The sequence below is a fragment of the Oenanthe melanoleuca genome, chromosome 1 (assembly GCF_029582105.1).
Source record: "Oenanthe melanoleuca isolate GR-GAL-2019-014 chromosome 1, OMel1.0, whole genome shotgun sequence".
Taxonomy (NCBI): Eukaryota; Metazoa; Chordata; class Aves; order Passeriformes; family Muscicapidae; genus Oenanthe; species Oenanthe melanoleuca.
In genome coordinates, this window is record NC_079333.1 from 50,823,132 (window position 1) to 50,945,460 (window position 122,329).

The window sequence follows — 122,329 nt, forward strand, 5'->3', positions numbered from 1 at the left end:
GAGCCAGCTGCAACTGAAGAGGCAGGAGAACAGACCTGGCAGCAGTACTAGGAGGAGGGCAACAGCACAAGCAGCCCCAGCTTTCAGTCCTGCTTCACAAGCAAGACCAAGCTTCTTGTATGGCACCCAGCCTGAGCAAAGCACTTTCCATAGGGCTCCAAGAAATTCCACACAGATTAGGAGTAGCCAAGAAGACTCATTGTTAACACCAAAAAGCTCATGATATAACAGCCTTTTCCTCTCTCTTGCCTGTTCTGGTGGAAGTCCTCTTCTTACCCTCCTTCAAAACCCAGCTCCCCAAGCCAACACGCCCAGCCCCCAAATGTAGTAAGATTTCTGATTCACTTATTTCCCAAACCCCATACTGCTTCACACACACCCTCAGTGCACAAATTTCTGCTTTGCTCTTCCTACAAATACTTCACAGATGAAGCATTCACTGCTGACCTCTTTCACAGCCCCCTTCCCTTACTTCCTGAGCCCATCTCTCTCCACATCTTCATCTGAAAACATTGACTCCAACATTCTCTAAATTCCCCACTGAAGTGTTCCAGGCATGGCCATAGAACAGATATCAGAGCCAAACTCACCATGTTACACATGACCACATGTGAGTTGATCCTTGCTCAGCCATAACAGCTCCTTTGCTCACCCACATCACTCCTGCACAAGAATTTCTTCTCTATCACTGCCTTAGTGTTCCTTAAGTCCATGCAGTCCTAAGAGACTAGGCAGGAGCAGCTGATATCTCCCAGCCACCTCACAACTAACATATGGAGAGAATTGCTGATGAATTTTGAGATGTATTATGTGACAGGTGCTTTTGGCTCTGGTTATCTGAAATGAGGGGGAAGAGGTGGAAAGGGTCTCAGATGGAGAGTTTTCTAGTGGAGGTTTAAATACGCCTAGCCATGAATCATTCTTGTCTCTGCTGACCACAGAGCATCACATCTGTTGTTTTTATGGTCAAGAAAAATAAAAAAAGAAAATGACTAATACATCCTTATATAGACAAGCCACTTGAGTCAAGCCTAAAGCAGAGTCTGCTAATTGGACAAAACCATGGCTCATAATAGCATTTTAACATTTGTCCTGCTCACTGTTTGTCTTTCGGTTAGTTACTGAAGGGTGTTAACCTAGAAGTGGTCACCATGAGGGTTTGAAGTTACAGTAACACCCCATTAAGCAGTACATGGCAAATTTACTTCACACCTGGCTTGTCAGTGGTAGCATTTCACACTCTGAAGGCTGCCAGCCAAGCCAAACAGCAGCACAGGCATCCACGTGGTGACTGGTAGTTTTACATCCAGGAAAGCAGGCAGCATTGTTCCATCTCTCAAAAAAACATAGGGGGTTTCAGGCACAGACTGTGAATCAATCACATCCCTATCTGCAGCTCAGCTATGTCTTCTCTGTCAGCACTCATTGTACAGAAATATGTACACATGTGCTCCACAGTGGGCAAAACTACCCAGTGCATGTGGCAGGAACAGCATCTGGATACACAGTCTGAAGCTAGCACATAGAATCATATCCCAACAGGGATAAAAACATGATAGAAGCACACAAAACACTGGAGCCATGGAATTGGATCAAGTATTGCCTTGTACAAGTAAACCTCACCTTCCTTTGCTGTCACTAAGCTGGAGCCTATGGGGTTTCAGTTGTGCTCTGGGTAACACTTCTGTGCACTCCAGAGCAATCCTCATGGCTGGGCCTGTAGCTTTCAGTCCTCTTGGCCCCTATTCCCTACTGATACACTTAACAGATTACACCACTGTGGCCTCAAATCTCCTCTGCTACCATTAGACCAGTAAAAATACAACAAGGGGAAAAAAAATATTTCTGTATTCCTGGAGTTCCTCAGTCTCAGATGTTCCCAAACATCTTCTGAAATCATGCCAGCTACTTTACATAGGTGCTATTCATGTTTTTATTTATGTATGAAAATGTATTTAACCTACAGGGTGGGGTTTGCTTCTTGTCCACCAAACAGTGCTGTCTTCAAACATGCAAATTTGATCTGTTTGCAGCAACCAAAATAGAAACATTGCGCTAACAGTAATTAGATCAGAGTTTAAAAGGATCAGATCCTCATTAAGGCTTTTCCTCAAAGACTTTACAAGCTTAGAGCTTGAATCTAATCTTCAGTGTCAGCTGAAAGGGAAGCCAGGGGGGTTGATAGAAGGGAACAACAACCAAATCTGGCATCGGTTGCTGTTGATGAAAAGAAACAAGGGGTTAGTGCTGCAAAAAGTTAAACCCATCAAATATTTGAGGGACAGTCACATCCTGGAGGCTCTCCTAAAAATCTCTGCTTTCAACAAGACTTTGGTGTATTGTAAAGAAAAAAGCTGAAGTGTTGAGTGCCCTGACTTTCTCACCCTTCCTTTCCCTCCAAAGCAGATGTCACTGCAGGCAGCCACATTGAATATGTGGAACATCTCTGGAGAAAAAATTAAAAATGAGGGTATCAAACCAGCCAGAGTTACTCTGGCCTGTCTAAATTCAGTCTTCCCAAGGCTTCATTCTCTCTTTTTTTTTCTCTCTGTTTAATCTTGGTTGTTTCTTCTCTTCTTCCTGGTGCCCCTTCTTCCACACCCTGTTTCTAAATGACACAAATGAGTCACAAAAAAAAACTTGGTGAATTTGCAATGGTTTTATCATCCTTGTTTTACAGATGGAAAAATGAGGGACAGAAATATTAGGTACCTGACCATATCTGTTCACAGACTCAAGCTACAAAACCACCTTTGCTGTCTCTATCAATTCATTCACACACAACACTCACACAGTTTGTTTCTTTCTTACTGTCGTTGCAACCAGCTTTCTTTTCTTGCCTCCTGTTGAAATATTCAGTTTCATTACCCCTCTGCTCCTTAATATTCTTATTTATTTCTTGATCTTTTGCTACTGTCCTCACATCCATAGGTCTTTATTGGCACCCCAAAACATCCCCTTTAGCAGGGTTCAGTGGATTGTGTCAAAGCTTTGCACACCCCAGGAAAGCTTTACATTTAAAGAGTATGAAAGGCAGCAAGAACTTAATGGATAATGGCAGATTAATTTCAAACTATAGGGATGGGTTTAAGATACAACTGGTTCTTAGAGCCTGAGATTTAATATGGCAGATGAGATGGAAGAAGCAATCCAATTGATCTAAGTCTTAAATATGGCCCAGGTCTGCTTGTAAATTAAAAGCAATAATTATGCATTACCTGTAAAAGCATTTGATTTCATTTTAATGGCCTTTGCAAATTGCATTACTAGATCATTTGTTTACAAAAGTAACAGACTAAAAAAATCTATTACCTCTTATCCTTCTTATCACATTGATTGCAACAAGTTGTACAGGACATAAAACTGAGTGGAAATACATCCACATGTTTGACAATGATGAACTTCAAATTTCTGTTACAAAGGAAGAATACATTTTCTCTTTTAAAACCCAAGATCTTTCTGGTCTAAATCTCATAGTTTTAAAAATTGTATTTGTACCAGATGAATGATGTAAAAATGCTGGTACACAAATGAATGGATTATAAAGATTCATGAGGCAAACTGCAGTCTATAGCCAGAGGAAGCTAGTCTACTGTGAAGCCAGGACCAGAACACTGTGCTCATAAACCACTGAGTGTGTGTGATATTACCCATTGTCCTACCTCTTGACACTCCTCAAATAAAAAGGAAGAATCTAAAATATTTTTTCAGTGTTGCAACAGTGCTTCTTCTGCATTTCATTTCACTTCTATTTATTAAGATGGATTATCCACTTCATGCTAAACCCTGACATCCTTTTAGTCACTAATTAGCTAAATTCCCATCAGACCTGCTGCTACACAGTTCTGAGATTTGTGTAATCAGTTAGGCCCGGCCTAATCAGAGTGGTTTCATTGTACAATCAGACCTCAGAGGTATAAAAGTACATGAAAGGATAAGGAAGAAAAAAACAGTGTTACCTCATATTGATTTCAGTGAGTCAATGGGAGGTCTGAATAAAGACTGGGCAAGAGCCAAGGAAAGAACTTGATAAAATATTTCTCTAAAGTGTTGGTGGCCCTCTTTTTATTTACTGGAATAGCATTGCTATGAGCTGACAATGCCATCTGCATTGTGCTAATTTCAGTGCCTCCAACTTGAAGAGAAGCAACAAATAAAAAGATTAAGTATTCTGTACAGAAGACCAAGGATCTTAGATGTCAAAGTAATAAAAACACAGTGAGGAATTTATCTTGTTCAGTGGTCTTCATAATGGAAAAGGAGGGGGAAAAGAGCAAATTATCAAGACTTCATCCCCCACCCCTTTTTCCCTCTCTCTAACAGCCCCCTGAGGATCAGTCACAGAATATTATGGGCTGGAAGGGACCCACAAGGATCATTGAAGTCTGTCTCCTGGTTCTGCACAGGACCACCCCATGTGCCTGAGAGCATTGTCCAAATTCTTCCTGAACTCTGTCAGGCTGGTGCTGTGACCACTGTGACCACCCTGGGGAGTCTCAGTGTCTGACGACTCTCTGTGTGAAAAACCTTTTCCTGATAACGCTGACACAACTTCAGGCCATTCCCTCAGTCCTGTCACTGGTCACCAGAGAGCAGAGATCAGTGCCTGCCCCTCCTCTTCTCCACATGAGGAAGTTGCAGACTGCAATGAGCAGTCTCCCCTTCTCCAGGCTGAACAGACCAAGTGCCCTCAGCTGCTTCTTACACAGCTTCCCCTCAAGGCCCTTCACCACCCTTGTAACCTTCCTTTGAACACTCTCTAATAGTTTAATGTCTTGTTTATATTGTGGCACCCAAACTGCCCCAGCACTGGAGGTGAGGCTGCCCCAGCTCAGAGCAGAGCAGGACAATCCCCTCCCTTGCCTGGCTGTGATGCTGTGCCTGATCCCCCAGGACAGGCTGGCCCTCCTGGCTGCCAGGGCACTGCTGGCTCATGTTCACCTTGTCACTGACCAGGACCCCCAGGTCCCTTTCCTCAGTGCTGCTCTCCAGCCTCTCATCCCCAGTCTGTCCACACATCCAGGGTTGCCCCGTCCTGGGTGCAGACTCCAGCACTTGTCCTGTTAAAATTGATATGGCTGGTGATTGCCCAGCCCTTAAATTGTCAGGGTCTCTCTGCAGGGCTTTTCTGCCTTTGAGGGAGTCAACAGCTCCTCCCAGTTCATTGCCATTAGGATTAGCTGAGCCTTGGGGAGCCAGACATAGCACTCTGTGGATGCTGCATCCAGACCATGTAGAAGAGCAATCTCCACCCTTCTGTGGGATCTGGGGCCAGGCCCACACAGGGATTTTCCATGATCACTGCAGCAGGAGAATGCAGTGTGTACTGACACTCCTAACTGCTGTACCCAGAGAAAGGTGGAAAGTTTGGAGGAAAGGAAAGTGAGGTGGAGCGGAGGTTATGTCTCTGGGAAGATGGGGTCTGGAGGTGGGTAAGAGAAAGGAAGACAATTTATTGAAATGGAATTAATGATCCAATTAAACTATCAATGAATTTAAATAAATCTGGATTTGTTTCTTTTTAACGCTGAAAGTTATGGAGAGGAAAAAGGAAAACCTGACTGAGAATTGCTGTCCTGCTTTACAGATGTGCCATTATACCTGCTGAGCTAAACCAAAAGTAATAGGACCACCACTTTATTCAAGACTAAAAATTCACCTGCTAAGTAAAACAGATGTCCTGTTCACCCAGACCAGCCAGGACTCTGGGCCCAGATCCAACCAATAACAGAAATAATAACTTCATTTTTGCTTCTACTTCTTATTTCACTTTTAAATTATCAACAAAAATTTATACCGTTAGTTTGGTCATTAATCTGACCCCTTCAAATTAGGCCTTTTAGATTTAAAAAAAAAACAAATCTGATATTTATACCAAAAAAAAAAGAAAGAAGTGATATGAAAAAGAATAAAGAATCTAGGCAGTGAGACACTGTAATCTGAAAAATTCTAAAAGAGACATTTTTGTCCATGATGATGAGACCATGTTCCTATCTGAACTAGGATCAGGTACTTTGTTCAAATCATTTCTGCTTGTCGAAAAAAAAAAAAAAAAAGAAAAGAAACGTCAACAGCAGTAAGGATGAAAGAGGTAGAGAAGTCTCATCGGCCAAAATCTGCTTTCTAAAATAATCAATGGTTCATCTGGACTTCCACAAGACTCCTAAGGAATGTCTTAGCTCAGGCTGTGGCTGCAAATGGGCAGACACTGTACCCAACATAAATCCATCACACAGTCAGAATGAGAAAGAAACCTTTCTGTATGTCAAAACATATTTAGTAACTAAACAGAAACATACAGATATCATGGACTACCTTGCACTAACCATGCAGATCCCACAGTGAGCATGTGAACATATTTGAAAGAAATCAGATTTTGCCTTTCTCTCCTTATGAAGTTTTGCCATCTTATTCCTCCAGCCACAGACACTGAATTTCATCCCTATTCTGGTTTACTTGGCTGCAGCCACCTGTCACCCATACACCTGTTCAGCATCCTATTGCTGTGGCCTTCATACAAAACAAGCAACAGCAGCAGCCACCTAAAATTAAAAACTGAACAAAATCTCCTCCTGAACTGTGAAGATACATGTATTAGCACAAACTGTGGTGTTTACTAAATGACTGTCCTTCACTTTGTCTTGTCTTTATGTTATTTACACCCATATATCCCCACCCTGATGCCAGATTACTTCAACTGCCACATAAACACTCTCTGCTGTATTATTTCAAGATCACACTTTGGTGCCCTTAAGTTGTCAGAGCCTGCTGGAATGTGATAAAATGGTTTTTTTCTTTCACATATTTTGAATAAGGGGTTCCTATATAGGAAGCTGTGAGATAAATTTCTGTCTCCATCATTCTCTGTCTTAAATTATGGGTGTAAGGCTCTGCAGCACAAAGCTCTCTATATCTGTAAGGTCTGGGTAAGAGGTGAAGGGCAGGTATCCCTGTGTAACTTAAATATACTTCAACACACTATCTCAAAACACATTCTCCAATTACATATTTCTCACTTAAGCCCTAAAAATTAAATCTCTAGACAGTAACTGGGCTTTCTCTAGCTGGTTTTTCTGATGCTTTTTCTGGAATGAGGATGTTCCACATTCACATCTAACTTCCTAGGTCTGTATCTTTGTAGATGTCTCTCTAATTATTCAGATCTTCTTTTAATGAAGCATCTTACACAAAGTGTGCTTTTTTATTATATTTGTTCTTTTAATCCTTACACAAACAAAATATTGGTTCCAATTCCCTGGTTGTAATTTCTTGTTGATTGATTCATTGTTCAGCTATAAGCTCAGTGATCAAAATATTTAGAAGGCTTTCAGGAGGTCATCTGGTACTGCCCAAAGGCAGAATTGACTATACATCAACTGTTCTTGGCAGCTGCTTGTCTAACCGGTTCTTAAAAACCTCCAGTGATGGAGATTTCATCATTTCCCTAGGCAACCTGTGCCAGACCATAACTACCCTTATCATTAGAAAGTTTTTCTTCCCAGAAAGTAGGATCATCTACTGGAAGACATATCAGTCACTGAGAAATGCTTTGAGATAACACTGTGCTGTCATCCAAATCCACCAGGTACTTACTCAGGCTTAGCATTTGGTAAGGAATATGCCATCCTTGAAAGACACAGAAATGTTTTTGAGCCACTCCCAAGACAATAACTGATAGCAACTGATTCAGATTCAATTAGCCATTGGCTCCTTAGTGGCAATAAATATCTCAGTGGCTGCTCCTGGATATCTTCCACACAATGGAACTACACTTCCCAAAAATATGTAATTCTGAAAGAAAAGGCATTAAGGGGAGAAAAAATTTGCCTGGATCAAATACTGAAAGCATCCAGCCTGTGATAAGATCCAGATGGCGTTGTGAAAGATCAGATTAGGCTGGATTAGGCCAAATGTATATTCCAAATTGTTTTGCCAATGAGCAAAAAGAAGAAGCTTCCAAGAAGGCCTAGTGAGTTTGCAATTTAAACTGGCACTCCCTGCAACATAATTTAGTGACAGGCAGCCTCGTGAATGTGTGCTTATTTCATGCATGGCTGTTCTAAAGCAAAAGAAAGAGAGCAGTTGTTTAATGACACAAGAGAAAGGGCATTTTCTATTATGTTCTGGCTAACAGCTCTTATTTGCTCTCCACATTTCAAGAAGGAAAATGGAGGCCAGGAGAAACCAATCCATTTTGGCTAGTTCAATTTTCCATGCCTGAGATTCTTGACTGTAAAAAGAAAGAAACAGAGATGAATCTTATTTCTTCATTAAATTTCTTAAGAAAAATATTGAAGCTGTTCTCCTGCTCTATCGAAAAAGCTTTCCATGGTAACCAGATAATGAGAGTCAAAAAAGAAAAAGAAATACAGAAAAAGCCAAGCAGAAACTCCAAGTTGCAATCACAAACCCTCCATTAAAATTTTATTCTATTCAGTTCCTATCATTCACTTGGTCTCTATCCAAATGATGGCTGAGACACCTCCTTTTTCACTTCCATTATCTGGCAAGAATATCTGCAAGCCCTGTGCTTGTGTGGAGGCTCAAACACGTGCAGAGGCTATGATGTAAAAGAAAATCCTACAACCCCCAGAACGATCCAGATGGCACAAGGGGCACTACAGATGTGAGAGCAGATGAACACTGGAGTGGTTTTCAGTGGTCCCATTCTGGACTTCCAGGGGCTTGAGTATGAGCTCACCCCCTCTGACTCAGGCACTCAATTGAAGAGCCTCTTCACCCTTGGTCACCTCATTAGTCAGTGGAAAGAGTCAAATATTTCCATTCCACTCAGGTTCTGTGCTGCTCTCAGAGATCTCATTCTTCTACCATTGCTGATGAAAGAAATTTGGAGCATCCGGATTCCTCTATTGGATATTTCCTTTAAGAGGCAAAAATTAGGTAAGAATCTAAGCAGAGTTTACAGTTTGGTGAAATGCCAACAGGGCATCTTACCCAGGCAGCCTCATGCCTTGTGCAGTGTGTATGGGCACCTCAGGGACATGGGAACCTACGAAAGAGCAGGGGGGCCTGTAAGTTTTTCTAAGAAATAACCTCTGAGAAAGTTTAGAGCTTAACCCCAGAGTGCAAAAAGAGCCTAAAAGGCTGAAATCAAGACTGTCCCAAAATAATGCATCCCAGGTTTTAAATCAAATCTCTCATTTTCTGGCAGTAGGAACTTAGTATATTGTTAGTATTCACACATTGCAGACATGATCATTTAAAAAGGCTCAGGGTTGTCTGCAGCCCAGACTCCCTGTCAGACCCCTCATTTTGCAGCACTGAGGCTGTGTCCTGGAAAGGCTGTGGCAGCACCCCTAATCCTTTAACCTCAACCCTTCCAGACTACCAGCAACAAGCAGAGTCAATTATGGCTCAGCCTGAGGTTCTTCAGCTGCATGTTAGGCTACCTCCTTTTCACTGTCCCCAGCCTGAGGCTGGTGTTTTCAGCTGCAGATCTGTGGTGTTTGGCTCACGGAGGGGCTGCCAGCAGTGCTGCTCCCCCTGCCCTGGGGCACTGTGGACTGGGAGGAGGAAGGAGATCCACCCACTCTGCAGCCCTGAAGGAGCTGCCCCTGCCTGCCTGGGGAGCAAGCACCTGACTGAGCCAAAGGGCTTTCCCTGCTCAGGGAAAGCTTTCCCTGCTTTTTCCCTTTTCCTAGATCTGGGAGCACCTTACCTGTCATCTCCAGCCTCTATCCCACAGCTGCCACCTCTCCAAAGCATAAAAAGGAGTAGAAACAAGGGAAAGCAGAGTGTTCTCACCCTCTCCACAGATATATTTGCCCAAACTATACAGTCTGTAAGAAGAAAAAAAAAATATATAAGAATTCTTTAATCTTGGTTTGGGCATGACTAGTAATTAAGCTAAGTGTTGTGTTTCCAATGGGTATGGTGTCATGAGATTCAGTTTCTCAGTGATGAACAGAACCAGAAATTATGCTTTGACAGATATACTTTATTTTATTGATTAAAAATCTAGCTAAATATAATATAACTAATATACAGCTATCAATTGGTCTGTTTTCCATGTAACAGCAAAAATTGCCCTGGTAGTGCCTGGCAAAAGAAGAAAAAGGAATTACTTAAGTTGTCCTGTCTCTCTTTTCCCTTCCCATCATGAGGTCATGCAGAGCCATGCATTATCCTAATATGGACTAGTTAATAACTCAATTTAGAAAGAATAAGTATGCACACTTTCATGTTGTGCCATGATTACTTGCTAATGATAAAAATGAATCTGATCAGGCAGGAACTTTGGAGGGTTCAAAGTGGCCAAAAAAAGTCAATAATTTCCCAAAAGGGTATGTTGAACAATTAGCATTAAGTTATTTTCCTAAATTCTTGGTGAAAACCAGCCCAGCTGCAGGTCTAACACTGTGAGGTAGGTTAGAGCTCTATGGTCCCTTATGGGTTAAGATATTTGCAAATTATAAAAGGTGCATCCAAAGGGAAGCCAGACAAGTGGGAACTCAAAGATTAATTCATGGGTCTGGTAACTCTCAGTCTCCAGATTCCTCTCCTGCAGATACTAAATCTGTACAAAGCATAAATCCATTCTTCCTTTGCTTCTCAATGAAGACAGGTCAGATAAGTTTGTTCCATGTGAGACTGCTTTGCTGTTTGATGTAAGGGCTTATTTTGGTGCCCTGAATCAGGCATTCATAGTAAGCATTCATTGTTTCTGCAATCTTGACTCAACCAAAACAGCAGGGGTAGTTAATCTTTACCATTACAGTTACAAATAGAAGTGGCTTTATCTTTCTGAAAATGATCTATCAGCAATGAAATACAAAAAAATCTAAACCTTTGATGTGTCAGGATCTTCCACCATTCCCTGCTGAGAAGTTTGAAAGGACAGTAGGTTCCTGACAAAACTTGATACTCAAGCTAAGACTGACTTTCAGGTAATACAAAAATTTTTATTCCTCAGTGATCAAACTGTTGTTGTGATTGGCTGGAATCTGTGTGTTTCCAAAATAAATGACTGACTGCAGGGGATGGTCTAATGGGTGGAGACTGGTATCCAGTCACAAAGGAGTATCCATTTTTAAATTAAATTATATACTTGTAATTGCACTTTGGCTCTTATTCACAATGGACCAAACCACAATAATTCTCAGTAAGACAGTCAGCCACCAACTACTGAGCCCCAAACAACTCAGACTGAGTTCGCCCTGAAGGATTAAGGTCAGGAAATCGCTTCTGCAAAGATGGGATGTTATGAAAATGTTTCAAAATACGAGCACTGGGACATAAGGTCAGCTTTGGGGCAACCTGCCAAGCAGGCTCTGCTTTCAGAGCCTCCCTTCCCACTCACCAAGCCAGGGAGGGTCTGATTTGGTGTAGATGTCACAGTTTATGCAATATCACCCAGCAGAAAACCAAAATGCATGGGTCCCACACTGACTCAGCAGAACAGGACTATGGGCATGTGGTCTGATGAGGAGGGATCACGAAAAGCTCAGGTCACTGGTTCCGCTTCCATGGCCTTTCTCCTCCTAGGCACACAAACAGTCCTCAAGTTGGCAGCCCCTCAGGATGTTCTGCAGCCCACAGACAGGGCAGAGCAGCAGATTTGGGAGCACCCACTCACTACTGACCCCAAAGTGCACCTGTGGATATGGCACCAACAGCCCAGATACCAGAGACCTCTTTGTGAGCACAAATGTGCTGCTGCATGGGAATCATATCATCCTCCTTCCCCCTTTCTGGGTAATTTCTTCCCTCCCCCAAACCCACTGTCTCTCTGCCTTTCCCCCGTACCCTGCTCCCACCAGACCCACATCACGAGAGGCATTTCTTAATCCTTTCTCATAGCCCCACCTCCTGCACCTCCCAGCTATGAGATGCAATGTGTGAATGCCAACTTTGACATTTCTGGCTTGTTATGAATTCATGCTCCTCTCTTCTTGAACCTGAGCTCAAGATTCAGCTGGTGGGAACAGCTGTCCTCTCTTCTTCTTTTCAGTTACTTGCTGAGGGACTGCCCTTCACATCTAATTCACCCCCTCACTGGCAGACCCAGAAGTTAGGTTCCTTGTCATCCTGCTTTGAGGTTTTCTGCTTTGATACTGCAAAAAATGAAAAAGAACAGGCAGAGGGGAGAAGCCCCTCTTGTTGCAACACTGGTCACGATCTGTTTGCATGAATAAAAATTGCACTCCTCTTTCTCTTCAGTTGAAGGTGATCAGGACTATTTCCCTGCAACCAGCAAAATAAGCTTCCAGCCAGACTGAGTGGAGAATGAGGAGCTGCAGTTTGACATACAAGCTGCTATTGGCTTCAGCAGCTCTGCCTGTACACTGCAGGTGGGGGATGTACCGACCAGCCCACAATCACAACACTTTGGGATTATCCCTCAATGGCAGAGTGGTTCTGTTTATACAGCACATGGCCCTGACCCTCTTCCACTGTGGTCCCTACAATGGTATCAGACTCAGAATCACAGAGTATTTCGACTTGGAAAGGACCCATAAGGATCCAAGCCCTTGATCGTCACAGGACTACCTAAAACTAAACCATAAGACTAAAAGCATTTTCTGGATGGTCCTTGAACTCTTGACAGGCTTGGTGCCATGATGACTTCCCTGGGGAGCCTGCTCCAGTGACTATTATTAATTTTCATGCATTTCTTAAATGAAAGTTTCTGAAGTAATGAGGATTTGGCTCGAACCCAAGGTATGGTGCCATGGCAGTATGAGAGGGCCCATGTTGCACACTCCTGGGGGAACAAGAGAGGTGTGTGGGCACGGCTGAGGGCACACAGCCCTCTGAGAGCAGAGGGTGACTCTGCAGGGCAAAGGCATGCACACCCTCTGGGGGACAACAGGAGCTGCTCCCAGGACTCTGCTGGGACTGCATCTTGCACTCAGCTCACCAACTGATTTCAAAAGAGAGCCAGGGATTGAACCAAGCTGAAGAGTCAGTCATAGCTCCAGTACCCATAGCTCTCTCCTGGCCTTTTCTCTTTAGCACTATGGACATACCCTGTGGGGCGAGGGCATGGAGTGCCATGTGGACACACAGCCTTCCTGGAATGTCCACAGTGGCCTGCCTGCAAGGCTTTTGTCACTGGGCAACAGGAGCCAGCAAGGATGCAGGATCCATTAAAACCAGTTGAGCTGATCCATGGCAGCTATGTATGAGTCTGTTTTCTGACTGTAGCAAATGCAAAGAGGGTCTGTCTATACCACACTATCAGGGGGCTAAGCTGTTCAGATTTCCTCCCATGTGCTAAAGGGTAGGAGCATGCACTCAGCCACTGTGCCCCAGCTGATACTCAATATATTTATTGTGCTACAATATGCTGATCATATGTCTGAGCCTCGAGAAATGATTAACATTTCTGGTTTGATTAAGTGAAGGTCCCTTTTGAAGCTGCAAATGATGCCGCTACAATCTATCAAGCAAATATGTATTTATGAATATTTTAAAATGCTAGTTATGCAAATGTGCACTTAGGGAATTTAAAAATACATGTAATTAATCTCTTTGGGGTTGCTGTGATCTGTTGAGTGAATACATATCCAAGGAGAATAATCAAGTCAATAAGCCAACAATGACTATTGCAGAAGGATACTCAGTTGTATCTCTCTTCTCCACAGATGATGGTAACACACAGTGGTTCTAGAGTAGACTGTCATCCTATCCTTCAGTCATTTCTCTCTTAGGTTGCCACAGCCACACTTAATCAAGGTGTTAAGACTCACAACAAAATCATTGCAGCAAAAAAAGAAAGAGTATGCAGCATCTTTTCTAGATTAAATGTTTGTGTTTACATCCTTCATTCCACCATTCACTTCAGACAAAGTCCTCGAAGATACTCAATTCTTATTTTTGTAATGTCTGACCCCACAGCACTCCACTCCATGGTGGAATCCTCATCCCCAAGTGCATGCAATTCCCAGAAAACATAGACTAACTAACAAAAGAGACCCTGAAAACCAGCCAGGCTGGGATTCACTTAAGCTAGCAAAGACACAAAGGAAAGAGATGGTGCTTAAAGTATATAAGGGTTGTTTTCATTATCTAATAGCTCTGCTTCCATGCTTACACTGCATCTTGGTCCTCTTGCATCCACACTGCATTTATATTTCTCCACATCCGGGATCTCTTTTGTAGAATTCAACAAGATAAAACATCAACACAATAACAGCAGGACAGACATAGCCTAAAAGGCTGGATGGACCAGCACCATGTGTCTTCTGGCCACTTAGCACTCCCACACTCTAGCTGCCCACTTGCTCTCTCGTGACTTCCACTAAGCCTGTCAGTCTGTCCTTGGGGAGCAAACAAATGGCTCTAGGAGCCACACATTGTTTCCAGGCTATACAGTGCAAAGGACCATCGGAGAAATCTGGCATCTTTGAGATTGCTTTCCATTTTCTTAATTTGATTGAAATTAGATAAAGGATTTAAAATTTATTGGGGGCTTGAGTGGGGAAAAAGACAGCAAAAACGTGCAGAATATATTCTCATCAGACTTTTGTATAATTTTCTCAGAAGACAATATTTTAGAAACTATATTTGCACATAAATCTCTGTGGTTACTTATCTGGTGACTAAGTAAGAATCTGGAGGCTGTTCTACCTAATTTTCAGATATTCTGGGGTGTGCTTCTGGCAAGAGCTATTACAATTCTTCCCTTATCCATGTCAACTGGTAATTGGCTTCATAATCTGTTCAACAGGGTTTTCATCCGAGGTACAAGAGACTGAGGATCAGATCCTCCTCACAACTCATTTGTACAGCATTCAAAATCCAAGATTAAGGAAGCCTCACACCATAATTCTCCACAGGTAACAGCTCACCTGGCTACCAAGGAGAGGAATTGAACCTGATGGAGGAAGATTCAGTCTGCAGCAGACCCCTATCTCTGGGGTCACTGGCATCTACTGCTGGCCTGTCCATGAAGCCATCAGCCTCTACTGCTCCAGCACCTAGGCTCCAAAAAAGGTACCCAAGAAACTACAATTATTTAGTCCTTATACTCAGAGGATAACGTTGAGCTCATTGAGCTCAATGTCATTTGTACTCAATGACAACATTGAGTACAAATACTGTACACTGACAGCTCTGTATGAGCAGAATAGCTAATTTTTTATTTATTTTGCATATCAGCTAAGACAAGCAGTCAATTTCCATCTCCAGACTTGCCAGAGTAAAACAGAAAGCATTAAAAAAATTAAATTTTCAGTGACAAAAGTGAGAATGCAGTACAGGTATTTAAAAATAATTGTTGCAAAATCATGGGAGCTGAGTCCATTGTTTCTAGAAGTGAAAATTATATCAGGATCCTCCAGAAGCCATTCAACAGGCTACAGAGCTGGGATAGAGAGTAAGGGCAATGTTGACTCTCTGGAGATGTCTACAGTAAATTTGGGCTGCATTGAAGCTCACACTCCACACAGACCTGAGTATTCTCCATCACACACATGGTAACACAAGCACTCTGCACTTAGGGCAGCCACCCCACCAGGAGCAGGGCTGGTCCCAGAAATGTAAGGGCAGCTGGGTACCAGTGCAGTGCAGCAGGTGAGAGTGGGGATGGTTGCATTCACTCAGCAATTCCTTTCCAAAAGTATGTAAACACAGCACAGGATTTCACAAAACAAACAGTGAAATCTAGACCTAGAGCCAGGCTTGTGCAAAGAGGTGAAGCTCAGCCTTTAGGGAACAGTGTTAGCTTCACAGACAGCTTTAGCAGTTAGATCTGAATCCATCACTACCACACTTGTGACTGCAGGAGCAGCACGGGTACCTCTAAATCTGCCTGGGAATCTGATCCGTGTGAGCAGGACCAGTGAACTGCAGCACAGCTCAGCAGAACAGACTGAAGTTTAGGAAATGAGAGCCTGTTACTCATTTCAGATGTCTGTGAGAAAAGGCAAAATCAAGACCTTTGTATTCAGCAGTGCACTGACTGATATTTTCTTATGCTAAGTTTCAGTAACAAAACCACATCTCTTGTGGAAATATTGACACAAATATGAACAGTGGCACTGAATACTTTTAGAAAAGTATTTTTTTCTGAGCTTAGGACTTACTGTTTCAAGCGGCCACAACTAGTAGTTCTCATAAGCAAATTAGGTCCAATTATCTGATGTCTAAATTAGAATCCTCTCCCTCCTCAGCTCCATTTGCAGCAATTTTTAGCACAAGAGCAATAACAGTTAAACACACTTACCTAATTATAGATAATGATCTTTATAAAGAGCTGCTAGAATATGCTAAGCATCTTAGCATAAACATACTCATTCATTCCTACAGCAGGATTATGGTAAAGCCTAGTGATCCTGGCAAATAGTACCCCTGTGGAAGCAACCTGCTCAGAACTAGACACCATGTTAGTCAAATGACCTACCTCCTCCCTTTCTTCCATCCCATCAGCTGCAGGTGCTCATTTCCAGCTCAGAGAGAAGTTCTCAGCCCATCCCTCACATCAGCAGCTTTGTGGAAAGCATCCTTTATGGCCTCTGATTTATGACACTGTCTCTTACTGCTGCCATGGGGCAGGTCAGCTTGAAGTCTCATTTTGTCCCAGACCTATAGTGATTACACACTGTTAGATAAAAATTAATGACCAAATTCTTCTGCCAGGACAGATTAAAGTCACCACTTGTCAAAAATGGGCCAGATTTCCTCAGTATGACTGGGACAGTCAACATAATAGAACTCCAGTTCTGTCCATTCCTCCTCCTTCCCTTCCTAACATTGCACCCTAGGAGCTAAGGAGCAAATGCTGTTGGCTCCCAAAAAGGACACTTTCTACCCTTCCCTGCTTGGCAAGACCAGTTTCATCTCACAGAGGGAAGCCACTGGAAAGACAAGCTCTCCTCCTGTGACCATGAACTCCCATTGGCATGTCTCTGACAAACACCTGTGCTGCTAAGGGAGAACTATGGGAAGCTGAAACACAGCCCCTGCACAGCAGAAGCAGCTGCCAAGGCCCCGGGGTGATCCTTTGGCCAGTTTGGAGTACCCAGATCCCAATGTGCTGTCTGGAGCACACACAGTCTCTTATGTCTGAGGACCAGGTCTGCAAGCTCTGGGGAAGCAGCAAGCAGAGCAGCAAGAGCATTTCCTCCCTTGCTGCCAGCAAACCTGAAAAACCACAAACTGTGGGGCTGGGAGGGACTGTGGGAGCAACCTCTGCACTGCAGACTACTCTGGCACCTGCACCTGACACGAGAGCCTCCTGAGAGGGATGGTGCTATCCAAAAAGTTTCCTCCAGAGTGGTCTGTGCTCTTGCAGCTTTGATAGCACTGGGCTCACTCCCCTGAGATTTTATTCCTGCTTTGCATCCCTGCAAAATAACAAGAGAGGAAGCCTAGTGCAGACCCTGGGCTGCAGTTCTGTGTTCCTGCCCACCAAATTGCCAGCAGCCTCCTCACCATTTTAGGCAATGGCAGTGGCCTGCTGCAGCAAATTTTGCTATCCTGCTCAGAGCAGAAACAGTAATTCCTGCACAGAGCACTGTGAGAAGCATCATATGGGACACTTAAAAGATGTATTGCCATGAGTTGTTGAGGGTCTGTATCTCTCGAGACTACAAACAAGCCACTTCTGTTGGGGGAAATGCACGAGGGAAGCACCTTTGCTGTGGCAGGAACAAAAGAAGATGCAGCAAAAAGAGAAAATTAGAAAATGGCCTCATTAGGCTATCAGCTGTTTGATGCTGCTAAATTACAAGGTCTAGTCAGAGAACAGCATGGTACTGAAACCAAACTGCTTAGAGAGGCCAAACCCATGCTTGGGAAAAGCAGTAGAGATGAGCTGGTTACAAAAGAAGCACGTCTGGTGAAGGACCTGCTTTTACATGTGGTGTACTATCTGTGTGAATATCTGCACATCTGATGCCAGCTCCTATGGCAAGTTACTGTGCAAAACCTTTCATAAGCTAGAGGTGAGGTTGCAAGAGTGCTAAGAACCCCATCACAAACCTCAGCACTGCAGAACTTATCTCATGGCTGCTGCTTGCAGCCTACAGCCAGACCCTCCCCATGTCTCTGCACTAAACCACCATAAAAATGGTTTTGGGAAACTCATACTAATAGTGCAGAGGAGATGAGTGTGTAGCTGGTGTGCTGGGCTCTGAAGACTTCCTGCCTCTCACTCAGGAAGGGCAGGGTCTGCAGGTGTCATCTGAGGTGAAAAATAAAGTGCAGCACCCAATGACTTATTCTTAGTTACTGTTCTGGCTTTCAAGGTCTGTGTTAGTGAGATAAATTGAACTGTATTTATATGGAAATACAAATGTCTAGAGAACACCTGATAGTAGAAAAAAACTACCATATTATTTTGGGCAGGCAGAGTGCAATTACAGCTGCATGCACACAAAACCTCACTCTTTGCAGTGATAGAAGAATGGACAGGCCTGTTTCCAACACCTGAAGATGTGTCTGCAATGCCTTTGCATGGCTGATCAGAAAGCAGAGACCCCAGGGTTGAGAGAGATTTTCCACCTCAGCCATCTGCCTGCCATAGAAGCTCTGTGAGAATCACCCAAGAATGGCCTGGGTGCCTTTAACTGACACCAAAACAGGCATTTCCTTATGAGCAACAGCACTGACTCTTTCCTGCACAGAAATTCATCTGTCCCATTTTACATTTAAGAAACAAAGAAACAGAAAGGGTCTGGTTCACCTGACCTGGAGTCAGGCCTAGGACCCACCCAAACTGAAGAGCTTGAACCATCTGTTCCTGTGATCCAAGGCTTTCTCTTCAGGGGAGCACATCAGAAGAATCAATATTAATAGCATCAGCCAGGAGTTATCCTCTTTCAGTAACCTGCAACTGCAGATTTTCTGCCAAATGAGCTCTGAAAAGTGATCTGAAATACTCCATCAAGTACAATCTTGAATAGATGAACTTCTCCAGGAAATACTGCCTCTGCATAGCTAGGAAATGTGAAGGGTATGCTCTCTTCTGCATACACAGGCCTCTTGCTGCATAGGTCCAACAGGATAACAATCCTAGTGCTGACAACTACCTGCCAGAGACCTCATCTGGAACAGTAATGAGGAGAGGAGAGGAGAGGAGAGGAGAGGAGAGGAGAGGAGAGGAGAGGAGAGGAGGAGCTGGGACAGCCCTTAAGAACACCTTAACCAGGGCAGTTCATGTGTGGCCATTGTTTCTGTGATTATAGCTCAAGCATGTTGAGAGACTACAGCTGGTCCTCAAGTTCTCAATTTACTTCCTAATTGTCTTGATGTGTAAACCTTATGTATTACCTTACACGTAAGATTTAGTTTTGTACCTGCTTGCAAAGCTTGTTTCCATTAGATGTTGCTTCCCTCTGAGATGCTGAGCTTTATCCACTTTAATCCACTTAGGAGTTGAGCTGCAATTCACAATGAGCTGGAGGTGATGGTAACTGCATAAACATCAGGAAGAGTGTGTTTTCTTTCCAGCACAAATCACTTCACTTGGCTGGGTCTCTGTCAGCCTCATTTACAGAGGTGAAAATATTTAGCCTCTTTGGAAATCTACAAACACAAAAGCATGAGATAAGTGCTAAGTATTAGCTGAGGGATTGTAACACTTCAAAGAGAAATTGCCACCATGATGGAATTTCCTTAGCAATGAGGAAAAGACATTGCTTAGAGTAGAGGAAGAAAATATAATTCCTTCTTGTTCACTCACTGAAAGCATAATTGTAAATCAGCCTTGACCAGATGGCATGAGAGGAAGAAATGCTGTTTTCAAAGTTGTAGAAAACAGTATAGATATATATATATATAACTAGCACTGACTGCCCCAAACAGTTGTTTTTAAACTGGGGACAGTAAAATTACATGTCATGTAATGTCATGCACACCAGCAGTGTCATGCACACCAGCAGTGACAGATAATGTAACTAAACAGCTTCTATTCTGCAAATTAAATGCAAAATTAAATGCAAGTGCTCTCAAAGGGATGGGTTTATATTCATTCAGTGAGCAGCCACAGGCAATTGATTGCTGAGTGTATACATCAGAAGAATTCCCTTTCTCTGCAAGCAGGTGGTTTCAACTACAGACCCTGTACTGCTACTAGAAGGTGCACATCCTAAGACCTGTGGTGCTCTGTCCATTTTTGCCAATGGGAAGTCTATCCAATTATAATCAATGTGCTTGTCATTGTTTGAGCCTCTGTAAAACACAAACACACACACACATACCATGGGCTGGAGGAAATTACGAGCGAGCCATTACAATGATTAAGTAACCGAGCAACCTCTTGATAAGTTCCAAGTAATTTAGTTTCCCCTGGAGCCACACTGTTGAGTCCATAGAGAGAGCAGTGCCAGCAAGACTGAGGGTCTGGCTGGGAGGGAAGCCATCCAGCAACTCTGCTCGTGCATGCAAACAGAGTTTCTGGAACATTCACCTCCTCAATCACGCGTCCACTGAGCTCCCTTTTTAAAGCTACAATTATGTTACACGTTCCTGCCAAAAAAGCAGCTGACACATGATGAAATTTTAAAGAATTCTATTTCCTCTCTGACTCCAGCACTTGTCCTGCCCCACATTATTTTTCTTGATAACTTCATAGAAAGGCATTCATTTCCTATAAATAAAGATTTGGGGAGTGAGCACCTGGATGGCAGATTCCAGGTCTGCCAACTTTTTTCTTTTAGAACACTGATTTTCAAGGAATAGGGAACACTCTTACGAGACAGAGTTGTTGACAGACTTCTTCATATTAAAAGTACTTCTTAGTCCAGTCCTGGTGATTAAGAAACCAAGTCTTAAAGATGTATTGCAATTTAGCTAGGAGCAACCCTGAAGGTGAGGAACATGGATATGAGCTTCCAGAAAAACCTGGCTTAGCATCTGGAAGTATCTACAGTGCTGTGGTTCCTCTGACACAAACCCATAAAGTAGCAGTGCCCAAGTAGCACTACTCCATATGACAAAAATAAATGCACAGGACCTACACACAGAGCTCTTAGGCAACTTCAAATGTCTGTCACCACACAAAGAAATACTCAAAATGTTGGAAGGAAGGAAATGGGTATCAAAGCACAGGAGGGGCTCCCTGCTCAGTGAAATCAGGTCCTTGGAACCATCATTCCCAGTATTCAAGTGCACCTTCAGGTGCCAGATACCTCTGCAACCCTAAACAAACTTCAGCTGCTGGGGAATGACACATCTTCACAAGTGTTGTCCTCATCTTCGACTGCAAAATAATCAGAATCTGGTCACCCTTTTTTTGAGGGTCAGATGTTCTGCTTATAGATATCTCTTAACTTACAGGACTATAGTAGCATCCCTGGAACTTACTTCACGTTATATGGAACCGTAGGATTGGGAGACCAAAACCTTCTGGTTTTAACCACAGCCCATTAGTTAATGTTACATAGGCAAACATAGTTCAGAGGCAAATGAAGTTTCAATCAAAGGTGATGAGTGTCACTTTTCTAAATGGGAGAGAAGCAAACACCAAAATCCTAATCTAATGCAATACTCCATGTTTTCCATGAAATAAAACAAATATTTGGCTGTAAAAGCGGATCTACTCTTTCAAAAAAATACGTGAGTGGCATTTTTTGTGATATTATGCTGCCCTCACCACCATCACTGAAGTCAAAGATACAGGGAAATTTCAGTAGAGCAAGGTTAAACCTGTGCTGCCTGCCTTTAAAGACCCAGACCCTGCCCCAAGGGTCCTCTATGTGCATAGGCTTGGCAAAATCAGGGCCCAAATAGCAGAACTTCAAGCAGGAAGGAAGTAGGTGAAAGAGACTGCAGTGAGTTTTGATGAAAGGGGAACTATCAATCTGTGGAGAAGCTACTAATAGAAATACTCAGGGAGCAGCCCAGGGTCTGCCTTCTTTAATGTTTTTGCAAGTGACCTTGATATGCAAAGTGTGCTGCTGGTATTTGTTCACAGCATTTTGTTCACAGCATAAAGGAGACAGGCCCCCATTTTTGTAGGAGAGGCTTGCAAAGCCAAGAGCTGGAGGAGAAGGTGACAGGAGACACTAAAACAGGATGAAATTCAAAGCTACTCAACACAAGATCATATATTTGGGGAGTAATAGTGGGAACTGCCACCATAAGCTGAGAGCTCATTAACTGGAGATGACTGAGGAGAAGCAGCAGAGAGCATTAGTTAATTATAGGATGACTTAAGCTACCAGGTGATGCAACGATGAGAAAAAGCAAATGTGATCCTAGGATATGTCAGCCAAGATATTTCCAGAGAAGACAGGTACTGGTTGTCATGACATAAAGCAGTGGTGCAACAAGGAATGGTAATAACATCAAAATGGCTCTACTAGCTCAGGCCAAAGCTTCTCCTAGCCCATTACCCTTTCTTCAACTGTGGCCAGAGTAAGAACAGGAAGAATAAGAATAGGACAAGCACATCTAAGACTTCCTTCTGATACTCTCACAGCCTTGAAACATTTTCAGCTAAGGGGATTTCCTTCATTAATTGTCATTTGACTGTTAAGCAACCCACAATGGACTTTTCTTCTAAATGATTTTCAATCTACTCATGAGCCCACGTAAATTTCTTGAATCCACTTTGTCCTTCTGCAAGGACTTCCTTACCTTTACTGCTTATTACCTTAACAATCAATCCCTTTTTTTAATGTTTTCAGCCTATTTTCAAATAATTTCATAATGCTTCCCCTAATTCTTCTGCAGGATCTAACACAGAGTAGCCAATCCCCATCAACCTTTTCCCAAATTTTGTAATCTTCTGTCATAAATTCCCAATAGACCTCTTTTCAGACCAAACAAGTCCCATGCCTTCAGCCAGTTTGTACTCCTGGTCGTTCCTGCTGCCCTGCTTTCAGATTAAATAGACCCTTTCTAAGCTAAGGAGAGCAGGACAGCTTTCAAGGTTGGTTAATGAAGATGTGCCCTCTTTCTGCTCCTAATAGTTCCTATATTTGATGTGGATAGGGATTTTTATTTTGCTTTCTGATGGGTATAAATCTAGTGTTTGTATGTCTAATCCAGTCATCCACACCCAAGAAATATTAGCATCACCTTGAAGAGGAACTGAAGTACAAAATCAAACTAAGACAATGGGTGACATGAAGAGTCTGTCATATAGACTGAATTTAAAAGAAAATTATTCTTCTCTGTACAAAGTACTGAAAGCACCAGGAAAAGAGCAGAGTTATTGAGAATGAAAGGCAGTGTTGGGACAAAGATGTAAATTTGGTTTGGATGTAAATGAGGCTTGGATATTAATCAGACTGTTGATTAGAACAAAGCCTGGAGACTCTGAAACAGCCTCTCACCAGAAAAGAGGGTAAAAATGAGACTAGTTTCAGGATGTGCCAGAGTCAGTGTGTGAAATGTTGGTTACCTGCAGTACTGGGAGATTCACAACACAGGAAGGCCCCACCTAGGTATGCATTTAATAACAAATGAGGTGCTTCACACCAGCTCCCTCTGTGCTGTACTGAGGCCTTCCCAAGGGCGATGCTGCTTGCTTTCCCTTTAGGGCAGAGTACAGTTCTTTGCACAGAGGCAGCCAGAGATCTACCAAAAGCATGCACAGAGAAGTAAAGGCAGAGAAAGCAAGAAAGTCTGCAAAGCTTGCTGCTGGTTAGGGTTACAAGCCATTTTGAGATGAAGAATTAACTTGAGCAGATACATGGGAGTAAGAAACCCTACTGCAGAGCAATGTGGTGGGAGGATCAGGCTACATAATCCCTAATCATTTAAATAATTCTATACTTATTAAATAGTTAAAGCAGTTAAGCAATTATTTATGGATTGACTAATCCCCTCGTTCATTGTTCCTTGTGTAGGCAATTTTGGAGTAACCATTAATGCAAATACTGGAGCTTATAATAGGTCAGATAACAGAAGTGTGTACTATGTACTCAACAGACAAAAAAAACCAAACTGATCTGGTTTGGTTTGCAATAAGGGGCTTTTTGGTAGATTTTTGGCTTTTTTTCTCACCAGTCTCAGCATTTATAAAGCCTCAGACTGCCACCACACTAAAGAGAGGGGGAAAAAAAGAAAGAAAAAAAGAAGGCAGAGCTGCCAGAAGTCTTCAGGATCACTGTCTTACTATCACTGGATTTATGACTAAAACACTAGAGGATACATGCTGGAAAGCTAACTAGCCAAAGGTATTATTGTATATTCTGGCATAACACAGACACATTTCAGTGAAGTGTAAAGCAACTTTAGGCATTGCTCTTAGGAAGCCAGAAAACTGGGATGATCATTTCCATCTGCTCAAAGAAGTCCTGTCTCACAGGTAGGGAAAATAAAATCTTCTTTACTAAATTGCCAGCAGAGGTGGCAACTCTAATTCAAAAGAGTAAAACTAGTGCAGCTAAACTCTCTTTACCTCAGCTGCCAAACAGCTGCCAGGCTCTTTGACATTGCTTGCAATGCTGTGTTTTAGTGCCAAAGTCACCCAGGCAAAACTTACTGTCCAGAAGGACAAAGATTAGAAGCTGACTACAGGTAGATCTTGTTAAATAGTCTTACAATATGAAAATGTGAAATATGAAAAAATAATGCAAATTTTCTATAAGGTGCATTGAAAAACACATGTAAAGGTGGTTTTAAAATTATTTTTACTTTGGTGTATGTTGGTAATGCACAAATCGTTCTTTTCTTGACAAAAATATATTTTTCCCATCACAGAAGCACGCACACAAATGTGGGTCTGATAATCACTCTGTTATTTTTCTTTCAAGGCTAGAGGAGGGGTGTATCACAAAGGCAGCTGCAGAGTTGCAGAGGTAAAGATTCACACCACCCATCTGTAAACACTTCCCAAATGTACACACATGTTGATCAGGAGAGAACAATGCAACCTCTCTAAAACACAGCCCCAGTAAATCAAAATTCTTGAAATCTTGTTTGAAAAAAAACAAACAACAACAAAAAACCCCTCACAATTTCTGTTCTATTCCCACTGGGGTTGTGTCATCTCATCATCAAGAATAACAATAAAATCAATTCATTATGTTCCATTGAAGGCAGCCTCAGGAGAGAGATCAAAGAATAAGAGGAAATGAAAGCTGACCGACTTTATCACCTTTGGAGTCAGTCCCAAAGATCTCAAATTAATTTAGATTGGTGGGGCAGTGCATAAAAGCTGGCAAGGTCTTTTGCCAGTGCACAGCCTCTATACAAACCAGTGAAGTGCTGCTGTCTCTGGGGCTTTTCAGTAAGCCAAACGTTTTTGTGAGTGCTAAGTACTTTTTCCTTTGGCCATTTCAAGTTTATTATCGTCTACGGGAGGAATATTTTCATGTTCTCCTCTCGAATTCTGCAGGGAGCCATCTGTCTCTCCTGAAAGACCCAGCTGTGACATTTCTGCATGTAAACTCTTCCCCATGGGAGGCTGCTGGCGGTCAGCCCTCTCTGCTCCCAGGTCATCCAACCTGGAACACCATCCCACGGAGAGAACAGGAGCTGGGAGCTGCCTGCAGCAAACCTTTCTCTCTGCTCCAGACAGCAAAGCAATTCCCCAAAGCTGCAAGTCACAGGGAGCTTGCCACTGCTGCAGCACAGAAGCTCTCTGGAAAGGGGCTGTGACCAGAGGGGCTGCTCACATGGGGATCCCCCATCCACTGATTACAGTGGGCAGCACAAAACCTGGCTCCAGCCTCCCTTGCCTCACCCACAACAGGTCCCAGAGATCCCACCCCCTAACATTTATTTTTGTCTCTTTCCTATGAATTTGATTTCAGATGCTTGAGAACAGCCCTCTGAGCACTGGTTTTCCCTTTGGATTTTCCTTGCCATGCCTTATTGTATTTAATTTTCAAACCAGATCACTATTTCCTTTTCAGCTTTTGTTTTAACACCCAGGCCCTAGACAACCAGACATGAGACTGGCTCTATGCAACTTCTGTCTTATCTCAGGCCAAATTTCACAGCATCTGTGGCACCACATGCCAGAGAGAGAGAGAGAGACATTCTGATAGACACCTTCCCTTCCGTCACTTCCTTGGCAAATAGCTGCCTCTTGGAAACACCCAGTTAGTCAGTGGATCCCATTAGCCCCAGTGATTCAAAGCTGTGTAATCTGCAGCTGCAGACAGGCACTGCCTTTTTCCTTTCCACTGTGTGCAACTCTCCAAATGGCATGAAGGTATTTAGCATCTCTGACCTGATTTCTTAGCAGCCAGCAGTGTGGAGCCTGAGACTACAAAAAGAGATGTGCTTGATACCTCAACACCTCCTGCATGAGCTGTAGGCTGCTTTGAACTGTGTGTTTTAGAGAGCCCTCCAGCTACCTAAGCATTCCTCACTGTGTGATCAAGCCCCACCACCAAAACCAGGGTCCTATGAAAGGACTCTCTTTTCAGCTACTCACCAAACATCAAAAAAAAATTAATTCCTTCATTCAGCCTCAGTTCTATATTCAGTAGGAGGTAAAATCTCATTAAAAATGTATTTTATAGAATAGTTCCTGATATTCCAATTTTACTTCTTAACTTACCACCTGAGGACTCCCACAAGGGAGTCCCAGAGTACAAAGTTTACATATCCTACTATATAAGCCAATTTGGAAAGCTCAGCCATGAAAGAAAGCTGCTCTAAAGAGCAGCTCTAAATTTACCTGCCATCAGAAATCTATACTCCTCACAACCAGTTTGACAACCAACACTTTCTTTTGCTAGCCCCCCACTGGAGAGCAGCTAATATTTTTGGAGGTTGTCCTTGCCTGTTACTTAGCATGGTAGAAATACATCATGAATAAGCTTCAGCACGAACTCTGTGCTCCAAAAAGTGAAACTCTGTCCTAAATCCATCTATTCATCCACAAGCATTCAAACTTGTACACAAATAAAAAATAAAAAAAGTTGGGAATTTTTTAAACTGTCTGACCAGCTGTTCCTGGACTGGCGAGGAGTCATTTGTCCCAGTGCAGCTCCTGATGGATAGATCCACATGATCAAAACCACTTTCAAAAGCAAAGTGTCAGGCTGCTGGCAAGCTTAGAGGACAGAATGAAGGAGACACAGAAGGACTTTTCAGCTGCTTTTCCTGGTGGTCAGTTCAGCTGAGTGTCAAAGTACAGCAATAGTCTCAAGCAGAGATGCTGTCACAGGCCCATGCCAGCCTTGCCTGTAAATAAATAAAAGGCATCATTTTCCTCTGCTATGAACCTGGCACTTCTCACCAACACTAAATTGATTTAAAATCTTCCAGAGGAAAAGCCTCAATGTTTAATTTCTCTGGCTAGCCTTAGATTCTTGGCCCTACTTTTATTTTCCATAACATCCAGTTTATTTCTTTTGACGTTTGTTATCCTTCAAAAATGCTATTGTAATTAGATCATGACACTCTACAACTATCTCCAAACTTAAATATTCCCTTTCATTTAGGAGACTTTATGTGTAAATTTCATGAGGTTTTGAACAATGTTATCTTGAAAGTACACTGTGTTCAGAGCCAGGGTGAAAGGAAAATAAACCCATAGAAAATAAAAAGCAATTCAAACTTCTACCCCAAACTCAAATTAAACTCTTTTGATCCTCAAGAATAACTTACTTGATTTTATTTATTTTCCCATTCTTCTTTGCTTCCTCTGTTCAGACTGGGAGGGAAAGACTGAAATACTGCATGAAAAAAACTCCTTTTTACTGTATTTTCAGCTCAGCAAGGACTGGAAAAATAAAGAGAAAGCAGTGTGGTCTGAAAGTAATCTCTGTTCATTCACCTCAGGAAAGTTGTCTGACTAAGGGCTGTTATGTAATAAATTGTCTGAAATATGGATCTGTCTGTTTCAAACTGGTGTGATCCCACAGACTCAACCTAAGGTCACTAGTACTGCCAAACTCATTGCTCCCCAAATTACTCTGAGTACAGCCTCACATAGGTCACCATCAAGTAGTTCTCTCTTCTCCTTTTCCAGAGTGGCTGTGGCCTAAACCAGAAGACTGTTTTCTTTTCCCAATGAAACTCATCTGCTGAGGAAACCTTTCCAAAAAGCAAGCAGACTAAATAGCAGTTGGCTTTTAAACATGAAAGGTTCATGCTCAGCCCTTGCCTGTCCCCAAGTGCATGTGACTGCTTCAGAGTTAGGCTGGAACCTCTCTGCAACTGCTGGCTGCCAGCTTTGAGGGCTCCTTTCCACATGAATCCAGGGATTCCTCCATAGATATCTCCCCAAGTTTATGTATGGGCCAGAAGCAGGTGCAGGCTTTGACTTGGCCAAGGTTCATGACCAACCACATAAACACCTCCAAGATGCTGAACACAAGAGCAAATGAATGCCAGGGGAGGAATCTCTGAGCTGCTCTCAAACAAGCCCAAAGAAAGAAGAGGCAGGGGGAAAAGGCATGCAAGAAAAAATATCAGAGCTGGATCCAATAATGTTCACACTGCCTTTGTATACTGATGGCACAAAATTTCTGCAAACCAAAACAGGGTAGTGTTATACACAGAGCCCAAACAGCAAGACAAGCAACTGAATCCCAGAGGTGGTTCCTTTTACCATAGACACATTGTGGGGTCCAACCACAACCACCCACCTGATCCTGCTGCTGCACAATAGCCCACTGTGCTGGGTATGACTCCAATTTTGTGTTCATACTATGGGAATATAATCTCCACCTAATCTGCTCAAAGTGGCATCTGAATCATGCTTGCCTTGTTGGCTTTATTTCCTCAAAGTTTCAGACTACACTCAGGCTACCAACTCTCTCATCCCCATCTCAACCACCCCATCTAATAACAAAGCATCAAAAGTCAGCATTTCTAGATGCTAAAAGGACACCAAGCACGTTTCTTACATGTTGAGGGGAAAAAAACCCTTTTTCTGCTGTTGTTGTACTCAACATTTAGGAGCCAAAACCAAGCTCCTGGGACTTTAAAAACTACAGAGGATTTAAGGCACTTGGCTTTGGATCAATTGCCAGACATCTATTAATTTGGCAAATTTTTTCATGCTGGTTGGTAGATTCCAAAGCAAATGAAAGTAACACACCCTTTTGGCACATTTTTTAGGTGAGAAGCATCTTTTCTTGGGCCTGCCTGTGAATTTGCCCTTCACATTTCAAAGCCTTTGACATCCAGTCACTGGGGCTCCTTGCCCAAACCATCAGCTGTCCCTCTGATGTTGCTTCTTCAGCCTGGGCTCTGCATTCCCCCAGTCCCACAGGCACGTTCTGGAGAGTAGCCCTGCAAGGAGGAGTTAATGAAAGCCCTGGAGGGCTCACAGGATCCTCATGAATGCACCCAGTCTCCCCACAGTGAAACACCCCCAGAGTCCCAGTGCTCCATACAGTGATCTCCAGCAGCTCTCACACACCCTTGTTTTTAGATACACTGCCCAGTGCTTATGCTCATGTGTCTTAAACACATGGGAAATGTTGATTCAGCCTGTACTTAATGTAAAACTTCTTGGAGTATTAAAAAAAAAAAAAAAATCCTCAAGCATGTCATCTAATCCTTAAGAAAACTATTTCAGGCAGTTTTGGGGTCCTTTTCCTTGAGATTCAGGTTGCCCCACGGAGCCAACTGGCTTCAGAAATGAAGGATCAATTCAGGATCTTTAGGATAAGAGCTGTAACTGAAATCCACAGGCATTTTTTTCTGAAGGGTCAAAAGGAGTGACCATTTTAAGGCTCTTCTGAAGGTCTCCCCTTTAAAACCTCCTTTTCTTAATCCAGTCTAGTCTCTAGAAGCAAACACATGGAAATATCATTAATAGCCTTTTCTGCCAAACAGGTTTGTTTCCTTCCTCTGCTGATATGCAGTACAGCTCACAGCACCGATTCACCACTAGAAGGAAAGTCAGTGAATGAGCAGGAGCTCCAGAGGTTTCAGCTCTTCTCACCTTTAGGGCACTGGAGTAATCCTCCAAACCTGGCTCCACACCTCTCAGTTTGAGTGCCCATTAGAGGGAATCTGACCTCCTCTTGTACTTTTCCTCTTCTGAAAAAAAAGCAGTTCATACTGGGAGGAAATTAATCCAGGCTTAATTCCCCCAGTATAAAATTCGACGACATTTTGGGTGTTCTATGAGCAGATCAGAGGGACTGACTGTGTGCCTTATGCAATTCAACTAAGTGCAATTCAGGATTTAAAACAATGTGTGAAAACAATAGAAGTGCAAAGTTCCTGGGAATGAAACTAACCTCTTTCTTTCAGTGTTGAGGGAATTAAAGGGGGTGCTCTTTCCAATTAACTGCGGTAGCAGAGTCAGTACGTCCCAGGGTCAAAATGCTCCTCCAGTTTCCGCCAGTGCAAGATGGAAAGAATTTCATGAGACATTATCAGAAAGAATTCACAGGGAGATAAACACTTACTTCTTCCATTTGTTTTCATTCAGGCTTGACTTGTCACTAGTAATTATGACAGAGGATGTGATAAATGTCCGTCTAACATTTGTAAGAACAATATACTTTACCTAAACATGAGAACACACAGGAAAAAAAGACTAATCATAAGCTAATTGCTTCTTTCACTAATTGTTACTGCTCTGAGTCACTGTTTCTGCATTGCCTCGCTTTTTTTTTTTTCCTTCAGGAGTGAAGCAAAGGGACATTTCAACCTTGTCATCTTTTTCTTATAAGGTTATTGTTTTCTTCTCCTTCACAAGAGTTTGTTGATGTTCCAAAACCTACACTTGAATTTTCCAGCCTTCATAAATCTATTTAATGGGTAAGAAGAGGTAAAATACCAAAATGCTGTGTTTACTTTCACCAGAAATGTGCTTCCTGGGGAGCTACACTTTTCATGGAGCTGGAAGGAGCTTGAATGACAATTTAGACCTTTAATTTAGATGCTTTACTCCTCTTTCACCTGCTACTTTTCCAGGGGGTGGAAGAGCTCTTCTGACACAGAGATAAGACCTGTTCTGCTCTGTTTTCATACCTTAACAATGGGTGAAACATCTCAAGCAGATTACCTTCCTAGCAATCCTGAAGGAAAAAATAAATATGATAGTTTCAAAGTCTTGCCACTTCCTGCTGCCAGGAGAATAAAAATCACACCAACAGCCCTGGAGAGCAGGTGCCATAGGTAGGTGGTGAGGAAAATGACACAGGCTCTGTTGGAAGACTACAACTGATGAACCAGACACATTTAGAAAAGTTGACATTTCCCTGAGTTGAACATTTCCATCATGAACTGTAGTGGTTCTTTCATCAAAATGTCTGTGTAAAATAGCAAAACTGAACAAACATTTTGGAGTCTTGTAGTTACCAAGGGAGTTTTACAGACACAGATACTTGTGCTGCTTCTGGGTCCATTCTGTAGAGCCACGTGGGCTCTCAACCCCACCACTGCACAGTCCAGAAATGGATCCATGTATCATGCTGGACATCTTCAGGGCTTTGTGCTGCTAAGTGGGTTTCTACTCATCTTATTCTTTCATCTTAAATGACAGAGTTTAGATTCTGCAAATAACTGTGTAACTCCTGTGGTGCTGAGTGCTCTCCCATTCTCTTGGCTTCCTAAAAAGGGCAGCATTCTCAGTGCTTTACAGTAGATTCTCAGCAACCTGCTGGATTTGCCCCTTGATAAAAATGTACTGGTTTTTTAGGTAGGAAACTCAGATCTGTAATTTACTTAACATTTGAGAAATGTGAGAAGTTCTGTATATTCCACAAACTCTGGGGAAAAGAAGAAAAAGCACCACTAACTACCAAAAAATGAGCAGGGGCAAAATAAACAAATTGCTCTTTAGAAGCTGCAGAGTCTAACAGTTACACAGCAATTTGGAGTTATTGTCAACAGCCCTATTGCCTTGGAGACTGGCTGACGCTGCAGAGAAATATTAGATGGGAAATTAAGGTTAACAAAGGGTTTCCTACTGTTGTTCCTAGTAATATAAGCACTTTACACATCAGTTCTAATTCTGTTGAAATGGGGAAAAGGAAATGGGAGAAGAAAATTTAAACAGGGACCACCCATTAAAATTAGAGGTAACATTTTCTCAATAAACTCACTTTCCCACCAGAAAATCATGCTGCAGCCTTACTTCACCTTGGCTGACTTGTTTGGAGACAATTTTTTTATTGCAGTTGCTTTAAAGTCCTGTGATTTTGCCACTTACCCAAGTTCAGAAGCTGTTTTTGAGCAAGGTCTCAGTTCTGTTCAGGTAGAAACATGTGATTGCAATGCCCTCAAAGACAGGACAAATTGCTTGTCCAAAAGCAGAGAGGCAGTGTGTGAGCCTGACAAGCAGTGCCAGGGATGCAGTGCTGTCTCAGCACTGCTCACCCCGTGCACACCAAGGGTTCCAGCTGAATATCAGCTCAAGACTCTTGGTAACAGCTGTGTTGTGCTTTGCTTTCCAGCAAGACTCTGACGTGAATCGAGTGAAAGACAAAAATTCCCAATTCTCTTGCACAGATGCATCAGCAGGAATGAAAATATTTCAAGAGGTCTAGAAATTCATTTCCAGTCAAAGACTGCCTTTTCTGCTCTTTTCCCCAAGTGCTGTAATGCTGCCATCTTGCACTGAGAACCCCCCAGGTGTTCAGAGATCATACTGCCAAGTCCACATTGGTATGAGTGCCTATGGCTCTCCATGTTCCACATGCTTGGGCAAAAGAAGTTGGTTACACTGAAGTAGAAGCAGCACAGTGTGCTTGCTTAGGGCATCTCTGATCAGGACCCTGAGAAGCAGCAAACATTTCCCAGGTCAGGATCCTGTCTGAGGAGAAAAGCCTCTCACCCTTCTCATACCCAGCCTTGGACACTGGACTGCACTGATTACAGTTTTCCCTGCTCAGCCAGTCCCAGCCTCTCCTCTTCAGCCACAGAGCTGACTCCAGCTGTCTTCCCATGCACCTCCCTCTTTGCTAAATCCATCATCCTTAAACTGAATTTCTCAGCCTGCATGCCACTGTTTTCTCCCCTCTCGCCACCTTGACCTGCTGAGCTCCATGTAAACTCCCCACATTTGATAAGACAGCTTTCTCCTCCACACCATGCTGTGGCACCAGGAAAAGACCATGCACAGGAGAGCTGATCTCCGTTCTGTCCTCACTTCCAGCAGCTGTCCAGAGCAGGTCAAGCCATCACCACAGGAGATGCTTTCCAGCCCTCCACTAATGCAGATGCTCTGCAGGGATGGAGTCTGCACATGAGGACATTGCCAGGGCTAGAAGTTGGCCAGTCAGGAAGGTGCCTTAAGGAGACTGGAATTCTAAAAAGACCTGCAAGTTTCTACCGTGCAAATTTGTACAAAATTCATACTTCACATGATTTGTAACTTGAATTATCTTGGAGACATTTTCAGAGGGATGAAAAAAGAGCCATTTTTTTTAGAGAATTTTGCATTTCTCCTACAAAGCAGAGGGAAGAACTGAAATGAGAGCATTAAAAAAAAAATCACTGGAGTGATAATAAATTTTAATTTGTTTTTAATTCTACCTTGAACTCTTCTTTGGGGGGGAAAAAAAGCCTTTCTCATTTGCCTGTTACACACTTATGGCAGCACACTGTATGGAACATTTCAGCCTGTCCAATTGAGCCTTGAGAACTTGAGTAATAATTAAAAATATTATATTGAGCTGCCAGTTGTCACATGGCTTTAATGATAACCAAAGCTACCAGCTCCACCTATAATCACCTCTTTAAAAGAACAGAAATGATCCAGCCATTTCTAACCTCTTTATGTTCATTATTACTACACCTTCATTTTTTTTTCCCACCTGCCAGTCACCTCCAGCTCCTCCCATCCCAGCCTGAGCACAATGTGAAAAGACCAGTCACAGCCTGAGGACTGTGATTGTTTACTAGAACATGTGCATGGAAGATTTCACTACATCTGGCCATTTAATGCCACAGCACATGGTACAGTAACATTTTCAAGCAGCTGTGTAATGCCCTATTCTTTCTGAATCAGTCAAGAGTTTCATTATCTAAATCCATGTGAGAACACAGGAAGCTGTGCTTCCCCAACTCCTGAAATATCTGCCTCAGGAAGGAAGGTATATTGTCTTTTTGATGCCCCTGTTTTGCTTGTGAGGTGGTTCTGTGTGCCTGTTTTGCAACAGCACTATGAAAGCAAACTAATTCAAATCTTCTATGGAAATGCCATGTTTGCTAGACACAGTTTGCATCCTTTTAACTCAAGGGTGACTAGATCTTGAGCATATCTCTAACGTTATCAAAATCTCTATGATCTGAGGAGCTCCAAAGTATGATTGTTGCAGTGTGAGCTGCAGTAGGAAATTAAAAATATGAAAATGATACCTTGCATTTCAATCACTCCATGTTTTCGTTTTAAGAAAGGGAAATATACTTCCTGAAAATCTTTGGCTTAGTCCAGGACAAAAAAAAACCCAAACCAAAAAACAAAAAACAACCAACCCTAGTTTAATCCTTCCTTTTGGTGTGTGAAAAATAGTATCTGTGGCAAGGGATGATTTTTATGACCTCTAAAGGCATAAAAGCAGAGCTGAAATAATAATGATTATCCAGACTTCAATCTTCCTTACTCTTTGGCTACACAAATCTTACTCCATGCACCAGGATTTTGATCTAACCAATAAAACCTAAAGATACAGAGATTTAGCACAGTTAGGAAAGCAATACTAAGCAAGTGCAAGTTGCTGACATGATAAATCTCAGTTCACAAGTGTAAATCATCATATTTCTGTGAAGTTCAATTTTTTAGATTTAAAAGGAGGCCAGCTTTAAAAGTCTTCAAAATAGTTTTTGGAAATTATTCTCTTTTTTCTACTCTCTGCTCTACCTTCCCTACCAACAACAGACACAATCCAGAGAAGTGATTACACATACATGTACAAGACAACATCAGGTCACACTAGTGTCAGCTGGGAACTGCATTTGAATTTACACCACCCTAAACCACCCCTTTAGACCTGGGAAAAGCATCACAGCCAGGCAAGGGAGGGGATTGTCCTGCTCTGCCCTGAGCTGGGGCAGCCTCACCTCCAGTGCTGGGGGCAGTTTGGGTGCCACAATATAAACAAGACATTAAACTATTAGAGAGTGTTCAAAGGAGGGCAATGGGGATGGTGAAAGTCCTTGAGGGGAAGCCACATGAGGAGGGGCTGAGGGCATTTGGTCTGTTCAGCCTGGAGGAAACTGAGGGGAGCCCCCATCCCAGTCTGCAACTTCCTCCTGAGGGAAAGAGAAGGGGCAGGCACTGATCTCTTCACTCTCACAACCAGTGATAGAACCCCAGGGAATGGCCTGAAGCTGTGTCAGGGGATGTTTAGGTTGGATATCAGGAAAAGATTCTTCCAGAAGGTGGCTGGGCACTGGAGCAGCTCCCCAGGGCAGTGGTCACAGCACCAGCCTGACAGAGCTCAAGAAGCATTTGGACAGTGCTCTCAGGCACATGGTGTGACTCTGGGGATGGTGCTGTGCAGGGCTGGGAGTTGGATTTGATGACCCTTGTGGGTCCCTTCCAACTCAGAATATTCTGTGGTACTCTTCAATACTATGAGTGCAGGCAGAAACACACAAACTTTGGGAGAGCTGTCAGCAGCTCCCCTTCTGCACATCATTTTGGTCACTAAGGAGGACAGAAAAGTGACCAAGAAGCCATGCAAAGCTGGTAACTGAGTCTACCAAGGAGACATCTCCCATGACAAAGAGGGATGTGGTCAGAAAAAGTCAAAAGTCAGGAAGAATCTTCATACAAGGAAAAGGGGCAGTGGGGATCCAGAGCCCTGCTGCAGCCTGCCATGCAGATTGGTATTTATTCCTGTGGTGAGAACACAAGACAGCTGTAAGCAACAGCTTAGCCTAATGCTCACCAGTAATTCAGGAAATTTTATACTCACCACATCTACTGTTCTCATATTTACTGGTGTGGGAGAGCTGGCATGTTCTAGCAAAGCTAGTGGAAAGGGATAATGCTTCAAAAAGGTGAAAAGGGGGGTTTTCTTCTTGGACTCATAAATAAATGTTTTTAGAAAGGCAAGATTTTACTTAAGTTTACAGGATAACTTCTCCCCCAGCTACTCATTAGACTGGATGAACATTTTGCAGCAACAAAAAAAAGTCTAGAAATTGCCCCAGTGGGCTCTGGTAGTCCATATCACTTGTTATTATTTCTCTCAGCTTAAAGACAACTTAGTTGTTTTTTTTAAATTTCACATATCCATTTTTATAAACAGTCAGCATTGGTCTACTGGTATAAAATAGGGAACAAAAACCCTGAAATCTTAAATATAGTGCTTTTAATCCACGTATATGATCAACTCAGAAATCCCCAGCAACGATCTATGGTAAGAAATAAAGAACAAAAACACAAAAAAGGCTGCTGAATAAGATAGAACAGTTGTTCAGGAATCCTTAATGTATTCTCCCATGGATATATTTGTACTTTATAATTCACTTTCTCCACTGCCTAATTATCTACAGACAATTTAGTCTTGGGTGGATTATAATAGGTTCTGCTTCAGTTCAGCCAAGACAGAATCATAGATGGTTGGTACAAGGCCAGCAGCAAAGGAGTAGAAGACTGCTGAACTATTTTCAGGGTCACTTCTTATTCTAACCTTCCTAGAGTGTGTCCAAGCATAAAGGAATCTTACCTTTTTATGTTCAGCACATATCCAGGTCGGAGGTAGAAGTTTTTATTTTCCTGCTTAATTCAAGCATCTTTGAGGTGTGAATAATTACCAGCTCACCACTCCAGCAGGGTCCAGATATAGTCTGCCTTTCCACTCTCTGTCCTTCTAGTATCACTGGTTCTGTCCTTTTTTCAAGATCAGATGCTACAGACAACCCTTTCTACTGATCCGCTTATCTGATGTCCAATTAAGCATAAGAGCTTGGTTTTCACCACTTTGCTACAACCTCTTAACTTAGGAGGATCAGAACTTGGAGGAAAATTCTCTTTAAGTGCTTTTGAAAATGACAAGTCTATGCTCCACAGTTGAACCAGTGTGACACTGCTTGTGCCTGGGAATACAGTGAAAGAGGGATAAACTGAATGCTAGGAGACCTCCATTATTACAGGGCATTAATACCACAGACTTTAACTTCTCTGTAATTCTTACACGCAGCTTCCCGTAATGTCATAAAGTCCCTATTGTCTTGAACAGAACAGAGTCTGGTACTTTCCTCCTTCTTATAACATACTTGACATTTATAATACCATCAAAAGCTTTGAGGTTTTCTGACAGAAGCTCTCAAAGCCTTGCTTCCTGTTCTGATCTACAAGCAGACATAAAATTCACAGCAGAGCAATATGTGCCCAGCAAGCTCTCAGTTTCTAAAGTGTTCTGTGTTTTAGGGTTGTATTTTTTCCATTTTGCCTCTCCCAGCATTGCACTATTGGCTGATACTGTTTGAAAATCAGCATCAAGGTGTTCTTAAGCTCCTCTTTGGGCAAAGGTAAACTTTCAAAGTATTATCTGCCAGACACCAGCACACACTTCAAAGAAGATTCTTGGAGGCCATGTATGACCTTTCCACTGCCTGGTTTGCTTTTTCCATCGCCTCTTCACCAGAGCTAAGATCTGCTTTAGTGTGTTGATGTGGCAATCAACATTCTACTTTGTGAGCTGGAAGGGACCCAGTGCTGCAAGTACTCACTCTAAACACAAAGGCTCCCTGATCCCTCAATCTTTCTGCCAAACCATGGGAAGAGTCTACCTGATTCACATACACAACACAAGTCCAACTTCTGTGGCATCACTCCAGACTTGGAGTCCCTGGCTGGCAAGAGCATCCTGCTGCGTAGGTGTTCAGGGTGACATGAGCTTTAGCTCCTGCCAGCAGAGACACGCCTGGATCCTCCCACAGAGAGCACCCAAGCTGTTCACAAACAACTATCCTGGAGAGCAAATGTTCCATTCCCTCTACAGGTTTCTCGACATTTTTGAATTTCCTATTGTTCCCAGAGAAGTAACTCCTGGACTATAGCCCTGTTTGGTGGAGCACCTTTCCCTAGAGCTAGGAATATGTTGATAGTGTGAATAATGGAAGGACCTTGGCAATAGCTGCCACCGGATAATATCCATTTCCTCCCACTAAACAACTCCATTTCCATCAAAAAATATCTTTAGAAGGATATTTTTCATTTAGATACTCGTGCTGTCTCCAAGATCAACCAGTCAGACAGGTCTATAGGTTTATTCCCTTCTCTATTTTTTTTTTTTTTTAGCTGGATACATCCGTATAACCCAAAGGCACAACTAAAAAGCCAATATCCTCGACATAATTAAATCCTTTGCAAAGGATTTAAATTCAAGACAAGAAGCTAATGTAGTCAGTGGGCTAACATAAGCTAGGTTGGTTTTCACTATCTAGCTTCTGGCAGAGACTCTGCCAAATTTAGTTGGACTGTTTACATTGTAGATGGCCCCTTAATTACCCCGACAAAAATCTAGCAGCACATCTTGGTCCACACCCTTTTTTTACAGCAAACAGCAGTGCCTTTCAATGCCTCTGAGTGACTGTTCTGCTATAATTAAGCCTGTTTTGTAGGAGTCTGTGGGCTGCAAACAGCTAAGGACACTCAACTCATTCCAGTTCATCCGTAGGTCCTAAGGCAACCACCAAGCAAACCTAGGTACCTGGATGTCTCTTTTCCATGGACTATTTCAGTCGTGAGGAGTGTAGCAGCAGAGTCCAGCATATCTGGTGGTCTGAGAAGTATTTCAGAGAAGAAATTAGTATGCTGTGATCCTGTTCACAAGGGGAGATTGTGGTCAGAGGTTAAGGAAAGTGAACTGCTCCCAGTTCACAAAAGTGAAGAGTTCACATTGCAAGTGGCAAACTTGATGTGCCAGTGAAATACAAAGAGTATTTACATGGACTCAGAGATCATTAAGATCCACAAACTGCAATTTAAGACTCACCAGTTTAGGCTTTAATAATCCAGACAATCCACATATGGCTTAAAAATTTTTGTCTGAACTTTTTGTTTTTATGATCTGCAGATAAACAACTTTTCTCACAATCACTGCTCACATTCTAAAGCCAGGTTTCCAAGCTTCCCACTCAGCATTTTCAGGTTACCAAAGGAAAAAAACATCTAACACTACAAACTCTTAAGCAATAAAAATGTTTATCGAGTAGCATAATAAAGACAGTGCAAATGTTTATATTCCTGATTCATCTGTACCACAACTTCTGTGTTACTCCATTCAGAATATTAGTGCTGTGCTAGGCAAGCTAAAGATAGACACACACCAGGACTTCAAAAACCCTCAGCACTCAAGGTTGAAAGAAAATCGTAAAAAATGAAAAGCATGGACAACTTGTGAGGTCAAATTAGTACCCCAGGTTAATGGATAAATAAATAGGTCAACCCCATTCTATCAGTCTGACACCAACCCTAGTAAAATATCAACGTGATTGACAAAAGGATTGAGAACTATGTAGAACTACATATAGATAATGATAATCAACATATATTTATGGAAAATAACTCCTATCAAATAATTTTATGTCCTGTCATGACAGTTTTTATAGCAATAATAGGGGTGGTAGAACAGCTTAAATACATATAAAGGATTTTGATGGGCACCAATATTTGCACCAGAAGGACAGAAGACAAAGAAATCAATAAAATGTGTGGTAAGTTTAATCAAAGCCCTATGGTCAAAATGTCAATGGCAATGGCCATCAAGCAACAGTCTTAAGGGATGCTCCCCAGGCAGAGAATCCCCTCAGGAATCCATGGCTCTGACCAATCATGGGTCATGATTTCATAGCAAACTTGCTGCACTTTGGTCAAAACACAAATGCAAGCTTTGGATCTTTGAACAGATATGTACTAAATCCTCTGTGGGAATCATAGGATTAATGCTGCTTCAGTGCACCTACTTCTGATGTTAAGGGGAACACTGGGAAATCAGGTAAGACCCCAAAGAATGGCCAAAAGGTTTTAAAGATGTGCCTTATGAAGATTACAACACATCACTCAAATTTTTTCCTCAAAAAGATAAAGAAAGAAAACTTTACCAAGGAGCAGGAGCTCATCCACCCTATCAGAAAATACAAGGACAAGATTCACATGCTGAAGGCAGAGGCAACTGATGCAGCACCTTCAGTAGGGTTGGTTACTTTGGACTCCCTTGATAGCCCACAGACAAAAATAGGTTCTTGCAGGATGCAGAACATCATCACACCCGTTCATCTCCACCCATTTTAGATATCTAACTTTGGATGAGATTAATCATAGCCCAGAATTGCCCATGGCTCTTTGCTTACCAGAGAGAGAATCTGGAGTGGAGGGAAACAAGCTTGAATACCCCTCTCCCCCAGCAGAGATCTGAAGCTGGGAGGGAGATAACCCACCCAGCCTAACTGGAGGTCAGGTTCACTTTTGACAGCACTGGGACAATATATCAAGAGTCAGAGCAGATTTCCCTCAGCAAAAGCATCTAAATCAGGGGCAGAAGGTGCATTGATTGCTGTTGTGACAAGTCCCATGGCCTGCATCATACAGGCAGTCAGGCAGTGCTCCTGCAGTGCTTCCTTCTGGATTTCCATCAAACCACGCTTGCCTAAATTTCTTGCAAGGTGGCATGAATTTTTCACATGAGCAGTCCCATTTATTTAAACCATCAGTCTTGTCTCACTGACTACTGTCATGTAACAATGCCTATAGTATGCAGGCTTAAATAAACATTGCATGTGTGCTTGTGTATACATTTATAAATATATAACACATGTAAGTATACAGAGTTTTTACATTTATGACTGGATCTTGATCCAGAAACAAGCAAGCAGTTCACTGTTCACAACAGTGTACTTGGATCTAGGCTGTTGGTGACTTTCTGATGCTTTCTTTAGTGACCAGCAGATCAAGGGTGGTGATTCTACCCCACTGCCCTGCTCTAGGGAGATAACATCTGGATCCTACATCCAGCTCTGGGGGCATCAACAAAAGAAGACTATGGACCTGCTGGAGAGAGTCCAGAGGAGGGCCATGAAGAACTACAAATGTGGACTAATTAGCTTGAGAAGTGAGGAATATAACTAAAATAGGGGAAGTGAGTAGTAATTATTTTTAAAAGTTATGTAATCTGCAACCAATGAATGCTGATGCATTTGTTGGAATGCTGATGCATTTTTTAAAATTTTTGATGACTGGAGAGCCAACCCTTTGTGAGTTACCATCCAGCTCCCTACTTTGCACAAACTGGAATAAAAAGTAGAAACAGTTTGCCTTGGTGTGTGAGTTGGTGCCATGCACGGGTAACAAACACCCATGTTTGGGACACCTTGGGCTGTTCAGCCTGGAAAAAGCTCAAGGAAGATCCTATAGAGGGGCTAGAAGAAGGTTGGAGTGGGATTTTTGACAAAGGCATGAAGTGACAGAACAAGGGAGAATGGCTTTAAGCTGAAAGAGGATAGGTTTGGATTAGATGTTAGAAAGAAATTCTTGTGAGGGTCGAGAGACACTGGCAGAGGTTGCCCAGGGAAGTTGTGGATGCCCCATCCCTGGAAGTCTTCAAAGCCAGACTGGATGGGGTTCTGAGAAACCTGGTCTAGTGGAGGGTGTCCCTGCCCATGTCAGAGGGGTTGGAACCTGATGATCTTTAAGGCCCTTTCCAACCCAAACCATTCCACAATTTGGTGATTCTATGACTCACCAAGCCAACCCTTGCTTTAGCACAGCAGCACTTTGCATCTAGACACTTAGAGTGGTGAAGAGTCACCAGTTTGTTGACATAGTATTTAAAAAATTGGCAAAGTTAGTTGATACTGCTTATTGATCCCCTGTGAAGCAGTGACAATCTTTCTCAACCCAGAGGGATGGGAGCAACTGCAGAAACATATCTAAAAAAGACCATTTAAATTGTTTTGCTCAGTAACTAGACATAAGGTTGTGCCAGCAGTTCTTCTTGGTTTGTCATGCTCTGGGCAAAAATGGAGATTTTTTAAGAAGATACCTACAAATGCTGGCCTAGCATCTCTAATAAAAACATTCACACCTGCTGCTTGTTTTTGTGCTCTTCAGGTTCTGCCTTGGTGAGCAGCAGAGGCCAAATGAAAGGCAGGAGTTACCTGGGCCAGTTCACATCTTGTGTTGCAACTTTGTGGGAAGGAAAGCTTACTCTTGCTATTGTAAATTAGGGAGAATAATTCCCTCATCTCTGTCTGGGGTGGAGCTGGCACTGAATTGCACACCTCTGGTTTCTGAAAGCCAGCCAAGGGCTATTACAGTCCCATATGTGACCAAGAAGCAGACAAGCAGCTTAACCTGACCATGCTAGTTTGGTTCTGGTGCTCTCACTGTCCTGGCAGCCCTAGGAACAAAGGATAGAGCAATGGGTAAAGAAATAGAAAGTGACATGGCTATTTTCAGACTATCAAGTGAAATCTGTTCTTCAGCCCAGCAGAAAACTCAGATTTGTTGGGTCACTGTTAAACCAAATAAGAACAGCTGCCTACAATAATCCAATCCACTGACAAATGGTCGAGCTGACACATGGAGAGAGGATAGTGTTACTAAGAAAAGTTGCTCAGAGCAGAGGATGTCTGGTCACCTTCTGTAGTGCCAGGTGACAAAACAAAACAAATCAAAAAAGATTGCAAGATGAGGAGTTTTTTAGGCACTTTTTAAACCTTGTGTTTACTCTGAGTCCAAAACTCTGAATTAGCTCAAGCACCTGTTGTGTTTACCAGCCCAGTTCCTCCAAAATATCAGGGGATGGCCGAAAGGCTTCTCCAGTTTTCCTGTGCACAGCTTTTGTACATCCAGACCTCTGTTTTATGGTGTGCACAAAAGTGAGTGGGAAGCTCCAGCCTCTGTAGGAACAACATTTATGCATTCCTGTGTATTTTCATCTGAAGAACTCAGAATATTTACAAACTGTCATTAACTAACCTCCCAACATTTCCTGTGAAATATGTAGGCATTCTCATAGGTTTGGGGATGTAACATAGAAGCTCTGGAGTAATTTTTCTTTTTTTTTTTTTAATTTTACCAGCCCATTTCAGTTAAAAGTGAGATGGCTGGAAGCTAAACAAATGCTGAAGCTGAGATCTTAAAACTGGAACACATTTCTCGATTAAGCAGCTTAAATTTTCCAACAAATGCAGTTTTATAGCATGAAGTCTCCAAAGCTGAACATCTCAGACTTAAAGACATCAGGCTTAACCTATGCTTAAAGGTCCCTCAGCACCTGATAGTCTTCACAGCTGCTGAGTTTTATTGCTAGAACCAGACAGTTCAAACTGGGGACATCAGCCAGTTTAATAAAAAGCACAGCAAAATATCTCAACTGTGACCTATTTCAAGTATCATGTGTTATGGGCATGCTGATGCCTTATCACAAAGCCATGAAAGCCAAAGTTTGGACAGGATGTTGGACTGGAAACAGCAGCTTGCTACACCTGGTTGTGGAGCTCATGTCCATTACAAGGAGAAGCCCAACTCTGTGAGAGTGAAATACACAGCTACACCAACCACAGGCTCAAAAAATTCTAACTACAATGCACAGACCAAAATCAAAGGAAAGTAATGGGAGAAAGGGGAAAGTCTCAACCTTCTCCTCCAAACAGACTTTCTTCTTCAAATTTTTTATGAGGAGCTAAGAGGAAATTTGAGCATCACACTGTGGTACAGAGAGTCTTACTTTGCACAGATCCATCCATGTCTAAAAGTAAAGGGCCTCCTAGAAATCTTTCTGTAATGCAAATAAGGCATATGTTGGTTTCTACTAGTTTCTGTAGGGGCCAAAATGTGGAGCAGAGCTAGCAGAGGGTGGGAAAGTGGGTAGAGAGGATATGTCAATTGTCATGAACTCTCTCACAGGAATGTGGTGGCTAGCATCATAAATGGGGCTAGACCTCTCCAACCAGAATCAAAAAAAGAAGCACTGGGGACTTTCTACGCCCACCAGGAATAAATTTAGACCCCAAGTCAGACATGCCTTGCTGCATTTGTTGAAAATTTCTGGACTTGAAGCACTGTTTGTAGTTCTGTAAATCAAATGGACCTGGCTTTGCAGAGAAAAAAATAATTGAATGGATATGGAAGAAATATTTAAGCATGATCCTTCAAGGCTTTCACAAAAGTGAAAGCTTTCTTGCTTGGCTTGTGTTCACAGGCACAGGCAGTGCTGTAGGTCTCTACCCCTGCCTTTTAGGCTGGATAGCAATGCCTGGGTTTCCCTGTGCCTTTCTTTGGAGGCAGTGCTGACCTAGCACAGCTCCATCTCTTAGCCACAGCTGCTAACTCCGTCTTTTCCAAGACCTCTTTTCTGGCATGGTGTGTTTTGGCTGAATCAGCTCCCTGGGCGAGTTCCTGAGCTGCTCCCCTGCACGGTCAGCAAAAAGGTCAGGACAAGTAGCCAGAGTCTCTGGGGCTCTCTAGGCACCAGCCTGGGGAGCCACAGGCAATGTTGGGTTTGTCTGGAGCTGAAAGGTGTGTCCCAGCTGTTTGTTTTTGCTGGTTAGCAGACAACTAACAGCCCCATCCCAAAACTCAGCACTTGGCTACATGAACCCCATTTCCAGTTTCCCTAAAGAAGACCAGCCTTGAAAACAGGTCTTTGAGGTGCTCATGCACCCACCCACCATTTTCTTGAGACTGTCTACCTGCACACCACAAATACATCTTCTTCACCTCAACCCTGTGAGCAAATAGATGATAGATATAAAAGCCGATATAGCAAGCAAAGATGTATTTAGCAAAAACTGAGAATGGATTTGATGTCTTGGAAACAAAGCCCAGGATATACCCCTGCTTGTAGCCCGAGGGATTCAGGAAACTTTTTTGTCTTTTGAAGACTGCTTTCAGTTCTGAAAAATCTCCATTTCCATCACCATCTGCCTCATTTCAATTCCCTGGTTCCAAGTGTGCACTGACAACATCTCTACCTGATGTCAGAGTCTCCCAGTGACTGAAAATGTGCTCACATTTATGGTTCACATCTGATCAGCTACACAAATTCCATTAATGACTTCTCAAGGAGCTGTTTCCCAGCAGCCTGGTGGCCAAATACTCTCTATATGTAGTCCAGACAATTCATTTTATACAAGACTTTAAAAACACTCCATAATATGCCATAGTTATTCATTTAGGCATGAACACTTCCACCAAGCTCATTGCTTTGGCTTACCTTATCAGCTTTGGCAGAAAGACCACACACTGTCACACTGCACAAAGGGCTGAGAACCTGCTTTGCCTGGATCTGTGACTGAGAAAATACTCTCCCTGCAATTTTGACTAACTCTGTGTACTGCAGCGACTCTCAGACCAGGTACATCTTCCCAGCCATTGGTTCAAATGACTGATAAATCTGTCTCTGTTCTGCACTGAGCACAACTGAGTCTGCCCTTTGCCATTTCTTTCTCCACTGGCTTTCACCTCTCCTTCCCAATCTCCCTCCATTTACCTTCCTTCCTTTCTGCAACTCATATCCTTTGGTTTTCCTTCCCCTTAGCTTCTTTCTTCCTAAACCCATCAAAATCAAGTTTGAATCATAACACTGATGGCCAGCATGCTATTCCATCCATTTATTTGTTTCTCTTTTTCCTAGCCTGTTTCCCTTTTCACAACAAAGACCATAGAGACTGCAAAGCAAAAATGATCTCTTGGAGGTTTTTCCAACACTCACCCCATTCTGCCACATACAGTGCTGATAAGCAGGAGTATAAAACACTTCAAAGAGTGGAGGACCATAGGAATGTCATAAAAACAGGTGCCCAGAAGCCCAGCCTTCCTTGATTTCCATCATCTTTCAAAGATTATGTTTATATCTATGCTCCACAACATTGGATTTCTTTAGGACTGTGTCATATTAAAAGCAAGTTGATTATTTCTACGCACAAATCTAAGATGTGCCTAGTTCAAATGTACAGATAAAATGTGTTTCAGAGCTTTCTATAAGCTAAAAGAGCATTAAGGAATAGAGATTTTTTTTCATTTAAATTCACTGATCAGAGCTATATTTTTGTCTTGCCTTGGAAAAAAAAGTCAAATTAAGGTATTAAATATGTTTGTATTGGTATATCAGAATCCTTTCTCAAGTGAGAAATAAGCAAATAATTTTCAAATATGATTAAATATATCTTGACCTTAAAAGAAATCACGCTTACACATTTTTAAAATGCTACTGATGTAAAAAACACGACAGTTCCCTAGAGAACTGCATCATCTTTTCAACAGATAGAGAACACCCCTAGTAAACACAGATGCTGTTTAACTATGGTTTTCAGTGCCACTGAAGCTAGATGTTTCTCTTGCAGCTGCTGAGTACCATTTATTATGTCTGCACCACGAAAGCCTCTAAGAACCTGAACACACAGAATCAGATCATCCTCCCTACATCCTTCTTTTCATCAATATTTTCCAACTGGGTAAGCCAAGCCCTTAAAAAACCCCATTAAACCAGTGCCACTGTGAGCCCCCCATGCAGCCACCAGCAGGGAGGGCTCAGGGCTCTCCGTGGGCAGCTCACAGGTGCTCGTGAAGCAGCGGTGCCTCACTAAAGCCTTTGGAGCTGGGGGCAGCCATGGGCTTGGCAAAGGGATAGGCAAGCCTTGGCTGGCCAGGGCTCCTGCTCTCCCCTCGTGCTGTGGGTAGGAGTCACATTGCAGCAATTAGCAGAGCAGCCCCAGGAACGCAGAGCGTGCAGGGCTGGCTGGCTGAGACCCTGAGCCAGCAGATCTGCCAGCTGGATTTCATCCCCTTGGCTGCCAGAAGCAGCTTTGTATCATCACCCAGTTAACGAACGAGCAAAAGGCAATGTCATGTCGGTATGCAATTGCCTCTTAAATTATGGAATTATGAGGCCTTCCTCAGTCAAATGATGAGGATGCACAGTAAGAGTGAATAAGGGAGCTGTCACAGTCAGCTGTGTTCTGGGTTCCCTTTACCCTGCCAAAGGTGCAAGAAGTCACATCCTCTCCACAAAGCTGCAGTAACTAAGTAGCCAGCTCACTGCATGAGGGGGAAAAAAAGCAAACAAAAATATTTTTTTAAAAAATAGTTAATACCTCCAAATTAACTTTATTCAGAGGGAGTAGGCTTACATGTTTCACTCTGTATTTGCAATAGCCTCAGAGTATCTGTGCAGCTTCTGGAGTGGGTGGCAGAGAACTTCCTGAAGTTCTCATAATGACCTCAACACATCTTAACGTTGCTAATGGCTAATGCAATCAAAACAGGGTTCAGGACAAACTAGGAAAATTTTAGGAGAGGCACAGAAGCTTTCAGAACCAGTCATACAGTACTATTGCTTACTACAAATTGTCAGTTGTAAGCTTCTTCATAAATTGGAATATTTTCATCCTGTTTGGAAAGTGCTCCACGCTTTGCGAGCACTGCTAATCAAAGCACACAAAAGAAGAGCTGCTAAATAACAGCTGATGCCAATACAAACAGGAAGGAACTCTGGATGCCCAGATGCTGACATTGCACCCGTGATTTGGTGTCCCTAAACCATTGCCACACCTATCACCAAGGAGAAGGTGGAGGAGAAACCACAGGGAAGAGAGAATGGATCTGCTTCATAATAAAGTCTAACAGTGCATTATAAAATGCATGGTTCTCTGTTATTCAATTTGAAATACATTAAAAAGTTCATATTTCAGTCAGTTGAGGTACCAAACATTAAGTTAATTTAAACACCTTACAGTTTGCATTAACGGAGGTTTAGGTATCTCCCTTTTCTTTTAAAAGTGGAAATTTAGAGAAAATAACCACTCAGTCTTCAAGAGGAACATACAGAGGTGACAGCTTTCTTAAAAATTCTTTTTGAATGTTTTGAGAACAGTCAGCATTGATCAGACTTCACATTTCAAAGCTTCACAGAGGAAGCAGCTTTGGACACAGATCTAAGGAAAGAAAGCTACGTTTGCAATGCATATGGTAGTCCATTAGCATTATATTTTCAATACTTGAGTGAAGTCTGTGATTTCCTGCATGTTGACTGGTGAGCTACAGCATAAATTCACTCTCACACAGTATTTATAGCTGCTGGCATTCAAGACTCAGTTGCAATGTCTACTCAGCGTCTCTTCACATGAAGTCCTCTAATAGGCTGGTTTAGCTTCGGGCAGGGTAAGACTTACCTTTCCTTCATCTTTAGGTCAGCATTTCTTAATCTCTTCCCATGAGTTAACAAGTCTGGTGTCAGCCTGTTAACACCCAAAGGAAAGAGCTCAGACTATGGATCTGGCAAGAAAACGCTGTTCTCCTCCACTGGAACTCCTTTCTACATCATTAAGACCTTTCAAAAGCAGTAAAACTGCACCTCTCACACACATTTCTCTTCTGGCTGACCTCGGCTGTCAGTGCTGGAGAAGCTCCTGCTACTGACACACTACCACTTCTAGACCAGTACTGCCAGGCTCACTGTCCAGCATCACTGCTGAGTATCTCTGAAAGGCTTTCAAATGCCCACATGAAAGACTTTAACTCCTTACTGGCCAACAAAGTGAAAAAAAATGCTTTGGATGAACAGTTTCTCCCTGCTGTCTTCCACTTGACAAATATCTCTGCTTTCTTTCTTCTTCTTCTTTTTTTTTTTTTTTTTTTTTTTTCTGCTAAAAGTTTAAAAATCTAACCAGGTATTTTGCATTTGTTACATCACAGGTTATTATGTCAAGAGCATCATCTCAGTTGATGCCTCTCAGTGACAGGTATCAAGCAAGACAATGTCCATGACCATTGAGAGAGAATTAGAAAAGGGCTCATGGAGGTCTGAAACCTCTTCACTCAAGGGGGTCAGGCATCTGTTTCTGGCTGCACTTATTCCCAGCATAATTAAAACCTCTGAAGACAACCCCTGTAAGGTCAGATCAAGAGGTTCACTTAAAACAATGCCCAGTCAGTGACGGGCCAGCAGCAGATGCAGAGGAGAAAACAGCATAAGGGATGGGCACAGACAGTAATCCCTTCCCTGGAACATGCTCCAAGCTTCCAGCACTGGCCATTTAGAGACTTCCTGAGCTAAAAGCCGCATCCATATTTAGTAGCCACTGGTGGGCATATCTCCTATTAATTTGTATAATCGTTCTTTGAATCCATTTGTACTTTTGGCCCTCACCACATCCCATGGCTGTCACATCCTGAGGTGTCTCCTTAGACCTGAGATCACCTCTGGAGGACATGCAGGTGGTCTGGAACCCAGCTCTTTCCAATGCCCGCCGATGAGAGACTGCAGGAGGCTGTTCTTAGAGGTTTTCATGGTTGTTTATTGTTTCTTATCTCAGGAATGCTTGGTCCAGCGAACAGCAGTCTGCTCGCCAGACGTCCAGGGCAGAATCTCCCTGGCAGAGGCAGGACTTATCTTTTATAGTCTAAACTACGTACTAGGTATTTACAAATGACCCCCAATACAATACAATCTTGTTACATGGTCCAGATCTGTTCTCATCCAATCTAAAAGTGCCAGCATGTCACCCAGCATGGATGACATGGAGAAGGAGGAATAGGTATCCACACCCCCAATTCTCCATCTTGGCCACGTGTCCCTTATCACAAACATTCTAGAAATCTGCTAATTCTACATTCTAACAGTCTAATTTACACTCCATTCACTCTTGTGGCTTGCATTTCTTCTCTCAATGTTGGTAAGTTGCTCCAAGGAGCCAAATCCAGCCCCCGAGATACCTGGGTCCCATTCCAGGGTCCTTGGGGACCCCGCCAGGGGGGTCTTAAACCTTCCAGGGAAGCCAGAGGAATACTCTGGACTCCCACAATGGCAATGAGCTCCAAATTTTAATAATACAGTGTGTGAAGAAGTACTTCCTCTTGTTTTCAACCTGCTGCCTGATCATTTCATTGGGTGCCTCCAATTGTGTCACAAGAAATACTGATTAATCACTTCCTATTCACCTTCTCTACAGCACCCAGTTTTACAAACCCCTATCACCTCATTCATCCATACCCACCCTGCTCATCCTTTCTGCTATTCATTCTCTACTATGGACTCTGACAGTCCTATTATTATTTCTCCTGTGGGTTTTTTTGTCCACAGCTTATTGTGACCTGAGGCTTTCAAGAAATCCTTTCAACTACTCTAAGATGCTTCCCGTGGTGGTAACACCTCATCCACAGCTATATGTGCTAGACTCATTTTCCCTTTCTCCCTGTGCATTATTCTACACTTACCAACAATCATATCTTCTGGTTTATCAGCTAGTCACAGAATATGCTGAAACCTCTTTCAGAGACCAGCATCATCATTTTTTTAACTTATTATACCTGGAGCTATTTAGGCAACAGAACCCCAGCAGCTGGAATACCATCACATTCTATGTAATTAGTCACTACTAGCCCCATCTGCCTGGCAGTCTTCTCAGTCACCAGCAGGTTCTTGCCTTTCTGCAAGACCAGGACCATGGAGATGGAGACAGCCAGCTGCTCCAGGAATCTGTAGGAAAGAGTTCTGTATTTCTTATTTCATGCTGAAAATGAACTTCCAGACAGATGTGCTTATACCAGAAGGGTCTGCCCATGGCAGAACAAGATGTGGAAACCTTGCTAATAAAGCCCCCTTGTGAAAGTCCTGCCTTGCAGACCAACAAGGGTCAGTGAGAGGGCTCCAGGATGCTGAGGCTGGGGGAGACAGGGCCAGCAGTGGAACAGATTAATGTCTCCAAGACAAGCCCCCTTCCTAGGGACTCCCCTGTCATCTCCAGGCTATTTTCAATTTGGAAAGCCCCCAGCAGGAGAACCACAGGAAGACAAAACCTTCCACCCCAAAGAGCTCCTGAAGTCATCCAGGAATGGATAAAGGCTCCTGGGAATGAACTTTTGCTTCGGGGACATTTGGGTGTTAAAAGGAGATCTGTTTTATGGGCTGAGAAAGAAGCAGGAAAAGAGCTTCCTTAGTACAGCTCAGCCATTACTGCAGGGAATGAAAGAAGGACACAGTCTTGCCTAGTCCAGCTTCTCTGAGTGGGGTGAATAAAAAAACCCCAACCAAACAGGAACACTCCTCTCAACCGCTGTAAATCGGTGGGGGGAAGGAGGAAAGAAAGGGAGGAGCAGGAAGTGGTAATTTATTTGAACTCCTGAAATGAAACTCCAGTACTCACAGGGTTTCACAGCTCACCACTTGTTTTCACCTGGTCAAAAAAACTGAACCAACAGTTCAGGCCAGGATTTTGTGCTGTCTGTGGTTACTCCCGGACACAACTTCAAAATCCAATAAAAAGAAAGCTCTTTTATTTGCAACATTATCCCTTTCCCCAGAAAAAATCCAGTCTTCCTTGGCCCTTAAAGCAACCACTTAACATGCTTCCTCATCCCAGAATCTCTCATCTCTCCCCCTCTTTCCAATGCATATACATTTTTATAATGGGCTTTTCCATGAACTCTGCTGGCTTGACCCAAGTTGATTTAGTATTTCAGAAACAATCTGGACATTCCTGCCAAGCACAGTTCCCTGGAAACCCAGCAAGGCTCTTGTGGAAGGTCTGGGCTGTTGCCTGCTCAGGTAGTGTCACTCTAGGATACTGAGAAAGAAACATAACCAGAGAATCATACCATCATTTAGGTTGGAAAAGAGCTTTAAGATCATCAAACCCAACCATTACCTCAGCACTGCCAAGTCCACCACTAAACCATATCCCTAAGTGACTCATCTACATGGCTTTTTAAATACCTCCAGGGATAGTGACTCAACCACTTCCCTGGACAGCCTGTTCCAATGCTTGCAATCTTATGGTGAAGAAATTTTTCCTAATATCCAAACTACATCTCCCCTTGGGCAACTTGAGGCCATTTCCTCTTTTTTCTTGTTACTTAGGAGAAGAGACCAACACTCAACTCATCTTTCTTGGACAAGCCCCTTCATTTAAGGATGGCGTGAGCAACTGTAGATGAGCAGACAGGAAGGATGGAAAATGTTGAAGTTCCAAGTTATGAACGAGCTCTTTGTCTGATTCTTCCCTCCACAGCCCTGTTATACCCATCAGAAGCTTCCTGCAATGCTCTTCCAGTTGTACTGCACGAAGCCCTCATCCCTTTTCCCATCATCTCAGTGATAAACACCCCCACAAGAAGTTTACTTGCAAAAACTACATGCAAAATTTCTGCATGCCCCAGGGTCCAACAGCAAGTAGAACATAAAGTAAGATGGGGCGCTGTCCCTGCCTCCTCATTTTAGCTATTGTTTTGGCACATGCCAGAACATTACCCCAAGCAAAACATAATCAGGTAATGAACAGGGATTTGCATGCAATTCCAGCAGTGGGCATGACCACAGGCACTGATCACTTCAAGTTATTCCTTCCAAGGAGCTTCACAAATCCCATCTCTTCGCACACCAGCTGCACCATAAATGGCTGCAAGACCTAATGTCATTTGTAGTTTTAACTGGATTATCAACTGAGGTGACATAGTAGTTGACGTTTCTGCACAAAAACATGTTTATTACATTGATGTAGAACTGACTCAGAGCACAAAGATGCTTTGAGGTTTTCCTGCTTGATCAGCAGATTCAAATCCCTCGCTGCCAGATTGGCATAAATTGCTAGCCAGTCCCTTCCCAAGAGACAAGCTTTGACTATCTCTCCTGACAACAGTAACTAGTCATGTACCAATTAGATGTGCATCCTTTCCAAAAACAGCGTCATGAACACCCAAATGGAGTATCTTTGGATCTTACAACCCTCTCATTCCAGAAGTCAGGCTTTTGAAAATGTCAGGCAAGATATCCTCAGCTTCCCCTAACATGCAAAAACCCTTCCAAAACGTACACTGAAGAAAAAAGGGTAAAGCTAAAATAAAGATGGAACTACAAGGTACAAGCAGAAATTATTTTTCAGCTATCTTTAAATATTTCTATTTTTACATGCAATTAGCTCTTTCATGTTCTTTACGTCTACCTCTGCTCACTTTAAGATCAAACTGGCGCTTTTTTTGCCAGCAATTCATTTAGAGACTGCTCTCTGCCACCCCTTCCCTCCCCACCTGCAGGCAAGCAGGGATCTGGGGCCTCACAAGACAACTGTGGCGTGGGTGTTATTGGCTGTCTGTTTTGGCAGCCTCTCATCCTTTCTTCCAGTTCTGTTTTGAAACACAATCTAAATTAAAAAAATAAAATTAAAAAAAAAAAGAATTAGACATTCCTGCTCTCCCTACTCACTCACATCAGCAGCGCTCCCATCACCACCGCCTAAAGCATGGCTGCAAAAGGAGCAGCACCAGGAAGGTTGGCAAATGTTCAGCAAGGAAAAAATTTACTCTGAGAAAAGGTACAGACTTCAGGAGGGGAAGAGGCAAAAAACCAGGGGAAAGAGGACCAAGAGGGCTTGGGCCCGCTCTCTCCCACATTTAATAGCATTAGGTTCTAACATTTCATTTGGACTAAAAGACTAATTCTTTCCTGTGGCTTCACGGATGTTAGCATCCCCTTTTTTTATTATTCTTTAATAATGTATTACATAACATTCTGATACACTAATTACCATCTCATGTCATAGCAATTTTATTAAGAGCTTATACTTACAAATACCCATTCTGAAACGATTTCAGGACTTTTTGCCATTTTCTCTGAACTAAGCTTGTTGAAGCACTGGCAACAGGGTCTGATGCCGCTTCCTTCATCTTCCAGCAACAACACATCTCTACACAAAGATGTCTCGTGAGCCCTGGGAGTCAGGCACGGATTCTTCTTGCGTTTAGTCTCAAAGACTTGTAAACAAGTTACTTTTAGCACACTAGGTTGTGGTTAAACACTGGTAACAAAGCCCTGTTAGGTTCCTGTACCTGCTACAGTTCCAAATCCAGAAGCAATGCCAAGAGAGAAAAATTCCTTTATACCAAGTAATGGAAAATTTGTTAACTATTCTGCAGTTAGTGTTTGCTCATTAATATGTTATCGTCTCACCAGGCAAGACTTGGTACCATGAGGTATTTTTCTGTATAAAATTGCTAATGCCATCACGATTGTCCAAATGGGATCATCATCATTAGAAAGATTACATGGTGAGGAAAGTGATTACGACAACATCTCAGCAGAAGGATTACTAATCACAAGTAGAATCCTGGTACAAATCTCATTCTCTGTATACAAGAAAGGACACAAAATCTTTTTAACATAATTTATATACATTTATGGCTTTATACAACAAACTGTCAGGGATTGTTCTCATGTGTCTGTAGAAGTACATCAGGCACTTTTTCTGAAAATATCCACGTATGAATTTTAATTTTGCAATGTGACTAAGAGCAGTGAAGCGCTGAAGAGCTGTCACAGCGCTCGCAAATAGAACTAGCAGTATGTACATGCCAATCTCTCAGATATTGCTGGTTTGTGGAACACCTTCAAAAAAGAGGCCAGTTTTCATGTCGAATAATTTGCTTTTTGCTTGCATAAACCATGCTGCATCTTACATTACGATTACCAAAATAATAATAACATTAATAATAATAATAATGAGAATACCTTATTTAAAATCAGTCATAAATTAAGAATCCTAGCAATTTCATAATGAAAATAGGAATTTCAAATCAGTAAAAAAATAAAAAAGTACTAACATACATCCAGTGGTTTAACAAGTGCAAATTTTATACTGTTTTATAATTGGTCCAATTTTAACTTCTCAGGGATGCTCTGTTGACTTAAGCCAATAATAAGCAATATGATTTTTGCTTATAAGTGTAGGCAAACTGTCAGTTTATCAAAGCAGAGCTTTCCAATTAATGCATCTACTACCTAAACATATATCATATAGCTATATTATGGAAACAATACATCTTTATATTTAAAATATCTGAACAGCTCTATAATACAATAAACTTTTAATAACAGTACAAACCAGAGAAAAGTCAAAAACAAGGCTGCATAGGTAAGATCATCTGCACAATTCACAAACCAATCATTTACAACAATTCTGACAAACTAAGTTACTCCAGAAACTTGGTACTTTTACTGAAAAAGGATTTATAACTAGAGGTCACATAATGTTTATTTTCAAGGCAGACAACATGCTCCTTCACCAACTTCACAGTATTCCAGAATTACAATTGCAAAACATTAGAATGGCACCACAAAAAAAAACCAAAAAAAAAAAAAAAAAAAAACCTCAAACAAATTCACAAAAAAACCTGCCAAAATTAAAAAAATCCCAAGTCCCAAAAAAATGCCAAATTGATCACGCCGCCCAAATCTCTGATACCCTACAACCGTTTTCTCACAATAATTAAAAGGGCTTTCTACAGACTGCTGTAATTAAGGAAAGGCTACATTTATGTTATTCATAGGCATAAAAGGAAATTAATAAAATATCTGTTTACAGGAAGTTATACAGTAGCAGTAAATAATAAACAGGAGGTATATTGTTAAATGTAGCATGTTCAGCTGCATCCCCACAGAGTATAGCCTTGATTACTGGTGGATTTTATGATTACTTTGACTATGTGTATCAGTGCCTATTTGGGAGCAAACATTTTTGCACATGCAGCAGACAGAATGATCTTCAGAAACCCCTGTATGAGCCTTCCACTTGCTCCACTGCCAGGGTTTACTATCATGTTTCAGAGATTAGGCAATTGATGGTGAAGATGCTACTGGAGATATCTGCCTGTAAAAGCAGGGGGCTTCATTGAGGCTTTGGCACTAAGAACATTTGATTTTGCTCAAAACCAAAGACCAATTTCACGTTGGGGAAGATCCTGTATCACATCATAGCATATCTAAAAAAGTAGGACCAGCTGTAATTAGTAGTGATTTAAGCCCAACAGAGAGCTAAATGCTAGCACATCAATAAATACATTGCAGAGCCTTAGGAAAGTCATAACAGGATCATTAAATATGTGGCTTGTTACTAAACTTCATTTACTTGACACATCCTGCTTCCTTCTCCACTGTACACCATCACTACAGGGAAGATGAGTTTCAATTAGGACATCTTCTGGTTGTGTGCTATTTAGACAAAAGAAAAATCAATGCAGAAGTATTTGTTTCTCCCCTTCTTCGTAACAGCCAGCCCTAGCAAAAAAAACTGTTAATTCTGTCAGTGCGTTAAAAAAGCTCCAAGGATTTCTGTAACACAAATGTTGTGTAGCAACCATTGTGAAAAGACAGGTGAGGCCTGTTATTCACACATCCATGAAAACTGCATCATGCAATTACAAAAAATCACGAATCATTCATTCCAAGATCCACTCCTGAAAATGCTCAGGTAGCTGTCAGTGTGCTTATTCCAGCAAGACCAAGTTTATCCACAGAAACCAGATCTCTGTGATTAATGCTCTCCCCTACCCTAAAACTCATGCATTTGTGAAACTTTGCCACTTACTTTATCTTTCCTTTGAAAACAAGTAATGTTTTCTCCTGCAGTAAGATTAAAGTTTTAGTCTCCCACTCAAAAGCAGAATTTTTTGCCTCTTCAAATCTACTGCTTTAAAACAGAAACACTGATGAACCTAGGACTAATGCTAATTAAAACAAATGAAAATTTTGTCATGAATTTTACTACAATTACAAATTTTCCGCAAAAGGTCTTGCTCTTGAGTGCACAAACATTATGAGACCTCCATGAAATAAATATAAATGTGAAGCATTGTACAAGCATCTTAACAATGAATACTTAACACTTTGTGGTAGTTAAAATGATAATAGAAGCAGATGACATTTCTAAAAATGCATATATAAAACTGATTAAATATTTCTAAACATAAAGTTGTCTATATTTTTACATCACACAACAAAAAAAGGGACAGAAATGTTTTGTATTCAAGATCCTTATTAAGCTTTTCCTTTATTAGCACTCCCAAGTGCTAGGGAAATTTATAAAAACATGTACTTAATCCAGTTAAAATACTGTACAAAATGAAGAAGTTATGAATGCTGCCAGATCTCAGATTTATTTTTTTTTAAAGTTGCCTATGTAACAAAAGTAGATTTTAATTATAAGAAAAATAGCTTGGAAAGTATTCCAAAAATTATCTTAAGCCCAACAATAAAGTGATTAATCTGACAATGAAATCCAGATATATTCTTGCATAAATTTACACAAATACAGGTAACTTATCAAATGGCATTTAACCTACTGTTTCCTTTGAATAGTCAGTGAGTTTAGTAGGATCATATTTAACAGGCTATTCTACTCCCATATGAAATGTGTGGCAATTTTGAGTAAAATAATGCAGTTCATACTGCTGCAAGGCAAGTCCACAGTTATCTCAATTCATCAAAACACAGGTAACATCAACGAAGGTTAAACTTACTTAGGGCATGAGATCATCACAGTATTCTTACAAAAGTTTATAAACTTTTCTTGGACCAAAACAGATAGTCTTAAAAAACAATTCTTCTACAGATCATACTGTACAAAACCGAAAGCACAACATGATGTAAGTAAGAGTCTTTGCTGTGATTATATGGTGTAGTGAATTTGGCACTTCAGAGTAACGAAATTTCCAATGGCACAGTTCTTATCTACAGCAGCACATAACCTGCAAACCTTGGGCAAACATCCTGTACAGGAAAATACTCTCTCTGCTGCCAACTCTGACGAAAGGAAGAAAAAAGGGAAAAAAAAAAAAAGACCCCCAAAAAAAGTTAGTGCTTGCGCACAGCTTTGTCAAGAACATTAAAAAGAAAGGTGAAGGACATCTTTGTACTGCTTTTCTCAGTTCCTGCTGTCAGACAAGTCTGGAGAATTTAACCATAGCCTAGGAAGAAAGAAAAAACAACAAAAAGAACAAATTAACATTCACAACAGATGAATAAATCTATTAAAATATGTTCAAGCTAGCTTTAAGATGCTTTAAATGGGGGAAAAAAAAGTATTTGTTACTGGCTAGTAACTAGCAAGTTTTTTGTTTAAAACATCAATGACAAAACATTAGCACTCCACATGAAGTAAGAGAAGTCGGTACTTGACAGTCCTAATGCATCAGTGCAAATCTGATCCTCAAACTAACAAAGGACTGGAAAGTGACTGACTGTTACTGAGGGAGTTCACATGCCAACACAGAAGAACTCCCAGATTTTAAGCATCTTGACATTTCTTTCTTTTCCCTTTATCTGTTTTGCAGATTTATTATAAAAAGCACAGCTTACCTCCTACTACATCCTAGCCTGACACCCAACTGTGTGTGGTTGTCTTTACGCTGTGCTGAAAACTTTGGTTAGGCAATACACTGTCAAAGTTAAAATCTAATGTTTCTCCATCCATAAGGTCATTACGGATAATCGACTCCATGTCACAGTCCAACCGTTCAATTAACATGTCATCTAAGTCACTGGGAAGCTTCTCTTGGTGGAGGGAAACAATGCCCACCCTCCCGTAGCCGTTGCAACTGTTAACAGGGGCGTAGGGGTTCATGGCATTCATCTGCATGGGGTGACCCATAGGCACTTGTAAGGAAGTCTTCACGGTGGACAGGCGGCTCAGCCCCGCCGTGTGTGACATGGCGCTCACGGCGTGTGACAAGGCACGGCCATTGACTGCAGGCGCTGGCTGGCTGTGTCCCTGGTGCGGGCGGGCGCTGGGGTTCATCATCTTGCCGTGGGGGGGCTGGCTGCCGTAGCTGGGCACCACCGAGTTGGCCACCATCAGCACGCCCTGGCCCAGCGCCCTGCCGCCGGCCTGGGAAACACCGGCGTCCACCGGCGCCAAGATATCGCCGTGCGGCGGGGAATCGGAAGTCAGCAGCTCCTTCAGAAGTCCCGCAGGACAGCTGTATTGGTTCATCGATCCGTAGCTTGATTTACTGTCTTGGAGAGACTGCATAGGAATCTGGGACAAAGAGTTCATGCTAGCTTGGGCGTAAGTGAATTTCCTGTAGTCAGGATTCGGTGAACCTATACTTGTGGTCGAGGATGCGAACGAGTAACCTGGTGTTTGCTGCATCAGGGTGGCAGATGAAGACTGGGTTGACACAGTCATTGATGTATTAGGTGACAAGAGGTTGAGATTATCCAACAGATTTTCCATGTTCTCAGAATTACTCATCTCTGAAAGGCTCGGTAGAGTAGAAGTCATTTTGGTGGTCGATGACGGGTATACCATGGAGTGCACATCCCCGTCTCCAAGGTCATCTTGCTCTGGCAAAATAGGAGAAAGTCTTCCACTAATTGTGCTAGCATTAGAGCTCGTTCTAGGTCGAAATGTACTCCAGTTATCGAAGTCATCGTTACTGAGAGAGCTGGGACTTGCAGGCCACTTCGAGAACTGTGATCCGGGGCTGTCACCATTTCCCTCTTGACCAGACTGAAGGGCTGCTTTTTTCTTGGCAGCTCTGCCTCTGCTTTTGGCAAACTTGCTGTTGTTATCCATGGATGCTGCTCGCCTCCTAGGAGATTTGCCACTCTTCCCTCCTTCAGGATTGAGCATCCACCAGGAACTCTTCCCTGTGCCTTCATTCTGCACTCTGATGAACTTGCTGTGCAGAGACAGGTTGTGACGGATTGAATTCTGAAAAACAGAAAAGCATGTAAGAAATGGAGAAGACATGCATCTTTTATGGCATATTAACATCTGCTTTTGTAAGCATATTCTCATTTTGTTAGAAAACACTGGGGTAATCATTAAATAAGAAAACATGCCAGCCTGGAAACATCTTTCATCTGCTCACTGCTCTAAACTGGCTGAAACAAGATTGCAAAGAGTCGCCATGTCAATTTGTCTGTCATCTGCCTCCATCACATCTGACATCATAAAAAGTTAAATAAAACTGCAGGAACTGTTCTGAAATAGGAATTCCACATAAAAGAGACAAAATAAGTCAGAAGATCAAGAAGACGACTAAAGTGAGTTGTCTAATGAGTAAACCTGACCGTACTTATGGATTTTTAAAAATTATTATTTTACACAAAATTCAGGAGCGCTAAGATCCTGTTGTATGGTCCTTATAATGGATTCTCATCCTGCACATCCCAAAACCCTGACACACAAATTGTCATTATTGTCACTGAGCATTAGCGAGGTTTATATCACTTGTGTTGTATGAGGAAACACATACAGAAAACCAGTTGAGGATTAAGTTCTGATTTTTGTAAACAAACATCATAAATGGCCTAAGAAATCATAGAAGACAAAGGAACGTAAAGAGCATACACAAGCTTGTAACAAAACTCTCAGTCTTAAAACCATCTCTCTCTTTCAAAACTAACATTTTAACATGCAAAATTGACTCTTTAAATACCTGAGGGAATCAGGTATCTTGTGCCAAGAATGACCAGAGGTACTGGAGCTTTTCTTTACCTCTTCAGCCATGAGTAATGTTTTGATTTTAAATACAGACAAAGAATTTTTTAAAAATTCCAAAGCGGAAGGCCACAGGCTGACCTGTTAACAAGAGACTAATCTTTGCATTATCAAGCTGTAAATAAACTTATTTCTGCTTATATAATTTTCTGCTGAGCACATGTAAAAAACATTGTATGAACAGAAAAGTTTTCCTGTATCTTAACACAATTGCTAACAAAAGGCCACAAGTTCAAAGAGCACTGAAACAGGCAGCCATAGATGTTAATAGAAGGGTGAGACAGTACCATGGTCTATGCTAGGACTGCAATTCATGCAGAACAAGGAGGAGGGAACCACAAAGCAACACATGAAATAAATGTGTAAAACCAGAAATTAGACCTCAATGGCAGAAGTCAGTAATTCACTACCTGCCTTCCATTCACAGTAATTTTTAGCAACTAAAGATCTTAAGTAGGCATGCCAGGTGCAGTCATCTCATGGCTTAAACCAGAGACAACAGGCTCAAATTCCCTGCAAGAGCCATGATATGTTTTAGACCACGGGAAGCCAAACAGACAAAGCAGGACTGGCCATCTGCAGAGCTCAACAGAAGGGGTTAGTCTGGGATCAAAAGGAGACCTTCACTAGATGAGGGCACCAAGGAGGTGTTACAGCACTGAAGACTATGCCCCCAGAATGCAGCTTCACCCCAAAGGGGGGCACAAGACACTCCCAGAAGATGGCAGAGCACTGCCTCAAGGCACTGACTGTTCAACCAGCTCAGCACTGAGTCAAACCATGTGCCTAAACTCAGAAGCTTTTCCAGCCTCTCCTCCAAAGAACCATCTTTACAAGTTATCCCAGTAAAACAGACATCACCAAAAATTCCCAGCCCCTGACAGTATTCAAGGCCAGGAGCCACCTGGTCTAGTGGAAGGTGTCCCTGCGATGGCAGGAGGGATTCAAACAGATGATCTTTAAGGTCTCCTTCAACCAAAGCATCTCCCTGATGGCTCTGTGATTTGAGTGTTCCCTTACTCAATTTCAAAAGGAAGCCATTCTCCTAGAAACTGTAATGCAGGACTGTATCTCTTCAGTTCAGGTAACCTTACAATCAAAATACCATCGTTGATCTAGCAACAGGGTGCTAGGGATGGCCTTGGAATTTTATTTGCACCAGGTGCAACTACCACATAGGGAGGGTAAGCCTGGAAATCCATCTTTGGACTTGCTCAGGGGCAGGCTGAGAAGCTTTGTGAGGCCAGCCTTGTTTTCACTCAAGGGCCACAGACAAATCTGTGGCTGACACAAGTCCAGCTCTACAAATGTCGCAAGAAAGTTGCTCCATGCGGCTGTTGATTAAAAAACCTCCTGTGCCAGTTCATTTTTTTTACTGTATTTTGTAAACATAGCTGGTTGGCTCAGGATCACTGTTTACTATCAAAATAGCCATATCAAACACACAAAACATCAGTCAGGGAAAACACCGTGATGAGCCTCAGCTCCCTCTGCTACACAAGCGTTAAACATTTAAGAAATCACTGCTATTCCTTAGTCATCAGAAATGTTATAATCTGGTATTATTGTACCGAGGACATTTGAGGTCGCTCTTTGAGTAACAGAGCTGTCTCCTAACTCTGCCAGCAATGAAAAAAAAAAAAATTTTCCTAACAGGAAAAGGTTTGCGGCCCAGAGCTTGTTACATAAATTCCTGTTTTTCACGCAGCCAGCAGGACATTAAAGAAGCTATGATTTACTAACTTGGAAAAAGTGTTGAAGAGGTAAATCTTGTGAAAATATGCACTGCTGTTAATGATGTTGTGTCTACAAATCCTTGCCAGATGCAAACATGACCTGATAAAAAAGTATAGTTTCAGCAGTGGATCTTGGCAGCCGGAGGAATGGCGCAGCTGTTAGTGGCTGGGGCGTGCGGCGGCACCGCCAGCCCCAGCACGCTGCAGAGATGCCCTCAGCCATGGCTTTCACCTGGACTCCCAAGAAAAGCCTCCCAAAACCTGGCCTGAATGACTCCAAAAGCAAGAGTCTGCATTCTGAAACGGGTCTTTGCACAGCAGCAGCTCATGCCAGATCGGGCTGAGCGTAACTGCACTGGAATTTTATCAAAATCTGGGTCAGGATGGCAGCAGGGCTGCTGCCACCTGTGGAGTGCTTCCTGGGATTGAGTTTTTGCCTCTGAGATAAAGTAAACTTCAGCTTTCAGACCAGGAACTGTGGATATGCTTATTGCTACTTTCTGATTTAAGACTCAAAATATGCCAAACCCGTATCAGCTATGTGCAACATGTAGAGCACATCCCAGCTAATAAAACTTGTGAAGCCAAGATAATTATTCCTTTGAATCTACATATTTATATCATTCAGCTGTACTTCTGGCATTTCCAACAGCTCTACTGATATCCAATACTGCATTTAAACCCAAGATATAAATAGCAAAACACGCAACTTCAGTTAAACTTTGACTAATTGCTGAGAAAAATTATATCCCTATCCCAACTGAAGTTGAGGTATTTAATTATTTTTTTAGTGAACTGGGTGAGTGTTTTACTAAATACCTGGAAACTCAGTTGCTCTGTTAAACTTGACAGCATTGTACTTACTGAAGTGAGACCATACAGTGACACTTGGCCGTCTTTCTTCCACCCCAGACCTTGGAGCACCAAAAGCAGAGGGAAGCAGAGCTCCTCTTTAACCCAACTGCAAACCTCTCCAAGCAGGACCTAGCTGTGGATTTGTGATTACCTGGGGAGCTGCAAGACCCCAAATTTGTAAAAGCACCTACAAGTGCTCATGGTCTCTCCCACCCTCACACTTTCATCCACTCATCCCCCAACAGAGTGCCATGAGAGCCACCAAAGGGAGAGTGAGGAATGGATCAGACAGTCAATACACTTCACAAAAACAAATGTATTTGCTATCAAGGTGCATATGCTGACAGTATTGCAATAAAGCATGCCATGGCATCTCAGGAAGATTCAAAAGTAACTAGTAACAAAGGTAGAAAGGAGTTGTCTTCTGGAAGCAGATGCAGTCAAACTGGGAGGCCATTGGAGCCACTCTGTTTCCACAGGCTTTCCATTAAAATTAATAGTCTAATGACTGCCCACTAAGTTTTCATTCAGACCACATCCCAGGAGTCCACTGCTTTCTGCACCTCTGCCAAGGGGTTGGTCTACACAAGTTGCCAGCTTGTTCTACCATCAGTTTGTAGCACATCCTGTTACTGACAGCTTACAGCAGGTTTCTGAGCCAGCACAATCTCCTTGTAGTGAAACACCAAAGCAAGGTTTTGCAGCAGAGGAGTGAAGACCCCATCCTCCCAGGATTTCCGTATGTCCTACAGAAGACATTCAATCTTTCCCTCTAGGTCTTTGTATAGAGACTCTACAGCAGGTCCAGATCTTCACATCATCCTCCTCTTGGAGCCTCAGTGGCCAATGCCACTCTAAAAAGAAGTCATTAACACTCCTAGGAAAGTGTGCAGAGGCCAGGAAGTTCTCCAGCACACTTGCTCACATTCATTCAGCATTAACAGCCGGACAGCAGCAGCAGGGGCTATCCATGCAAGTGGCACCATGTGCCATCTATCCAAGGCCAGGTTAGATCATGCCTGGCAAAACAGGCAGGTTTGCCTGCAACTGCCACACTGCCTGCACCCGTTTTGCTGTGGTTTCCAACCGTGCTGCCAAGTTTACGGGGCTTGGATGAAGAGGCCGAGGAGGAAAGAAAACATTGGTAACTCCAGACCAACCAGAATTTCCTTTGGTACAACAGTCTGGTGTAAGGCAATCCTGTTTGTCTTACCTAGTAACTATAAAATACAAAAAGTCCAGATGCCAATGCTGCACATGTAGCTTGGATTTCTCTCAGAGTTAGTGCTGGACAGTCATAAGCACTTGGTCTACTGACAAGCACACATTTCTCTCTCAAAAAGTTTCCTGACACTACAATGTTCACGACCACACTGCAGTGTCAGAGGCCTCAAATGCTAATGAAACAGCTTATTTTGCCACCCAGTTGTGGTATTTTTTTTATTACAGCTCAAACCTTCTCTGTTGTCCAGTAAGAATATGGACAAAAAGCATGTGACTTAGCCTCAGGTCAAAGGGTAATATTTAGAAGATGCTGGAAACTTGCCAGCTGCAGCTGCATGAAGGTGGAAGGGCAGGATTTCCTCCCAAACAGGTCATGCTTTTTTGGGTCCTTTGTTCTTGGGGAGGTGCTTTTGTTTGACTTCATTTTTTCTCCTGTACTGTTAAACAGTTAAAAAGCATCAGCTGGAAAAAGTGAAGAAATACTTCCCTCTTCCTAGGGGGACCTTGTACTGTTTCCCTGAGCTTTTCCATGACATGTGGTGGCTTAGTGAGAGTTCTCCCCAGACCACCACCCATGAAACACCACCTCCAAACATGGAGACACTTCCATAAACTGTTCCATGTGGTAAGAGTTCAGCAATGCATCCCTTTTTCCATGCATGGATGCACAAGAACAGGATGGAGTGTGTGTTACTGCTGTATGGTTGCTATACATGAATCCTGAACACAGAAGGGGTTCCTGTGGCAGTATGTCCATGGCATTAATCTAAGTCCTGTACATTCTGCATTCAAGTTCACAGATTTATACTACCCTGTGTTTCCTTCTCACAGCTGTCAAAGACTAGAAAACTTTGACTACTCAAGGTGCTTGGCCATCCTCCAGGTTGCATCCTGCTGCCACCAGGGACTGGAGGGGATTTCTCAGCCACTGGAGTTTTCTTCTCTGGATCATGGTAACATGCAGGAAGAGAAAATGCATACCCAGCTTCAAACTTTGAAGTTTAAGACTTGGCTGTGCATGCCTGTATGTCAAAGAGAGCAACTCTGTTGACATGTATTTAAATATTTCCCAGCTGCTATATTCTATATCCTCTTCCTCATCCTAGGCAGACTCCTTGAAAGCACATTTCCATAATGGCAGTTTGGACATTTCTAATGAGGTGATAACACTGCCTTCTCTCCCTACACCGGCATTTAGGAAAAATTAAACTAAAAACCATAAAAAAAGGTTCACAGTTATGTCAAGTGTGCACAAAGGGCAAGCACACACCTAGAGACTGTTCCACATATGATGACCCAAACCAAAACTTTTAATCACTCTTACGTTTTCTGTACCTCCAAGAGAAAAACAGGGCCACAGATAGGTTAACCATCACCTACATCAGTGTCAATACAGTGTTTTATAACTACATTTATTTCTGTCAGCACAATACAGGCATGATGTATCAACAACATAGTGTACACCAAATATATAGAATATGTCCTAGGATTTCAAAGATAAGGAAGCCATGTGACACTGGCTAGGAAAAACAAGGGACAAAAATGCACATGAAAAACATGAGATTTTAAAATTAAGTTTGTTGAATGCACCTTCATCCCTCTGGTAAAATCATCTGGGGAACCAAGATAGCCAACAGGTTTGTCTAAAATCCATCCATTTTCAAAGGTGAAAGAAAGGCAACAATAAGAAGGCCCCACAGTGTCATTAAAAAAAAATTTATAACGCAAATAGCCATCAGGATAAATGATGACTTCATTTATGAAGTTTCTTTATCACAGCATTAAAAGTTGTGAAGTGTAGGAAAAAAGAGAATAAATAAATATCAGATAAAAAAATTCAAAGATAGAAGGGATAACTGTTTTTGGTGATCCAGACAAATCCTAATACTGCCTTTACAAAAGCTTTCTATTCCAACAGATGGAAAACAAGTGTTTAACAAATATAAGGGTTCCATATTAGTAAATAAACATTTCTGCTTTCCACAGATATGAAACATATATGCGAATGCACATATACAGCTCATGATGAAGTGAGTTCAGTGCAGTGACACAGGCCAACAAGGAGACCTCAAGAGGGATGTTTCAAAGTCAGGATGCCCTTTAAACTAGGGCTTCTCTCTCTCCTTAAGCACTCTCAGGTCTCTGGCCTTCACAAGCAGCCTGTGCAATTATGCCAGTAACAAAAAGCCAGCAAAGCAGGAGGATTTGTGAATAACCTGAGTGACCAGGTGCTATCACAGAAAAGCTGGTAAAGGATTCCATTAATAAGACATCAGAGGTCAGGGAAATGATCAGTCTTTCAAAGCAGTCCCACAAAATATTGCCATTGCACATAGAGAAGCCTGTACCTTTTGCCCAGGAAAGATGAGGGAACACCCACATTGTGCCAAGACCAGACTGAATGAACAGCGCAGCCGAGGTGAGCACCGTGCACCACTGCTAAGGTGTGCCCATCAAAGGGGTTAAAAGCACTGGCATCACCTGCAGTCCATCAGGCCTGAGGAAGGCTGCTGTGATCTGTGGCAGGCAGACAGCCCTTTTACAATTATTCACCGTGGGCTCTAATGCAGTGACCGGGAATGCGACTCTGCAGGGACGCAGGCACCACGCAGCCATAACGGTCTGAGGAAGAGCTGCCCTCAAATGCAGAGCAAAAGCAGGTTATTGCTAGGAAAGCATGAATCACAATTATAGGCAAAATTCATTAAACTGGAAAAAAAAAAATTAAAGTAATAAAGTAGCAGTTCATCCATACAATGCCAGAATGACTAATAGCTCAAAATTTTATTCTGCAGCTATAGTAAAGAGACTAAGCGGTGTTTATTAGTTTTTTCAGCCAGTGGGAATAATTATGATCACTAGGACAAAAAATGTTAATCACTCGTTTCCTGTTTAACAGACAGCCTGCTTCACCTCTGCCACTCTCCACTGTTACACCCAATTCATCACAAAGACTACAGCACTGTTTATAGAAACTTTCCCCCCAGCTCTTTTTCTTTCTAAAACTCAGCAGCCTTTTATTGACATTTGTTAGCTCTAATGAAGAGGTACAAACATGTATACATGCTAAATATATCAATGCTAATTAGACTAGCAGATCATCTTAAAAGGAACACTGGAATTAAGTTCTTACCAATTAGAAGCAATAAGGTCAGAATAAGGCCAAGATCTTAAGTGCAAATTACAGAGATGAAAACATATTGTAGTAGAAAATAGAGCTAATTTTTTGCATTGGCCTTGAGTGCACACAGAGAACTTCCAAGGAAAAAAACAAAATCAAAAACCCCAAATATGATTACTCAAAAAGTTTTAACTGGTTAAGACAAACAACTGTAAAGATTCCTACTTGAGAAGCCACATGAACTTTGAAGACTAAAATCCCTGCATAATGAATTAAGACAATTTGGTTCCTCAAAATCACTGATAACCTAAAGGGTTGGAATGACTGATGGACTTACAAGCAATGTGCTGCTCACAACAGCTAAAAATGAGTTAAAACTGAGGCAGGTAAAGCAAAGCAGGATGTACTGGAGACAGGGGCTAAGTTGAAGACACTTGCCCCATCCACTGTGCTGCCCATGGGTTCACCATGCCTGGAGCAACCCAAGGGTTATTGGTATTTCTTACATTGAGAAGCAACATAGGGGATGTACAAAAGGGATGTACAGATCCAACAGTATAAAAAGTTCTGTTGACTGAGCCTTTATGTAGAATATTTAAAAAAATAAAAAGTATCTCCTTATTACACTTGTATTAGCATAGCAGAGGCAGTCTTTTCATTTAGCAAAGAACTACAGGACTCACACACTGTGGTGATGGATGTCACTGAATACCAGTTTTTCAGAAACAAAGCGTCAATGAAAGCAGCAAGCTTCCTCTGCAGCAGGGTTAGCTGTGCCCCACAGGAAATCCTTGGCTTGAGGAAGCTGCAAGGCTTGTGAAAAGAAGGGCAAAGCCTTTTATTTACAGGCTGAACAGTATCTTTAGGCTACATCTCACTATGCATTTGATCTTTATTTTGACTACAGCAAGTGCAAGGATATACTAGCAAAGTTTTAGCATAATCCCCAAAACTACAAAAAGAAAACTGAAACAAAGTTAAGTGTCATTTTTCATTTGGTTTAGGCCATCTTTAGAAACTATTTAGTGCATCTAATGGTTAAGATGCTGAAGGTTTCATACTTGTAAGGGGACAGTGCCAGCTTAAAAATAACAACCACCCCATGAATTTCACTTAGTGTTGTAAATATCTGATGTTAATGTAGCAAACAAGAGAAACTGAGGCAAGAAGAGACATTTCTCTTTCCTAGTTTCTTTTATATCTGAACACAGTCCAGTACATAGTTGTAGTTTTACTATTTGTGTTTCCTCTAGTCAATTTACCCTTTATCTGTCTCATATATGAGAAGAAAATAAAATATAATTTTCCTGTTAACAAAGCAGTAGCAGAAAATAATTGATTTCTTATATTTTTATTAAAATAGCTTAAATAGGATCACATTAAAGTTCTCTTGAAACTCCTGCATATCTGCAAATATGTAAAGGATATTGATTTATACAGTCAGTGTTTGTTCATTTCTCTCTCACAAGAAGCAATTATATATTTTCAATTACTCTTCTTTGTACATCCCGAAGAAGCACCACGCAACCTAGACATTATGTTTCTCCCCAGCCTCTCAGAACACAGTTTGCCTTGGTACTCATCTTCCCCCACCACAGAAGCAGGTCAGACCACCAGCACACTCTCTTTAGGAGAGCTCTTTCCAATTCAACTTTGCTCCCACAGACTAGCATACTCTATGAAACACAATTTACTACTCCAAAGGCAGAAAAAACCCTCATACAAATTTCAATACAGCCTTTGGCTATATTCCAGCATGCACTGCCCCTCTCCACTGCATGGCACTTGCAGCCACTCTCTTTCAAAAGGTGAGATTAATACTTAAAAGGGATTTTGGTTGATTTTCTTGGGACTCAGAAGACTCCTGATGGGTGGCTGCACTGCTCATGCCAGCATCTTCCTCTCAGATGCCGCTTTCTGTGATGTTCTTCAGGCTGCAGTTCAAGAATTGCTGGCACTCATCACTGGGTTTTATGACATCTGCTCAATATTACAAAGCCAGAGTCGTCCAGTCTTGCAAAACATGTAGCACCAAGTCTGAACAGTTACCCCCAGACAGGCTCACAGTTTTCAGTGGGCTATGGGAAGACAGAATTTCTCAGAGCAAGATGGGCACCCAGAGAAGGGAAATTTAAAGGCCATTTTTTTGCCCTCACACCCATTTTGGAAGCATTCCTAGTCCCTCACTACTGTAGGCTGTGCTCTGTACTTAAAAGACCCTTATTAAATCAAAGAACTATTTACAATCTACATACTGGCAAGACCACATTCCCATAGAATGTCATCTGGTAACAGTGACTTAAATCATCAGCTCTGTATTTATTTGCTTTCCTCCTTCACAAACAAGAAAAGTAAAAAGGACATGAAAAAAACATGTTTTTAATGACAAGAATGGAATTAACAGAGCAAAGCCCAAGAGCTCTGATGCACCAGCAATGATCACAATACGCACATGTTCTTTTTTCTTTAAGCAGTAAAATATTACCACAAGGACAATGAAAGGAAGATTAGCAGCACCACTGTGGTGCAAGATCTTTTACATATACATCTGCTGGAAGAGGTGCAGGACCCCACTGGTCACAAAATATGACAGCTTCCAGAGTGGGATACTTGTGCAAAAATGAGCTTTGTTAGACATTTTGGGTGCTAGATTTCTCCTGCCAACTAGGTCTATTTAAGTATCTCTCATCAGTATTTCTCTTTCCATTTGACATAGACAAGGAAACTGGCCTTACCCTGGCTGCTCAGAGACCAGACCTCATTCAGTCTCCCATTCCCCTGGACTGAGCCTGACACAGGGAAGCTCTGGGCACAAGGTGCCTTCCACCAGGTGGAACATGAGGTCTATTAGGAGGACATTGAATCACTTATCAGTTCAGAAAAGCCTCCCCTCCTCTATGCTAATCCCTCAAACCCAAAAAGCTCTTATCAACTTCCAGATTAGGCTTCCTCCTCCTAGAGGTCACAGTTTTCAAGTGGTGCAAGCTTCACCATCATTGCCCCCATCCCCCTCGAAGGGAATCCCATGTGTAACTGGGCAGCCCAAACCTGCCAGCCTTGGTATTCAGATTTAAGGACTGCAACAGTCAGATTCCCAATCACAAAATCTGCCAGGTGCCTCCCATCAAGAAGAAGGGAGTGGAGCTTCCCTCTAGCTTTCCCCAGATATGTATTGAAGCATATTAAGGCAAAAGCACAGCTGACACTGGGAGCTAAAACACCCTAAATCAATTCAAAGGGGTGCAACAAGGAAGTTTTAAGTTACTCTAATTGCTCAGTATTTGTCTCCTGACAGCTTTTGCTTCTTTTAAGTACTGCAGTTTAGTTCTTGCTACCAGAGAGAGAAAAAACACAGTCCCCCCTGTGCAGCTCCTAACTGAGCTGGTCAGACTGGGGCACTCGTTTCAGAAAAATAAATAAAAAAATAAAATTTACAGGACATTAACTTACGTCAGATTAAAAATAGCAGGAATGTCAGCAGTAGGAGCTGTCATTTGCAATAGCTATCAAGACACAGGAAGTTATTTATTCTGTGGGTCACATAAAGCCCTCTTTAAAAACAAGGATGAAACACAAAAAAAAAGAAAGCATGTTCACAGAAGCCTGTTTTCCATTATTATCTAGCCAATTTTGTTACTGAAATTTTATAATAATTTATCATTGCGATATATATTTGGGTTTATGTCCACAGATCTGTTAAACTGCTGGCAACTGCAGGAAACACTGAAGCCCTTGGTACTCGTGCTTAATTTTTGGATTCTTTTCAGTTTTGATGACACTGCAGGGGATTTTTGCACATTTTCATTTGGTTTTAAAAAGAAATTAAAGTCTTCCCCCGGAAAAGTCAGGTGTTTTCAAGTATTTTGTTTGTTGATTGTTCATGTAATCATAAATTACACAGAGTATTTGGCAGGCCATGCCTCTCTCTGTTAAAACATTTGTTTTTACTCTTTCAGTTATTGTTTAGATCCTGGTCATAACATGCTTCAGGTTGTTTTGAACAGCAAAGAGGAAATAAGCAATATTTTAACTTATATCACACTGTAACAACATTAAATGCCTACACAGCAATATGCTGCCTATTCAGTATTTTCCACTTTCTTCCTGTCCGCTGCTGGCTTATAACAGCAAGATAATTCACAATTTTACAGTTTTGCAACCTGTAAAACACAGGCTCACAAGAAAACACAAAAAGCAGCAAGAAATAGGACATCAAAAAAAAAAAAAAAAAGAAAAAAAAAAAAAAAAAAAAAAAAGAAAAAAAAGAGGGGCAGAATATAAAGTAAACATATTTGCTGAAGGCTGGTTTTGAAATCATAGGAAAGCCAACAAAGCTCTTCTGAAGTCAGCTCACATGCACCCAGGCATTGCAGGCTGACACAGTTGGACAAGGCAGAGCCCCAGCAAGGCACTGTTTGCCTACATTCACCCTGACACCACGGCAGAGTTGGGAAAGAGACTTTGAACTACGTGCCATCACTGCTGCCCAGCGGGATCACGGTCTGCCACGGCTGTGATTACCAAACCCATCGTGACCCCTAGAAAATGCCCTGTGGATTAGAAAAAAGAGAGGCATCCTTCCAAACACCACACAATGCACATAAAACAGTCTCTGTGACAAAGCAGAAATTAAAGAACTACATTTCAAAAATTTCTCAAGGATTTCTTTTCTATAGGTTTTTGTTGAACATGGTATTTCAAGCATTCAGTTATCATGGAGAAGGATTTCCATCTCTCCTCTATTAGCAAAGTCTTAAGAATCTGTCATTTACCTAAGAAGGAGAGGGAGATGAAGAAAAGAAGAACGTTTCTTCCAAGACTGGCTTTGTAAAAAATACTTTCAAAACTCAGTTTTGTAGCAATGAGTGAAGGATCTGGACCTAGTATCTTGAAGATATCTACATACCAACTGCAATTTTAAGAAAGTTTAGTAGCTCTTAGATGCTCTTTTTAATAAAATTCTCAAGGCATCAGAGAAGTTTAGGACTTATCACTTTAAAACACATTCCTCAAATAATGGAAACTGGTAAAGTAGTCATGGGCTTAATCCTCCTTTTTCCTCCTCTGTCAATTATTCAAGGACCCCACATTCACTCATCCACTGCTGTCTACTTCCTTCAATGCCAAGCATTTCTGGGGCATCTGATAAGGAAGTGCAGTGTTATCTTGCTCAAAGTTTTTGTAACAACAGCAGCCACCCCTCACACACTCATGTACATATTCAACACATTTGAGTGACTTTCCAAGGAGAGTAGTGGCTGAGTAGTTTTGACTAGAAAATATACAAATCTGTGTTCCACAGCTCTTCTAAAAAATGAAGTAATATTTTTAACTTGAAAGACTGCTTTTTTTTCTAATTCTCACCTATTTCTGTCCACTTCTGTGTAGGTTTTTAAATGTGAAAACATTCAAGACTAAGCATCAACCAAAATATTAAGATACATATTTACATCTAGGGAGACTTGAAGAGAAGCCTGTGATTTGTACAAATCCCCTGGCTGCAGTGATTTTTGTGCAGTGTAGTTGGCTAACAAACACCACAGAAACCCATTTAAAGCAGATTTAAAGGACTTTTTACCTTAAGAAAGAACTTGCCAGAGAGCAGCAGTGTGACAAGACACTTGTTTCCTGGCACAGCTGGTACACCACAACTTTTGCATCAGCTTGCTTGACTCCTCTGCACTGCCACAGAGGCTGTGCACACACAAATAGCCCTAACCATGTGGATTTCTAATTTTTTAAATCAAGTCTATTGGCAAACTCACATCCTTTTTATTGTAGCTGTTCTCAGCTTGCAGCCCACATACTCCTCGAGGCTCCAAAATACTTCTAAAATCCCTCAGAAGGCAGCCAGGGGAGGTAGTGGCAATCAAATGTCCCCTGACTGTTTGCACTGGGCTTTCCTGTAATCCTGGCTTAAACACACGTGCACCACAGGAAGAAAACAGACAATTTTAAGTTGCTGACTCTAGAAAAAGAGCAAGAACCATCTAAGATTAAACCTGGCCCCCAGACTATGTCAAAAGGCTGACTTAAAGGATAAGGCCAAAGAAGATTAACTCAAGTACGATGTCAAAGTACACTCAAACAGCAACAGCTTCTTGACAAACACTGAGGGGCTGTAAAAACCAGAACATTTAAGAGGAGGATTCATAACCCTGCAGTCTGTGCCTGAAGGCAAGCTCTCCCAACACAGGTTCTGGCACCTGGTAAACTCCAGCAAATGGTTCTGGTTGTTATGATGCAGCACAACTCACTGAGCCCAATAACCAGAAATGCAAACAACCCAGACTTCAGAGTAAAAAATCCTCCAAGAGATACACTGTCCAATGGAAAAGGTGGTACTGCCATTCTTCCATGCACTATGGGACCAGCCAGTTTTCCTTTCATGTGACAGCAATCAGGGAGAGATGTGCACAGTTCACCCATCAGTAATGTTAGCAAGCTACAGGGGAAGAGACAGATGCTTTGGCTGCCTCCTCTTCCTCCTGCTATGAGGGACAAAAGACTTTTGGAATTACTTCTATGAAAAACCTATCAGCTCCTCACACTTAGGGACCAAACAAGAAAAGGGCACAGGTCAAGAAGCTCTACCAGTTTGTGGTTGTCTTCTCAAGAGAGTGAAAAGACATGATGAAAATAATCCATGGCTTTAAAGACCATGGCTTGCTCTGTACAGCAGTTTCATCAGAGCTGCTCCACAAGGCACAGCAGATCCCAGTCCTCTTGGTGGGAAGGAGTGCCAAAGTAGGAAATGCCTCCCTGAGCACTCTGGGTCAGCCAGCTCCTCTGAGACAATCACAGACACAGGGTGGTAGGAGCACCTGCCTCTGGTAGGGGTCTGCCACTCAAGCTGGTCCTGCTTCAGAGGAAATGAGGAACTTACAACCTCCAGCAGCAGCTTGAAAATAGGAAAGCTGCAGCTTCCAACAGATGACCAGAGTGCCCCATGAGAGCTTCTGCCAAACATAATCCTGATTCCCAAGCACCACCCACTAAAAAATTCAGCCAGCATAAGGACAGTTTCCCCATACAGAATACACTGCTCCACACCTCAGGGGCCACCCCCTGAATCTGCACACTACTGGACTCCAGCCCATCACTGACCAAAATTTTCCTCCTCTTTCTCCTCCTGCCCACACCAAATTTAGATTGTTTCTGCTGGAATGATGACATCCCCAACATGAAGACTGAACACTGGCACTTTCCTCAGTGAAAGAACAAATTTCCCCACACCAAAAAGCTACCAGTAAACAGGTTCCAATGACTCAATATAAAGACAAAACTTACCTGACTCAAGTCAGCAGAAACTCAACATTTCTCTATGTTCAACACACATTCTTCTATTGATGGCATTAAAATACTAAAATTAACACTGCTAGTTAAAAAAGGCTCTAGGGAGGCCTCATTGCAGCCTTTCAGTACTTAAAGGAAGCTTTGAAAAAAGGTGGAGAGTGACATTTTACACTAGCAGATAGTGGTAAAACAAGGGGGAACAGTTTTAAACTAAGAGGAGATATTTAGATTAGATGTTAGGAAGAAGTTCTTTACCCAGAAAGGTGGTAAGGCTCTAAGAACAGCTTGCTCAGGAAAATTGTGGATGCCCGTCCCTGAAGTGTTCAAGGCCAGATTGGATGGTGCCCTGGGCAACCTGATCTAGTGAGCAGCATCCCTGCTGATGGCAGGGATGGGTGGAACTGCAGGATCATTAAGCTCCCTGCCAACCCTTCTATGATAGCTCTTCCATATAAAAATTTGCTCTGCTTTGGTGCAATTTTTCCTTTGCCTACATTATGTTTAAATCTTGTTGTTTCCTTTTCTTCCCCCTGAAGATTAGTTTATTATCCATTCCGCAAGCCCCAAGGTAAGAGAAAAGGCAGTAAAAGCACTATAAAGAGTGCCTGTGAAGATTAAAGACCATAATGACAATGGGAAGTCACACACACAGAGGAGGCTGACACCCTCTCAGTGTTTTGGTTTCTCTCCCAGATGCAGCTCTCCACAATGAGGTGAGACACGAAAACCTGTGAGACAAAGTAAGCTGCCCTCCCTTATCTACAGCACCATTAGAAACAGGCATTCCCACCATGCTGGAGGGTGGAAAGCTGGAAGGAGAAGAGGAGGGAGACAAGGAGGAGGTTTGGAAGAGCCCATTTTCTCTGGGGCAGAGAAGGAAGCAAAGAGCAAGCGCCATCGCTGCGCCACGCACGCACATGCACACGCATTTCCTGCGGCTCCACGAAAACAATGGGGCGCGCAGCCGCCTCTCGTACGCGGCACACCGCTATATATAAAATAAGGAAAGCAGCTGCTTCAAAAGCTCAGTCACGCTTCTATCAACAGGGCTTTAATTAGTACCCATCTGCTTCCTGTTTTATACTACAGGACTGACTTTCACCTGTTTCAGCAAAACACCCCTTCCCCCAATGGAAGTGTGCACACACACACGAACACACACGAAAAGTTCACAAACATCTCATGCTAAGTAATCAACATCTGAAATCCTTGTTCTGAGTGTGTGGGCTATATAATTGCTTCTTTAAAAAAAAAAAAATTAGGCTTCGCCAGAGCTATCAGATTTCACAGCCAACACCTTTAATTCGCACACCTTGTATGTTTCACCATTTATTTTAACTCACTGGCACTTGGGGACCCAAGGAACACTGGAGCCCTGTTGTACTGGCACTGCACTACAGAGAGGCTGCCCATAGGGCTCGCAGTGGAAGCGTGGGCTTTTCCTGAGGTCCGTCACACACATGAAAGGATTTAAATAAACAATGGCAAGGCTGATAGTTTGAATCCATTCTTAACTCACCCCATTGTTTGAAGAGAAGAAACAACACGTAGAAGAAAAATATTACTGAGGGAGGAAATAGCTTCACCTCTGAGTTTCCTGACATTTTTCCTCCCACGCTTTTCCCGTTCACTCGTCAATTATTTATTTATTTTGCAGGGAGAAGACAAGTGAAAGTTAAGTACACCAGCACAGCTACGTGCGGTCAGACCTGCCCACCTCTCCTGCACAAAGGAGCTGCAAGGGCTTGAAAGCTTGCCAGGAGCAAGGTATCCAGAGAGCAAAACAAGAGGAAGCAAAGCACTAGGAGAACAGATTTCTTGCCAGCGACTGAGCAAGGAGCACCACTTGCCTGCTCCTAGGCACAGCTATAGGAATGGGAAGAGGGGCAAATGCCAAAAGGAGCAGTATTCATATAATGTCTCTGTGTTAATTTTTTTGGGTATGCAAAGCCTTCTCAAATTCAAAGTTGCTCATCACAGAAGAGAGCTTTTCTTAGCATACCTTTAGCATCAGCCACCACCTACAATGCTTATTTTGCCAAAATAAACCAGGCAACCACACGACTCATGCTCCAGTTTTGGAGTGGGAGGAGATCCTTTTTTCTTTACAGTTAGAAACCTCATCTGCAACAGCTTTCCCAGATGCAGAAAGCTGACCTAACTCAATTTGAGTTTTCTTCCACAGTATCTTGGAGCTGCTGCTTCCTAAGTTTTTGGATCCGTCTGTCTGCAGGGTTCATGAGATTCACCAAAGATGGAAAAGTAAGAAAAAAAGTCATTCCAAATCTGATAAAGAATAAGAATTGCCATTCAAAACTAAAGATCAAACTTTGATTTTAAACTTCCAGCTTCTAAAAGTTCTCAGCAACTCTTCTTCTACCTCACTGTCTAGCAAAAGCAGGATTTTGTACACACACTAAGGGAGTTATTAGTGTAGGGAATGAGCAATGAGCTCTGTTGCTAGAGGAAAAAAAATAAAATGAAAACACACAGGCGTCCAAGCACAATGAATGCTCTGAGCATGTGAAATAGGTGAGAAGGGATGGAGCAAAATGAGCACCAAATGTGAGAACTCCAAATATTTCTCAGAAAAGTAAAGGTGGCTCACTTCTAACTCAATCGCTTCATGGACAGAAAAAAGATGCATTAATCTATTGGGTTGTGATTTGTTTTGTTGTTTAATTTACAGACTTTATAAATTGATAAGCCTGAGTAATCTTTTTTTTTCCTTAAGAAAAAAATTCTTAACCTTGTGTTTTCACCTAAAAGGTTACACCACCACTTAGATATTTTTTCCATGCTATCTCAAGCAACATATTACAAAACTTCATGCAGGACTGAAACAACAGATTGTCTCAAGAGCAAATGACAAAATATTTGTACCAGAAATCCTGGCAACATTGCATGCAGATGGGTTTCTGAAAAATGGGGTTCCAAGAATAAGTCACCCATGGTTCCAAAAATAAGAGTTAAATTCAAACAAAAACTGGATGTTCACTTTGCAGGGTACTGCAGGCCCTCTCCAGGGTCCCACCCTTGCCACACACGAGACACTTGCTAACCACAAGCCTCTGAAGTCTGAGCTTCAGCTAAACACACGAGGCTGGGGAAATGCAACCAAGGCCGACGTCCTGGATGCATAACCCAGGAATTACGTGCTGTGGGGTGGTGGTCATCCACCCCACTGCCCATGGACTGTGACCTGAGTAGGGGCAGCCCCAAAATCCACGGCCACCATCCACCAGACCCACCGGCAGGGGTCTGAGCTGCAGCGGGAGAGGGACCACGCTACCCTGCAGGGCCAGGAACACCCCTGCCTGCAGCTGGAAGGGAGCATGCTGGCTGGTCTCCCGGGCTGCCAAGGCACAGCTCAGAGGGTCTCCAGCAGCCCTCCCCTCCCGGGACCAGCGGGGCAGCCCACGCGTGCGGAGGCGCAGGGACGGCGCGCACAAACACACGGCTGGGACTGCTCAGAGCAGCCATGGGCAGCTCAAAGCCTGCACCTCACTGTCCACCTCGCCTCTCACAAGGGCGAGCACAAGCAACGTTCATGGCGTGCTAGTGACCTTTCTAGAGTGATTCCTGGGCTTCGGGGCACGCTGCTTCCACACTGCTTTTTTTTGGTTTTAATAACCTTACTCAGCCAAGTATCCATGTTTACTCTATTTTTTTGTTGTTTTTATGGTCAATGCATATTGACCTGAGAGGGAATCCCAGGATAATCTGCACTAAGAGGAAGAAAACAAATTGATTTAACAGGCATATTTAGTCAATATATTTCCAATCCCTGCTATCTAGGGCCTTCAAAAAAACTTTCCACTACATCTTGTGTTCCCTAGCAATGGCCAACTTCATTCAGATAAGCACTGTTCATAAAGGCTATGCCACCACTAGTGGTGTTTGGCAGGAGACAGGCACACATTAACAGCTCTAGCCTGAGATGAAAAAGCTAATGTATTTTTTTTTTAAATTCGGCACCCATCTGAGACCAAACTTTTCCGTTAAGATGACTAAACAACTGGTTTGAAGTGATTTGCATAAAAGACTTAAGCAATGTAATATGGATATGGAGGAAGGAGAAGTGAAACAAGAATTGGATAATGACATTTCATGGTAACAGAGAGCATTACAGTCTGGTGCACACAAGAAAACAATGTCCTTCCTTTCCTTTCTTCCCCTCCACATTTCTCTCTATATATGAAATTACAAAACTTTTTTGAAAGCATAAAAATCGGGACTTAAACTTAAAGCTCAGTCATACTCAATAGTCCAAAGGATGACAATCAGGGGAATGAAAAACAAACTCAGACTCTCTTAACATCAGCAGATACAGTACACATATATGTTTTTTGGTTATAATGATTACAAAGCTACACACTGAAGTTTGTTCATTCTTTGACATAGCATAAACTTTCAACTTACAGTCTCGAGTTTTCCAGAAAAATCAAAGCTGTTGGTGTTACCAGAGCAGTCATGTAGAGCATACACAATTTTCAACATATGCTTAGTTCAAATGGCAACTGAACAAACCAAATCTTGTTTGCTTTTCTGGGGTTCAGAAAGTAAGTCACCAAGTTGATGACTAGAAATTCAGCCACTTTCCAGCATTTAACCGGCTCTCCATCATATTCATCTTACTTCAACCAAATATTTTTACTTGTGTTGGATAGTCATGTGCTATTTTTGTTGCTTCAACACATTGAAGACTTTTTTAAGCCATGGTGCAAATGTATCTTTTAAACAGACACACACAAGAAGGCTTGAATTAATGCTCATCCAATATTAATTAGTTTTGAATAGGTCAAATCATGGGGCATCTGGGCATTGCAATAAGAATTAAGAAGAAGAACAAATACAGTTCTAAGAAATTCCAGCTTTTTAAAAACACTAAGTATATTAAAACCAGAATTTCAGAGACATCAGTATAACAGTAATCTCAGTGATGAAACACTACTAATCCTCAGTTCAGTTATTCCATAATGGAGAGCACCCCTTAAAGAAGGGCTCAGATATTCAAAGCCAGCATTTAACTGTCACTGTGTCCCTACAACTGCAAGTTTGATTTACTGCTAGGAAGACGCAACCACAGCTGTGATGAGACAACTTTCTGCATCCAATTATAAAGATAATCTTATTTTGAAATGGATTCATTTAACTTCAGTGTCATTTACTTTGGTACTATCTCAGGCATGGCAAGAACATGCTTCTGCTTTAGGCCACAGACAGATGTCACATTATAAGAATGAAAAAAAAATTTCTGTATTAATGCATCAAGACGCCTCACTTTTTTCTATATAGTGATGTTAACTATATAACACCTCTCAAAAGGGAGGAAGAGCACATTCTAGAAACTTTATAAAGCAGTGACTGGACTCAAAGCCACCTAACCTTGCCAACTGGTGGCTAATTTGTATTGCAAACACAACCACAGACAGGACAGGGTAATACCAGCAGTGCCCAGATTAGGCTGGTCATCTCACCAAAGCCAACAGGACCACACCAGCCCATCAGCAACTACATCACTTCTCCCTGCCTCCAACCCAACCACCAGCAGCTTCTTGCCACCACAAGCACAAGAATGATTTGGGCAGTGTATTGCCCAAAAACCAGGGAGTTATGCCAAAATTCCCAGTCACCAAACTTCTTCCAGTTTATTTTCTGTGGGCTTCATCTGGCTGATCTTTCTCGATAACCCTGCCTGAACTAATGCAGAGCAGCTTTGCAAAAAACCAATCACTCCACAACTCCCTCACGCAAACCAAGCCCAGACTATTTAAGAATTCAGACCTCTTCATCTAACAAAGGTCAGCTTACAAGACTATTTAAGATTTTTCTGTCGTCTTCTTTTATATGTTTTCACTTTAGTACTTAAACCTGACTGCAACTCTTTGGACCACAGGGCTCCCTGTACAGGGGAGCTGCTCATCCAAGCTCATATACATAACAAATCAGACCTCAACATGATAGATCCACCATAATTTTCTTGTTTTGTGGATTATCCTGGCAACCCAGGGACTCCATTCCATTCTAGAAGGCCTTCAGCAGGCTCTCAGTCAAGATGACATAGCAGAATACAGGAACAGGCAACTAGTGATATAGGAGCACTACAACATTGAATCCATGAGGGAGCATCCATCTGCAAGGGAGTAGCTTGAGCACACAAGCAGCCCAGCCTGTCACAAGGTCTTTAAAACAGTACAAAGAGCTGAAATAGGCTTTTAAATGAAGAAAATGAAGCAATTTTGTAGCTTTCTCTCCAACAGGAAACTACTGAAATAGGTTTTGTACAGGTGCATTAAGTAGGCAATGGAAACAGATACTGCAGGCACACTAGAGGCTGGTGTGAACACCACAGGAGTGAGTAAAAGTGGAAGGGAAAACAAGAGCAGCTTTAATGAGACCCTGAAAGTGAATATGAGCGATTCAGATGAGATGTGACAGACAGGGGAGGGTGGAGGAGGTGGTTAGGAAGGATGCAGCATGACCCAGTTTGGGATATGGGGTGTTAACTCTGCAACCACACTGTGAATGGATGCAACCATGGTGCTTTTCTCATGGTTAGAAGCAGAGCTCAAACATAAAGCAGCTTCTTACTTCTCAACAGTGATCTTCACTTTGTTTAAAATGTGCTTCATATCCTTTAGCAAAACAGAAAGCAGTCATCTGCTTTCAAAGCACCTCACCAGGTCACCAGCACTATCTCCACTTTTCCCTAGGGGATCACCATTTCTGTGTTTTAAGAAAAGAAACACCTTAACTGTGATGGTGGTCCAGCAGTGGCAAAAGTTGCTCAGAGAGCTCCATCCTCAGAGAGCTCCATCCTCAGAGATATTCATAGCCCAGCTAGATCTGGTCCTAAGCACAGCCTTAGCAGATCCAGCTGTGGGCAAGAGCCTGAACTAGACAATCCCCCAGAGGTACCTTCCTGCCCCCATCACCCTTTATTCTGTGATGTTTCTCTGAGCCTCTCTCCACTGCTGATCATCTTACACAGCCCAGAGACCCTACACTGCCATGGGAGGGATGGTCATTTACCCTCTCTTAATCATCACTTTGATCCACACTGCCTTTCTGCTCTTTTGACAACTTGGCCCACGGCAATTCCAAAGGAATTGCACACTCTGTATTTTATGAAAAACATAAAATATTTTCAAATATTAAATGGAAGATTACAAGTGGCCTTATGCTCCCAAACCACCTTCCTGGACACTGACTCACCACTGTTGGAGCTTTCCAAAACCATGTCACTGCTGCCCCAATGTACTCTCTATCCACCCTTGAAAGAGAGCTGCCAGAGCACAACTTTGGTTTACACTGCTCTGGAGCAGATTTTGCTGAGACAGTGGAATTTCCCTGTAGAATATAGTATACAAATAATGACTTCTCTCTAGAGCACAGGATAAACTAAAGAACAGATGGGTTAAGGAAATATTACTGTTTCTCTGCTTTGGAAAACAAAGTTCAGATGCAGTTGCTGCAAGGTGTATTTCAGCTACTGTAAGTGTAAATCACCTTTAACAGGCCCAGAGCATGCACCTGAGGAGCTCTGCTCAAAACAGCAGCAAGCCTCTCCTGGCTCCTCTGTGCCCCCAGGGACATCCACCAGCCATAAGGCTACTCTGAAAGGATCTGCAGTGTCCAACTCTCCCAGCTTCAACCTGCAAGGATGGTGTTGGGAGGCATCTAGAGGCTGGGTGACAATGCTCATGGTACTCGGAGCTGCAGGACAGCTTTTATGTCAGAGGGCTCTCATTCTGGCAAACAATAAAACTGCAGAGAAAGGAATAGACAGGTCAAAAAGAAGTCATTGGCAAAGCAACTAGTGCTTTGAGTAAGGGAAGGTCACCTAAAACTGTATCAAAGATTCCAAGTACTAATGTCCTTGGTATCTATAATTTAAACTTCTATTGGCCTGTGAAATTCTCTCTCCTGAAGAAATTACACAGGCAGAACAAACACAGTTATTACAAAGTAATACCCATCAATAAAGACAGCTAAGCAGTTTCCTTGAAATTAATTTGCATTAAGCATTCCAAAAGCATTTCTTTTTCTGAACAAAACGCTCAGTATAAATTCTAATTCATTTTCAGCTCATTACCTCCTGATGCATTCAAATGCCATCGACAAATAAAGACACAAGAGAAGAAATATCATCTCCCTCTTCTCTCATTTATCATTATGGAAGTTTGGTACAAAGTCTGTCCTTTCAGGAAAAAAAAAAATAAAAAGAGGGGGAAGAACAAGGAAGGGGAATCAAACGCCACAAGTTGTAGTAGTCCCCCAGAACATAATACAGTTCTTAATTCTTAATTAAAAGCATGCAAATAGCTGTCCTGGTAGACAGCTTTCACAATGGACTAATATATTAATTCATTTTTAAAACAAGAGCATAGGAGAGGAAAAAAAAAATCAGCAGTGAAATGAATCTATATATAATTTTGATGAACCACAGCTAAGTCTGTGCAGTATTGCTACAGATTTCTGAAAGAAAATTCCAAGCATGTACACAAAAATCAGACTATTTTGATTTTTTGCCAAACAGGCTACCTTCCAAGATTAAAAGTGTGGGAAAAAATGCTAGTACAGTGACAGAACAACATCCTTACTTCTCACTCCTAAAAAAGAGACAATCTGAAGATAAAATGAAAAGGTTGACAACTACTTGGTGGATCTTAAAGCTCAAGTATTCCAAGAACCAAGGTGTGATAATAAGTGATGTCATCTGGAGAAAGGGGATGAAAAGATGAAAAAGAGTGTCTAAAAATGCATCAGGATTCTCCTGAGTGTTTATCAGTAACAAATACTAGAAGTACTCAAATTTATTGGTAAAGGCATTTATTCTGTTAATTGCTCAGAGAGAAAAAAGTACTGATAAACTTTAAACCATTGTTTCATTGCCAAGCTTTTTTTTCTTGTGGGAAGGCTCTGATAAATTTAATTCTCCCATATTGTTTTTTCCCCACGGTCAATGCAGAGACATCTTTAATACGCAAACTACGCAGGTTCCACCAACCTACACTAAACATTTTTAAGTGTAATCAAATTAACATGGTCTCGAGCATATCAAGTCCATAAATTCTGACTCTGCCATGAAGCAAGAGGCACTTAATGCAAGTCTGTGTTTGTAAGGAACCAGGCAGTGCTCGATGGTGTAAACACGGCCACCTGTCTCCCTCCAGAGCCTTCACGGACCGCGCGAGAGCCAGCGCGAACATTTGTTCGCCTAAAACGCTCGGCATATGGTTGAACTGACAATTTAATAATATCTTGATAAGGATGCTGCCAGATTTTTGGCGGGAGATAAGCATGTTTTATCATTAAATATTTGTACTGCGGTAGCACCCGGAGACCTTGAGCAGAAAGGGCCTCATTGTGCCAGGAGCAGAGGGCAACCGAGTCAGTGACCCACAGAACTGACAATCCAGGACACCAGGCTACAAAAAAAGACTGAGCAGAGCATGAGCCACGTCTTCCTCCCAGTGCACCTACCTGTTAAGGCTTCTCCTACAAGTTATAATTGATCCTCCTCAAATTGGGAGGATCTACTCTGCAGCAACTTCCCACCACCACAGTAACATCCATGGGGGACAGGACTTGTTTATCTCTGAAAACCAGGATTCTGAGGCAAAATTCAAGTGTGCATTAGTTTTCTGGACATAACAGCTAAAGGCTTCATTAACAGCACCACACATTGAAGCTCTGCTCCCCACACAGCTTCCTTTGAAGAGCTGCATGTAAACATTGCTCTCCCATTGCAGATCATTCCATCTGCAAAATTTATAGCTTACTCTTACCCATGATACAGCAAATTAAACCTAGTGGCAGCCCCATAAAAGAAAAAAGTCTCCTGTATGCCACAGCTGTCTGAATCTTATCCTTCAACCAGTATTTCCTACTCAGTTACTTCCTATAATAAATGGACTTTATTAAACCATGTGCTGGGAGAATCAAAATAACTATGACCCATGGTACAGAGAAAATGAGGGAAACAGAAGCTTCTATTTAAAAAGAAGCTGTATATATAGAAACTAAGCAGTAAGACTAAAACAATGGAAGATCTCATTGCAAGCAGGAATGTCTCACGTCTGATTCACCTTAATCTTTGGACAGTGGCACAACACATTTGCTTCAGCTTTAAAACCACCTCGTGAAAATAACTGCTGCAGAAATAGGATGTAAGCACATAGGTGCATCTGTCTTTGCAGCAACATCATTTTTTTGTGTTTTGGCCATTTTACATGGCTCTGGTTTTTTAAACATAGACACATCATAGACAAATCAGCAACAGAAACACTACTTTTTAAATAATTAATTTTATAGGTAGGTATAATATATATATTTCCCCATATAAGCCTGTATATTTATAACCCTTACATGTTAAGATGAGGCTACCCTCACATGAATGCAATGTAAGATGAGGCAGTCTTACATTGCACAACAGCTGGTAACACCTCCTTTTCCATAGCTCCACTCCCAAAGGAATAAACAGAGGCAGGCTCACATAACTTACTTTCATCCAAGGCTCATACCGACACACAAATTCTTGAATGTTTTTGCCTGGCATGTGTTTCCAGTTGCTTTTTGTGTATCACATTTGCCCTGACTTCATATTTAACCAGAGGTTTAACTTAAATAACCCCTAGTATTTTAATGTGCCTTTACAAGCCCCATTCACAGCTGACAGTGAACTCTGTCCTTACTGCTATTTGCAGACATGTCTGCACATGCCAAGGTAGCCTCACTCTGTCTTCTCATTTCTAGGACTTGGGGTACTAGAACTTCTAGGACTTCATTTCCAGGAAGGCTTGCAATGATTTTAGTGAAAGCTGTTCTAAAAGATCAGAGAGGCTTACTGCATTATTTTAGGGTAGTCAATGGGATTCACATTTTTATTTAATAAATTTTTGCCTCTTAGCAAGAAATATGACTGAAAACTTCAACAGCAGCAAATACTTTCTTGATGACATTTCTCAGCTTGCAAAATTTAACGAGTATTTTATGCACACAAATAATAGTAATACTACATCATATTTTAGGTGCCTGATGTGACAGCAGCAGCATTATTTCTTATTTAATTTAACACAACAGAAATATGAAAATGCAGTATTTATGAAGATATATGTACAACCTAAAAATTCAGTGTTCCAGTTATCCATCTACTTTAAGTCATAGGTACATGCTTTCAACAAAAATTCAAAATCCTTGCTTGAGCTGGATGGATGCATGCCTTCATCTTGAACTTTAATTACAACAGATCCCAGGCAGAGAAAAGACTGGAGCAGAAGGATTTTAGGCCTTATTCCCAAAAGGCCACCTTTATATTCTGAAATTCACTTTTAAAACATCATTTGACTATGGTCGGGTAATGAAAAGAGCCTGCAGGCAGTGCTAAGCACATTCATATTAATTGGTTTTAATCCTGAAATAAATCTGACAGGTCAAATATCCCCTGTCCTTGCCAGCTGCATCTCCTGGATGCCCTGCCATGGGATACTGCCTCCTCCTCCCAGCACATCCTCCTCCCCCAGAGGGTAAGAAGGCACAGCTTTCCCTGGACAGACAGCAATACTAAGGGGGGAGAAATCCTTTTACAACCAGCACTCCTCCCCACTCCTTCCTCCCTGCCTTCGCTATCATTGTGCTGTAAAACAGACTGGAAGGGAGATGTCGGGATAACAATCGCAGGAAGAGAGTTTGTGACAGCCTGGCCGCAGAGTTATGGTGCCCCGAGACGGGAGGGCAAAGGTTCACGCAGGAAACGATGCCGAAACCAGGACCCTGCCCCGGCTGGCAACGGGCTCTCAGGGCTACGGGGCTCAGGAGGAGGAAATGTATTTTGCTCCCTACCATTTCAAAGAGCAACTGTACAGTACAGGCTGCAGGATGTTTGCACTTACAGAAGAGCTGAAGGATTTGCACTGAGGGAAGCCCACCGTGCGTGGCTCTGCGCTGCACACAGCTCGCTGCACGCTCCGCAGCATTTGAGCGCCACGCGAGGAGTTCACGCATCTCTCTCGCCCGAGTTGGGAAGAATTTCAGCACCTACTCACAGAGAAGAAGGACTTCTCTGGATCCCAAAATTCTTTCCAATAGTGGCAACAAGTTGGTCCGTTACAGAAAAGCATCTGCCACACCAAAACACGGATTTGCGGCTTCCAAGGGACTCAGGTGCATCTGAGAGCTGCTGCAGCTTCCAACACCATTAAGCCCTGACTACAACAGAAATCATGCGCTAAGGAACTAAAAAGTGTCTTTGAAAAATAAATATGTTTATTTTAGACAATTCAGAGTACTGTGTGCTCTAAGTTAAAAAGCTCCCTGTGAAAGGATTTCAGATTACACTTAACCAAGTTATACTCCCTTCTTTCTAGTGCCTCCCCCCTCACCTTCTGCTGGATGAGAAACAACAACATCACATGCTGCACTGCAGGTCTGGGACAGGATAGATGATCATAAACACTTGGTCATGTGTCTATCCTGTTTTCCATGTTTGTAACTCCATGCCATCTATTTATATGTTTTGAAATTCAAATATAAACATAAGTTTAAGATCCCCTAAAAGCTGCCTGTTCCGGCAATACCAGATTTTCCAATTTGTTTATCTAGATATATATACTGAATAAAAATACAACTTTCACTTGTGTTTCTCTATCCCATTTCAGTCAAAATTCCCATTTGGCCATTCACAGCAGAAACACTGGGCTTTGGCTGTGCATATTCTCATACAGCTTCCCTTATATTTCACAGCCCTACTAGTGTTTTACTGCAGCCAGTGACTCCAAGGCTGTTTTTTGAACTCAGCCTCCCCACATAAATGCCTCTTTTAGAAGCTCCAGCCTGGCACCAATTTCATGTAGATGCATGTGATAGAGGCCAAAGTCTCCAAGCTATAAAACCCGGCAAGTTCAATCACCCACGGGAGCATGAGGCACAGCACTCTGCCCACACACTGCTGTGGAAAAAAGCATACCCAGACATCCTGATCCGATTAGCAATTCTGGCACCAAATCCTCACCCAGACAAAATACGTGTGACTGATACTTGCCTAGGACCAGCACAAGGTTTCTCAACAGCGTAGGCAAACTGAATCTGGTGGCATTACCAGGTTCGTAAGTGGGAAGCTGAGAACAGCTCCAAAAAGGTGTTTCCCACTCCCTGCAGTATGACCTCCTCCCTCCATCCATCTACCTCATATGCACTCCCACTGCAGCACACCCATCCTCTCTATCTTCTCAAATCCGGACTCAACTAACCAGATCCATCCAAGCCTCATTCCTTCTACAAAGCTATTAATCCTCCACCTTGTTGCGCGGCAATCCTTAATCATGGCCAGGCAAATTTCAGGCTGCTGCAAAAGGGAAGAAACCAGGCAGGGGATTTCTTTGCTTGGGGAAGGAGGCAGTGGAATGGGGCAAACGGACACAATGAAGGTTGGGGTTTCTTCCTTCACCTCAGTCCTACAAGGCTAGGGTGATGACTGATGCTGCTGAAGAGGGCTTCCCTCCCACAAAAATGTGGACTGCTCCTCCCAGTGCAGCAGAGAGGTGTGTGAAGGGTAAGTAAAATAAGCCACCTGGGCACCACGTCAGTCCTCACAGCCTCTGGTCCAAGCAGCACTTACAGCCATCACCCTTCACACACACCATAAACATTCCCTGACACCCTCACATGATGCTCACAAGGGATGGAGTTCAAGGATGCAGGGAGGTGTCTTTGCCCCAGCTCTGCAGAAACCATCATCAGAAGGTCCATTCCCTCTAGGTACAAGGAAAAAGCCACTAGATGCTATGCAGAACTTCTTTCTGGGAGCAGTTCTTTTTAAGGGAGGGAAGGTAAAAGGAATACTGTATAAACGAATAAACCATTTTAAAATTTAAAAAATAAAAAGGGTGGTACCCAGTTGTACAAAGCAATAGAGAGCAAGAAAAACTGTGTACAGGTAGTGCACTTTAAAAAAAAGAGACTGTTTCCATCTCTCAGAAAAGAAGACTCAAAACCACACCTAAATATTTCTGACAATGCAACAGCTTAAAACTTCTTTGCTGCCTTCTCTGATTTTCCATGGTTATTACCATGGAATCTCCATTTTCCAAGGTTATTACCTTGGGACACAGGGGCTTCTTGCCCAGATACTTAATGGTTGGTTTCTAAAGGAAGTAAGGGCTCAAAGAACTGAGAGATGAATGGAGACCCAAATGCAGTAAGGATCACACCATGGTTTCTGACATGCTATGGAATGGGTTTTCTATGCACTATGAGCTTACTATCATCTTTTAAACAAAATAACATACTCCTAGAAAGACCCTTGCTATTAAATATTTGGGATAACTACCACAAATAGGCTCTAGAAGAATACTTCTCACAGAAGCTTTTTAGTGTCTATGTATGTAGAGCAAATTTACAAGTTGTCCAATTTTACATACTTGCTCTTCAAGGAAAAATCTGAATTTTTACTAGTGTGTGTTATCAAGTTTTTTTCTCAGAAATTTAGAAAAAAATATACACATATACCCAGCTGGAGTTTCTCAACAAAAATTCTTATCGTAAAGCAAATGACGAGGAAGGCACACATACTCAAGCTTAATACAAATCTACCCTGATAAATTGATGAAAATATGGGGTTATTAGCATTTGATTCATTCTTAGCCTTTAACCAGTCTTTGATAATAAGTGTGATGCTAATAATACTAAATAACTGTAGTAGAAAGATGCTTGGCATGTGTAGAGATAATCACCTGTACATTCCTGGTTTATGATTACAAAGATGCTCATTATCCAGCATTGTGCATCTAAGGGGACATGTAACCACTACATGCTTCTTACTAACCTGGATGTAAGTACCTAGTTCTGCAACTCTCATTTTTATTTCATCACTTTTTTCTCCCATGTGCAGCTACATCTTTTCTATTTCGTAAGTAATTATTTGCCTGAGTCTTTTTAAGTTTAAAGGGAAGTATGAAGCAGAAAGCTCTCTCAGCTGGAGACCTGACTTGCCTAGAAAAAGGCTTGTGTTAACTAACACCTAATGCAGTGCCACCACCAGTCCAGGTTACAACAGCAGAGAAAATGCATAGTGCCTTGACAACACAAAAATCTCACTTAAAATGCCTTGTCATTCCCAAGGAACAGCCACTTACACCTTCTCTGTTCACAGACATACAAAGGTAATTTCTACTTTAAATTATCAGGCAGCTCTTCCTACTTACACAGTCACATGGCCCCAATTAAAGCACTGATCGACTACAATCGTATCTCCAAACCTGCCACCCATCTCTCCACAGGAGCCCCAGGGCCATTCACATGTCAAGCCTGTTCTGGGAGAAGCTCTCTCATTCTGCAAACAACACAGTCAAAGTCTGTTCAAAACCTGTGCCTTCCAGTTTTCCTTTGAGCACAAGTTCAGGCCAGATTGAAAAGAAAAAGAAAAAAAAAACAAAAACCAGTCATTAAAGGAACATGGTCTATACAATAAATAAGAGGTTCATATTATAAATTTACCCTTGGACTTACAGTAAATTTTTAACACAATGTGTTTTCGACAACATCTTTTCCTGCTGTTAGTTTCATATTACGTATGTCTGTATTTTAGCCTAGAATTTTGTATTTCCTCTGCATCTTGGAAAACCTGTGCAGACCCATGAGAGCTCACAAGCCTACAGAAAACCAAGTACAATTTTAATGCCTTGGATGATTTAAAGAGAACTACATTGGTTGAATACTTTGGTTTTTTTTCTAAATGCAAATAAGCAAAGATTTATGAAGATGCAGCTTAACATATAGACAGCAAGTTATGAAGCCTGGCATTAACATTTACTTATTAAGAAAACTGCATGTTCACCATCAGACTTTTTTCCCAGAAGGTCTGTGCCTTCAGCCATCATACATTCTTTACACACCCTGGAGCTTCAGCACAGCTATTCCCAGAAATTCCTGGGCTCCTACACTGAGCTGCTTGTAAGTCCAATTTTGCCATTTCCAAGGAGCCTGAAGCCATGAGACTCTCTCTACTAAGTTTTAAACCATGTGCTTTCTTACATCCCGATTATGACAACACATTAAGTAACACACACTCCCTGAAGGTGATCTAAAAACAAAACACCAAGCAAAATTCACTATGCAAACAGTTTTCAGAAGCAGTTTTGGTGATACCTTGCTCAAATCCCAGCACAGCTAAGCAGGTAACTCGCACTGGTAAAGAAACCAAATATTCTGATTCTCATCGAGTATTAGATTTTGAATAGATGCAATACTGCAAGACAGAAATGCCACAACAATGGTGTAATTCCTGAGCAACCAGGGAGGGAAGAGACAAAACAATAAAATACGTGTTGAATAGAGGAGCAGGCTTCAAGAAGACAATGATGGGTAGTCCCCTAAGCAAGAAGAGGTGGGTATATGAATATAAAGGGCAGTTTAAGAGTAGATCATGCAAAGCCTAACTTCTTTGGGAGAGTAAATGGCAAAAAGCTAGCTCTTGTATGTATAGGAAGATTTAGTATTCATACTTAAACATGTACTCAGTATCTGGCAACAAAAGGATCATACATATTACACAAAAGATTAACTCAACGGCAAACCTACGTATAAGCTCAACTCTGAGGTTAACTTCTCCATGTTCCTCATGAAAAAGCAATTCAACTCTTATGCACCCCACAGAAAATCAAGAGGCCAAGATCTTCAGCCACTCTGTCTGAAGTTTGTCTCTTGCAAGTAACTTTCACATGTGTTAAATGTGGAAGGGCACATCTGAATCATGCTCCATTTGTCACCCTCTGACAAAAATCAAGTCAACACTAGAGGCTATCAGCTATACAGCTCAGGGAACATTTAGCCAGAATTCAGATTAAACAAAATCACCAGCATAAACCAACCTGCAGGCTCACCAGAGACCTCTGCTCTCAGGAGCACACAACGTGTTGGAGGAAAGAGCAATGAAATGTTGGCAGAGCTCCTGTGTGTGGAAGGAGCTGCAGTACTCACCTGCAAGCAGGACTGGTCCCTCTCACTGAGTAAGACAGCCTTTCTCCCAGTGTAGGGAGATGAGGCCATCTGAACACCAATGCCCTGAGAGCAGGGCACTGGCCATGGCCTTATTTTAGAAGGCTGTCGAAGCAGACATGATTTTCTGACCTGGCTACCTGCTTCTCTGATTTACTCTGTAGGCCTGTGGGTTTGAGCAGACTAGAGACATCCAGCCATGGGTTGCCTCCTGTGTTGCTTATCAAAGAGCAGGAGATCACTGTGCTTAAACAGCTACATGGGAGGAGTCAGCTCATCCACTAAAGAGGATCTCAATATTCCCTTCCCAGTCATTTTTCAACACCTAGCTATCTCACGTGGCTCTGAATTTCACAGATGCTCCCATTTACCAGTAAATGCAATAGGCTCTTATTGAAAAAGTACAGTTCAAAATGATGTCACACATCACAGCATTTTAAAAAGAAGCATTTTAAGAGTTGACTTGGCCAATCAAACACCCAATTTCTGCTTATTTTTATAACCAGGACATACGCAAGCATCAAAGATGATGGGAGAGATGCTTTTACAAATGCAAGAATGAAATCCAGAACCATCCAAAAACGAACCCAAGCATTTCTCAGTCTATGCACAAGTGCAAGGTTAAAGTCACGATGGCAAACAGAGTTACCTCTAAGTGCGATGAAGCAGCGACTTCGCTTCAAATCCACAGGATTGTTTACAAGAAGGGAAGTGAAGCTCAGCTTCTCCAGCTGAAGCTGTAGAGGAATTCAAGGCAGCCAGAAAGTAATTATTCAGCTGGAGCTTGGCCAGGGCACTGGAGTTAGCACTGCTGCTCTCAAAGAATGTGTGCAGGGACTCTGCAGTGACCACCAGCACTGTCTATTATCATCAAGGCTGCTTCCCACAGAACCCAGGTCCTCCTTGGAAAGCTCCCATTTCTGCATTGAGCAAGCCCAGCCCTAGTCACTTTGGGAACAACATAGGACAAGGAGGAAGGGTGAGAAGTATAACTATTAGTGTCACTTTCAAGAGCAGTAAATTTTACATGGATTAAAGGGATGAAATCTTTATATATAGCAAAAAGGATAATTATAATGAAGGCATCTGTCTAGCTGGCACCACCTACAGCAAGACCTGCAAGCAGTAATTGTACAATAACAACGTGATGTTTAGTGTGAGGTTTAAGACATTCTGCCAGAAAACCTAAAGTATCCAGGTTGTAAAACAGTGTAATAAGTAGGTAATCCCCAGCCTGGCGTCCAAGTTACTGCCCTAACCTGTTCCTTATGATTATAAAATGTCTCGGTGTCAGCAGGTTCACTGTGAGTCAGAGCTGAAATAATAAATGGCTTATTCTCCATCCTGATGGAGGAAATACATCACGGCTCATTGTGGCTCACTTATTGAGGCTTTTTTTTTTTCAAACAGGAAAATGTAAAAATAACCAACTCATTCTGCCTTATTGCACTTATTTTTGATTAACAAGGCCCTTATTACAATCAAATTAGAAAAGAAAAAACAGCGTGTTTTCAACATGGCCTGCAAAAACAATAGCTTAGGAAAAAATACCCAAGGAAAATACTGCACAAATAGCTGAAGAACACAAAATTTGTGACAAATAGTCTCTTTGCCAAAAGAGATTCCAACACTCTGCTCCTGTAAACAACAGGTTGCCTGAGCTGAGGTAAAGGTCTAGGCTGTACTCTTGAGACATTTCTGCTCCCAAAAAGCTGTCTTTAGTCAGGTCTCCGTGTTCACAGCATGATGACAACTCAAGTGGTGTGTCTGCACACTCAGGACCTCTAGCTGTGCACTCCAGAAGAAAGGTGCCATCTCTTGCTTTGCACATTGCTGGCAAGCAAACAGTGCCCTACTTCTGTCAGGTCTGTCCCAACACTACTCATAAACCACACAAAATGACTCCCTTGAAAGCTCTTAAGAGACCCATGAAATGCCAGCAACTCAAAAAAACTCATCTTTTACTTAGCACAGAAATATGTAACAGCAGGAATACTGTAAGCAAAGTGCAATCGATCCTTTACACTTTTTCCAAACTGAAAGAACAGCAGCAAGTGGAAGAAAATAAACATTATTATTTTATGAACTTACACAAAAAGTACAGATATATGAAGATGACTATTTCAAGCTCAAATTTAGAGCACATATATTTTTATATACACACAGAGTAGCTTACATATGTAGAATACTTAAAACAGAAAAATATATAAAAAACAGAACATCATAGAAAAATCTATAAAAAAAATATTACATTTTTAAGTAACACCCATTCTCAAAAAAAAAATTAAAGTACCTAAAGTAGTAGAAAATACAAACAGATTATTTTCAGAAATTATTAAGGGAAAGAAATGGGACTGAATATCACAAAGACAGCCTTAATTCTCTTCAGAAAAATATCTGCCTGAAAGGATTGCAAGTTCTATGACTCTGCATATTTGAAAGACACAATAATTGACATTAGACTCACAAAGAATACTAAATTCTTTGAATTAAAATGGCATGCACTAAGAAAATAAAATTTTTCCAATATTTTATTGTAGGGGGAAAAATAATCTTCACACTGCATTAAATGTATAATAACAAATTATGAATTAATAATTTAGACTGGAGTAGGAAATACAAATGCTAATTCCCAGACTACTACTGCTAAAAAATTGGTAATGAATAACTAAGTTATTTACAACCAATACTATAACAAAAATGGAGATTAAAGTATAAAATTAATGTCAGAGTGGTGCCTCCTGACTGAAAGTTTTTTAAATGCACAGTTTAAATGTACAAATGAACCATTTCTATGTCTTGCATGGAGCTTCTTGCGCACGCTTTGCTAACTCAGTTTTGTTCTGACCTTTAAAACATCAACATCCTGTGGGTAGCAGTGGCCAGGACTCAGAGCTACAACTGCAGCAGGGCAGGCATTTCCATCCTGAGCACATCTGGCTAGAGTTTGCCTGGGAGACACTGCAGCGCTGCCTTCTAGCCGAAAAGCCCCAATAATCTGACTTCTGTTTCTCCTGCTATCCATCAGCCCGAATTCTTGGCAGCTACTTGAAAGGGCTAATGATCTTGCAATAGAGTCATGGGACTTTGAGTCATGGTCCCAGCTCCAGGTTCCACCACCAGCCCCCACGGCGCTCCAGGCTACGCTCCTGCTCAGCTGCCCCATCACCACCGCCAGCGAGAACCCCTCTCTTCCCGGCCTGTCTCCAGCCTTCACACGGTTCTGTGACAGCTTCTGACACATTCCAGGCTGTCCCCACTGCACCCTCTCCTCTGCACTGCCCTCAAGAGAAATGCACGCCAAAGTAAGTGAAAATGCTGGCGTGTGAGAGGTGGATACACTGAGGCTATGCAAGCACAACAAACCGCATCATGCTTTCCTGCAGATTAACCCACACCATCACCCCCCACACCACATATCCCACAGCTTCCCATGGGCATAATAACCTTAACCCCACAATCTGAACCCCTCTCCAACTTCACCACTTTCACTCCTTTATCTTTAGCAGCCCCCAAGTGCAAGACCTCCAAACTCCACAGCATCCTTCAGCTCCTCCTAAACAACGCTCCTTGGAGCATCCACCAGGTCCATGAAAGAGCTTGGACTGGCCAGCAAGCTGCTATCATCAGGGAGAAAACAGGCAATCCCAAGTGTGGTTACTTAACTCTTGAACTGAACCTTCTTTTTTAGTGATGTTTTATGACATCCAGAATAATGAATATTCCAGTGATGAGCACAGAAGCTGGATTCATTATTGCCTTGTGACTCATTAAGGGTTTTTTCTAAACTGGGCAAAGTTTCCATATTTTTGGGCCACATCTCACATCAGAGTTACACTTCAAGGAAGTGTTACAAATCAAAACAACTTCGATGACAACACTACAAAGAAGAACAAAACACTAGCATTTGGAATGGCAAGAACTGGGTCTTATAAATATCCCCCAGATACATTTACAATTTTTAATCCCTTTCACACTTTGGACTTCAACCCTTAAAAATGCAGGAAGAATGGTTCATTTTAAGCTTCTGGATTTTTTTTTTTTTTAAATTTCATTTTTGTTTTGGCTTGTGATGTCAACAGATCTGTTCAGTGACATTACAGACCACTGCATCTGAAAGCAAAAGTCTGCTTTTTTCTGTCCTATACCAGTAAGAGAAAAAAATTTCCTCCTTCTGGAGAAAAAAATATATTTGTCTAAAGACAAGATTTGCAGACAGTCGTCATACTTTGTACTGAACAACAAAGTTGGACAAAGCATACAAGCACTAAATTACACAAGCTTTTCATTTAACTCTTTTTATTAATTTTCTGAATGGATATATTTATTTCCTTAAATACAATTCATAGCACATTATCTTCCTTATTAATTGCAGCTGCTTTTTGACACTCATTTAATTCTGTATCTTCTCATTTTATTCTCATCTGCATTTACAATGTAAATGAAGAGTTCGTGCTTCCAGGTAAAGATTGTTTTTTTGAACTGATAGGAAATCCTATAAGGTCTCACAGTTGCAGTTTTTCTCCATAACAAACCCCTCCATTACGTCACAGATTACATACCTTTAAGATATTTATTTTCTTTGTGACACATATTGTCTTCTCTTTAGAAAGTAAAACTTTCCTAACTAAGCGCCTCAATGACAGAAAGCGGGATTTTACAGAGGAAAGAAAACAAAAAAAAACACAACAACTCATGGCACTTGTGATTTAACTCACATTTCAAAGTCTTTCTCATTTCCTCTCTTGCCTTTTCTTACAAACACCACAACCAAAACACATTTGTTTGCTTTGATTTTCAAAATTCTACTACTCCCAAAGACAAGAAAATTTCTCTGCAACCCGCTGAGGTTACCAGCTTTTGTTCCTGCATGAAGACCATCCAGATGCAGATTTTCCAGAAAGCACAGAACAACTCTAAGTTCAGATATGCCCTACACCTGTCCTGGGAGGGGCAAGCCCAAGACTGATGGATGTCACAGCCATCTCTGGCTCAAAGAACCTATCTCATCATATGCAACTGGGACACATCATACTGCTGTGTAGCCCTGGTCTTGCTTCCAAAGGGGAAAAGGGTGACAACCCTCATGGACTGAATATGCATGGAAGCTATGCTATTTATCTGAAAACAGACCACCTGTGCTGCGTGTAAACGGCGTGGTTATGCTCAGTATTTAGGAGTTAAGACTTCCCAGTGCTGGCAAGCAGGGAATTAGGGGTGGGTTAAACCCCATGTAGGGCTGTCACCTTTCTACCTCCTTGGAGGAGCAGACTGTTACTATCACAGGTGAAACCTGTGACTTCTTTACAGACTGGAAGCTACTTCCTTTTTTTACTCTTTCTTACAGAATCTTGTTTCCAGTCCTTTACTGGCCACTGTGGTATGGGCAAGAAGATACTCAGATCTTGGTTTCCAAACCAGTTTGCCAAACTATAGCACGTGCAGAAAAACCCCAGAGGTTCTTAAACTCTCAGTGTCTGGACAACACGGGAAATAGGGCCAGTCCCCTGTGGAGTCAAAATGCAAATGTTTCCACATGAGGTGGAAACAACATGGTTCAAGATCACCACCTTAGTTCCATGCAGTTAGAGCTACAGGCCTGAATTTGATGAGGTTTTTTTGTCAAAACTTGAAGCTGTCCCTTGGTCTCTTCCCTAAACTAATGGTGTCTTATAATTTGAGTCTAAAAAGACCTCTATGGAAGATCACAAGGGCTGCCTCCTTTCTCAGGAATTACTGTGCCTGATGAAGTTCCTCCTTGTGAACATTTACAACAGGAACCTATTCCCTTCCACCAACTACCAACTACTTCCACCAATCCCACACAGACCAGCCTTCTTAAGCTAAAAGCAGACTACTACTCTTCACATCTATCTTCTTTTCCTTCTACAGCTACCCAAGGGCTTTTCCCTGCAACATCAACAGGTATTTTGAATCACAAAAATCAACAAATGGACAGGAACCACTAGGCTTGAATAAAGGTTCCTCTGAGGTAGGAAGGAACCTGCAGGAAACCTCACACACTGTTCAGAAGAGGACTGTGCAGTCCACACCAGCTAATTGTCCAGGGAAATTTTGCTGCTGCAGAGTAACCTCAGAATCTTACTGGACTCTCCCACAACTGGTTTTCATCAGCAGTTACACACCTGACCTTTAGGTGACCAGTAGGAGATGAAGCCAAACCTTAAACAGTAAGCAAGATCTATTTTTCTTATTGGTGTTGCCTATGTGAACATTAACACATGATTAACATGGCAGAGGAAAACAGGTGCTAATGAGGAGAGGGAATACTCAGTAGAGATATTCGTTGCTACTCTATTTCTATTCCTCATGTAATAAAATTTAGTGTAAGTGGTACTCTAGTAATCAGCAGCAATAGCAATAAACCCAGTCAGAAGTTTCTGACTATAAAAGCATTCCAGCCTCTGGGTTTTCTCCTAAAATTTGGAACGAGGTTTAGTATTTCAGTATAATTCAGTCCATGCTAAAGACATTTCTAAGAAAAGGCACATATCCTACAGCAAAGCTCATTTAACAGACACTTACCAAAGTAACTTAAAGCCTTTACTGGCAATTTCAGCTTCTGCTCTGCATGATTCATTTATCCCTGGGATAGGCCTAAGCAAGGGATTCCCCCAGCAAAAGACAGACTAATCAAATTATTTCAAGTCAGTCAGGTATTCACTTCATGCCATCCAGCCCCAATGGCAAAATCGCTGTAATAGCAGATCTCCCAACATTAGAGGAAAAAAACATTTCACAGGCTAAACACTGGCTAAATCAGAGCCAAGAAACAAAACTCCTACAGTCAGGAACACATAAATGTTACCACTGTCTCATTCTCACTCCTAACCTTTCATGCTGCATTGGGAAGTGGCTTCTATACATATACATAAAGGTCTTTTCCAGCCTGAACAATTCTGTATTTCTGTGACATGCACCCTCACTTCAGACACGCACTAGGCAGAACACGAAATCACCCACACACACACGGCAGCACTGCTACATCACATCCCAGTGGCTGCCATGGAGAGGACAGCTTTTTGCAAGATGCTAGAAGATCCCAGTCCTGAGCAACAAACCTGAAGCCTTGAGGCTCTCCACCCCTCTTTTTGGGGAGCTGTATGCCATACATCCATCATGTGCTGGTACTTTTGCACATCATGCCTAGCTAAAGATGCCTAACTTAGTAAGCCATTTTTGGTGTCAGTTATTTCTTCCCTCTGTCTCACCCTGGATGATAACTTGATAATTAAGAGGTTTGGTGCACTTTCACTCCAGGCTGGTTACTGAAGGACAGGCTGCAGCACCAGTTTATTTGCTGGGCACCTGCACAGCAGCTAGCTGGCAAAGGAAAGCACAGGAAATACCAGCTCTTGCTCCAGGAGTAGACAGGAAACATGGGTAAAAGATAAGCAATGATACCAGTAACTATGCAGGTTTTTTCTTTTCCTCTGCTTCTACCAACCTCTCTGAACTCCAACAGCTTTCATCCCTCTCACTTAGGAGAGTCATTCAGGCTTCTACCTCCCCTGGTGCCCCTTCTCTATACACCAGCCAATGACACTCTTGCCCCCATCATCTTTGAAAACGAAAATATTTCTTCTCAACCATACAGTTTTTTATGCCGACAGCTTTTATTTCACACAGGAAGAACCTCCTGCACACCTGAAAGTTTGCCAGCCTTTTTCCCATGGCACCCTTGGCTCTGAGAAAAGGCACTGCTGCCTTTAAGAACATCATCATGCCACCACCACCACCACTGCTATGTTCTCAAATCCAACGCAGAGGGCAGTCACATGCTCCTGTTTACACATCCCATAATACAAGGCTGCTATTTATCAATAAATGCCTTGAGGTGCAGAGCAAAACCCAAGCTAATAAAAATCTGCTGGGATTATCTGCTGGTGTTTCACATCAGCGACAGCAGTGGCCAGGGAAAAGTGGCCAGGGAAAACTGAAGGAGAATTAAGGACATGGCAGAGAGCATACAAAGAGTAAAGAGCAAAAGAAAGGGGATGCTGCAGGTATTTGAAGACTTGGGGTTAAAGATGAGGAAAGCAACAGAAGTAGAGGCCCAACTTTTCTTTTTTTTTTTTTTCCTTTTTTATTTTCAACTTGAATCCAAGGCATTAAAGAATGACTTAAATATACACGGGATATTCCGTGTTTTGCTCAGTAAATAACTAACCATTGGAACCCATGCCTGCAGGATAACTGCTGGAAAAATGACTTGCAGTGATTAAAAAAGGATTAAATGGGTTTTATAAGCAACTGTATCTGTTGTTAAACATGCTAAAATAAAATTACAAGAGTTAATAATCTGTTTGCTTCAGGGCATAAACTAATCCTCATCTAAGGGTAGCAGAGATCTGCTTGCATGTCAACTCGATATCTGGTGCAACAACTCTCCATTGGCAAGCCCTTGCTTTTGATTCCTGGCATTTAAAAATTGTCTTTCTTGCCTGAAAAAGAGAGCATGCTATTGCTCAAGCCTTCAACTGACCTCACATAATTAAGTGGAGTTTACCAGACATATCATTCCCTTGAGGAGCGGGGGTGAAACGCTTGAAAAGGGAAGAAAACAGTTTAATTGCACCACACTTCAATATTCTGCTCTCAGTTTCTTTAAATACAGGTGTCAGGGCACTAATACCAAGCACATGAGTTGAAACTGTTGGAAAAAGCTTAAAGACATGAACAAAGCACACGATCCATTCGTACTTTTCAGTGCAAATGGTTCATCAGCCAAATCATTTTATGAGAAAGCAAGATCTTTGGGACAGCCAACAAGGGAAGATTTTAAATTTATTGGAACAGAAGAATTTACTCTGCCTGGTAATAGTTAAAGCATTATCTAATATCACAGCCTGGTTCTGAAAGATGGAATAGGGTTGACGTACAAACTCCTCAAGATTATGATCCCAGCCCTCTCCAAACTCAAACCCATGAACCTTACTAACAGATTGGCTACTCTCCCAAATAACTGCTTCTTGGACAAAACACAAAACAGAATGTGACACATCCAATGTGGTTATGAACTCTTAGTTTCAAGCACCAGTTTGCACATTCCCACAGGTAGGACAGCCGCACACTGGAGACAGTCCTCCCCTGGCTCAGGACAGCTCCTGGAGGAACAAATCTTGAACATGAGACACACAGAACTCATTCCACACGCGACCTTTCATTCCAAACTCCCAGGCTAAACCCCCCACTTCTACTGCTCTACAATTTTTTTGTTATTATCTTTTATTTTTAAGGGGGTTGAAAATTCTAGCTGGTCCAGTTTGGCAACCCAAATACTCAACATTTGAACTATGTTTTCAAAAAAGGACTTTGCAATGGTCCACATTAACTCACTAGCAATTCAGATAATGTCCAGAGTGCTTCTGCAAAGTTTAGCAGTGACCACCCAACATTTCACTATCAGTGCTGGAACCCCATGTTAAACTCATAGCTAAAGCAAGAAACACAAAATGTCTGGCAGGAAAAAAAAAAAAAAAACAAACCAAAACACAAACAACAAAAATCAAAACAAATAATAATAAAAAAAGAAACTAAGTAAGAAAAACCTCTGAAACTTACAAACATAGTGTTTCAAACCACTGTATGTATATATTCCATCTCCTCCCCTACTGCTGAAACAGCAAAGCATGCATGGCAGATGGCATGATTCATCTGAAAATTACTCTAGCAGCACTCTATTAGCCTCTAAGGAGTAAACTAGGATAAAAATATTCTGAATGTTAACTAAAAGTAGGCAGTTGTCATGAGGAGTCATCAGGTCAGTCTACTTGCTTAGTTTGCAGAATTTTCCTTTCAATCAGCAACAAGCACAACACGGTAACATCACTTACTTGTTCTACCCACCAGGAATCATTGCAGAAGGGAAGCAGCTGGGACACTAAAAGGCTTCTTTTCCCACACCTAAGTTCTGTACCAGCCATAGTCAGGTCAAGAGCAACAGGACATCACATTAACAATGGCCTCAACCATTTTGGGCGAGATGGGTGAGATTCAGTTTCTAGAGACTGCACATCTTAGCTAGGAGAACAACTTTCCACATGTCCAGCAGCTGAATGCAAATCTGCTCAGTGGAGAACACAGAAGAAGGGACCTCAGGAAGTCTGTCCTTGCCCCAAGGTATCAGTAATTACGCTCATCAGCCCACATGGCACACAGAGTAATTTGCCAGGGAAGTGACAAAACAAACGCCTGCATCATATTCAGTGTCAGGGCAGCCTTACCAAGCAGCCTGACTCAAAAATGCAGTAAAAGCACAATGCCATGAGACCCCCTCCTTTATGCAAAAGCCAGGAGTCAGCAGTGCTGTATGTCTTCTTCCAGAAAAATTAAGAAGTATAGGAAGCAAGGAATTGGGCTGCCAGATGCAAGGAATGCTGAGCACTCACCCAGTGACCTATTGGACTGGCACAGGACAAGCACACTGTTCAAATAGCACAGGATGCCTCCAACTGAAATGCTATCACTCATTTGAAAATAAGAAACAAAACACACTCTTAGGTGGGTCTACTGACAGTAGAAAACTCACTACAGTGCAGCCCACTGCCCCAGGACTAAGTAATCTAATTGCCCCAAGCTAAAAATCTCCTTCCCAAATAAACAGTCCACAAGAACTGATTTATTTTTCTGCTCCATCAACAATAATCCTCAGTCAACAGGAGCTGAGCATTTGGTGTGCTTTAATATGTAGGTTAACCAGGTGAAGCCAGCAATGCAGTTGCCCTCATCTTTGGGGAGAAGGTGGTGAAACTGTGCTTAATGTCATCTCTTCCAAAAGGCGTTTTCTGCATATGTATACGCTACCACGTCAGCCTTGTTGCATAACCAGGTTGTGCAATCATTGCAAATTCATTTACATCTTCTGTTCCAGAGCTCCAAAAGTGGCAAGGAGGGATCACTCTCAAGGGAAAATGTGGATTTTGCAGGAGTGGTCTCCCTGGTCACAGGAGGATGGTCTGAAGAGGGGCTGAAGGCAGTAGGGAGGGTATCAGGACTCCATCCCTAATGCCTCTCCTGCTCACCCAGCATTTGGAACAGAGTTTTAGTTAGAAACCTCAAAGCACAGAATGACTTCATAGCATCAGGGGATGACTAGTGTTGGCTTGGGCTGCAAGCAGAGAAGATTATGGTTTCTCCTTCTAATGCTTCTATGTCATTGCCACAGAATTGTAAAGAAGAAATAGGCAAGAGTGCAGTATCAGGTTTTCATAGACTGTACAAACTGGATTATTCAAGAGTGACTCAAGTTCCTAACAAGCATGGAGAAGTCTGTATTAAGATAGCATCTTCATTTTTCCCAAAATCAATTGCAACAGGCTGCACTGTAAAATACTGCTTTAAACTTCCATCCTCGTTTGTATTTCAAGGTGGCCTTTAGTGGATTTGTTAAACATGCAGCCACACTCTGAGTTTCCATATAAAAAAAAGGCTTTTTTTATATCTTCCTTCACTATAGATTTCTAGATATTAATCAAAATCTAAATATATCTAGCAAGATAGAAGTATGTAGAGCATTTTTATTTATGTTTAATTTATGTAATAGAATTTGATTAGATTACATATGAGGCTGCATCCTCATCCTGAATTTCAAATAGCTTCTGGTTTGAGCTGCTGATCTCAAAGAAGCAAGGGTGAAGCAGGATAAGTGTAGCAGCAACTGCAAATATCTATGCCTGACCTGGCTCTGGCAACTTAACTCCTTAACACATCATTTAACAAAATTAGTAGTAGTAATCAATCAAAAAAATTAGCAGTATTAATAATGAATCTAATCAATAAACATGATTTACCTTGAAACAACATTTTGTAGAATCATACAATGGTTTGGGTTGGAAGGAACCTTAAGAATAATCATGTGCCAACTCCACCACCACAGGCAGGGACAGTCTCCACTAGTCCAGGACTCTCAAAGTCCTTGGCCTTGAACATTTCCAGGGATGGGGCATCCACAACTTCTCCTGGCAAACTGTGTCATTGCCTGACTACCTTCACAGTAAAAAACTTCTTCCAATATCTGATCGAAATATACTCTTTTTCAGTTTAAATCTTCCAAGTTAACACAAGGACTGCTTTCCTCACCTGAACCTCCAGAGACATTGGAAGATCTTAGCAAAGAGCAAAAGCAGCAGCATGGTATCCTCTGGAGAGGCCAAGGCATGTACCTTAACTGATCCAAATCGTGAGAAATCTATTTGGTGAATCACTACAAACTTCTCTGGTAACTGCAGAGAGGAAATACAATTACTTTCCCTCCTCTCCACACCCGAGCAGTAAGCAGCAGAGCACCCAGAGAAGGCCTGGCAGATGGAAGCATTTCAGCAGGGCTATGAACTCAGCTATGAATTACACCTGCTCACTGCCCTCGCCCAGGTGCAGACAACAACAGCACCTGTGATCTCCCCTGCCTCAGAGCACCACCAGCATCCCTTCCAAGAAACAGGTTTTCTGGGAGAAGGGGTTGGGGGCTGGCAAATAATTACATTTAATTTGAAGGTTCAGGCTTGAAGAACATATTTTTGGAAGGAGAAATCAACACTTTTAAGAGTGAGCAGGAGCACAGAGCACATAATCCTTTCACATCCTGACAGGGTAGAACTGCGGAGGCCTGCTATGAAGCGTGTCTGAATAACAGCATCTTCATTTTTTGAATATCTAATTAGGAGTTTCTATATATTGCAAAGCATTGCTATAAGATATAATTTAGTTGGCAAACACTAAAGATCTCGGTCTGTAAGTATGCTTTTGGCAATCAAAATTCAAATTTGAATATATATCCAAGATATGTATGGCACCGGTACCTTTTTTTTTTAATTCTAACAATTACAATCAAATTAGCAAGATTAACTCATATCAGTTTCAAGCAAATGCAAGCTACAAGCAAATGAGTCTACACCACCACCACCACAACAGTGTATTTTTGGATTGTTAGAATCCTTACTCCCATTAGCGACTTCACATATATTTAACACATATTAAAGGGCAGGAAAAATCTAAGAAGGCTACAGATGCCAGAACTTAGCACCGACTTAAAACTCACATATGCCAAAAAAACCATTTGCAACTGTGCTAATTCCCACTGTGGGAACTGAAAGACAGATTCATATAACACAATGGGCAACAAAACCATTCCTTTAATTTCAGTCGCCAAATTTTAATTAATTTCCATCCAGGCAAACACCAAGCATTTCTGCTGATCTTGCACGATGTAAGCTCATTTGCACAATAAATGCGGTTTAACAAGTCACCACATTTATAGCAAGTTGCTTCAGTCTTATCTAACTGCACAGTTTGAAAAGTCAGTGATGGGTAAGTGAAACCCCACCCACGTCACAGTTTCTGGAGCTAAGCACAAGAAAACTGAAGAAGTTGCTACCTTGCCATTGCAAGTGAGACTGCCAACAGCAAATTGACAGTTAGAGTCCACATTCTCAATTATGTGTACACCCCTTATTCAGGAAAGGAAAAAAACATGCACTTCACACTTTTGAGTTTTTCCTATGAAAAGTAATGGCCGTACTCCAATGCTCCAGAGCTCCCCCTCCAAAAAAAAAAAAAAAAAAAAACAACCACCACAAACAAACAAAAAAAATCCAACCCTTCTCTGAGGCATAAACCTGAACAGGTCGCATATAACTAAGCACTGCAGCACTAAAGCAGAGACCATCAGCAGGGGGGTTCTGCCAGCAGAAATTTATGACCAGCTCCAAGTGACCAGGAGTGGTGTAGAGCTCTCCCAAATACAGCACTTCTGCTCACCTGTCACCCTCCTCCTCTGCAGCATCAAGAGTGGAATGAGAGCAGTGCCAGTATCACTTGGCTATGGAGCTGCAGGTCAGCCTCACCAGCAAACTGCTGCCTCTGCATCTCCTGCCTCATGCAATTTCAACTTTCCCCAGAACCACACTTTCCATGGACAGCACAAAGGCTGCTCACACTTATCACTCCTACATGTATACAAACTTCTCATTTCATTAAAAAAATGTTTTCATTTCCTGATTTCTGCTTGTGATGAAAATTTCATTCTGGTAGCAACTAAATTAAAGGAGGGGCATTTCTAACACTTCCTAAGACAGACACCAACACACAGGAAGCAGAGCCCAGCCCACTTGATCATTTCCCATCCTGGCGCAGAACCAGCATGGAGGCCTGGCACTAAGTGGCCTCTGAGAAAGAGATACCAAAAAAATTAAGATTCTAATAAAAGTAGAATTCTTACATATTGCAGAGCACAGCCAGAAGATGTAATTTAGTCAGGAAATATTATGGTTAAGGGCACCTCTGCTTGCAAGCACTTTTCTGGCAATCAGTCCAACTTTAAATCTGAATATGTACTATTTCAGAGATCACGTCTCCAGTACATTCTCTCAAGTACACATGTGCCAGGCCCCAGGACCTACACTGCAATAGCCCTGACAAAGCTAAAAAGGAGTCCCACACACTCACACCAACGTGAACCTACACTGCACACACCAGTAAAACACTTGGAGAAACATGGGCTACTTAGAAATGCAATCACAGCCATCCCTGGCATGCTGTCTTAAAGCAGTAACAGCACTTCCAGCTGCATGGATTCCTAGCATTCCCAAAAACTGGGTTTCTAAGACTAGAACAAGAGAAGGCATGTACCTTTAAGTTTAATTAACTCTAGAGTAAGATGTACTGTCAAACAGAACTATAACATCATTGATACTGTGCAGTGATGCAAGACGCCTTTAACAACTCAGTAAGACATCTGGGCAAACTGAGTGCTGCCCTTCACTCCTCCTGCAATTCCTGATCTCTGATGTAGCAGCTGTCAGGGTCCTGGGAGGTTTGGAGTGACTACATTTTCAAAGCTCAAAAATGGTCCCATCTACCGCAAACCAAAGCATTGCTAAGCCTTTACCATTCATTACAGAAGTGCTTCAAAACTTAACCCATGTGCCTCTTTAGGTATCATTTTAAGCAATCTAAGCATGAAGATCTTAGAAGATAATAACCAATCCAGTAAAAGCATCTTAGTTCTTTTTATTCCTCCTCCATTAGGAATGGAGACCTACCAAGAAACCTCATGATGCTGCACTGCTCACTTAAGACATCTGCATATCACAAACAACAGTGCAGGAACAATGCACCTTTGCTTGATGAACACATATGCTTAATGTTTACTAAGTAGGTTTAGAAATAATACTTAAATGTGAATAGCACTTATCTTCACAGATCAATTCAATTTATGCTGAAGCTTTCTATGGAGCAGTAGAGATGATGCTCTTCAAAATGCGACTCTTTCCGATGCACTTAATTTCCAAAGCACAACCTATCATCACCAAGAGCAGGGTTTCCCCAATATTTAAAACCCATTTCATCAACCAGAATGACAAACAAAATGTTACAAAATTCATTAAAATAATAGTATGCACTACCATATGCTTAACTATAACTATCTGCAGCCAGCATCAGTGAATTTGAAGTTCCTTTCTCACAAGAGTTGACAATGAAGTAAACATATCCATCTTTTACATATTTCTGAAAGAGGAAAACAATAAACTATATTTCAGGTTATCTTCACTTTGTCTTAGTTTATTATTCATTACTCAATATTTTAAAACAATTTCCATCAGAAATCCTTGCTTCATATACAAACTTCTTCCCAAAACAGAAGCAACTGAGGGTTGAATTTCTGTAGCCACAGCCCTACATATTTCACAAATCTGTGGCTGCAAAATATATCTGCATTTTTATTTCAGAAGCCAAGCACTTATTTTACAAAATTATTCACCAGTTGAGTAAACAGAGACACACATATTTAGGCAGCATCAGCTTTGGAAACCGAAAAGATACGAGGAGACATCTCAAGACTACACAACTTCTGGTGCCTTACTGAAAAACCCAAACCACCAAAAGTATTGCCTATTTTATTGTATTAAAAGAAGGAAAAAGAGAAAAAGAAAACAACTTCACATACCTCACCTAAACATCTTTATCTCCTTGCATCACACTGCTTCCCCTTTCCATCACAGGCAGCAAAGGCTCCATTTCCCCAAACAACCAACTTCACCACCTACTTGTAATGATCACTACTTGTGATATGAAAATAATGATAATAAGGAAGCAGCTGAGCGTGTCATAAAAAATACAGTGGCAAAGAGCAGTTACCTCATATTTTTATTGAAGTTCTTTAAAGTCAGGCACTTCAGGAAAATTTAGTTCATTGTGTCAGTATACAAAGCCACTCATACATTTCATTTTGGTGTTTAGTCTCACCTATAATCATACAAGTAATTGAACCGATATCACAGCAAATAGAAAATGGGCAAAGAAAATTAATAGAAAATAATTCAAGGTCCTGATGGGGAGCTCAAAACCACTGATGTACCTCAGCCATAAGTTATTCAGACACAAGTGAGGAGAGCACCTTGTACCTGCAAAGATTAAGCTGAACTTTCACACCTGAAACTAAGCAAAATGCAAGCTGGTGACTCACAGACAAGGCAGGCTGCTACAAGAGGCATCTTGGTGGCAAAAAGCAGGTATGCAAGACACCAAATAGTCTTCTCACAACAGGTGGGCTGAGGCCAGGTATCAAGGCAGAGCAGACTCAACTACAGCTGCCAGCTCTTGAAGCTATTTGCCACATGTAAAAAGGTAGGATTATATAGCATTGACCTTGACAGAATCCAAAAACAGAAAGCCAAACATACACACATCTGCCTGCATATACCTATGTGTGCTGTATGAATGTATAATACATGATGCTGTGGGGGCCACAGATCACCTGGGGAAGCATCTTAAGGGACAGAGGTAAATGCCCACAGGTATGTAACCAGTAGTGAGGGAATACACAGGCTGAGTTAAAGGCAATCTTCAACTGTGATTCTTCCCACCAAAAAAAAATATAAAAAAATCATAATAAAAACCTCACAAAAATTATATTTAAAGTCCCTTCCAATCTAAACTAGTCCATGATTCTGTGATTCTGTGTACTCATTTCAATGTAAATAAATCATCTAAATTTCCACAGTTTAAGTTGTTTGCTGATCTAGATTCAAAAGCTTTGAAAAAATTCAGTGAAAAATATTCTTGATTTTTCAGTCTAATATTTTTTACTACCTGTTATTTTCAAACCAAATACAACAGAACCAGAACGACTCAGAATTCATTCTGCATGGAGATCAATTCACTACAAAACAGTGCTGACAATAGAGAGCTTCTGTGATAAGGCCACCCAAAGCACCTTTCCCACGTCTGCTTTATCCTCTGGCTTACAGGCTTGCAACCATTTATCCCTCTGCAGCTAGAAATCTATTCTCATTCCTTCAACAATGGCAGCAAATGAATTTAGGTGAACAAGCTTCCTTGGGACTACAAGTCAAGAAGGTACATGTGCCCATGGGACCTTAGTACTTGTCATTAAGAAAAATCAACAACACATCCACCTCCAGATGAGTGACACCAAAACTCCTGCTCAAAAAAGTTACAGGGTTTTATTTGAATCCATTTTCAAAAACAGACTGAAAGGATGAGACCATTTAAGGAAGCTTAACTGTGACAGCTCCTTTACAATAAATCTCATCACTTGCCATAAAGCAAAGATGTCATGAAATATGCACATCACAGAGATGTTCTGTATTTTATACATGATGATTAGCCAAAAAGCTATCATACTTGTGCCAAAAATAGCTATCCACAGCTGCAGTGGAGTTCTTGCCTCTCCTGTTTTAAGCCTTGTGTCTCCCACTACCACATATAAGGCAAAATGTTGCTTTTTACTTGACTACTATACTATGAGAAAAGTCTCCTTTTTCCATGCAACTTTCACAACAATTCCTTTGTTATCTCTGCAGCAGATCTTGTTCTTGCTTTGCCTTTCTCTGAGCAACACAGGTCACTATCAGCACTCATTCACAACCAACAATGCAGCAAGTCTGGCAGAGCACATCCCAAGTGCTTCATTCAAGGCAGCCACCCCATGGGGAGTCATGGGGACTTTGCTCCCTTGGAGTTCAACAGGGGATTTGACCATAAAGCAGAGTTTGTGACAAGAAAACCTGGAGTAAACTACTGTGTACGTATAATGAGAACAATTTACCTACTAAAATCATTTTATGTTACTGGTAACTTTATGTTAATAGCTTTGGCTTATACCTTATTTAAAAAGCCATTTTTATTTTAATGGTTTTATTCGGAAGAGCTTGGATACTGCTTTGAGCTCCTACCAGATAACGCTGACAGCTCTGCACTTTCTTCAGTGAAAAATGAAAAAGAAGCTCCCTATCATGTGTTAAATCAGGGCAGTACATACAAGCATTAGAGCAGTCAGCTCTCAACTTCTGCCTTGCCACTGTGCAGAAAGTGCACACGCTGCTTTTCAGTTCTTGGGAGTTTCATACATTTTGTGAGGAATTTGCAAGGTGCCTCGCTGCACTTGTAAACATGCAAACCCCAGCAAGACGAAGTGTCTCAGGGTTTTGGTGCAGGGGGAGTAAAGAGCAGCCGCCGTGTCCCAGCCTGCGCCAGCAGCGCAGCGCGCTCCCAGCCCGCAGCCAGTGCCAGGCTCCGAGGCGAACCCGCGCTCCCTCTCTCTGTCAGCAGAAAAGTCACTCGCTAATCTCTGCTCATCTCTGCAGCGACGTTCCTCCTCTGCGGGGCCCTCGGCTGACTCAGGCTGCGCTCCCAGCCCTACGCCGGCACCTACAGCAGGTCCCCCGACCACGGCTCCCATAGTGGAAAACAATAAAAGTCATTTTTCTCCAGCTGAGCCGTGGAGAATTGGTGACGAGCAAGGCGAACGGGCTGCACGCCTCAGCCAGGCCAGCTACAGCACAGACACCCAGTGGTAACTAAACTTGAAAGGGTGTTTAAGAAACTCTGCACTTCCTTGGTTTAAATGGTAAAAACTGCAACTTTCAGAGCAGCCTGGCAGTGATGCGGCCAGAGGGATGGGGGCAACACGCATCCCATGCATGAACAGCACAGCGACTTATTTAATTATGGAAGGAGAGTCCATGTGGATGTACTGCACTCTACCAGAGGGTACTGCAGCCAAAAAACACACCAGTAGCGGCTCCCCCTGCCACAGCAGAGGTATGTGGGCATAGGATGTGCTCCATCTCCTAGAGGGAGGTGAGCAAGATCTCTTCCTTGTTGAAGTCCCACGGGACGAGCAGCAATAAAAATAGGAAGCGCCGAGTAAGTTACACTTATCAGCAGCTATCAGTGTTTCTTACTTGCTCGCCTGAATTTGGGAGCTGTTTGATTTTATTTTGGTGTGTTTGGCTTTTCGTTCTCTTCTACTCATTCTGAAAAGGCACTTAAGGAGACTAAAAATACCACTAGAAAAAAAGCAGCATTTTAAAGTGACAAGTTACCTTATTTAAAAGCCGTCAGCTATCACTTCACTCCTATTAAAGTTTTTCATGACAGATGCCTTCAGAAAATTATCCTTTAAATTTTTTAGTCAAACACATCAATAGAAACTAACAAACTACTTTCAGAAGCCCTGAAAGCTTTCAGCTAAAAAAGTTACAGATTAAACTGCATTTCCTTAGCGGGATGTTGTCTACCTCTAAAAAAATAGAAATTTACAAAAAAGCCAATGTAACAAACATTACTAGCAGTGCAATTAAAAATACATAAATGCAGGATTCGAGTTGACACTTTTTTAAAAAAAGAAGGCAGATAATACAAATACTGGAAAGCAAAGCTGGGAGTTTGACTGGCCCTGACTGGAACCAAGTGCCGAACACACCAGAGCACGATGCCGTGCTGGGTGCGCGCACCTCACGCGTTCACTGCCATCATTTAATCCCTCACAGGGCGGAGGAGGCTCTGCCTGTGCGCAGACGGCACAAGCTCCTTGTGACAACGCTCTCACATCGCAACAGGGTCACAAAACTCGGCGCTGCCTCGCCGCGCACGGGGACGCGGGTGGGTGACACCTTCCCGGCGGAGGCCTCGGATAGAGAGGATTCCCTGGCAGCAGCGCTAAGCCTTTATCACCCAGGGGATGCTAAGCTGGAGGGTACCACCGGGGCGGCGCAGCCCCAAGCGCAGCTTGGCCCGGCTCGCCCCGCAGCCGTCCGGGGGCAGCCGGGACCGGGCGAGCGGGAGCCCCGGGCGCTGGGGCGGGGGAGATGAGGAGATCCCACCGCGGGTCCGGCAGCACCGGCCGCGGCTCCCAGCACGAATCCCGGCCGCCAACAGGTTGCTCCCGCCGCCCTGCTCAGCCGGCAGGGAAGGAGGGAGCTCCGTCTCACCACGTAACGCAAAAAACACGCTCCCGCAACTCAAGTTTAGCAAAGCCATCAGGTCAAATACTGCGGCTTACTCATTAAACACACGGTACTTCTGCAACCCTTGTTCTGCCTCCGCTCTTTCCCCATCCCTGTTTGCCTCTGTCCGCCCGACGGCAAAGCCCTGCAGCGCCGGGGCGGAGGGCGGCACGGATCCACGGATCCGGCTGGGGGGCCGGGCAGCGCCGGGCACCCCCAGCACACGGTGCGAACCCCGGGCCCGCCGGCCGCCCGCGGGCAGCAGGAGGCGGCGGCGCTCCCGCCGGCTGCGCCCGGGGACGGCGCCGTGACACCGCGTGAACTTTTGCTTTCGGCGGGGCAGGGCTGGGGGAGGCGGAGAGCGGGGGGGCGGCCCCGGTCCCTCCAGCGCCGCAGCGGCGGGAGGGCTGGAACGCTTTTCCCCCTTAGGAGTTCTCCCTTTGGAAAGGTGAGAGAAAGTAGAAATGTGAGGTTGGGCTGGAAGCGCGGAGCCGGAGCCTGCAGGCTGCGCAGCGGGCATCGTGCAGCCGGGCAGGGCGGCGTGCCCAGCCGCCCGCAGCCCGCGGCTCCTGCCCGGAACCCCTCCGACGGGCCGCCCCCACCACCCGCCTCTTACCTTCCAGCCGGCCGAGCTGTTGCTGTCGCCCTTATCCTTGAAGTAGGGGACGCTCTTGACCATCCACTCGTAGATCTGGGACAGGGTGAGCCGCTTCTCGGGGGAGCTCTCGATGGCCTTGGTGATGAGGTCTGCGTAGGACAGGTTGCCCCACGCGTTGCGCCGCGACGAGCTGCTCTTGCGGGGCTGCCCGGCCACGGGGCCCGGTGACAGCCCGGCCACGGGCGGCGGTACCGGCGGCACCGGCGGCGGTCCCGGCGGGTGGAGGCGGCAGCCGGCCTCGGGCGCCGGGAAGTCCCCGCAGCGGCAGGCGGCAGCCTCCGGGGGGGCGGCGGCGGGGGGCAGCGGCGCGAAGTCCTCGCTCTCCTCTAGCAGGCTGAGGTTGCTGATGAAGTCGGCGCTCAGCGCTCCCGAGGCGGCGGCCCCGGCCCCGGCCGCGGCTCCGGGCGCTCCATCGGGCTGCCCGCCGCACGACGGCGCCGGGCTGGAAGTGGCCGAGCTGGGCGGGTTGAACTCCGGCCGCGGCAGAGGCCAGGTGCAGGAGCGCGGCCGCGGCAGCGGCTCGAAGTCGGGGTCGATGTCCACCAGCTGCGGTGCTTCGGCCATGGCGGGGTCGGGGCGGGAGCGCGGCGGGAGCGGGGCGGCTTGGGCTCAGCGCCGCCGCCCCATGCGGGCTCCGGGCGCGGATCGGCGCGGCCCCGACGGCGCGACCGCCAGCTCTGCTGGCCCTACACCTCCGGCCTGACCTCCCGGCCCCGCCGCCCTAAACCCTGCCCCTGCCCGGCTCCCGGATCCCTGCCCTCCGCGGCAATGCAACAGCAGCGACCCGGCCGCCCGGCGCGCACCGACTGGAGCGCCCGCCCCGCGCGGGCCCGCCTCCAGCCTCCCTCCTCCTCCTCCTCCTCCCGCTGCCGGCGGGGAGGGACGGCCCTCCCGCGCCAATGGCAGCGCCGCGCCGCCGCCCGCCTCCTGCCGCGGGGCCGCTCTGGCAGGAGGGTGCCGCTGCCCCCGTGCTGCTTCTGGGTGGTTTTTGTTTGCCGGCGGCGCGGCGGGGCAGCCGGCTGTGCCCCCCGCGGCCGGGGCTGCCCAAAGGCTGTAAGCGCTCGCACGGCAGGGACGGCCACGGAAAATGCCCCCGCGAGTGTTTCTCCTCGGGAAATACCGCCCGCATCGGGCCGGGGATGAGCGGGGAGCCGGGAGCATCGCTCGGCGGCAGCGGGGCGAGTGCTCGGGAGCGGGGGCTGCCCCGTTCCCAGCGCATCCCGGCGGCGCTGGCTCCTGCGGAGCGCTGCTGCTCCCGGCTGCCCGGCAGCCCCGCGAACCGGACCGGGGCTGCGACAGCTGCCCTGCCTCGCTCCCCCCTCCCTCCTCCTTCCCTGGCCGGCTCCTCGCCAAAAAGTGTCTGCACCTCCCGAGGTGATAAATCTCCCCTTCGGCTGAGCGTGTTTTCATACCGCGAGCTGGTGTTTTATTCCGCGAGCAGGCACGGAGCACGAGATCATTTCATTCTAAGTCAACTATTGAACACACTTTATATTTTTCCCGGCAAACCCCAGGGCTACTCAATTCATTAAGGTTTGTATTCTTCCCTTTCGATGAGGCATCAGTCACAGGACACATCGCCCCTGCTTCCCCGGCCCATCAACATACAAAGGTTTATATGTATATGTTCTACTTAACACAGAAGTGTTATTCTCTTTAAACTTAAAAAGAAGACATTTGCTTAAGCTAGGGAAATAATCCCAAGAATGAGACACAATTCAACACCTTGTTCAAACTGGCAAACCCTACATTTTAGAAAATCTGTTTTGTTTTCAGTAGGAGGAGTGCTTTTAAAAAAACATACTTCAGACATGGCTCCGTAAGTCACAAAATTCACAACCAGCCATGGCATTTGATGTTCCCTGTCAAAGAACCAGCGGAGCTGGGTAACTGTCAAAGCTGAGCCAGAAAACCTGTTACCCTTCCCTCCTCTCTGCACCAAGCAGAAAGTGTTAATGTTATTTAAATGCAGTTCATTGTTCCTATAAAAATATTTTCTGAAAATGGGTAACAATAATGAAGGGGAGAGAATACGAGACTGGATTTAGGCCACGGCATGTAATTTAGTGTCAGATCATACATCTAGATACTCACGCTGTCTATTATGAAAACACTTTTTAAGATATGCAGTGACACCTAACTATATAGTTTGTGCAAAATATGCATAAGTGCATAGTAACTGATCAGATTTTAAAGCACTGTTTTTGTCATGTTTATTTTACCAAATGCCAAAGGTGATTATACCTTATTATAGGTTGGCTGCTCATCAGATTTCAGAGTTGCTTTGCCTTTAAGTCATTTCTATGTTTTGTACATCCTTTAAAGGATTCAACCCACAAATTTATATTGTTCGGCCCACAGATTTTAGAAAACACTTTTCTTTTCAGGTTTTTTTTTTTTTCTCTTTCAGTTTAAGGAAAAAAAAAAGAAAATAAAAGAAAGCAAAGTAGTCCCAGTTCAACCTAATAACTTGCATGCCACGTTTCAGCTTGGAACAGCTTTATGTGGCAGTGTTACACAACTCGGCTGCAGTAGTTGCCCTGCAATAAGGGAGAGCACCCTGCCTTGGAGAAGCAGAGGTTATATAATGGTGAGAAGCAGCCAGGGACGCGCAGAGAATGGATGTGTTTAAATGGGAGCCAAAACAAAAGAAGTGCTTGAGAACACAGAAACATTTTCTTTCCTTGGTGTCTGAAAAAGAAAAAAAACAAAAAAAAAAGGGGTCTAAGAGCCAGACTGGCACCCATCCTGCTAAAGGAAGTGGATTTATTACCCAGGCTTTCTTCTAAGGAGGTTTGGTTTTTTTTTAATCTTGCAGTCCTTGCTCTTCTATTTTGTCCAAAGTAGAGATGCTATTCCCTGAACTCTATTAGTATATGCAGATGTTGAAAAGAAAAAAAAAAGCTTTACTTTGTCAGATGCCAACTGTGAAAACTGGGAAGAAGGCTACTTTTGGGGGATTTCAGGAAGCCCTGGTGCATTTGTAGTTCAACCCAGGTCATTCTGCAAGATAGAGATTGTATTCTCCTTTCTTGGCCCTACATGACATTGCTGTCGCTCCCCTCATCTTCTTGGCAGGGCTCTGCCACCTTTGTGCCCCATGTCCCTGATGTTCTTGCAGCTCAAAAGTTAGCAGTGAATACAGAGAGGGCAGAATACAGCAGTTTCCAACAAGATGTGAGGGTCATGGAGGTGAAGAAGATAAAACCAGAACCTTCCAAACGCTGCATTTGCTCAGCAAGTGGGGCACTCTGACTCACAGTGCAACAGGCAGAGCTGAGCTGCAGAGATTTTGGCTATTGCATGCCAACAGCTGGAACCACATCTGCTGGGGGTTGGAGGAAGGATGAAGGAAAAGGAGACAATGCTGTGCACTTTCCTGGGATGAGTAATCCTGGTAGTTTGCTCTGACTTTGGCAGAGCCCTCCAGGTGAGTGGGTTCTTCTGTAGGGCCCCACACCACACATATGTGATCAGCCACTTTTCTTTTTAGAATTTCTTCTCTCCATCAAGAATTTGGGGATTGAATCAAAAGATTTTAGACTCAAAGGAGCACATGCAGTGCACAGTAAAGGTGTCTCACCCTGTCTGCACTGCTCTCCGAGTGCACTCCAACACTGCTGACCACCCTTAGGCAATGCTATGTGAACAAACCCATCCTTTCAGCTGCTGAGGGGAGCTTCCTGCTCCTAAAACAGCTCAGCACGGTGATGGCTCAGTACAAGAAATTTTACTGCATCTACAAATGACAGCATTAGGTTTATCTCATCTCCCACAATGCTGAAATGCTGATGAATGCACCACAATTCATTTTCTACTCCCACCCTCCTCCTCCTACACTCCACCTTTTCATTTCTCTACTCCTACTCCTGCTCCCATTTTCTACTCCTCTACAATACAATATCTCCTATCAAGCTTAGCATCAACTTGTACTCTTTTTCAAATTTAAGACCTGAAGATTGCCTTTTATCATCACTGAAATAAAGAGGAGCCTTCTATTCATATTCTGGGTTTGAAGCAGCCAAAATAAAGGATCTGTGCTGTCTTTTTACTACTGTCTGTATAATTCACGTTCTGAGGTTTTGATCAAATTCAGCAGGAGATTACATGAAGTTGAAAGCACTCGTACTCTATGTACAGCTCTTTTTTTCTACACATATGTGCATAGTGAGAGAGTACAAATGTTTTAATGGCATAAAAAGCAACAATTAAATACCAAGTTGTGTCTGGTATCATCAGAGCTGAGAAAATCCTATTTTCTGAGGAAGTATGAGGAAGTTCAGCACCCCCAGCTGCCTGTCCTGAACCTGAGAGGGGCCATGATTTGCAGAGCATGTTTCTGAGCAGCGTGTTACCAGAAGGCTGGCACATCACCTCAGTCACATCCCCTCCCAGCCCAGGGCAGCTGAGGGCTGCCCCACACAGAAGGGTTTGGATATGTCCTGGCTGAACCAGGCATTTACACTACCCTACCAAGGGATTTCAAAGGGTCTGGTGCTCTCCCAGCCCATCTGAGGCTTCTTACAGAGCCTCTGCAGGAAGGCTGTCCCACTTGCATGGCATTTCAGAGCAGGAGCTTCACTGCTCTGAGTTACATCCTGGGGCAGCACACCTTACTCCACCAACCACACAAAGCTCAGATGGAATTTAAAGATCTGCTGATCCCTCACCACAGCTTGGTGAGCCCACTCCCTTTCCACCTGCCCTTTGCCTCCAGCCTCAGACAATGGCACCCACAGGCAGGTCAGGGTCTGTCTGGCCTAGGGAGAGGTGGGTGACACATTTAGGGTCACTCCATGGTCAGAGAGAAATATGTTCTTCCCATGGGTGATTCACCACCCCAGATGGTGGAGCTGATCGGACATTGAGGTGCCAGGCTCTCACTCCGGCTGGTTCACAGTCACTTTCAGCCAGCTGACTTTGCACCAGCAAATCCCACTTGTCCCACTTTATAGAGCATGGAAAATACACAATCTCTGCCATTGCACCAACAGCAAGAAAAAGGCTGTGCACACAAAGGCTTACAGGCTAACAGGGTGCTGCAGAGAGACAGCAAAACAAAGGCAAAATGGCTTGTCCTGCTTTGCAGGGGGGAAAGTTCTGTGAATTCACTGTGACTTCACATGATGTGCAAAGGATCTCACAGAGGATGCATAGGCAGGGACCTCCTTTGGTCCAGGTCCTTAAAAAAAATTCATGTTACCAGTGAGTTGTCAGGGTACTTGCTGGTGAGGGGTTTGAAGTTGTCTTGGTTTAGGTCCATCTCCTTCTACACACAGGGCAAAATCCTGAATGCTCCCATAGAGGCAGCAAGGCTCTTCTGGATTTACATCCATGTGGCTGGAACTGGGGCCATGTGCTGACTCCAGTGGTTGCCCACCTCACTGGACATATTGCAGAGTTGAGAACTGACAGATCTTCACACAATGTGGTGCAACTCCAGCCTCCAGAAAGCCTTCAGGCAGCCCACCCCTTCTTTTCAGAGGAGATGGGGAACTATGTTGGTGATGGCAGAGCTGCTCAAACAACCAAATGCTTCCCCTTAATCTCTCCGTGGGTTGCTGCAGGGAGCTGGGCTGCTCTGACCAGGGTTCATATCACTGTGGCTGCATCCTCCTGCTTCTTCTCCTCACCCTCCTTCTTCTCTTCCTCCTCTTCCTCCTCTTCACTACCAGCAATGGACAGTGAGCCTTCAAACCGGGCAGCAACAACCCGCAGCCAGCTCCTTGCTCCTCCCCCAGTTTCTCTGTAGCAGCTTTGGTGGCAGAGAGTGGCCAGAGGGTTTGCCAGGCACTGCTGCCAGGAGGAAGGGTGAAAAGGACTTGTCAAGTGGGACAAAGGTGGGGTTGTGCTTCCCAGGCTGGGAGATGGAGCTGCTGGGTGTTGGGCTACCAAAATCTTGGTGCTGATGTTGGACCATCCTGGCTTAAAAGAAGTGCCGCAATAAATATTTAGTTACAGAAATTTAAAAATAAAAATAGCATTAAAAATATTTTTTTCCTTAAAATAGATAGCAAAAATATTTACTATGTGTTTTTGAACAGTTTCCTTTGATGTTGTTCATACCTCATTTGTTCTCAATATCTGCAAAAATGTAAATAATAAAGATTTGAGGGCAAGGTTTCATGGAACCATTTCTAAGTGGCAATCTTATAAAGGATCAGAATTTGATTTTAAATTCCCTCATGCCAGTGCTTATGCCAGAAGTACTTTCATGTTTTTCCAATTAAAAAAAAAAAAAAACAAGACAACTTTACTGGTTGGTGCGATTAATGCAGCTCAAATTCCTACTAAGATGATTCGTAATATTTGGACAAAAGCATATTCACTGAATGAGCTCAAATGAGGCGTAAGTTACTGGGAACCAGAGTCTGCTGTCACAGTTTGTAAACAGAGCTAAACAGAAGGAAGTATTTCACACAAGCCCTTCTCTCAACTCACAATCCAGGCTCAAGACCTCCCATTTAGACATAGATCCTCTGGCACTCACATGCACACACCCCTAAGAGAAAGCCTGGAGTGCAGCATGGCCAAGGAATGATCCTTACCAGGATCGATACAATAAATACCAAAGGCAGTGTCTGCATAGCAGTATCTGCTCCTAATGTGTCATGTGCAATCACTGGCTGTGATGTAAAAACAGAAGGCAAGAGTTTATCAGGTTTCAGATTCGGTTGAATCACCCGGCCCACCCCTATGCAAAGGCCAATGTGCCTGGAAGTAAACACAGTTCAAGTGCTCTGTGTGTTTTCCAGGGTGTTGAGTTTCTGTTTTGTTGTAAATATGATCTATTACAATATTCTTCAACATTCTGCTGTCAATGTTTCACCATTTCCAGGTGCACTTCTCGTTCCTTGTTTTCCTCTATGTATTGCTGAAGGAAAGACAGACTGGCTCCACATGATAGCTTTTGTATATTAAATAATTTTACTGTGTTTGAGCAACAAACTAAAAACAGGACGCTTGACAGTTACAATATAATTCAGTGGTTTCTTTTCAGCCCGTAGGAAGGAAAATTCATGACATGGCACAATGCAGTGCTTGACAACTATTTCATCTTCTTTCCCTTTGTTTCCCTGGAAAACTGATAGCTACCTGTTATCAACAAGAAAAATAATTCACAGGCAGAATCAGTATGAAGGCATAATAAAGGCTTACTTTTAAAAGCAAATATTTCTTCCATTGTTGAATGCATGCTTGAAAAGCATATTTACTTATGGATATAACTGTATTTGCATACAAAGAGGTGATTATGTATATGCTGCACAAATACATATGCATGATAACATTATATGCATTTTATGCTAGATATATATAGATGCAAACTTGCCTAGACAATAATAGTAAGACAGTATTTTGACACTTATGCATATGTTCCCACCCTGCTGGTGACTAGCACGGCACAGAAGGCAATGCATGGGCAGGACACTCAGTGGCTAAGGTCTGTAGTGAGCAAACCCAGTCAATAGGGTAAATGCCCACAGCCCATGGACAGCAACCCCAGGCAGCTTCACTCTTCCACCTCTCTGTAAAATGGGTGTGAGAAATGTCACCCTGATGGTTAACTGTGGGAGTGCTTTGAGATCTGGTGCTGCAAACACAGCCCTTGCTTGTGTCTGGCCTGTGAGAGAGGAGAATATACTGATGAAACTGAAACCAGCATGGTCCCAGCAGCGGGTTCTGGGAGAGGCAGAGGCACACCACACATGGCCTGCAAACAGATAAGAAGAGCAAGCAATAGTTTCAATTTTACAAATATATCTGCCAAACCCTGAAGAGTGAACCTTAACCATGACCAGAGAAGTTCCTGCCACAAGACCAACAATGGGAAGGCACATGCTGGGAAGCACTTTGGTGGCTTCTCCTTTTATCCTTAAGGGAAATGAGATCTCCAATGAGATTTAGGAGGGGGATTGAGACAGAGAAAGGCATGGGGTGCAAAGGACTCAACGGTGGGGTTATTCAGATCCATCCACCCACATGTTACAGAAATGCTGCTCCAGCTGCACAGAACTCTGCAGTGGCTCCCTGAGAGCCACCCACTTTCACTCTCCACCCCCATTGTGGCTATGAACCTTGCTAGCTGATGAAGCAACAAAAAATCCATCCAAAGCCGAAAAAAATAATAAAAAAAAAGACATAACCAAACAAAAAATCGAAAAATGAGTCTAAGACTGAAACTGGGCTCTAGTATCACTTTGCTGGGGTAGGGATCTCTTCCTTGAGACGTTCACAGGGGATATGCTTTCCTCTCCAATAGGTACCAGAGCCACTGGAGAATGGGAAATATAATGAAGGGAAAGAGTGAGAACAGAGAAAAAAAAGAGAAGAAGGAAATGGTGGGGGAAGATAAGAAAATCACAAAAAAAAAAGTCACAATGCGGGGAAAAACTATCAAAAAGAAAAGGAAAAAAACAGGAGAAAAATGAGCATGAACAAGGAGAGAAATGTCCATTGTATGAAGAAAGAGGATGTGTATCAGAGCACCACAAATTGAAACTTTTGCAAAACAAAAAACCCACAAAAATACTTAAAAGACACTGAAGGGCTGTCATTCCAGAGCTCCCAGGGACAATGGACTGCCTCCCCAGGGGACCAGGGCAGGTCATAGGTGTCCCCCTGAGGGCTCACCCAGGCCACATTCATGTCCCCACCACAGTGTGCATTGTGATTTAGTGGGCAAATGGAACCAGAGCTTCTGTCCTTGGTGCAGTCAGAAGTAATTTTGCTTTTCCAAAGTCCACACTGCAGTGGAGTTCTCATGGCCGTGTGTGGTGGGAAGCTGGTCCTGTCTCACCTTCTGCCATGCAAGAGCCAGTCAGCATTCCCTTCCCATTTAATCCTGGGGCATGGCTGCCATGGCTGCAGCACTCACAAGTCTGGAGTAAGCACCCCCAGGCTATGATTCCCTGTGGTGTTCCAGCAAAGTCAGGCCCTGCAAGAGAGGCAGGATGTGGAGTTGGCAAAGGAGTCCTTGCCCAGAGATGCTCATCAACCAGGGGGGCTCAGGGACTGACAGCTCTTGATGAAGTGTTGTATCAGGCAGCCAGCTGCTCCCTCCTTGTCCTGCCTGAATGAATGCCAAGGCACCCTCAACAATTCTTGAAAGCCATCTACCCAGAAGGACCCAGCAGAGATGGCCACTGAATGTGGATACACACGTGAGGAAGAACTCAAGAGTCAAAATAAAATAGCCAAGAAACAGAATTTTAAATAATTCCTTAACATACATGGGTTTGTTAAAAGCTTGAGCCTTTCATAGTTCTGCTGTACAACTGAATTTTTACATTACAGGAAATAGAGTGCAGAAAAGCACTTTTTTACTTCCCAGACCTGTCAGATGTGTTCTGCTTTCAGTTGATATCTTCCTATAATCTTTAAGTGAAACCTTTTCCATTTTTCTACTTGCACACCTCATCTCACCCCCTGATAAATGTCTGTGGTGCAGTTACTTTGCAAACAAGCAAGAAGGACACTTTCCTCACAAATCTCAAAAAGCATTACCCTCTCTACACATCAAGCTTCCTGCAAAAACAGACTTCTGTAATGAAAAACAAGAAATGCAATTGTAGATGCTGAAAGTGTTTAGGCTTTCACAGAGCCAAGCAGAGCTGCCTTCTCCGTTGTCCCTGAGCGAGCCTTTCCAGCCACTCGTGATGTCAGGAGGCGCCATTCAGACAAATAACTGCAACCCACATCTCTGTGGATTTTCCTCAGCCTCCATAAATAGACACTTTCTTTGCTGCTCCATCATGTGAATCTAATGAGTGGGGCTTTTTTGACATTGGAACTAAATCAGGAGTGCAAGCACAGGCACCAGTCTGACTGTGTCCAGACCCTTCCCCCCAAGCCCCTGTTAGGGGTACCCAGGGCATGAAGCAAATGTCTGGCCTCCTCCAGAGAAACACCCTAAATCCTGCCCAGCAGTGTGTAACCCATTCAAAGTTCTCCAAATCAGCAGGACTCCAGGACTCAGCCTGCTGAAAAGCACAGAGGAAAGGACTTGCCCTCTCCAGAGCCCCAAAGCCATGGAGAAAGAACCTGCAGAGGCAGAAGCCCAAGGCTGGGAGATGACTTGAATTGTCACCAACAGTCTCCAGGTTTTTCATCCTGGAGACTGGCCAATGGACACTGTGTTTTAAACCTCTTC

The 122,329-nt window shown here is 42.8% G+C and overlaps 1 protein-coding gene across 1 annotated transcript; it reads right to left on the reverse strand.

The window, feature by feature from the left end:
• Positions 1–53,269: 53,269 nt before the first annotated feature.
• FOXO1 (forkhead box O1) lies at positions 53,270–113,016 on the reverse strand. The gene is made up of 3 exons (XM_056490764.1): positions 112,138–113,016; positions 57,870–59,226; positions 53,270–57,478 (listed from the first exon to the last, which is right to left on the reverse strand). Exons 1-2 carry the CDS (start codon positions 112,741–112,743, stop codon positions 57,883–57,885), a joined length of 1,950 nt encoding a protein of 649 aa, XP_056346739.1. The 5' UTR covers positions 112,744–113,016; the 3' UTR covers positions 53,270–57,478; positions 57,870–57,882.
• Positions 113,017–122,329: the final 9,313 nt, after the last annotated feature.

Bases quoted from the DNA above. Each gene is read 5' to 3' on its own strand.
- FOXO1 (XM_056490764.1), bottom strand. From the start codon at position 112,743: ATGGCCGAAGCACCGCAGCTGGTGGACATCGACCCCGACTTCGAGCCG. The intron at 59,227-112,137 runs GTAAGAGGCGGG...TCTGTTTTTCAG, and splicing joins ACAGCTCGGCCGGCTGGAAG to AATTCAATCCGTCACAACCT.